At 35.8% G+C, this 144179-nt stretch overlaps 3 protein-coding genes across 6 annotated transcripts; 1 reads left to right on the forward strand and 2 right to left on the reverse strand.

Annotated features, from left to right (window-relative positions):
- Nucleotides 1-7080: 7080 nt before the first annotated feature.
- Nucleotides 7081-38344, reverse strand: LOC149784568 (uncharacterized). Its single transcript, XM_089932640.1, has 8 exons — nt 38235-38344; nt 34189-34457; nt 32057-32196; nt 28921-29025; nt 26363-26470; nt 23518-23650; nt 18634-18709; nt 7081-15429 (listed from the first exon to the last, which is right to left on the reverse strand). The coding sequence occupies exons 2-8, from the start codon at nt 34446-34448 to the stop codon at nt 14623-14625; spliced, it is 1629 nt and encodes a 542-aa protein (XP_089788766.1). The 5' UTR covers nt 34449-34457; nt 38235-38344; the 3' UTR covers nt 7081-14622.
- A 4953-nt stretch (nt 38345-43297) lies between these two features.
- On the forward strand, nt 43298-120327 carry LOC149784569 (uncharacterized). Of its 4 annotated transcripts, none has more exons than XM_089932643.1 (15): nt 43298-43665; nt 50133-50232; nt 52894-52946; nt 55843-55909; nt 58517-58554; nt 59745-59772; nt 68358-68618; nt 69587-69754; nt 74595-74671; nt 78353-78427; nt 79035-79170; nt 81312-81356; nt 84837-85653; nt 107266-107342; nt 113308-120327. In XM_089932643.1, the coding sequence occupies exons 2-15, from the start codon at nt 50157-50159 to the stop codon at nt 114546-114548; spliced, it is 3159 nt and encodes a 1052-aa protein (XP_089788769.1). In that variant the 5' UTR covers nt 43298-43665; nt 50133-50156; the 3' UTR covers nt 114549-120327. The 4 variants fall into 4 exon arrangements, with proteins under 4 accessions (XP_089788769.1, XP_089788767.1, XP_089788771.1 ...); XM_089932641.1 differs by having other exon boundaries at nt 50136-50232; XM_089932645.1 differs by having other exon boundaries at nt 50136-50232; nt 69590-69754.
- A 5583-nt stretch (nt 120328-125910) lies between these two features.
- On the reverse strand, nt 125911-143551 carry LOC149784570 (acireductone dioxygenase-like). Its single transcript, XM_089932646.1, has 4 exons — nt 143236-143551; nt 138693-138812; nt 132547-132726; nt 125911-130581 (listed from the first exon to the last, which is right to left on the reverse strand). The coding sequence occupies exons 1-4, from the start codon at nt 143353-143355 to the stop codon at nt 130456-130458; spliced, it is 546 nt and encodes a 181-aa protein (XP_089788772.1). The 5' UTR covers nt 143356-143551; the 3' UTR covers nt 125911-130455.
- Nucleotides 143552-144179: the final 628 nt, after the last annotated feature.

The following is a 144179-nucleotide window of genomic DNA, read 5'->3' on the forward strand; positions in this document are numbered from 1 at the left end:
GAACACTTTAGACAACCTTTTTCCTACAAATAATTGGCTATGTCACTGTTAACTAATATAGTACAGATGAATATCACATTCACTCATATAATTTGTAACTCCATAGACCCATCTTAGCATTCAAGCAGCATTGGAAAGAAATTTAGATAATGTCGGAATACTGCAAAGACAAGCATCTAACAATGCAGACAATTTTAAAGCTTTTAACAAATACAGGAAAATATAATTCACAATTTACAAAATTCAATACTTTTCGCCGCAAAGTAATCACTTCTCTAAAAGAAAAAGTAATCAATTTATTAGTTTTTCATACAATAATGTTTATTTTGCACCATTTTACTAGATTATGTCTAAATATGTTATATGTACACAAGCTTTTACTATCTCGACGGTTCAAGAGAATCAGCAAGTGATAATGCTTTATTATTCTTTCTGGGCCAGCATATCTTTGGTACATGGCCTCATTCTGCATGCCATAATTAATCACATGCATATGCAAGCACCGCAAGAAACAAAGCGAAAAGCAACGTCTTTGTACTAGATGGAACTAAAAGCAAAGTAGCTACCCGCTACATCTATTAGACATACGCCTGGCCCTTTTTATGCATACAATATTGTATTGTGTTTGAAAATCTAGTCTACCATTCTATCTCCGCAAAAATTCATTGATTGTCAAGAGTGTTCTACAAATTAAATCTGTCGACTTTGAAACCAGTGTTAAGATCGTTGGCACTACATGGCTCAGTCTCTGAATATAGGACACGCTAATCGAACAAGGCATTATTCCAGCTAATATAATTAATTAAGTCTACATAATGGCCACTATTGGTATGGTCGTCAACGCCTAAATATTCGTCTACTTCATTTTACTGAATGAAACAAAAAGCTCGGAACACGATCGACATGACAAGAAGAAAGGAGACTTTAATGCTGCCCAGGCCGAGTATTCCGGGAAACGACCAAGAGTTTCAGTTACTTCAATGCGGCTGCGCACCAAGCAGCATGGTGAACAGATTTAGAATAATATCGATGCCGAGATGAGCTACTACTAAGTGGTAATCAGCGGAGGAAAAAAAAAACAGACGACGGATCAGTTATTGACAATGAACCAAAACTTTCAGATTTTACACGTTGGCCCAAGCAGCAAATAAACGAAATCATATTGACTTGTTATCAGCAGCTACCTGGCTACAACTATTTCTAAACTCCTAGCAACGAACACCCAAATTAATTATTGGCTTATTTTTCTGTTAGGTTTAGCAATGGGCTTTGGAGCTAAAGAGCTTTGGGTGCACATTCATGAGGAGGGGGATTACAAAACTTCAAACACCACCTCCAAACTTCAGCTTGAGCGGCCCAAATAGCGGAACTGAAAGAGTGTTGCAGTGCTCTAAGCATACACTGCCGCTCACTCAGCAATATTGTGTGAATACGTTGCATTAGATTGCAAACTTAGATTTCCGGTGACGATGTGCATCAGGCCAACCTCTTATTCCCGACGAACGACAAAGCTGGGAGACGGTACAAGTCATTACAAAGTGGCCGAACCCTTAGCCACAATGATTTCCAAAGTCGCCGAGTCTCTGGCGTGCATCAGCAAGCGTGGACAACTAAACTGGCCTAAACTGTTGCAGGTTGACACCAGGCTGGAGTTTATGGTATCGGGTCGCAACTCATGGCCAAGCAACTCATGTGATCCCGATAACTATTGCGCATAGAGCATCACTTAAACTATACTCTGGCCAAGCGGCTCTTTGGGAATCATTTTACTTATGAGATGCTGATCCCCACCGACAATATGCGGGCTTAGCAGTGAATGGGACCCCGACTTCCAACAGTTGGCGACCCTGAACGGCGAGGTTACGTGGCTTAAGCGACTTAGTTATGCTATTTGTGAAACGACAGTGAATGACATGCCTGCTAGTTGGTCTGGAAGATAAAAAATCTGCCTTGAAATACCTAGGTACAATACCTATTAGCACGAGAAAAACTGGAAGACGGATAACGCAGCGACACCTGCCCATGATGATCCGCAAATACATACAGTCTATGGCCTGTGGTTGGTACGATAGGCTTGCCATGGCTTTATTATCTGTTTAGCACGGATGGTGCGAATCTTAAGCAAACGTTTGTGAGTGGATAGCTGGTTGTTATACCCCTAATACACAGCTACCACCGGGCCGGCTCCTTAGTCTACATACATGCACGTCGCTGATGTCAAAGTCCGCCGACTGTCGGTCTAACCGGCCTGTGGTTTTTGCTGGCTCGGCATTAATAAATGTGCCGACATACTATCCAACTGGTCATGCTGTTCAAACGTACAAACCAGCGCATCCCTCTTCTGCGGTTGCACTCCAAATAGGTCAACATCACATTGCCCTTCAAGTGTCTCTGAGTGCATTGTTCAGGCGATCTACACTGAACTGTTGAGTGTCATTTGGCCATAGGCCTAAATAATTTAGATAATGCAACCTGCATAATGGTTATCTTGCTGTTGCTTAAGGATGAGTACTTCGCCGACCTTAAGTTTGCTAGCACAATGGGAGTTAGTGCCAGCGTGGCTATGTTATTGTGTTATTGGTGTTCATCTGTCGTTTTCGGACCTTATATAGCCAAAACTCTAGTGCATGTGCCATAAAATTGAGGCAATTGTTCCTCAAAGGGGCCAGTTTGTCAGGGTCGGAATCTCTAAAGTAGTAGAGGCCGTTGATTACTGCTGTCACTGGATAACTATTATCATAGCATGTTGTATCAATACCAGACATGGTTAGATCCATTGACTTCAAACTCTTCAACGGAGTAACAAAGACAACGATACCAATCCAGATTTATGTTTCCGAAATAGGTGCAGGGTGTGACACTATCTTGTTAAGATCAAATTAGACTTCAGAATCCTCGATTTCAATTGCGCCCAAATTGACCTTTTCTGCTGAAGGGCCTAATGTGTGTTCTGCATTCTGAAGACAGGCAAACTTTGCAATGGGCCACCTGTTACCTGTAGATTTTCTTCCCAAGCTGCTCAATTGCTGTGTGACTCCTGGGATAAGGATGTCGAACATTGTCTGTGCTTCAAACTCGTCACTCAATACACATAATTGTTGTACATGTTACTTTTGAGCAGGTATGTCTTAGTGGAGTAATTAAAAATTTTAATAATAATGACAGAGCTAGTAGCTGAATTTATCAAAGTAAGCGAGCGGTTTTATTTTTTTCCTGAGGCAAGCACGTAATCTCCCATCCATAAGCCCAGCAAAATGAATGGTGTGCCTTAACACGAATACTACACCTTATGCATGGATACATTTCACCATCTCTGCGAAGTCAATGTGTATGTAGTTTTACAGTACTTGGTTATAAATTCTTACCACACCTCGCAGTACTATCCAATGTGATCATTGCGGTAGTGCGTATTCCTTAATGCATGTTAATAGGTATACATGGTTGTGTATCTCTAAATGGAAAATATGAACATGTTTCAATGCTCTGCATATGATAAGAACTTTTAAAGCATATCAAAGATGCATATTTTAAACTAAATTATATGTCTCCGATTATCGTCTCTCTTTTGTGGTTGTAAATGATTGTTCCGAATAGCCGGTTTGGGTCTGGCGCAAGATCGAAGGGCAGTTCCTTGGATGCCTACCTCCGAACAACTTCAATCTTACCTCTAAAACAGTAAAGGTGACCCAAAACAGGTGGTCCTTAATTCCTGAATGTGGCTTGACCTAAAGGATGTGTAAAGTAGGCATGCGTCATGTCTGACCAAATCCAAATTGGTGGAAGCTGGAAAAGCATTTGCTACTGAGCGATGTGCTCTTCTATTGATTACTCAAGCAATTATGGCTGTTGCCTCCCATATGTGATTGTTGCCTGGTATGTGGCTTTCTGCACAAAAAAAGCCTTGGCATTACCCGGATCATTATACTGACCTGACAAATACTTCATTAATCTCTTTATTTTTGTTACATTGGGGAAGTGTCCAGAAAGACGACATTTTCATCGTCGTCAATGTCCACCGATGTCTTAACTGTATTAAAAAAAATTGTATCAATTGGGCTGGGGACCAGTACTAATCTATAAAATCTCTTCAAGGGCTGGCTGGAAACTAAATTTCGTTCTTTCCTTAGTAGGACTGGAGTACTGTTGGTTTTGCGTCATTTCGCCTTAATCAATTGATCGTGAGTCTTGGTCTAGGTCAACCCGCACTTCTGCGTATACCATTCTAGGAAGCAAAAGTGAAAATATCCCGTCATCTTTATCGTAGTTCTTTGGTTCTGCCCAGATGAAATGTCACACGTTATGACGGTCTGTCGCACGTGTATTGCATGGATAGAAATATGGATTGCCGGGTGAAAATTCGGGCTGGATGCCTTCTGTAAAAATTCAGTTACGGTATTAACCGATATAAGCATCGTCATAGGCTGGTCTGGTCGGTTGGATTTGCCAGTAAAATACCCGTCGTAAAACGAATACGTCGCCAAATATGCAGCGGAACAGACAGATCGGTCACTAAGATCCCCATACATTATATAAGGCCGGACCGTTCTATCAATCCAGTCCTCAGTTTTGAGATGACCGGACGGTTGGTACGGCTGGACATAGAAGACATGTGGGGTCTCTGGACTTAGTCTCTAAGGCCATGCTCATTAAGTAGGGGATTTACGCCCACTGGGTTGCCTAAAATTGGGGGAACATTCCCCATAACCCACAGAAATTCCTCTTAGAGGCAAGGAAGGGAATAGAGGCAAAATGTACTGTAAACTTATATCAACTGCATCGACGTCTCCTCTAATAGACGAAGAATCTGTTCAACGGTAGATTGATGTAACCCTTCTGATAAATTGTCCTCCATCTCTGTTGATGCCCCCTTAACGTCTTGAGGACATATTGGTGAGGGAGATCCCGGTAGCGTCCCCCACAAAGCTCAGAAGAGATGTTGATTAAGGATGGAGTCTCAAAACTTGCCCCTCCTGGTTCTTCTATTTTTCCATTCAGTTGGTTATTGTATCCCTGTTGACCAAATGCCCTTAGACCAGGATTTACACATGCTGTATGTTAGAGAAGAAGTGCATCTTGTGCAATCAAGGCACATGTCATGATTGTCTTCACTGGCCTTTATTTGCTTCTACATTATTAGCATTTTGTCGCCATTGTCAGGCCTGAAATGACACAAAGTTAGAGAAATATTAGGAAACAATAGTAGGAGGAGCGATTCAGTGTGTAAATAATATACATCTACACAACATTTGCTTACATGTTATATAATATTATTAATAATTGATTCACGAGGAAACAATACAAATTAAAGCACTCCTCTTTTTGTTTCCTAGACGTTAATCCAACCAGTCACTTTTTGATTCATTCCGTTTGCGTTGACGTGTTTGTTCATACCACAGCGATCGATACGTTCTTTTCTTAAAGTACTAAATCTACGCCAGTTCCCAGTACAAGTGCTGCAGATAAAGACTAGCATGACCTTCCAATTTAAAAGGATTCATCGTCAAGCTTTTTCGCCTTCAATGGCACATATTTCATGTACAAGGGCTGAGCAATCAAAAACAACTGCAAAGATATTAAGAAACAAGAAGCTTTTATTTCAACGGGCAATTACATATTTAAATTCCATGCGTCAGCGTCGACGCTGAATCAGACTTCGAAACCTTCACCGATATTCTCTGAGTTGAGACATAAATGCTTAAATGTCAAGATATTTCTTCGTTATAGTGCTTACGTTTTTGTATACCGTTGGTGCTTTAATTTACTCTTGTTTAAAACAAATTAATAACCACGTGTTTGTTTGCTAGTGGACTGGCTTGGTTTGGATTTTGGCCGTTTTTATTTATAGTTAACTGCAAGGCATGTAATCTCGCCATGCTAAAGGTGAAAGCTTTCATTCAAACCAAGCCACTAAAACTAAACACTTTTTGTATTGCATGGAAACATTTTAACTATTTACTATTTACTTTATAAGTGAACTCTGAACCAAAGATTTTAATTGTGTGTGGATTAAGTGACAGAGAGGCGATAATGGAATGCAACTTGCAGTTTACTTTGTTCCAAACATCATCGTAAATTTTATCCTATCTGCAATTCGGTAAATAACAAAATTCGCGATGCTGTGTGGAACGAACTATAGTGGCGTGGTGTCGACTTGACACTGTCCATTACAAATGCAGCTCCAGCAAAGAACAAAAACTAGTTCATTTAATTTTCTTACTCTGAAGTATTGTTTATAGTACAATTTTCTCCATTCTATGCAAGTGATAAACCATGCGTTGCTGAGATCGGCTGGTTAGCATTTGTACCGGTAAAATTTGGTATTGTACAGACTATTTCCGTCCTTGCTGGTTCGTGTTGCCGTTAGTCGCGCAACCCTAGTGAAAAACGCTGTTTCGTGCGTTTATAACAAGGCAGCGAAGCTTAAAAATTAGCTACACCTAATGTCTAAATAGACAGCATGACCAAATAGTGGCAAGGCGAGGTAATCGGCAAGAGTGACATACCCTTGTCTATATAAAATAGACGGATAAAGCCTACATGTGTATTTTTGTCTTTTTAGTAGGGCTGGTACGGAAAGTAGTAGGCTTGCATCCTATGTTAATGTCATTGGGGAACGTATTTGAAAGAGAATTGTCTTGTCTTTCCTTTTGGAACCATGGCAAAAGAATAAAAGTAGAGACACGCTAAAAACCGGGCTGGTACTCGTGTCTCCAGCCAAGATCTGAATATGCCTGTTTTTAGTACTGTCTAGAGGGGAGGGATAGAGCCATTTGATAAATGAAGTTATGCGGATTTCTGGGTATCTTGGAAATGGGAAATTGTCAAAGAAGGCTCAGTATGGTCAAATTGTTTGGTCTGTTCCCCTACCCTGCTGTTAGTACATATTTTGTCATATTCTGTTGATATTGTTTTCTGATGCAGTTTCAAGTTTTTTTTTCTTCTATTTTTAATAACAACGACCATACTTGATGGAAGATCAGCATCATTTTGTACCAATCTGAACGATCTTCATGCCAGGATACATTTTTGTACACCACTAGTATTCACAGAAAATGTTGTGACAAAAGAGCAAAATAAATGTTAGTTGCAAGAAGAGAACAAGTTTTATTTTCTACAACATTTTCAAACAGTCTTACCATGTAAATGTATAAAATACTTTTGTGAAATATGTACATCATACTTAAATACTATAAGCAGTACCGTAACATTAAATCCATAATTTAACAGTAAACAAATTATTCTGAACCATAGAAAGCATCAAGTGTTTTGCAAGATGACTGGGGATTGATGAATTCAAGTGGTATGATGAGGTGAATATCCTGACCAGGAATCGATGAAATAGAGTGGTATGGTCAAATGGATGTCCAGAAAAAAATTGGTGAATCCCTGTGTACCCAGTGGATGACCAGACCTGGAATTGATGAATCTCAGTGGTATAGTAATGCTGATGTCCTGATGCCTGAGCTTATGTCTGTTTTTGCAGTGTTGTCAGTATTGTTTTCCTTATGGTGATGATTATAGCCCCAGAAAGTTAAAGAGTTAACTTCCATATGCTCTGAGGCTTAGCTAAATTACTGATTCCAATAAATGTTATGTTTCATAATTTTGACACATTTCTTTTATTGATAATGTTACCTTAAGTTGCATTCATAATGACAAGTCAAAAGGCATTTGTTTTTCTAAAGAAATGAAGTTTGAATGTTGTTCTTTTCTTTCATCTTTTTAATCAATTACATTTAACATAAAAGAAAAAGCATTACTATTTTGCTATGAAAAAAAAAATCAAACTAAAAGAAAATATTTTTCAACTTAAGTATCAAAACATTCTATGTGGATCACAGACTGCTCACCTAGCTGATATATGCCAAATAGCCAGATGCATGAGCAGTTGGTCAAGAAATATTGGCCAACAGGCTGCTATTTTTAAAACTTTATTTCATGACTAATGACCAAATATGCGAAGAAAAAATTTGTTTCAAGGTGTATTTTTGTTTTGCTGCTTTTACATCTCCATTATAAATCCAATGTAAAATCAACAATTTTTTTCTGATATTTGATGACATTTATGTTAAATCATCATCATTTTTCTAATACTTGATAACCTTGATGTCAAATCAGCATCATTTTTTTAATACTTAATAACCTTGTGTCAAATCAGCATCATTATTCTAGTACTTGATAACCTTGATGTCAAATCAGCATCATTTTTCTAATACTTGATAACCTTGATGTCAAATCAGCATCATTATTCTAGTACTTGATAACCTTGATGTCAAATCAGCATCATTATTCTAGTACTTGATAACCTTGATGTCAAATCAGCATCATTATTCTAGTACTTGATAACCTTGATGTCAAATCAGCATCATTATTCTAGTACTTGATAACCTTGATGTCAAATCAGCATCATTATTCTAATACTTGATAACCTTGATGTCAAATCAGCATCATTTTTCTAGTACTTAATAACCTTGGGTCAAATCAGCATCATTATTCTAGTACTTGATAACCTTGATGTCAAATCAGCATCATTATTCTAGTACTTGATAACCTTGATGTCAAATCAGCATCATTATTCTAATACTTGATAACCTTGATGTCAAATCAGCATCATTTTTCTAATACTTGACAACCTTGATGTCAAATAGCATCATATTTCTAGTACTTAATATCAAATCAGCATCATTTTCCTCGTACTTGATAACCCTGATTTCAAATCAGCATCATTATTCTAATACTTGATGAGCTTCATGCTAATATGCTTTCTGTTATAATTGGTCAAATTATGTTGAGCAGCTGTTTTAGAGATAATTCAAGACATCCCTTTTCAGTAATGATGACCATATTGTGGACTGGCATCAACTGCACAACAATCTTGAAATCTTTCATGCCATTGTTCTATGTAAACTTCAGTAACATTACATTTGTATTTATTAGCAATGGTTACCACATTTGATGGCAGATTGGCATCATTTGTAACAAAATAACTGCCTTTACATCAAGATGCATTCCATCAAATATGGTCAATTCTGATCAGCAGCCTTTGAGAAAAACATTTAAATGTTTCTACATTTTCAGTAAAGGTGGCTATATATAACATCACATTGACCTCATCTGTATAAATTTTAAACCAATTTAGGCACGGGATGCCTTTTTGTCAAAGTTTTACAAATTCTAATCAGTCATTTTTAGAAGTTATTATACAATGTTTTTCTATTTTTAGTAGCAGTGGTCACATTTTCTGGCAAATCTATATCCTTTGTATAAACTTAAAAGGAATTTTCTTAGATATTTGGTCATTTTCTGTTCAGCAATTTTTAATTGTTTAAAGTTTCCAATTTCAGCAACAATAGCCATGTCTGCTGGTGACTACACCTCATTTGATAAATCTGAACACCACTTATACCAGGGTATTTTTTGTTCCAGTTCATCAGATTAAGTTAATTTGCTTTATAGAGATAAAGTTGCTTAATAAACATTTTTCTGTTTTTAGTAATGATGATTGATTGACAGTAGCTTCACAAATCTGAGAGCCCTTCATGCCATGATGCTTTCTGTCAAAGTTGATCAAATTCTGTTGATTGGATCTTTTATGACAAAGTTTCTTTAACCTTCCTCTATTCTTAATAATGATGGACATATTGGATTGTGGATTATCATCACCTGCATAATTCTGAAAAGCCATTCATGTCATAGCACTTTCTGTCAAATTTCATAAAATTCTGTCAAGAATTGTTTTAAAAACATAAATTATTGGGGTTGAGGGTTTTTCAAGTTTTAGTAACAAAGGGCATATTTGATACAGAGTCGGGGTAAACTTCATGTCCACATCCTTTCTGTAAAATTTATTTAGTTTCTGTTAGTGGCTTTGCACACAGTTTCTAATTTTAGTAAAAAAGTGGCCATATTGAATGATCAACTGGCATTAAATGAACAGACTAAAGGCTTTCGTGTCAAAATGCTCTTTATAAATTTTTTATGTACAAATTGTTGTCATGGTTTCTTGAGAACCTGTAAATAAGAAATGTGAATGGACAATGTACAACTGATGAAATGATCTTTCCAAAGTTCATTTGGTTTTATCAGGTAAGCTAATTAAACTAAGTTTTAAGATGGATCCAGGGCTAATAAAAGGACTAAGCAGAATGTCCTTATTCACCAGAAATATGACTCAGACTTGTACATTAAAAAATTGTATATTATCCTAATAACTACAAAAATGCAAAATGATTTGGCAGGGGTTATCTTTCCCTGGACACAATTAGTCTTGCAGCATGTCAAATGAAGATTCACTTCCTTCCTTTTCGCTAAATTTATAATTCCTGAATAGACGACAGCTATATTTTAGTGGCACTTTCAGCACTTTATTTTGGCTTTAATGTGCAAAACAAATAGGAGCCAAGTATCTTGTCCAAGCAAACAGCTGACCCAGCATGGCCACCAACTTAGCTACAGCAGCTCCCTCTAGAACAGATCATGACCTTAGACTGATATGGCTGCTGTTTCCACTGGAGAAGTGATACCTATGCCTCATCTTTACCTAATAAAGGGGAGACAACTATAATCTGTTATATGGCATGGGTCCAAATTTGTTGGCAGAAATGATTCTCTGTTGAGTTCACACTTTTAAAGAAGATAGGAATTTCCTCTCCCAAACTGAACCATGTCATGGAGTTTTCTCTTCTTTTCTTACAGTAGTGTAGAAAAAACACATACAGTTTATCAACAGTGTATATATAACTTTAGAAATACAGAGTATTTCTAAAAGTTATTATATAATTTGAATTAGCAGAGAAAGCTTGAAACAAATAAATATAAATAATGAATACTATTTAATGGCTAGGAAAATGTGTCTTTTTAATATTAAAACTGCATGAAATAGATGTTTATGGCATCATACAAATAATGGTATCATTTACAGTGTCAACAATTGACATCATCTGGGACAGGTGTCTTCCATCTGCCTTTCCCAATGGGTGTGTGTATGTGATTTGGATTTTTAATGTAGTTTTAACAATTTTTCAGTCATATTGCTATGGTGTCTACAGTGTGGCAGTTTACAGTGATGTCTAGCACCAAGGCATCATGCCGCAGATATGTAGCATGATGTCCCACCCAGTCATATTATCCTGACACCAGGCCAACCAGTCCCAACACTAACCTCTTAATGTTGAATGCCAAGCGAGGCAGCTGTTAGTATCATTTTATAAGTCTTTGGTATGATTCGGCCGGGGATTGAAACCACGACCTCCTGCATCCAAGGTGGACGCTCTAACCACTATGCCACCGGAGCAGTCCCATATGGGCTAACTGTATAAAAATATATGGGAATGAGATATAATAACAACTATTTGATCTGGTAGTAAAAAAAATGCTAACAAAATTATATCTATACAAAGAATGGAAAAGTTTCTTAAACACTGCCTGGTTTTTGCAATGTTAGCGAGACAAGCTAAAATCACTACATTTTCATGGAAAGCACATGCTACCTGGAGGTATTAATTCAGTGACAAAAATTATATTATGGAGTGTATTGATAAAATACACATTTGTTAGTGTAACTGTTACTATGCCACACTTCTCTAGACAATTATATTAACAATTTTATACAGTCAATTGTCAGCCATGCAGTCTGATGAATTCATCAACATTTGACCAGGTTCCACAATTTTGTTAGATTGGGAAAACAGTGAATCAATTTGATGGTCAGAGTATAAAGTTGTGACACCTTACATAAGTGTACCACAGGAGTCTTACAAATCTATTTCTGAACTATGGCCGGAAATCTTTGTAATAACACAATGTCAACTGCAGAACATCACCTTATATTGATAAATCCACTGACTGTAACATTTCAACATTTTGGTTTTAACAGTAAAAGTTTGTCAATATGACTGAAAAAGTTGATGTCACAATATCACAAATATTTGCTCAATTAATACAAATAATGATAGTCATGTAAGCGCCACCAAAATATTTCAAGTAAAATCATATTCTGGGTGCAAAAATGAGTTTATCTGATACATACTTTACAATTTGAGGCAAACATTAAATAAATACATTTCATGTAATTATGATTTGTTAATTTGCAATTAATGACCCCTTTTTTACACAAATTTGTTCAGTGTAGTGTGCCTTTAGTCTCACTATCAATTGTGCACAGAATAATACCATAGAGAAGGCATACACAATATATGGCCCACAACCCGGTTTTATCAGGTTAGTTATATCATAGGGTGTGGCTTTAAAAATCATGTACCTGGCCTGTGCCTGGAGGAATGCTTGCTCTACACAGTACATGTGTAACTTGGTCAATACACAGTACATGTGTAACTTGGTCAATACACAGTACAGGTGTAACATGGCCAATACACAGTACATGTGTAGCATGGTCAATAATACACAGTACTGTTGTAACATGGCCAATACACAATACAGTGTGTAACATAGTCAACAGATCATACTTGTGTAGCATGGTCAATACTACACAGTATGTATGTAACATGGTCAACACACAGTACATATCTAACAATGTCAACAAAGTACAGGTGTAACATGGTCAATACACAGTAAAATGTGTAAACAAAGTTAACATGCATATCAGATGTTAACATAGTGAATACAGTGGATGGACATTCTGTAAAACTGAAAATCTGAAGGCAATAATAGCTTCTATATTAGAAGACATCCACAGCTACTTTGAAAAAATCTCACTAGAGTAAATACCAATTTCTAAACTATACATCTAATATCTACAATTTACACAAACTGTCTCATTTAGTTGAGTCTGAAAACTTACAACAGAAATAGGTCACACTGTATGTTGTACTGGACCTGACAAAACATTTGTACAACAGCTCTAGAAATAGGACACACTGTGTACTGGACCTGACAAAACATTTGTACAACAGGATAAAAAATTTACCTTTTCAACAGCATAAAATTTGCAACCTTTGTTCACATATTTATCTGGTCTTATTGTGAACTTCTGATAATTTTGTGCTGCTGTATTCAACTGTGTATTACCAGCATACAACTGTGAAAAAGCTTTGACCCACAACATTAGATCTACAGGAGAGTCTTTTATTAAACAGCTTGTTCATATTAGCAGTAGCTAAAATTCTTTTTTTCAGTAACAGGAGACCCAAGAGAGCCTGATATCACTCACCTGACATATACAAAAGTTAGCACTTTCACCAAGCAGACTTCAGCAGTACTGCAAGAACAGCCCTATGTAAACTGTCTCCAAACCTTATATCATGCTGATTTTTACCTACTTAAGTACCAGCTGAAATAAGTTCTTTTCAAAGACATACAAGACAAAGACATATAATAAACTTTGTTCTAACAGATGTTCAAACCTTTACAAGATCTTGATATATACATCAAGACTGATTGACACAGAAGCTAAAATATAGCCTCTTGATAAGATGTAAGATAAATATTGCCAATGCATGAAAAGATGTTGTGACATCATCGCATTACATCCTGGTATCCCTAAGAGGTACAAATCATTAATCAATAAAGCAGACAGTAAACCTAATCAAGATGTTGTGAAAGTATTGAAGGATGAGTAAATAGTAATAAGCAAAACATAACTACTATGGGACTTTGCTACTATCACCATTAATATCATCCTTATAACCATCATTATCATAACGATGCTCTGATTTGTAAAAAATTTAAATCTGTTATATTTTGTTGTAATTTTTTTTTGTCTTGAGATTATGAATTTTTTTATATCTTCACATGAACATTAAAAGGTTGGGCCATAACTGAATGTACACATATTTCTTTATGCAGGATTACCCCTATTTGATATATTAATGAACTCAATGAGACAAGCTGATATTCTAAGTTTGATCCAAATCTGATGAGAAATACATTCTCTAGAGTTGTAACAAAGGCACAGTCAATCATATGCAAGATTTATCTAATTAATATGCATGAAACTTGCTCATTACTGAACCCATCCACGATTTGGATGAGTATAGCCTATTCCAAAATAGATCAAAATAGGATAAGAAATACAACATAACGTGAACACAAGTAACTGTTACAGATAATCATCTTTTTGCAAAACCATACCATAAGCTTGTGAGCTAAACAAAATCTTATTAGTTTGTAAGTGAAGCCACTACCCCCAAGTCAATATGCCATCATATTCATGATTAGTTGCAATAACAAGACTTTCAAGATGACTGAAATGGAGGTCATAGTGGGTGTCGAGGTCATAGTGGGTGTCGAGGTCACAGTGGGTGTCAGGTCTGGACTGTCTTTATTCAGAACAACACCCATTCATTTCAGACCAACTAAACCATGGGATGAATGTATGTATAGACTTCATGACAACCCTCTAAGTAGTTTTGGAGAAGTAGCAATAACAATCTTGTGCTAGAGGGAGAGAGAAAGTCTGATGAAAGACTAACTTATAAGCCCTCATAGCCATAAATACTTAAAACACAACTATTTAGGATTTTCTTCAGGAAATCAACTAAGGTTTAAAGAATAAATTTATATAAAGCCAATTTAAATTATCTATGGATACAATGTGCTACATGTCTGAATTGAACAATGATGATAATTACATGTTGAAAAGATTGATGTGACTGACACCGAACTTTAGTGAAAGACATCAATCAGATCCAGGAATATTGCAAACGACAAGCGAACAACCTCCACATAAATGTCACTCCTGCCCAGTGATTTCAACAAATCCAAAAAGCGCTGTTTGTTGTCAGCATCCCGTAACATCAGTAAACCATCTTCTCCAAGGTTGTTAAAACATGTCATTCTTAACCACTGCATCGATGGAATTCTAGCACATGCTCGCGTGACTTCAATCTGACTTTGGTCTGTCATAATATTTCCAGCAATATCCAGACCTTTTAAACCGGATAATTTCTTTACAAGTATATCACAGAACTCAGGGATGTAGGCATCTGGAAGATGGTTTTGTGATAAATTGAGTAACGTCAAGTTGGGAAAATATGCTGTAATTTTGAGCAAAAAAGCTGGAGATATCTTGTCAGAATCATATATCGAAAATTGACACAATTTGCTCAAGTTGAGTTCTCGCAAGGAGGTACCATGTTTTGACTTCGCTAATGCCATAAGATCGGCTTCATTCAAGTCACATCCTCGAATACTGAGAAACTCTAAGGGGCGATGCAAGCTATCCAGAAGTTCACCAAGGCACCCTAAGAGGTAGTTAAAGCTGAGATCTAGACGCACTAAATTCTCTAAACTGCTGAGAGTCGACATAAACTTCACTCTACTTGAAGTCCTGTTTCTGGTCTTGCCCATCTGAAGGTAAATATTGCAATCTGACAAGTCAAGACTGCGAATGGAGGTGTATTTCTTTATGTCCTGTGCAATGAGGAAAAAAATACCCTCCTCTAACTGATGTAAAGAAATTCCTTCCAGTCCCTGAAACAAGAAAAAAATAATCAAAGCTGTGCATGTATCACATACGTAACTGAAATTACAATTATAACATGTTCCCTGGAAATAAAATTATGATTTCTCCAATATTTTAGCAACTGAAACCCACATTTATCCAATAATACAATGAACTTGCATATGTCCAAACCAAAGCCTTTCTTTTCCTCTCAAGAAAATTGAACGAATCAAAATGAATCCCAGCATGCAACATGTATAGCTGTGCAAAACAAAAAATGGTATAAGCATCTCACCATAACACATGCTCTTTAAGTTTGCTACTTTGTACCTACAATAATGTACATCAAGCTTTCTTTTTGAATGCCTGGATAATTTACATGTAAATTATTTTAAGACAAATTTATTAACATGCTGCAGTCTGAAATTTTTTTACTACTATTTTTTTCTGGAATGTTAGCACTTGTCAGTGAGTGGATTTATACATATGAATTTTAATCAATGGCAATAATGAAATTATATGTTCAAAGACACTACATGCAATTGAATCCTGACAAAATCAAACACCCTGGGAAACTAGCAAATCAGTGTAAGAGTTCCAAAGTCACCGAATCCCGACATACCAAACATATTGGCAAACTAGCAAATCAGTGTAAGAGTTCCAAAGTCACTGAATCCTAACCTATCAAACACCCCGTGAAACTACTGAATCAGTGTGCGAGTTCCAAAGTCACTGAATCCTGACAGATCAAATACCCCAGGGAACTTATCAAATTATTTTTTTAGTTCCAAAGCCACTAAATCCTAACATATAAAATACCCTGGGAACCTAGCAAATCAGTGTGTGAGCTCCCGAGTCACTGAATCCTGACAGAGCAAACACCCTAAGAACCTAGCAAATCAGTGCAAGCTCCAAAGTCACTGAATGCTGACAGATCAAACACACTAAGAACCAAGCAAATCAGTGTGCGAGCTCCAGAGTCACTGAATCCTGACAGAGCAAACACCCTAAGAACCTAGCAAATTAGTGTGCGAGCTCCAAAGTCACTGAATCCTGACAGATCAAACACCCTAAGAACCTAGCAAATCGGTGTTCGAGTTTCAAAGTCACTGAATCCTGACAGATCAAACACCCTAAGAACCTAGCAAATCGGTGTGCAAGTTTCAAAGTCACTGAATCCTGACAGATCAAACACCCTAAAAACCTAGCAAATCGGTGTGCGAGTTCCAAAGTCACTGAATCCTGACAGATCAAACACCCTAAGAATCTAGCAAATTGGTGTGCGAGTTCCAAAGTCACTGAATCCTGACAGATCAAATACCCTAAGAACCTAGCAAATCAGCATGTGAGTTCCAAAGTCACTGAATCCTGACAGATCAAGCACCCTAAGAACCTAGCAAATCAGCATGTGAGTTCCAAAGTCACCATGTGCAGTAGAATCCTGACATAATATATTTAGCGCCTAGTAAATCAGTTTCAGAATTTGATTCAACAATTTTTAACATAATTATAAATGTTAGTTCAGGTCTTAAACATTGTTCAAGCATAACAAAAACATAAAAAAAGAGTCCCATGAAGAGACTGAGCTCTAACTGGTTAAAATAATTCCCATGAATTCAAGATAAGACGATTTCTTCCTTTTAACTATGTTGAAACCATCTCTGGTATTCTTTAGCAATAACAAGGTTCTGAAATTAGCTGCAGTCTTATACCTACTCAGACCTGCCAACCCAGACGAGTCCATCTCAGTAAGGCAGTTGATTTTTCCCCTAAGACTGACCAGTTTTCAGTATAGGTGTAATAAAATATCACTAACTGCTATTGTAAAGCTGGAAAACTTAATTAAAAGTTTGACACATCAATGATAAACATTATGTTTAACTGAAAAGTTTGTAATGTATGCATACTTTATTTACCACCATTACAGTTGCACAAACTCTAGTTCCAAGCCCTATGCAGCTCAATGACTTGTTGCTATCTCAACTCGACGTAATTCTTGAAAATTCTTTTCCATTTCACATGACTGTAATCATATCCGTTGCCATGAATCATACTTAAATTGGCATGTGATGTCCAATAAATTAACTGTGTCCTTTCCAGCCTATATTCACAAGAATCTGAATACTCCTTTTTATTCTTCTGTGCTGATTATTAACACTTTTCAAGAAGCTTATTTTCCTTTTTGTCTTAAACATGGAGGTATAATACTAAGCAAATTCCAATACAAGCACTGGATAAAGCACTGCTTTCTGGATGCCATTTTAAAAAATTCTATAATCAACTATCTGATCATGCAGATGCTTCACATGAACAAACAGGTGCAGTTTAAAGCATCTGGGGTGCTTCTGTTAAGTTAGTCTGGTTCCCTAACTAATTTTACTAATTCTAAGATTAAACACAGATCCAAATAAAACACGGATGAACCAATTATCCAGATTTTTCAGCAACAATAATTTTTCCATAGTTTTTGCTAGTATGATGTAAGTCTGTATTTTAGGGGTAATTTTTATAAGACTTACATCAAAATCGCAAGAGTTGCAGGTCTGCATATGAGATGTCAGCTCGGCACCATTTTAATTTAGGACAATGTAAACAATCATCTAAAAGTCTTTTGGCGAAAACCCCATATTATAATGATTAATCCATTCACCAGGAGTAGTGACATCATCATTTTTAAGACAATCAACAATGTAATCATATTGAATGTATGAGAAGTAGGATAGTTGACAAAGCCATTCATTTTATTTTCAAGATATGACTTTACATAACCTTAAGCACGTTTCTAGAAACCCTAGAATAAATACTAATTTTATTCTGATAGAAGCCCCAAGAGTGGTACAATTTCCAAAGAAGGAGGGCTTTCTTAAAATACAATTTACCTCTGAAGTCCAGGAAGTAAAAATGACCGAGCAGAACTAGCAGTTTTTTCTAGAGGTGCACATATGAAGTAAGGCCAAGCAGTATACTCTATAACCCATATTACACACATCAATCATATACCAAAATAAAGGAAATTAAAGGTTCTTTGATTTATACCTAAGATATTCAAGGTCTATTTTAAATAGCCAGTATAACCAGTCAGGACACCCAGGGAAATTCTTTTTCTTATAAATTCTAACCCTATGCAAAATACGAAACTGTAGAGTGCCACCTAAAATAATAAATAAATAATGATTAGTGTAGCTTTTGCATTTTATTCCATACAGTTAGTGTGGAACTTTACCACTACTTACCTCTATTTTCTGTCCCTTCAAAACAATGAATGGAGCCAAAGAGTCAAGAATTTCATCTCCAACCAGTAACTCTGACCTATGTAAAGAGAAAGTGGACTTGTTGAACAAAAAATATTTTAAAACAAAATAACAGAACTGCATTTTGGAATGACATGCTAGTCTCATGATCTTTTCCCTGTCTGACCTTGGTCTTTGAGCTTCTGAATTAACTACAGTATGAGAAGATATGGACTTTGAGATACTGACTCAACTACAGCATGAGAAGATGTGGACTTGGAGCTACTGACTTAACTAAAGTATAAGAAGATGAGGACTTTGAGATACTAACTCAACTACAGCATGAGAAGATGTGGACTTTGAGATCCTGACTCAACTACAGCATGAGAAGATGTGGACTTTGAGCTACTGACTTAACTACAGCATGAGAAGATGTGGACTTTGAAATACTGACTTAACTACAGTATGAGAAGATGTGGACTTTGAGATCCTGACTCAACTACAGCATGAGAAGATGTGGACATTGAGCTACTGACTCAACTACAGCATGAGAAGATGTGGACTTTGAGATACTGACTTAACTACAGTATGAGAAGATGTGGACTTTGAGCTACTGACTCAACTACAGTATGAGAAGATGTGGACTTTGAGCTACTGACTCAACTACAGTATGAGAAGATGTGGACTTTGGGCTACTGACTCAACTACAGTATGAGAAGATGTAGACTTTGAGATATTGACTCAACTACAGTATGAGAAGATGTGGACTTTGAGATACTGACTTAACTACAGTATGAGAAGATGTGGACTTTGAGCTACTGACTCAACTACAGTATGAGAAGATGTGGACTTTGAGCTACTGACTCAACTACAGTATGAGAAGATGTAGACTTTGAGATACTGACTCAACTACAGTATGAGAAGATGTGGACTTTGAGATACTGACTTAACTACAGTATGAGAAGATGTGGACTTTGACCTACTGATTCAACTACAGTATGAGAAGATGTGGACTTTGAGCTACTGACTCAACTACAGTATGAGAAGATGTGGACTTTGAGCTACTGACTCAACTACAGTATGAGAAGATGTGGACTATGGTTAAGTTTCGTCAAGTTATTTGATAAAATAAAAATGATGACAACACCGGCTATAAATATACATCAACCCTTGGTGTGACCTTGACCATGAGACAAGAGGTATGGCTAAATACAAAAAACATTATCATTGCATCAAAAGTTATATCTTCAATTTATATTCTTGACCACATGGCAAAGTCACTGATGGTATTTAGGGCTGTTCCAGCGACCCAGGGAAGGCAATTCAAAGTGGGGTAATTGACCATTGATGCAATTTAGAATTTTCTTTATCATTTTAATATGAACTCTGTAAATTAAAGTACCATGGCACATATTGTTAAAAAACTACCTTCCCTGGGTATTATTTATGTTTAAATGGAACAGCCCTTAGTAATAATAAATAATTGGCTAAAGTTTAATTAAAATATCCTCAATGATTTAAAGGTTATACTACAGTCCAGAATCCAGATCAGATATTTAAGTTTTCCACTGCCATAACTTTACCACTGTGCCATGGCTATGATACATGACACAAAGGTTCAAGTCATAAAATTACATTTCCATTGATATATCATGATCTTGAGGGGGGTGATGATATAAAACACACCATCTGGCCATGATATATACTTGGACAAAGCTTCCTGAAAATACTTATAATGCATACACTTAAATGTCAATGGCCAGACATGACCATAACATGTCCTATCAAAAAAACAGCTCACCTTTGGTAATGTCTGTACCAATCAAGTCAAACCTCATTGAAAGGTCACATTAAATTAAGTGTGCTAAGTTAGATAGTTTTATTAATAACAGATCATATATTAACCAAATGTGCAAGGTCTGAATACATGGGGCAAAAATTAAAGTACAGACATATATATGTACATCGAAAGGACAAAGTGACATGTATATGATAAAAACAAATGCTTTATAATCTTGGTATATTTTCTGAGCATTGGAAGAAACAAATTACATTAACAAAGATACTGACATAGAAATGGTTAACAGGATTGATAATGGAAACTCATAAAAACCTGGAAGCATGCATTAAATTCAAGAAAGGACCGAATTAATTATGGTAGGAGGTATTGAAATTTGCATATTATTTGCAGGAAATATATATTCATCCTTATGAGAAAATGAAAAGGGAAAATTCAATAACAATTACCTTAATTACATGTGCATATTACACATACAACTGCATGTGTAATACCCAACTGTCAGCTGATAGGGATCTGCACCATTTGTTATACTTCAAAATGAAATGAAAACTGCTTACTAATGATCGTGTCAAAAGCCCAATGAAATTGCAGCCCCATTTTGCCACTTTCCTTTTATAACCTGGTCTATCAGCATTTAACTAATGTCTGTCCATTATTTTTACCCCCTTTCTGTAGTTAATCAAGTCTATCAGCATTTTACCAATGTCTGTCCTAATTTGAAACTAATTATCCATGTCTATCCTTAATTTTAACCATCTAACCTTGACCCCAGAATATAAATATTTCTTTATTACATTAAGTTCAAGCCATTCACAATGTTTAGTCAAGGAACTTATTCAAAAACAAAACTTACTTTGCAGAAATAAGTGTTCTTGAAGCCTTAGTGACCTGACCTTTTGAACCATAAGACATGCCTCTTCCATACTTTAAGTGCAATCCTTCCATAAACTCATGATCTACAACTAAGTTATTATGCAAACCCAATTTGACTTCTTCCAGTGATCATGACCTTAACTTTGGGTGAAGGTACATCACTGATAACTAAAATCTTAATGCAGAATTCATTTTTTCTTCTTTTAATTAATGAACTTGACCTATGACATTTTTCATACATGAAGATTGTGCAAACCATGTGCAAAGTTTGCTCCAGGCCTTTGATACATGTTACTGCAGAAAAACCATTTTGCTTCTTTTCATGACAGAGATGATTACCAAAGTTGACTGACTTCTTTAACCCACATACAGACCATCCATTAGTGAATTACCAGGGACCATGAATAAAACATGCAGTATGCGAGTCAGCTCTGCTGGCAGATAAAACTAAAGATATCCCATTGCTTTGTACAAATTAAAACATCTTTCAAAAATGACATATTCTCAACATCTAAACCACACAAATATTTTCAATCAAATTTATATAGGTTAGACCATATTTATGTGTTGAGTGTGTGTTAGTGTGTGATTCAGATTTGTAATATAGCTTTAACAATTTTTCAGTCATAACGCTATTGTCATGCCAAATCCAATGATACAAAGTGATTATGATATATGCTAACATAACTATTGCAGACTCTGATCTAGTTGAGTATTATGAAACTACAATACTATTTATATGGTCAATTGTACATTATACATGGATTAATAAGGGTTTTAAAGAATACAAACAGAAGTCATAAAACTTTAAATAACTAGTAAGTAAAAAGGTTCAACACACTGAATGATGATAACGATGATGTGACAATTATATAAACCAGACATGATTTTGGTATTCCCCCCCATAAAGCTGAAAATTTTAAAGGGGGTTTTGGGGATCCACCACAAAAGGGGGCTCAAGGGACAGCACCCTTGATCTGGGGGTCCAGGGGGCTCAAGGCCTCTCATAAAAAAAATGCAGTTTACAATCATAATAAAACTGCTTCTGACGCAACTTATGATCATAATATATAACAAAATAATCATTTCAAAAACTAACAAACTTACCAAAAATGTTCAACTTGACTTGAATAATTTCACAATTATTGCTGTCACATCAATTTGTTCTCCAATACTATTGGTGCTTAAGTTATTTCATGTGCATGTCAGTGTTCACATCGTAATTAAGTCAAAATAATTTCTCAATTTTTGCAGCAAATATATTATACATCTCTCTTTTCATAACAAATCTGTAAAATAAACACCCAAGTACATCAACTTTATACAAATAATCCCATACATTTACTTGTCTTTTTCTCCAATGGACACAATCTGTTGATATTCCAGCCAAGCTCTTTTTGCCGCTTTGTTCTTTTTGACCGACTGTTTGGGCTCAATGTGCAACCATTTCTTTCCTAGTCAATGAGAGCCCTTTTTCCTTTCATGCTAGTGCTTGTATTGGTGACATGCAGTGCACATATTCTGACAGAGAGCTACATCTGTTCTCTCATGCAAGAAATATATCTTCATACAGTAATTAACTACACTTTTTCCAGATGCCTTTTAGCTTCAATTATTCCGTATGCAGCTTCTTTTGAAGGTGCCATTCCAAAATCTTCCAACTGTGATTGACATAGAGTAGAGGTCACAAAATGCCAGTCCTCTAGTGTTCAGTTTTCTTATAAACTGACCAACTAAATTTCCGCTGACATTTCGCTCTAGCTATTCCCATTTCAATACGGTTTTTAAACCTTTATCTACACTTCTCATGTCATGGTTTCTTTCAACAACTCAGGATGCCATTTTTTTTTACTGCAAGCACGCTTTTTCTTTACATAGCCATCAGTTTCCATTACACAAAGTTTCATTGGATAAATTTAAACTTTCAACCAATCAGAATAGTCTTTACAAGAGTCGTGGGCTAAATAATATATCAAACAAATATTTACAAGGGTCATTGCAGAATGGGACCGAACAGACCATTTTTAAAAAAAAAAACAGATTGGAGATGATTTAAAAAAAAAAGAAAGAATGTATCAAGAAATATCGGATTTAAGTCAGGAGAAAAGCAGAATTCCGCTTTAAAATGAAGAAAAATCATGTCTGATTAACATGAAAAGATATACCAATGTCTCTCTATCTGCTTTAAGAGAGCTGAGACAATAAATACTTACCTAATGTAGATATTCGTTACTGTTACATAGATCGGGGTCAAATCTCGCAGACCATTACAAATAAGGAAGTCTACAAAAAACGTATTGTTGGTTGTGAAGTGGATACTGTCTATCTTCACTTCCATTCTGTGACCTGAAAAAAAGAATTTTTTTTGTAAAATACATATGCTTCTGTTTAAGAAATGTCACTTCATTCATGGAGATTTTGTCTCAAGACTTTATTCCAAGGTACAAAAGACCAGACATATCAACCCCAACAAGACATATCATGCACAGGCTACATTCCAGTAATCTGCAATGAAAAAAAATGCACTGCTATTGCTGATATGAATATGCATTTGAAACGTTCAACAGTCTGCATATGGCAGTCAAAACATTGACAACCAAACTGACTAAAGTAGGCATAACTACTACGCTGTGGCAGCATAAATTTTAAAAAAGGAACCTTTAGGAGATTGTAGCAACCTAGGAATAGCAAAAGGAACCTTTAGGAGATTGTAGCAACCTAGGAATAGCAAAAGGAACCTTTAGGAGATTGTAGCAACCTAGGAATAGCAAAAGGAACCTTTAGGAGATTGTAGCAACCTAGGAATAGCAAAAGGAACCTTTAGGAGATTGTAGCAACCTAGGAATAGCAAACAGAGGTTGTTATAATAGTATCTTAGTATCCGACAGGCATTAATTATAGAAACAACCTGACATAGACAAGGTGATTTTCTTTCTAGAACAGTGGGTTTCAGAAGGTAGCTGACTTTACAACCTTAATGCAATCAAGTAATTTATTCAAAGGAAAATTGACACTACAATCAGAGCATAAGAAACATCAACAAATCAGTTTCTGTAAATAATATATCATCTGGAAAGTCAATTGTTTTTCATGTGGGAAAAAACAATATTTAAATTTTAAGCACCAGACCTGCCAACCCTGACGAGTCTGTCTCAGTAAGGCAGTTTTTTTTCCCCCATAAGTTTGACCCGTTTTCAGTAAGGTGTAACAAAATACCATAAACTGCTATTGTAAAGCTGGAAAACATAATTAAAATTTGGTTTTCAAAACACGCAGCGATGATAAACATTATGTTCAACTGAAAAGTTTGTAAAGTATGCGTAGACTTTATTTACCACTAGTACAGTTGCACAACTTTAGTTCCAAACCCTATGCAACTCAATGGCTTGTTGCTTTCTCTCAACTTGTCCTAATTCTTTTCCCATTTCATAAGATGATGGCAATCATATCTCCTGCCAAGAGACATACTCAAATTGGCACAGGATGTCCAATAAACATAATTGTGTCCCTTCCAGCTTTAATTCACAAGAATCTGAATATTCCTTTTCTATTCTCCTGTGTTGATTATTAACAATTTTCAAGTCTTTTTTTCCTTTCGTCTTAAACATGGATAAACAAATTATCTGACTTTTCAGCGATGATTATTTTTCCGTAGTTTTGCTTTTATGTTGTAAGTCCATATTTTATGGGTAATTTTCTTAAGACTTAGAGCAAAATCGTAAGGGTTGGGAGGTCTGAAGCACCATAACTGTGTATAAACTTGGCAGTGTCCTAAATTTTTCAAGGACTACTCTGTGTACTCATTGTGACAATGACTATCCATGTGAGGACCAGTACGTACATCTAATCTAGTTTCAAATCATCCAACAATTTGTTACTATGAAACTTTATTGAATAATAGATCGATGGGAGGTTTCAAAACCTGCACAAACAATGTTATGGCTTGGTCCTCACCAACCCTCTATTAAATTAATCGATTTTCATAAATGCTTTTATAACTTGTGAAACAACAGTGTATCAGTACCAGTTTTAGCTATAACGTCTGTAAATTCAGTGTTGTTTAATAAAATATATGTTTTCAGATTCAAGCACTTTTCAAAGGTTACTGAGCAGTTTCAAGTACTTTACAAAGTCAACGGAGCATTTTCAAGTACTATTCCAGTACTTTTTGGAGCCATCTCAAGGATTTTTCAAGGTAAACATCAAAATTCAAGACTCTGTCAAGTATGAACCCTGCACATACATGCCTCATGAAAACTTTTGCCAAAACATTAAAACACGAATTCACACAAAGGACTTATTTGTTCAATTAAAAATAAATTCTACACTGAAAGATGCAAGGTTCTGTGACCAATGAAATAGAATATAAACAATATGACTTCCATATTTACTGTGTGGCAGAAGAAAACAATGACATCATGCTTAAGATTAGTAATATTCGATGTTTATGTAGACGATTTATTTTCAGAGTATCATCCACAATATACCTGAATATAATCAGATGAACATTGTCAATATATTCATGACTTAAGGATTTGCAAAGACTGGGCTTGTTAAAACTACACCATGCTTTGATAAATTGTATCCATGTTGGACTTATATGGGCGTTCCAATTTCACTGCATGCGCTATGATGGGTTATTCTTGGCCTCACCACCTACTGTGACAAACCCTTCAACTCACTGAACTGGACACCAGTTTGGTGCTAGCATCTATGGCAAGTCATTGTGTAACCTAATCATTTTGCAGAATGGATTTCTAAGTCTGAATATGAAGGCTTCTAGCTCACATTATATTGGAAAATGCTGAAAATCAATGTTTTTGATCTGTTTCCAAGATGGATTATTGTTTTTACTACTGTTCCCACAACCAGACTGAGAAATGGCATGTGCTGTTACTTGTCCATCCATAACTGACAGCTTCCAAGAGATTTCAGGTCCCCCCAACCAAGACAGTATCGTGCTATCAATGTATAGCTGAGAGTACCCAGTACTTTATATGTTGATATATCTTGTTGTGTAATCAATGCATAAAACAAAATGCAAAACTGAATTATAACCTCTCTGGAAAAAAATTTTTGCATGCCGACTTCTAAGCATCTCATGGTCCAACCGTTCCTCTAATATCTTGGGAAGAATTTCATCAGTCAGTCGTGTGGCCTCAATTCCTGAAAGATGTAAATACTATACCAATTATGATGTCAATTAACCCATCTCTTACTGATTTCAAGGTCATTTTCCAGCAACCTCTGTTGACAAGTCGTTATCCAACTGATTCCACTTTAATAAATCCATGCTTTTTCACTATTATAAAGTGCGCGAGTTTCATCCATTACAAACAGAAAAAATTAATGGACGTTCAAATGGAAAAAAATATATGATAAAACATGGAACATAAATTTTTTGTGGCAAGACTAACAGGTACACAAACTGAAAGTGTTGCATGCAGAATTGATTCTAATAAGCAGCCACTAGTTTTATCTCTATGCTCAAAAGGTCTATAGCAGTACTGCATTATACCCAGACTCACATTATAACAAGGCATATTACAATGATGGAAAGATGTATCTGCATTCACAAACTGACAGATCAACTCTGTGATCAGTTAGGGGTATCTAATTAAGTCATAAGTATTATTTTTAAAAATGTATAGGTCTGGTATGACGTTAACAGCTTAAAAATACAACATCAGCAAATGTATAATAAATGTAGCATATTAAATAGTTATATTAAAAATACAGAAGCTATAATTGTATTTGTTCATGTTCTAATTTTCAGAATTTCTTTCACAATCATTTTTACTGTGATAAACTAAGGAATGTGGTAATTTATTATCTTAATTGTTTTTAGTAAACAAGTCAGCAAAACTTGATGTTCAGAAAGCAAGCGGAAGCACATGTTTCTTCTCCAGCACTTAAAGCTTCTGTCCTTAGAGTAAAGATAAAGTAAAAGGTGGAGACAGTTCTAATTATTGTGATACGAACCTGTCATGGATAAACTGATGTAGGACTTTTCTGTTTCTGTGATACGGCAAGTTTAAGAGGAAAGACCATTCAAAAACTTGAGAAAATATTCAGTTATTTAAACAGTTGAACAGTCTTTGTAAACTGACTGCACACACTTCGAGGCTTCTTTAAATCTAATTCAAGATCTACAATAAAAAGCACACCAGGGCCTCATCAGAACTGATTCTAAATATACAACACAATGCATCTGGGCCTCTTCTAAACCAATTTTCCAGTTCTGGATATACAACACAAACAAACCAGGGTCTCTTCAAAACCACTTTTCCAATTCTGGATATGCAACACAAACAAATCAGGGCCTCTTCAAAACCACTTTTCCAATTCTGGATATGCAACACAAATCAGGGCCTCTTCAAAACCACTTTTCCAATTCTGGATATGCAACACAAGCAAATCAGGGCCTCTTCAAAACCACTTTTCCAATTCTGGATATACAACACAAACAAATCAGGGCCTCTTCAAAACCAATTCTTGATATACATGAAAAACACATCAGGGCCTTTTTAAGACCAATTATGTATATACAATACCAACAAATCAGGGCCTCTTCAAAACCAATTCTGTTGCTGGACGCCATTTTAAATAAATATTCAACGCTCAAGTGTTTGATTATGCAGAGGCTTCGCATTAACAAATAGGTGCAGTTTAAAGCATCTGATGTGCTGCAAAGTTAGTCTGGTTCCCTGACAAATTTCACTACTTCTAATATGAAACCCATATCCAAATCAAACACAGTTGAACAAATTTTCTGGATTTTTCAATGATCATTTTTCCATAGTCTTTGCTTTTATGCCTAAGTCCATATTTTTATGTGTAATTTTCGTAAGACTTATGCAAAATCGTAGGAGTTGGCAAGTCTGTGAATATACAAACCAAACACATCAGGGCCTTTTTAAAATATATTATAGATATACAAACCAATCACTGGGATCTTTTCAAAACCAATTATGGATATACAAACCAAACACATCAGGGCCTTTCCAAAACCTATTCTGGATATACAATACAAACACATCAAGGCTTCTTCAAAACAGATTCTATAGGTACAAAATAAACATCTCGGGCCTCTTCAAACTAGTTTTATATACAACCTGAGTGTTATTTTGGAGTTTAGGGCTGCAACGAAATCTTTACAATAGAGTTCAATGTGTCTTGCATTTTCCTTGCCAAAAACGTGATACAATAAGCACAGTGAAATCAACATAAATTTCATGCATTGATTCCTTTCTCAGGGTTCCTGGCAAATTTAAAAAAATATTCCAGACCTTTTCCAGAACAAAAAATAAATCTTTCCAGTTCTCCCAAAAGAGCTCTGAATCTGTATACTAAGACTTCTCTGAATGCAAAAAAGGGGCAGGGGTCACATTACCAGTTTCCAACTCAGATGATTATAATAACTATAATTTAAGACATTTGCAACACATTGTACATACAATTTCTGATTTTTCCAAATATTTTTGGGACCTGGAAAGCAATTTTCAAATTTTAAACCTTTTCCTGAATTCCAGACACATGTAGGACTCCTGCTTGCTTAAACAAACAAATTCAATGAAAATGTCACTGAGCCCCAAGTTGTATTAAATGTATTATACCTGTAGACTTGGCAACAATTTTGGCCAACTTCTTGGGATGTAGCTGGTATCTCTTCAGAGATAACAAGGGCCAGATCTGGACAATCAGCTTATAGAATGTAGAATCTGAGATGACAGAATAACAGTGGTTTATTACTTTAGGAGAGTCATAAAAATATATTGTGATACAGACAAGGTGGATAAGTATAATTACACAGAAAAATAAAATTTAACAGTATACCAGATGTATGACCATACCTGTGTTATATCATGGAATATGTTATATCATGGAATATGTTATATCATGGAATATGTTACATCATGAACCGTGTTGCATCTGAATCTGTGTTATACATAGACACTTAATAGTGAGGAATCAGCATACATATGCAATGTTACAATCTATGCCAAAGATGCATAGTGTATACAAATAAAGGTTCATGCAGTGACTAGTTCAGGGATGTAGAATAAATGTCATGCCTCTCCCATACATGGTAACAAGTGACTAACAGAGGCAGGATCTGTGGTCAGTGTGCCTGACATGTGACCAAAAGGCTGCAGGTTTGAATCCTACCACACTACCTAATCGATTCGGCTACTATGGTTTAGTCATGTTGCTGTGCCTTAAAACACCAAACCAATTAAAATGAAACAGATATAAATGTCAGCAAGTACATGTCCAAGAAGTGCAATGAACCAAAATAAGAACAAGAGGTTCAAGTGGAACTGAGAAGACACACCTGGTTGACATCTAATAACCAAATGTAAGAGTAATTAGCACAGCAAACTTGACCTCTAAGAAGCATTCTGCATAAATTTCTGCCAATGCAATGATCAAAGGTTCTTCCGCTTTTTATACTTTCATTCACATAAGACTGCACTGATGTTCCTTCGAGTCATGGATTGATTTTTGTTGTTGTTGAAGGGTTTAAAGCCATTTTTCAGCACACAATAGGCTATACATGGCGGCCAGTATTAATGGTGGAGGAAGAAACCAGGAAATCCCCGGAAAGAACCACCCACCCTCGAGAAGCTACTGGCAAGCTTTCTTACATACCCACAATGGCTGAATCCAAGACTTGAACCCACACAGACGGAGGTGAGATGGCAGTGATCCTGACATATCAAGTAGGTCACCTGAATATCAAGTAGGTCACTCTACATGCAACAGTGTCTAGGAAAATGATCTAAACATAAAGAAAAACCTTGAGAAACCATGCTCACTGCAAAGGCAAATACAGATCATTGCACCAACTACATTTAGGTCTCTACGACTTAGTTACTATGACAGTTCTTGGGCTACTCATGACACAATTACATATCAAGTCATGTGACTCCTTAAACAATACTGCCTGATAAAAAGGAGCTAAATGCGAAGTTATTAAATAAACTGTAAAATATAGGTCACAGAATCCAAATTTTCGACAAAGGAAGCAATATTTACAATGATGCAATTACACAAAATGTTATTATACTATATAGGCAAATGCACCAAAATTCTGAGATAAACACAAAGCAAATTAAAACCAAACAGCAAAACAAAGGTCACAGTGATCTAATTTTTATACAAAAGTGTAGTACTCCAAACTAGACATCTAAACACTAACTTACCTGATTATATTGGTGAAAAATGATCAAAAATAACTTTAATTCAGAGTTGTTGCTGTTATTGTTGTTGTAGGATTTAATGCCATTTTTCAGCATAAGTAGTAAGTATAAATGGTAGAGGAAGAACCTGGGAAAACCTCAGAAAGAACCATCAACCCACGATAAGATACTGGCAAGCTTTCTCAAATATCCACATTGGCTGAGCCCAAGACTTGAACCCATACAGACAGAGGTGAAATGGCAGTGATCCGTAATGGTGAGCGCTTTAGACCATTCGGCCACTCGAGGGCGAAACACAAAGCTTAAATCAACGAACCCTTTAATATATGATACAGTGACATCATTTTCAACATTCACTGTAGCAATCTTTATGACACAATTACATACCATTTTATGCTATTCCAGAGATAAATGCAATGCAAAAAATAAGTTAAATTGAGATGTTAACAAAAATCACTGGACAATTAAATTTAGGTCACAATGACCCATATTAACTGAAAGGTGTAGTGCTCCATGTGAAACATCTGCATCCTATGTCAATAATTTCATGCACAAGTTTCTCATTCATTACTCTACTCTCTTAGCTTAGAAATATTTTGATGCTTTGACACAAAACCTGAGTCTGTAGCAAGGGAAAAAAATCACTGTAATGAAAAAATCCATCTATGGCAACATTTTCATAAATAAAGTAAAATCACAGCCTGACTAAAACATTTTAAAGCTTTCAACTAAGACATCAACCCTTGAATCAAATATATCTGATGTCATTAAAAATAATACGTTAAATATCTCAAGGTCCGTTCACCTTTTCTGTCAAATACTGCTGTCTTTGGAGGTGGAATCAGAGCATCTGAAAAGTTTATTAATTCCAGGGAATTAAGTTTTTATAACAAGTTTTTAAAACAACTTTATTCCATAATAGTGCGATAACGTGAATACCAAAACATACAAGAGAATCCATTTTTGTTAAGCTCAATGATTTATTTACCCAGAAAGTAAAATGCTTTAGCATTGAGCATGAAAATTGTTGTCAACAAACTGACCACAATCTAAGGTATGGACGCATATGCCTATGAAATCTATACAGTAAGATTTTGCATACAAGCCCGACAATAAGTGCCTACCAAAATTAATAAGGTTGTTGTAGTTGTCATTGTAGGGATTACTGCCATTTTTCGCACACAATAGGCTATACATGGCGGCCAGTATTAATGGTGGAGGAAGAACCCTGGAAAACCCTGGAATGAACCACCGACGCACGAGAAGCTACTGGCAAGCTTTCTCACATACCCACATTAGCTGAAAAATTAATAAGGTTTCTGAGTAAAGATCACTCAATCTATTGAACCTAAAAAATCCTCACAGAAAGCTCTAATACAGAATCAAAATGCTGATTATGCCTTAGTTGTCATAACAAGCAATACCCATGTCTTCTGATGCAGCTGTGACAATAACATTACAAGTAGCACACGAGACAATAAATTGAACTCTGTATGAAGAACTGTTATATTTTAAATAGAACACCATGATAAGAATTTTGCTAACTTACTTAGCTTCAGGCCTCGGAAGTCAAGACATTTGAGTCTGCAGGCTCGTGTGCGTTGGATGACACCTTGAAAGATGCTGAAGTCACAACCCATTTCCTCCTCAAATACATCCCAATCCTCCTTTGGCAAAATCTCTCTGAAACTAGAAATTAGGACTATTATCTACAGATCTTACTAATGATATATCAACCCACAATGCATCAAAATAATTAGTGAAAAGAAATAAAGTTTATTTAATACATGCAGCTGGTTGTAAGGACATATGCTGGCTTACAAGCTGGTCCAAATCCCATTGCCTGTACAAATATTTTTTAAATAGATCATACCACATTGTTCTCCATCTGTTTACTGTGGTCTTCAGAGTACTGACAAAAATGACCAAATTTATTGAAATTTGCTGCTTTATACAATACCTTAGAAAATCCTTTGTATGGCTCTGAAGGAACAGGGGCATGACCCTGGAACAGGAATAACATGGAAAGCAAGGAAGATTATAAGATCCTATTTATTCCAAATAGAGTGAAAATTTGATTCAACACCCACCCACTCCAACTATTTCCTATTTATTCCAAACAGAGTGAAAATTTGATGCAACACCCACCTACTCCAACTATATCCTAAACATAATCTGCCCACAGCTTTTACAGAGTTCACTGCTAAAAATTTTATAAATGGCATTGTACACATAAATATTTATTGACATATTAAGTGACGTGATTCTTTAACAACGATGCTTATCTAGGGTGTGGATGGATTAATGTATGGAAGGATATCCACATAGAGGTCTTGCTGGGATTTTAAAACTAGGAGTAAAAATAGGAATACCACCAGCACAAGTTGCAGTCCCAACCAAAAAGCATATTGCGCATGCCAGAAGTGGCTGAACATCCAGATGAGAAGAACCATCATGCGATACAAAGGTAAAAATGGGATCATAATATTATTTCAGTTATGTAATTTACAGAGTAATGAATTATTAAAATATCAGAAGAAGAAAACAAAATTAACAAAAAGTGTCCAACCTCATGGGAGGTAACCCTTGGGACAACAAAGTACAAGAATAAAGCAAATATTGGGATGATACAATATTCCAAATGGTGCAGTGAAGTCATTAAGATCAGTGTGTGCTGATGTAATACTCCAAACATAAAAATGTCCTCCATAAGAATCATATGGACCCACACAGAGACCTGACCTAGGAGTAGGATTTGTCAAATCCGTAAGGTCAGTGTGGGCTGATTCCAAACATAAATTGATTTGGTTATGGAAATAAAAGTGAAAAAAGAAATTTATATGCCTAATAATTATTAACTGTCTACAATCAAACACTAAATACTCCCATTTTGGGGGCAAACAAATTTTCAATTTTATGCAAATTAAGGCATATTTCATCTATAGGCAAGTATACATACACTACTAAACCCCGTTTAAATATGAGTATAATAAAGCCAGTCAATAGAGGCCACCATTCGGGCTTGTGAAGAAGATCACTTTTACATACAGGTTGGCCTGATTTACTCTATGGAACCGAGTGTAATGCATTTAACTACACTATACATATAATTCTACCACCACCAATGAAATGGGGTTCATTGTCATACCCACCTTTTAAAAGAAATGGTGCTATAATGAAGGGCACTATAATGAGTAATGTATGAATATGTAAATGGCCTATTTGTAGTGTTGGCAGTAAGAAGTTCAAAAGAGTACTATATGAATCTGGCGGTATAAATAAGATCTGTCCTATCTGTAGCATTGGGTATAAGATGACTGCAGTTTGACAGAGTATTGTATGAATCTGGCTGTATAAATAGATCTGGCCTATCTTTACTGTTGGGTGTAAAATGACAACAGTCTTACAGATTACTGTATGAACATGTATCTGGCATATATTTAGTGTTGGGTTTTTAATGACAGAAGTTTGACAGAGAACTGTATGATTATGTATCTGGCCTATCTGTAGCATTGTGTGTAAAATGACCGCAGTCTGACTGAGTACTGTATGATTAGGTATCTGGCATATATTTAGTGTTGTGTGTAAAATGACAGCAGTTTGACAGAGAAATGTATGAAAAGGTATGTGGCCTATCTGTAGTGTTGGGTTTAAGATGACTTCAGTTTGACAGGTGCCTACCAGAGAGTCTGTAATGGCCAATTAGCAATTATCTCATTGACTGCCTGTCGCTGAGTGCACACAATTGCATTCTGAAGTAACGTCTGTGATAGATGGACCGGAAGAACATGCATGGCCTCACTGACTAGCTCTGGGTAATTGTTGATCACCTGACAGCTAAAATTGACCAGGGATTTTGGCTTCAACTGTGGGTTCCTCACCTCATGTTTCTCATTAAGGACCATGTGGTCATAATTGACCTTGTCCAACGCTTTGAACATTGCTGTCACCTGATAAAAGAAAGAAAAAAAATTGGTACTGATCCATATTTCCAATTTTATATTCAACTAAAAAAAGATACCAGAAGCAATATGGAAAACTCAGTGGGAGTTCAGGGTGAGGGTGGTTATCTAGCTCCTTTATAACAGGGTTATTTTACCAATACAGTAAAACCTGTCCTACAGACCTCTGCTATGAGAGACCACCTGTTTTCATAGCTGCCAACCCCCGACTACAAAAATACTCACTGCTTAATACTGATTTTCAGGAAGAAATACTGATTTTTAAATTTTTCTGCATACATAACTATTTACAATATCTACAACCGTCACTAAAGTAGGTCAGTAAGTTACTTAATTATTTAATGTCAAAGATGTACTTGTTGCACTCTTGCACCTTCTGAGTAATTCATCAGACACAGGATGTTTATATGAATCTTTTCCACACCTTGTCTTTTCAATCATTATTGATTTCACTGTACCATCTTTCATCGATGATCTGATCTGTGTGTGATTTTTTTTCTCCTGAACTAAAAATCCTCTCACAATCAGCATTAGAGTGTGGTAAAGAATGAAGACCTAACATAAAATAACTCAGACAATCGTAACGACAGTCTTGACATGAATTCTTCACCTTTGACATCAGTATCCACAGTCCATCAACACTATTGCAGGAGAGTATTGTTTCAGTGAGCGAGCAGATCTGGTATCACAATTCACAGTTAAAATAAAAACTCAGAAGCTCTAAAACTACGCACCTTTCAGTCTTTTCACAATGTAGTTATGGTCGTCTGTTGCCAGCTCATTAATGATAGCCAGTGTTTTCATTCTAGCACACAAGTAATCCTTGGCGATGTTGCTGTCTGGGAAAAATGTGCAAAATAAATCACCAGTCTCACTAACAACTGAAAGAGGAAGGTTCCTTTCTAAAAGATATTTAGTTAACAGGAACTTCTGATCGAATTACCTCAAGGTTCTCTCTGGTAAATATAAACTTCAGTTCAGGCTGTGTTGTTGACGATGAAACAGCAAGCTGATGTTTATTAGCTTTTGCATGATATTTTATGTCATGTTCTGCTCCATGCCCAATAGCGAAATCACAATTGCACAATTTGCAAAAAGCGATATTTTCTCCTTTACGAGATGGTTTCACATATTTAAAGATGACGGAATACTTGTCCTTCCAGTTCTGCTTTCTTTTCATTGCTGGAGTACATTATGACTCTTCGGCTTTTCTTTTTGAAATCATCAAGATGAGATACAGTGATAGCAGCAGATTCTCTGCGAAATCCAATAGGGTGGCTGGCAGTTAAAATTTGGCATGGCATCCTCGATTTTGAGTGGACCAATTGTATTTCATACATGCAACACATTTACTATAATAATGGAACCAGGTCCCATTCAAAACAGAAAATTGCAAGAAATTTTTTTAAAATATTTGTTCATTTTGAAAAAACTGATTTTTTAACAACAAAAAACATACACCCGTATTTATTTACGGGACAAATATAGAAAAATACGGGACAGTTGGCAGCTGTGTGTTTTGAGAGACCATGATCTCCATGCACATATTTATTGATTATATAGTGTTGGGACCTGTTATGAGAGACCACCTGTCTTGAAAGACCATTAGTTTATGGCAGGCAGGGTTGTCTTTCAAGGCAGGTTCTACACAACTAACCATTTCAGTGGAAACAAAAAGAATAATCCATGTAGGCTGAAGTCTCGAAATTGGTCAGTGTGGGTAAATGAGAATGCTTGATAGCAGCTTATTGTTGGATGTTGGTTTTCTTGGATTCTTCCTCCTCCAGTTATACTTGCCTCAATGTTTATCCTACTTTGCACTGAAAAATGGCATTCAACCCAGAATAACTACATCATATTAATCTAAACAATTGTCCATTTAAAAGGCTGATAATGTACAAAAAGAATTTCCAGGAACTGTATCTACTGCAAACATTTTATGTTCTTTTTTTTAAATGAAAAAAATACACCCACCTCCAAAAAATGATGTAACTAAAAGCTAAGTTAATTCAGGATGCAAATTATATTTTTCTTCTTCATTTCAATCAATCTGGACTAACAAATAAAAAAAAGTTTGTACCAAACTACCAACCCTGATTTCAATGCAACCAGAACCACATATATTTGTAATTTGGCCTAAATACATGTATTGGTTAATTGAAAGTAGAAGATACGGTATATGCCACATGCTGAACTCAACACAATGTGTAAATAACAAAAGGCTTCTCGCATCTACTTTCATAGAGTCTATGGTTGAATATCAACAGATTTTTTGAACTGTGATATATTGCAATACTAAGCAATGTAGGTGTATCTCGATGAAAAGTCATTCAAGTTTGCTAGGTCAGCTAGTAAGTGGCTACCCTATGCGGACACCAAATGGTGTTGGCAAATTCCAACTTTTCAATAGGCAATGGTCTCTGACCCTACACTCCAACATAAATGTCCAAATATAAAAAATAGGGTGGCAAGGGTCAGAGGAAACTCGGACTAAGTCAAAGAGATGACTCCGCAGACTGATCCAAAATACATTGTGTGAAGTTTTGAAGTCAACTGATCATACCATAGTTTTCATTTGATACAATGTCTCTTACATTTGGTAGCCCATGATTAAGGTTACTACCCTATATTGTTAAAGTCTGGATTAGGGGCTTCTGCTTACTCCAGGTTTTCATACATACTGTTTAGTCCTACCTGTAAGACTCAATGCTGATATTTATGTTGTTGGCGTCAGGGTCTTACAGCCTAACTAAAGGCGCTGTGTAGTGTGTTTTGATGTCGACTAACATCGTTACGAAAGTAAAATTTTCAGGAATATTTCACACAACTGACAATTAAAGTAATGACGCTTTTCTACAAAGTAAAGTTATAATGTTTTAGTCAGACTTTACTTACTATGATGCCTTTTCTCTAATAAATTCAAATTCTCACAAAAGAAATGGACCCATTTTCAAGTTTCTTTGGCCTACTTTTCATTTGGCTGGAAAGCGATGAAAGCCGAGAATGCCGAAATTGGATAAAGTTGAAACATTATTTTCTAACGAAATGAATAAAAATATATTATGCCTATTGGAACTGTAAGCAAAGGTTCGTTCTGTTCAAGAAACATATCCCAAACATCAACCTACTTGAACTTACTTCGGCATACTTCGACTACCGTTGCATTGCAACAAATTCAAATGTATGTCAACAGAACGTGAAAATGCATCAATTTGCTAGTGTCATATTTTCATTCCACCAGGATAAAGACAGCACAGTAAGTATAATAATTACACATAAATTAGTGGAAAAATGTCGATATAGGCTGCCAAATGTGTGAGATGTTCCTGAAACTTTGATTACTCATTCCGATGTCAATGACATCGGAACACACTATACAAGGCCGTTATTTGGATAGTAAGACATAGCACCTCAACAAAATCAAAATGTGCTATGTCTTACATGTAGGACTAATGGACTGTTATGAGCACGTACTTCAACTGTCCAACTATCTCGAACGGGATAAATATAGTCAGAGACATCTCAGACAGACTCCGAGACTATCAACTGACGGGTGTTGAAGGGATAATGATAATATAAATTAGGATAAATTTATAACATTTTCACCTGATAATAACCGAAATATTTCATGGAAAATAAAGATAAACAATCCATAGACAAAAACGCAACTACACTGTAGGTAAATGAAAAGTGATTGTGAACAGGCAATCGTCAAAGGCAAAGGAACACATGCAAGTTTTTAGAAAGAAACAATATATGCATTACTTTTGATAGAGCAGCTAAAATCCAAGCTACACATCTAAATAAATGGTAAAATTTCAAGATTTAGGATACTTTAGTCCCGCCATCTCGTCAGGCACTTTTCTGAAACTGACTGGTCTATTGTTGTAGTTCAATTACTTAAAACAACGCCCAAGTCGAGACGGATTTTGCGTTCCTTATAACGATTAATGAGGATATATTTATAGAACAATATGATAAATAAATGAAGAAATATTGTAAATAGATAAATGAAATAGATAAATAAATAAAATATAAACGATGAACAACTAGTCCTCGATATTATAAACTCTGATTTACATCTAACCACACAGGACACGTTGACTATGTCAGTAGTTGTGTGAGGCACTTGGGGGGTCAGATTATAATTTTATAGGCGCATGTACGTTAACTTGCGAAGACGGCAAAGCCTGGCAAATATCACAACGTACCATTCATTAGTCCTAGCACGGTAATATTTATATGCACAAAATTTAGGTGAAAACAATTAAAGTAACTATTCATGATATGTATCATAATTCCCATAACATAAATATATGAAGTAACTAAAACGCAGAAACTCAGGCTACACATATAAAAATAGGGTGGAATTTAAAAAAATAAGTTTAACAGTACATATGGAAAGATAGCGTCATTAGCAGGAAATTCACAAACACACTTACCAAAATAGATAAATGATACAACATTCTTCCTTGGGATGTTCATTTCATTTTAGTGCATTGCAGTCAGTTATAGACCTGATATGGGATAGTCAGTATTTGCCCCAAATTACTACTTAGATAAATTTAAACAACTGTTTAGGAAATGTCCAATGAGTACAGATTATATAAAGATTGAACCTGAATTGAAAACGTTAGTAAATATTTATAAGCCAGTATTTGAGGAGGTGGATGCATAGACTACTTCAAATTAATGCATTATACTAGTTAGTAATGCAAAGAGAGACAATAAAACAGTCACGTACACATATTAATAATACAATTAACGAAGACAATTATTATTATTTTGGGGTGAAAAAATATCCAGGGCTGGTATCATCATAAATAGACGATACATATGTATTTGCAATAAGTGTCAGAACTTGTGATGTTCTAAATTGGCAGAATACAAAAAATATGCCGTAAAACAGCCAACCCCATAGACAGCATGGTAGAAAATGTTTCTTTCGATAATGTTGAAAACTATTAAATAAATTAACCATTTATTTTGTTATATATTGTGTCTGACAGTATCATTAAATTTATATATAATTGCAATCAGGGCCCAAACACGTTATGGACAATTACAAAGAGCAAAACACACAATCAGGATTTTGTTTTTACCTAAACTTTGTTATCCAAATTTACAATAAAAATGAAGATATAGTTTACAGAAGAACTATTTTACAATCGATTTCTGAAACCTATTTGAGGATCAATGACCAATACATATTAACCAAATGACAAAAATAATGGAATCATAATTCCATCGACAAATGTCATATCTGAAAAGGAGACTACAAAGGAAACGTACGATAAAAACAAATACTATCCTAATCTGATGTTGTATATTCATCTTTGGAATACAGTTATAAAAGATACACAAAGTCAAAGCTAATGTAATGCTAAATCTAAATACATCTTTGAAAACAAAAGTAAGTAACGAGTCCTTTGTTTAAAGTATATGAATAATCGTGTCTTTGGAAAAAGGATGGACAATTGAAGAAATGGGAACCAATGCAAAAATACGTACTGACGAAGATAAATACTTCAAATTTATAAAAAAAAAATATTTCATTTACAAGACCAATTATAGATCTTAACAAATACATTAGTTAGAAGGAAGATGTACTGTTCTAATAATGGAGTATGCGCATTTGGTCATAGCGCGCTGTTTTAAGGAATTCTTAGATTTGTCTGATTACTTGTGTGGTTATTGGAATTCGGCGCAATGGAAATATCCCTACCCCGAAATCATTAGCCAATTATTATGAGCAAACGTCACGGAGTGAAGTGTTAGTGAGTTTCCATGATGCCATAGTTCATTAGTAGTGAATTCAGGCCAAAACCGAATGAATGTCAATGGCCTAGAGTAAGATAGTCCATATTAAAATATAGTTGTGTACATTGGTGGTGTGACTGCAGTGACAGTATTTACGGTAGGAAACCGGTAAAGAGAATAAATAAGAAGGGACTTGGCAGATACCGTTTATGTCGCCATGGGGGCAAAAATGTGATGCAGTTATATTGGACAAATGTGCCTGGAAAGCATTACATTGACTGGCCTAAGGTGGCGGACTTGAAATAGTTCCAAGTGTTAAGGAATACTCGTATATTTTCTAAGGCGTGAAACGGTTGGCGGTACGGAAACATGATGAAGATAAACCATGCAGATGTGCGGTTGGTAGATACTTGGCAGGTTGTTTTATCTGTGGTCTTACATTAATTAAAGTAAAATGTAGGTATAGAATGGACACGTTGGGCTTTCTAATTTACAACTGAAGTTGTATGGAAGTCTTTGGAAAGCTGGGGTAAACTCATGACTTCTAGAGAGTATCGCGGCATGGTTTGACAACCGCTTGGTCAAGTAATGACCCTTGGCTTGTAACAATACTATTCGAGGTGAAGTGCGACCATCGCTAACTATGAAGCAATATGACACGCTAGAGACGCTGCTAGCATGGTATGCCGATGTGTTAATGGAACTTCTATGGAATATATCACTTGCTGAATTTAGCTTAAAACTGATGGACGACAAGCGAGTCAAACGCTCACCTTAGCCTTTACCCCACGCGAAGTCAGAAGCTGTGAGAAAGGAAGCTGAAGAACTGGTTTAGTTGGAAGTAATAGAGCCTGCAGTCTTCACATACAGTTCTCCAGTGCTTCTGGTGCAGAAGAAAGATGTCACTTGTCATTTGTGAGTGGACTATGGTACGGTAACCCGGGAACGAAGTTCCAGGCTGAAATGTTACCGGATTCTGAGCACACTTTCGCCACCGTGTCTAAAGTGAAATAGTTCTCCAAGATGGATTTGACTAAGGGTTATTGGCAGATCCATGTGAGGAAAGAGGATAAGCCAAAACTGGCAGATGGATCCTACCAATGGTTGGTCATTCTCTTTGGAGTCCAAAACGAACCGAGCATCTTCACCTGAATGATGACAAACTTAATGGAACCCTTGCGTGATATGAACGATCTTCTAATGGCTGTTAGCATCGGATTTCGCACGTTGGACTACTTGTGACATACTCTTAGACAAGGCACACTGTCACCAGATAAGTCTAAGGTGGAGCAACTTCGAAACGCAATATATCCCACTACTAAGACCGAAGTACGGTCGTTCTTAGTATTAGCTGGTTATTACCGGAAGTATGTAAAATATTTCAGCTCGATTGCTGGACCGCTGGCCAAGAAGAGGACCCCGAATAAGGTTATCTGGACCGATGCGTGTGTGAAATCAGTTGTCGTTGTCCGTTTCCACTTGACCAAGGAATTCGTTCTGCTCATTCACGCGTGCGATACTAATCTCAGCGCAGTGTTGCTGAAAGAACATGATGCGACTATTTTTTTTCCTCCGTTGCGTATGGCAGTCGGAAACTGACCGCAGCTGACAAGAACTACTCCCTGTCGGAGAAGGAATGTCTCGGAATCGTGTATGGCGTATCAAGGTTCGAGCTGTATTTGTACGGGAGAAAGTTCATTGTGGAGACAGACTACCAACCGCTTGCCTACTTGGCACAGGCGAAACTCTCGAATGGACGCCTTACGAGATGGTCACTGTTCCTGCAACAATATCGGATGAAGATATAGTACATCCAGGGTACCGAGAATGTAGGAGCAGAATTTCATGAATCGGTCCAAAGACTGCGTCAATGGGATCCACTTGAATTAACGTGTGTGTGTGTGTGTGTGTGTGTGTGTGTGTGTGTGTGATTCGGATTTTCATCGTAGCTTTAAAATAAATCAGTCGTGTTTCTACGATGTCTGCAGAGTGGCAGTTTATAGTGATGTCTAGCACTAGGCATTATGCTGCAGACACATAGCATGATGTCCCACCCAGTCACATTATACTAACACCAGGACGACCACTCCTAACACTAATCTCTTAATGCTGAGCGCCAAGCGAGGCAGCTGTTAGTACCATTTTTTAAAAAAGTATTTGGTATGACTCGGCCGGGGTTCGAACCCACGACCTCATTATCTAACCACTAGGCCACCTGAACTGTATATAATTATCGAGAGGAAAGAACTTTTTATTCAGATAAGTAGTTAGTGGTATAGTCTTGTTAGTTAAATTTTTTATATTTTCGGAGTAAAATTAAATGCATAATTTTATTCTAAAGCGCGGAGTTGTTTCGAACTCTGTTCGTGGCAGAATTTTAATTCAAACGTATCCGAGAAAACTTGTGTTCTGCTTAGGCGGTACATAATCCGGATCTACCAAGATTGCGTTAGAGGAACATAGTCCTTTGATCTGCTTGGGCACTTATATCCACTGTGTGAAAGCCGACGCCGAGTTAAATTCAAACGGACCAATCAAACATGGTCAAACTAGAAGGCTCATTTTCTAATGTCGTTACTTTTTCACGAGTCATTTTCACTGGGTATCGTTTTTTAGGTTTACAGTTGAAAATGTACCTTTCTTACTTGACTAAACTTAGTATTCAGTTGTATAAACATTTAATACCTAATTATTTTCAATCGCCGTATAGAGTGATAACGGCTCCTAACTTTTACCCAAATTGGTGGAGTGAAAGTGATCAGGCTGGTTTCGATTCTTACATAGAACCGTCCGCACTCAACTTTAAGTGTTAAGTAAGGAAAGAGAACCAGTTTGTAGTAACTTACCACGTACGAAGACCATTCTATCATTCTAAAATCATTTAAATTTCTGTTATGAAACGAAATTCGAAAACATCCTAATTTGATAGAATAAAATATTCACTGGTAATTATATTATTTCTGGATTTGTTAATTTTCGATTGCTTATTTGTTATGCTGTGTAAAATTTGAATATCAATATGTATAATTTAATGTTGCTTAGCTTCACTTCATATTCAGTAAAACAACTCAGGCGATGAGTTCGCTTTGTTTTTATGGAGGATAAATTTAAAAATGAAAGTGGACGAATTTTCGAACTCAGAAGAAAACCGTCAGGTTTTTCACATGTATGATTTTTAGATAGATTAAATACACTATACTGTATGTAAAGTCTGCTAAGAAATTGATTTGGCCTAGTGTGGAACAAAACTTTGATAATTAAAGTGAAAGTGCACAATAACTCCATACGGGGTCTTCCAGGAAGGGTAGTGAGCGAAGTCTGACAGCTGGTCTAACTGATATGGTCATTTACAAGTTTGAGAATTTAGTCTTAGAGGAATCAGCATTGTGCTTCAACATCTTTAAGATTACACGGCGTATTTAAAATGAACATTAAGGTAAAGTATTTTTTTCTTCTAGCATCTGTGCTGTTGGTGGGATTCTGCAATTTTCAAGTTCACATAAATTTAAGTTGATTCGAGGGCCCAGTATTTTCATTTCGTCCTGAAAGTAAGATAAATTATTTATGTACAGGAAATGTTCATCCCATTAATTGAAACCACATTCAGGCTCAATTTCTAGAATCTAATATATTCGTATGGCCGCCGTGTATCAACTTTTGGAAAGACTTACACAGTAGAAAAGACTACCTACGCAGCGAACAATGAGAACATAGGGGACAAGTCCAAGATATTCTGAATCATGTCAACTCAGCTAAATATAACATAAACACATCAGTACCATTACAGCTTTGGTGGCTAGTATTATTTACAACTAGAACAAACTAACTAAAATAGGGACATTTTTCCATTGTGTTTTTTTCATATGGTACCCATGCACAAAATTTTACAAAGACTATTCACATGGCTGCTGTGTATCCACTGTTGATAAAAAAATTTTTTTATGGTGAATGGTGGTTCTCAGTTTGTATTACAATACTTATGGTATACAAACAATTATAGCAGTGTATCCCCTAGGGGTGCAAGACTGAGTCAAAACTCTTCTTTGTGTCAAAACTGGGGGTCAGACTAAGTAAAAACCAAACTTTGGTATCAGAACTGGGGATCAGATTAAAAATGTGGGGGTCACTGAAGCACAAATGAGGGTAAAGGGAAACACTGATTATAGGCTAGTCTTTGTGTTTGCAGTTTTTCCCAAGGTAAATAATTTAATAATTCAGTTTTACAGTCTTGAGTTTTTGGAGTGGACAGCCATAACATAATGAAAGAAGGATCATCTTGCCATTAATTTTGTCAAGCGGAAATGTGTTTGTGTCATGCAAATGATCCACGAATGAATCTCATTCTGCTTCTTTTTTTTAAGTGTAGGCTTTGTTCAAAGATGCCAGTAGGTATCTGGGTTCTAGGATGCCACATGTTGATAAGAACCCAGGTAATAAAATGAACCATTGGGTATACAAGTTTACTGTATGCATATATTCTAACCATTGGGTATACAAGTTTACTGTATACATATATTCTGCCAGAGCTTCTTAAGACTGCACTCACTTTGTTGACAAACCATTTCAGTGAGCTGTGAATACATGTACTTTTTCAGTGCCAAACATAGGTCCGACTCTTGCAGTAAATAATTAACCGTAATCCCATATCTTCTTTTTCCACCTGACAACCTTTTGATTTCACTGCTAGTGTGTTACAGTGGCAAGTAACAGAGGTTGATATCTTTAATACCTTTACTTACAGAGTTTAAGCTCAGTCTCTAAATAAGCATCCACACATGACAGTGAGGCCAATGAAAGGGAGTCAGATGATATTTACTATGACTAGACCATGATGATTTATTAGATGATGATGGAGGATTTGAGATCTTTATTTGGCAATGAGGATGAATTCTCTGACTTTTGTAGTAAATGAACTTATGTAGTGATATTTAATGGATACTGACATACTGACTTAACTTCAGGTTTGTAAACATTTAATACAATTTCCCTCTGCTCTGGTCCTTGGGTAAATGATCATTATGATTGGTGTGTGCCCAGTAGAAGTTTTCAAAAATTTGGTGTGTTTGTGTGATTTGGATTTTTAACGTAGCTTTAACATATCGCTACGATGTCTGCAGTGTGGCAGTTTATAGTGATGTCTAGCACTGGGGCATCATGCCGCAGACATGTAGCATAATGTTCCACCCAGTCACATTATACTAACCTCTTAATGCTGAGTGCCCAGCGAGGTATCTGTTAGTACATTGTTATAAGTCTTTGGTATGACTTTGCCATGGATCGAACCCACGACCTCCTGCATCTGAGGTGGATGCTCTAACTTCTAGAACACCGGAGCGGTCTCTAAAATTTGGAAAGCTTTATGTTTGTTAGGGGTGAAACAATGCACCTATGCTGTGTAAATGTTTGATTCACAATACACATATATATATATTTCAGCATGATGGTCTTTTTAGCTTTCAAACGTATGTCAGTGGTGTTGTTTTATATGTGCTGATATCATGGTTGTATTTCCATTATGCAGATTATAGACTTATATAGAACATATATTTACCGTCTGTTCATTTATGCCATTCTCATCCTTGTTAGGTCGGTGGTTCTTCCCGGGGTATTCCAGGGTTCTTCCTCACCTGTTATACTGGCCGCCATGTATAACCCATCTTATGCTGAAAAATGGCGTTAAACACTACAACAACATCAATTGTTAGAATATATATTAAAAAAATGGTTTCCAAGCTGACTACTTCAGGCTTCTTGGAAATGCTTAATCATTCATATTTGGATGCAATTTTTTTATCTTGGACACAGAAAATTATGTACGCATGAGTCCTTAGTATGCACGCATTAGCCGGGTGGCAAATTTAGAGGCTTGCCAGTCCTGGTTCATCCATCTGCTCAGTGTGAAAATGTGTGATCGATTGATCATCTTAGCTGTGCTGATATTTACAATGACTTAATTCAGTGGCTGAAAGACACCCAGTCGAAAATGATGTCATTATAAGGAGTACATCAACAGAACGTGACGCAATATCCGGACACCAGGTTCAGAGGCTTCGACTACCTGCTCATTGCTGTTATTTACAATGACTGAATTTAGATGCAGAAAGACAGAGTTGTACATGTGATCATTATAAGAGTACATCAAATGAACAAATTTAGCTGTCATTTTTGTGTTCATTTCCTAGTGTAGTAGAATAAGTAGCGCATGTGACCTTGAAATCATGACACATCGAGACTTGGACAAAATACCATTTGCAAAACTTGGATAAATATTTTGGGGTTAAATGTCAAATTGACGAAGATTGTAATGAGATTGAGAAGAGTGCTGAAGTTGGTAGAACTGATAGTTTGGACGGAATTGTAGCCAAGTGTGATACCGGGCTTAGTGTTTTGAATAAGGCTTTTTGTCTCACCTCTGCCTGCGTGGGTTCAAGTCTCAGATTCAGCCAATGTGGGTATGTGAGAAAGCCTGCCAGTAGCTTCTCATGGGTCGATGGTTCTTTCCGGGGTTTTCCCGTGTTCTTCCTCCACCATTAATACTGGCCGCCATGTATAGCCTATCGTGTGTTGAAAAATGGCATTAAACCCTACAACAACAACAACAGCAATATAATGTAATAATCGGGAGTTCTCAGCAGAAATCATAAGATATGAAATTGGGAAGTAGCTGTGGAGTGACCCAAAAAGATCAGGAGTTGTTTTTTCTTCTTCTGGCATGAAAGTTGACAGGTACGGTATAAGGTCGCTTACCAAAACAAACTACAACTCAGCTTTTGCAGTATTAGCATAATTTTCAAAGCATTATTTTTGAAACTTCATTGTATTTTGGAAATATCATTTAAGTTTAGTGCTATGGTGCTCATGATTCGACTCCAAGGGATGTACTTAATTCAGCGAGTAATGAAACCTACAAAATACATGCGGTGGCGCCATTATATAAATATGTTCAGTAGGTTAATTGCGAGCGTTGAATCGAACCATATTGTTCTTCATTGTGTTGTCATACTGGGATTACATTCTAGCGAGTATTTACAATTTCAAAGCAAAGTAAATATATAATTTCCAGTCAACTGATATAAAATGTTCAATGCATAAACAAAAAATAATCGAGTCAAAAGGGAAGCTAGTGTTACATCAACTCGCGATTGCTAAATTCTTGTCATCGTTCCATCTGATTATACACATGTTATGTAGGCAGAAACAGTAAGAAAACAGAAAATTAAATAAATTACTTAAGATAAACATAAATGTAATTTTTAAAAAATATAAGTTTGCCTAAACAAACGCATTTAGAACTTGCCTCGTGCATCATGTTATGTTTCAAAGTTGTGGGTCGGCTTATATGCAGGTCATGCTCTTTTTGTTGTTTATACCCACTGAACTTAGACACAAAGACACAATGATTACATTCCAGAGTGATCTCAAAACTCACTTGTTTCAACTGCAAGAACAAACTTAAAGACCTAATAATGTTTCCTACCTTAAATATTCTCAGCATGTTTTTTAATGTTTTCTAATTTTATGGTGTTTATTTTTGTAATTATATCATTATATGTTTTTTATCTTATAGGTTTTGTCTAATGTTGTAAAGCGCTTATAGCTTCTAAAGATTAGGCTCTATACAAAGTCCTCATTATTATTATTATTATTATACCTGATCAGTTTTGGGGGTGGGTGGGCTTATATGCAGATGGGCTTATACATGAGTATATACGGTAGTTTTAAAATCCTAGTGAGATATCTGTACAGTAATTGTTAATTTATTCTTTCATACCATTTCAGACTACACTAGTTAATCAGATGCAGGGCTCATCTTGGTCACTACATCCTTTCTTTTGCAATGTATCAACATATCTTTTTGTCAATTTCAAGTGATCAATTAAATTTGGAAGGCATTGATGTGTTATTCTTCAAAACAGCAGCAATTATGCAGTTTCCATATGCAAAAAATATCTTTCTGAGAACATGTCCAAGTGTGGTAGATAAAATGACTATCAACCAAATCCATCACATTGTACTTGCTCTAGATGCAAAACAACGCTACAGCAACAGGTACTTGCTTATGCCGATGTGAAAATCCAAAATTATTAACACTACCAACTCCACTTCTTGATGTAAAAAGACTATTTCTAAGGATGCTATGTATATAATTTATTTTAATGTGCATTTATATGTACTGCAATTGGTGGAGATAAAAATAAATTAGTGACCCTGACCCCACAGATACTGGACACAAAGATGACTATGAAATGACTCAGACAATACATGTATGCAGTGAAATTCAGTAATTAGATTAACTTTGGGTTGTTTTTTTATGAAGAAAATGGTAGTTGGTATTTCAATACCAGGTTTCTAACCATAGCCATTTTAATTAGAAATTTTCATGTGTGTGAGAGAGTGGTCTAAAGCGCTCACCTTTACTGATCACTGTCATCTCACCTATGTCTGTGTTGCTTCAAGTCTTGGGCTCCGCTTATGTGGGTATGTGACAGTATCTTCCCTTGGGTCTGTCGTTTTTACCTGGGTTTTCCTGGGTTATTTCTTCATCAGTTATACTGGCCACCATGTGTAGCCCCTCTTTCACTTAGAAATGTTGTTAAAGCCCAAAGCAACAAGTTTTCAGAATAGCTTATTGACTGTATTACAGGGTTATCAGAAGATATATACCCTTGAGTTTTGATGCTTGGTATTTAAATTTGAATCATTTCTGATGTATAGATGGTATAGAAATTTCAACCTGTATGTTTTTATGCATCACAATGATTTGGGGTCAAGCATTATTCCTAATTATCCTTGATTGGGGCGGAGCATTAGTCCTAAATATATTTGATTGGGGTGGAGCATTAGTCCTAATTATCCTTGATTGGGGTAGATCATTAGTCCAAGTTATCTTTGATTTGCCTCTGGCTATCTAATACACATAATTAGTCCTAATTATACTTGATTGGGGTGGAGCATTAGTCCTAATTATACTTGATTGGGGTGGAGCATTAGTCCTAATTATACTTCATTGGCCAGGGGTGGAGCATTAGTCCTAATTATCCTTGATTGGGATGGAGCATTAGCCCAAGTTATCTTTGATTTGCCTCTGGCTATCTAATACACATAATGATTATAGTTGAAATCTAATTTATGTGTTCTGTCCCCATAGTATAGAAATCAGTCTACTTGGGATGGGAAATCTTAAACTGGTGTAATTATAAGCTGTTAATTGATTACCATACTTTTTTAATCCTTAGTGTTTTAGGGATGTTTTATGAGATTGTTATAAGTAATTAAGGGATCAAAGGTGGTGATGGCTTTCACATCTTTTAATAATAATTGGCAGAAGTGACATAAAAAGGAGTGATCCAGGAAAAGAAGTTTGTATTTTTAATTGTTTGCCAAATTATATACAATTATATAGAGAAGATGTTCTCCATTTGCAAAATAAAGGTATTAATGGGGGAAATCTGTGTGGTCACCAGTCAGTGATCTAATGAAGGAAACTGTAAATGTGTGTGGCTTTTGTACAAAAAAAAAAGAATCTTTGCTGTGAACTATGTAAAAAAATCTTTGTAATGAACTATGAAAAAACCTCTTCCTTTTTCATTGAATTGTTATACACTGGCTCATATTATTTTCTCACAAAAGCTTAAAGAAGTCAATTTTATTTTCTGTAGCAGGCTTAGTGGTAATCAATCTGATCCTCAGATTCCAAGAAACAGAAAGTTAATGACAATTCTAAAGCTGTAAGAAATCTTTAGCCTGACGAATACGAGCTCATGATTAAAAACAAAGGAATATTGAGATTTTTGTGTCAGGGGTCAAATGAAAACTTTGAAAACTTTTGTATGTCATCATAGATGTCTATGTGATCAAAATAGTCAGATCAGTTATTTTTTGCAGCATTTTGTTTGTATTCAGCAGGTCATAAATTGAATTGACAACATGGCGAAGCGGAGTCCACTGCACGAACGATCGCAGTGTTTGAATATCCTGGGTCTCTCAGAAGGTTCATCAGAAGGTATTGACTTTAGAGTTGACATTCGTTATTTTTCTTTACTTTTGTTGTTACGTAGAATTTGGGGCCCCTGATTGCAAGCTGCATTATATACTGAACTATCAAGAATTATAGAACTTGTTTTGAATATATGTAAGAGAGAGGGGGTAAGAATTTTTAAAAAGCGCCAACTACACTGTATCACATTGTAGAGCATGATCAGAAGTTCAGTTATTATGAGTATGTGTGATGGGAGAATAACCAGAACACCAGTCAGTATTGAAAACTGCAGAATAACAATAATTATTCACAATGTGATTGACAAATAAATGTGTGTGGGGAGCAAACAAAATGGTAGTCATACCTATAGTAATGATTTTATTTTATGTGAATTAAATATTTCTTCACTTTATCAAATTTTGTGTGCTTTAATATTGATCAAATAAAATTGTTTTGAATAGGAAATAAAGATATAATAGATTATATTTGCTTTCATGATGTTTTCTTTCAATTCATAATACCATACATTTAATAAAGAAATCCTGGCCAAATGGGCTTTCAGATTTGTATAAATTGTATTATTTTGCTATCAAATATGGTTGCCAATACTAACACAAGTAAAACATTTAAATTACTTCTTCCCAATACTACTCATCAGAATTTGATCAAATATGATAGAAAGAATTCTGGCATGAAGAGTTTCCCAATTATGTCTGGATAAGTTAGATTTATTTAAACCAAGTACAATCTAGACATAATAAGGGGAAATAACTCCTACTATCCACTTTAATTTTGTTGACTGGCTATCCCATCCACAAGTGCTTGTGTTTCAAGTTTTTATATGATTGATGACAATCAATATGAAGTTTGGCCACTCTTACAAGAGACAGAAAAAGCTTTAAACAATTTTTCAAAGATCACTCAAGAAAATGTGAAATTTGAAAGGAATGGGATTTCAGACTCTTACAAACGATGCAAATCAATGCTTATCTACATCAAGTAAGGCCGTTGTTACTGAAAGACCTTAAATTGCATCTTCTCACTTGAAATTGGACATAATTTGATACAAAGAACAACATTTAGTAAATTCTTCCAGACCAGAAACCATGAATAGATTCCTTTTTACTGTTATTGTTATTTGGACTGGATAAATCAAAATTGCTTTTTTTTATAGAAAAGAAATAGAGGTATGTGTTTTAAGTTGCATTTTTCTTACAGGTGTGTTTTATGTTGCATTTTTCTAAGTCAGCACAATTTTAATCCACAACAAAGCGGGGAACCAGTCAATGCCTATGCTAGAAGAAAATACAATGCCATCCATCGTCCAGTGCATTGGGTATTAAATAAATCCTGATCACATTATGAAAATCCTTTGTGTCAGAAAAACGCATGGCAACAAAATATGTCGTCAATTTTCTCCAGCGTGCATCCCTGATGCACAAATTTGCATGAAGGGAAACACTGGAATAATGATTAATAAATATAAAAATACCATTATTTACATGTGAAGTTTAATGTATAGTATATGAAAAGCAAGAATGAATAAGAATGTTTCTTTACAACTGATAATACAAAATACAGCTTAGTTTTTATGAAGAGCGTTACTGACACTTCGTCAATATCTTCCTCATTTTTCTCCAGACCATTTCTTAAATGCCTTCTTGAAATCAAAATTCTCAGTACTTGGCCCATCAAAAGAAATTCTCATAAAACTTTTAAGAATAACTCTACCCATTGAATTGCGTAAGCTTGTTTTGATCAGATTCTGACGACTGAACCCCCTCTCACAGTCTGCAGTAGAAATAGGGGCAAGAAGTAACCTGGTAGCTGCCTCAGATGCAGCTGGATATAAATCTTTGTTTTTCAGAGCTAGATTAGCCATATTCTTTGTGCTCGATACAGACTTGTTGAATAAAGTAAATTTTTAATTTTTCATTGATATAAGTGACTCTGGCCCTTTACAGTGGGTGATTGTAGCAGCATCCTGTATTACTCAGTTAAACGCATACATGTACCACATAAACATGTTATCTAAGTAAATAATCCATAAAACTCTAAGCAGTCCCAACTGTCTCACACTCACAGTTTGTAATAAACCTAAATTAACAACACATGCAAATAACATCAAATCTTTCTGCCAACCTGTTGAACAGTAGAGTATATTTCCCGCTCATTCCTTATTTTCTAATGATCACATTTGACTGCTTCTCAAAACAGACTGACAGGTTGCAGTTAGCTGCAATCATGTTTAAATAACATCTTATCATCTACCAACATGATCCACTGACTGCTGCAGATAGTGAAAACAGGTATTAAGTGGCCCGAGTCGCTTATATCAATGAACACTTAAAAATTAACTTTACAAAAATTTGTCTCAGCAACTTTCGCTAGTCAGTACTAAAAAATCACCACTTTCAAAATTCTTTCACATTTGTCACCAAATGCAAAGCCTATCATGCAAAATGAAGTGTACTGATAATTTTTGGAGTAATAATGGAATGTCCTAATCATTGTAGAAATAGTGTGCTAATCATTGTAGAAATAGTGTGCTAATCATTGTAGAAATAGTGTGCTAATCTTTGCAGAAATAGTGAGCTAATAACCATTATAATGATGGAATGTGCTAATCACAAACAGAAATCAGGTAGTATGTTTTTGAATATAATTGTTTTCACTATTTTTCAGATGAGGTCAGGAAAGCTTACAAGAAACTTGCACTTCAATATCATCCTGACAAGGTTAGTCTTTAATCCAAGTGTTTTATGTTTCTGTCTGTTCTCTTGCAATATTCCATTTGAGCTTTGCCGGGCAAGAATGTTAGTCTTAACTTAAGCCTTCTGGTGCAATTTGAATTATAACACTTCTGAAGCTTGCCATATTTATCTGATAATAAGGCCATATGTGATGATAAGCACATCTGTATCCTCCATTTTACCAAATTTGTACAAATATTTAGTTAAAATATTTGTCTTGTATTTTGTCACACCTTCCCATTTGACAGATTTATTTTATTGGTCCCTGGTCATACCATGAAAGAGAAATAAAGTATTAAAAAAATTGTTTTTTTTAGACACCTCTCCCTCGCTAACTTGTGCACATTGTGGTCCACAAATATAGACTGCACTATAAGTGAGATGCGGGTTACCAAGTGACCTCCAAAAATTGAAGAAAAAAAATCACTTGGACATCAAGAAAACTGTTGGGGGAGGGGGTGGCATTAGGGAACTGGGCTGTTTATTGACTGATTCCTTGTTTTACAATCATGTTGATAATAATTTTTAATAACGCGCCTTTTCTAATTAAGTTGTTCATTATGCTGTTTAAATAACATTTATTTTCAAAATGACCAACATATGAAAGATCATTCCAACTGGCTTCAACATCCATCACATGTACACAAAACAAAATCTGTGTAATACATCACTGCTTTTTGTTTTCTTGATGAGACTGGCTCCCTTACTGGTGTTTGCTATAATCTTGCCAAATCAAGACTTCACAGAGCAGGGAACTAGACTGGCTATTGATACACCACCGAACAAGATTTCTTTTTTTCTCTCGAAAACACGCAACATTTATTTCATAAGACAATTGTCTACATTAAAACTCTTTTGTATTGCTCAGTTAGTACAATATTGATGTCATGAATTCATTGGAATTAATAATGAAACTTCTTATCCTCCTTGAGGATTTCTCTAAATGCCAGTTCAAGAATTCTCTGAAACTTGCTTGCCCACAATGGTCCGTATCTGTGAAATAAAGCTCTTTATTTTATGAAGTATTCATTTTGCTTGGCTTCTTTGTTTTCTTTGATCAGTTATGAAAGAGTCAGTTAATTTAAAGTAGTTTATGTTACATACACAATAACATTTATAACTGTTCGATTAATCAAATGAAGTGAAATCACTCAACATACGACCGGGGTTGCTAGATTTTAAGTTTGTTGGATTTTTATGCCTTTTAACATTTCTTTTTATTCCACCTCCTTTATTTGATTCAAAAGACATAATTAACATGATAATGCAACATAGGCCAGCTTTTAATTCAGTACAGCAATACAACAAATACTTCCGGAAGTCAGTTATCAAAACATGGTTCTCAGATATGTTGGCGGACATAGTTGTTATGGTAGATTGATGTATTTTATGTTTAAGTACAAGAGGATATATTGCTTTTATGGTTATTGCACTTAAAAGGAACTAACAGATGGAGCTAGAACACAAATTTAATTTGATAACAAAATTATTTAATTTATATTTACTTATCAAAGTACTGCCTCCACTCAGCGCGAGTGACATTTTCATTGATCAAAATTTCCTTATATATTGTTAATTGCAGTGTAATTGAAATGTCGTTTGGAAAGAAAATGTAAAAAAAATTCCAGGTCCTATCTACTGTTTGTGACAATAAAATGTGTGATACATCAAAGTTTCCATTACCAATTTTGATCGCCATTTTCTTCAAGTTACACGTGTCACTTCAATTAGGCAGTAGTGATTATCCAAAGTACTTGTGACTGCCCACTGTTCTATTACATGAGTCACACCAATTAATCAGCAGTGATGTCCATTGTACTTGTGTGATGGTCCAATGCACTAATACCTTTATGATGCTTAAACTGTACACTGTCAGGACAAAATTGTTTAGTCATTAGAAATAACCATGATAAAGAGGTTTGATTAAAGTGCTCTGTGTATTCGCTTGTAAGTCAGGCCCAGATGCGAAGTGCAGATAGACCCAGATCTGCCATCATATGCTGTGCTGGCAAATCTGTGTCTGTGCAACTTGTTTGGAGTATTCAGTAAAATAATCAGCATTGACCAAGATTTGCCAGCTTGTTAGGAGTATTCAGTAGAACAATCAACATTGACCATGATTTGCCAGCTTGTTAGGAGTATTCAGTAGAACAATCAACATTGACCATGATTTACCAGCTTGTTTGGAGTATTCAGTAAAACAATCAGCATTGACCATGATTTGCCAGCTTGTTAGGAGTATTCAGTAGAACAATCAACATTGACCATGATTTGCCAGCTTGTTAGGAGTATTTAGTAGAACAATCAGCATTGACCAAGATTTGTCAGCTTGTTTGGAGTATTCAGTAAAACAATCAACATTGACCATGATTTGCCAGCTTGTTAGGAGTATTCAGTAGAACAATCAACATTGACCATGATTTGCCAGGTTGTTAGGAGTATTCAGTAGAACAATCAACATTGACCATGATTTGTCAGCTTGTTTGGAGTATTCATTAAAACAATCAACATTGACCATGATTTGCCAGCTTGTTAGGAGTATTCAGTAGAACAATCAACATTGACCATGATTTGCAAGTGCATTATGCAATGGCAGATTTGGATCTGTGTTCTTTTCAGTTTTACCTGACTTATAAATGAGTTCACCTCCGTCTGCGTTGGTTAGAGTCTAAGGCTCGACTAGCATGGGTACATGAGAAAGCTTGCCAGTAGCTTCTCGTGGGTCAGTGGTTCTAACTCCACCAGTTATATTGGCCACTATTTATAGCCTATCTTGTGCTGAAAAATTGCATTAAACCCATCAACAGTATCTGGTCTGAGAATAATTTATGGTAAGAATTCATTTTAATATCTTGATGAATTATTACTTTCTTTGTTTCAGAACCACACTGAAGGTGCTAAGGAGAAATTTCAGGAAATTGGATATGCCTATAAATACTTGACTGAGGGTGAGCTCAATGTGGCAGACATATTTGGGGGTGGATGTGTTTTTTTATAGACCTATCTGTGTTGTTGATTGAAAATTGGTGACTTGTGCTAATGTTGGCAAATGTTTGGCCTTGTTCTGGATTAGTATGTTATGGAGACTGTATCAGGGGCTAAATTTGTTAAGAAAGAAACGTGCAACAAGGAATTCCATATATACTCACTTTTAAGTCGGATCCAGCTGTAAACTACGTAGACCTTGATCTGCTGGTGTTTGATGCAGTGGCAGCTCAGAGTATATGTTTTTTGGAGTTGGACCGAACAGATAAGTCAGTAAATTAATTGAATGCATTAATTTGATCAGAAGAAATGAATTGAAACAAGGAATAATAGGTAACAGGTCAGTTAATAGGAAATGAGCCGAATATGACCTGGAATGAATTACTTTTAAGGTAAACTAGACAGGTGAACATATCAGTAATTTTCAGGTCAATATTTCACAGCTACTTGGGAACCCTTTGTACTAATAAGCCCTGTGAACATTGTAATACTTTTTCCAGCAGTGGCAGCATAATCAGTGTTTCAGATTTTTTGTGTCTTACCTACAAAGAATAGGCATCATATAAATGATAGCTTTTAAGTGCCATGTCGTTATTAACGTTAGTGTCAGTTATGTTTCTTTTAATATTTAGCTAATTGTATACGACACATTTGCATTTAGAGTCATGAAACTTGGTAAATGGATTTGTCTTGAAGGATAAAGCTCATCACAGACAAAAGGATGCTGGTCACTGTGACCTACTCCTCATATTCATTGACTTGAATGGGTTTTGCAATATACTTCAGCAGAAAAGGCAGGACAGCATTCTGTAGAATTCTTGAAAAGATATTTGCAAGTCATATGCCCTCAACATCAGTTGAAAACTTTGGGACAGTGTATGTCGAACATTTTGGTCTGCTTCTTCGGAATGCTAATTTTTCACAGCTAACCCTGTTATGTTGGGCATACGTTTTGGTGTGAAGTAACACATAGATCCGCCTAATTCGATGAAATGCAACTTGAATGCCCATTTCAGCGAAATTTTACAAGAAATGATCTGATATTTTATGCTGCTACTGGTACCTCTTATTAGCATGGATGGATAAAGTCAGAAATAAAAACAACTTTAAACCACAGACATTGTTACAATAACTTAAGAGTTGTAAAAATGTGTGACTTGTTACTTAATCTCATTGGGGGCCCTGCGTGGCCGAGTGGTCTAAAGCGCTCTCTGTCACGGATCACTGCCATCTCACCCCTGTCTTCGTGGGTTTCGAGTCTCGGGCTCGGCCAATGTGGATATGTGAGAAAGTTTGCCAGTAGCCTCTCATGGGTCGGTGGTTCTTTCCTGGGTTTTCCTGGCTTTTTCCACCACCAATAATACTGGCCGCCATGTATAGCCTATCTTGTGCTGAAAAATGGCGTTAAACCCTACAACAACAACAACAACTTAATCTCATTTAAAAGACTTCCGATCTTTTTGCAACCTGGCATGACTGAATTATTATTTTTATTGTGCATTAGAAATGCCATTTGTTTTTAGAAACAAAACTCCTCATTGTTTGGTGCTTTAAATGCATAATCATTGTTCTGCAATTAAACCTTGATGTCTCAGGATCTGGTTATATCAACATTTTTTTTTATACCCCCCCACGTAATTGAGATAACAGTTTGACTCTGTGTATTAAATACTGTACACTACATCCGTAAAAACTGAATATTGTAATATCGGTGATATGTATATAAATATTTTAGAACAGGGTTCATGCCAGATTGAAATTTTAGGGTGATGTGACTTATCTCCCCTGCATGAATAGGAGATGGGTATGAGAAAATAGGGAAAAGTTAGTGTAGATAGGTAAAAATGTTGAATTTTCAAAACAGTCATTTTCTTTAAACTTGTTTACTTTTACTGTACAGAGTAATAAATTGTAATTGGACTACAAATGCGTGGAACATTACTTTGTGCTTCAATTAGTGTACAAAGAGTAATACATTATGATTCAACTATAAATGCATGGAAGTTCAGTCTATGTTTCATTCAGTTTTCAAAGAGTAAATAATTTGTGACTGGATAACAAATGCATGGAATCTCACTCACTTTAAGCTTCAAATTTAAATTTTCAACAGGATAGATACTTGAAAATAATTTCAGATATAAATAATAATTACATTGACACAAAACTTGGTGAGGAATAGTGAAAATACTAAGTTTAAACTGCTTTACATTACTCATTGAACAGCAAAAAGGACATAGTAGTTCATATTGTACACCGAATGTGAAAGCATTCTATAGCCAAAGAAGAGGCACAAGACAGTCTCGTTTTTTTTTCTTTCTATATATTGGTGAAATGGTAGGGAATGGGTTAACTGTCTTGTACTACTAACATGGGCTCTGCTCTGATATGCTGTAGGTATAAATAGCAAATTCTGTTTTCTACACTGCAGGAAGAAAATATTTTCTTGTTACCAACAACACTATTAAAACCAGTGGGTAGTAATTACATACATTCAGTGAAAGAATTGTGTGATATTTGTTAAATATATATTGTACTGTATAATGAGGTATTTTTTTAAATATTGTTTTCAGGTCCTAGTGCCTTTGAAACAGAAGACCATTTAGTCCCAGTAAGTTTTGAGATTTCTTCTTATCAGTGAATAACACATTTTAGCTGATTTAATAGCCAGAATACAATATGCAATGTTCCATGCATTCACACTTTATCAGTTGGTACGGTTTTAAAAGGCTCCAGTATAATATGCATCATTCCATGTAGTTGTACTGTATACCTGGGTAAAGTTTTTGAAGACCTGAATACAATTTGCAACATTCCTTGTGGTCGTACTGTATACATGGGTAAGTTTTAGAAGGCCCAAATACAATATGCAGTATTCATTGTAGTCGTACTGTATGCCTGGGTAAAGTTTCAGAAGGCCCCAACACAATATGCAGTATTCATTGTAGTCGTACTGTATGCCTGGGTAAAGTTTCAGAAGGCCCCAACACAATATGCAATATTCATTGTAGTCGTACTGTATGCCTGGGTATAGTTTTAGAAGGCCCCAACACAATATGCAACATTTCATGTTATCACTCTGTATACATGGGTAAAGTTCAGGAGTTAACTGTACCTGAATACATTATGCAACATTCCATGTAGTCATGCTGTATACCTGGATAAAATTTTAGCATGATATTACTCTCTGTATATTAGGCCAGGATGACCATCCCTATTTGTAATTTGTTGTTGGACATCTGTGCCACTTGGCAATCATTTCTTGATGGAAATCTTTGTCACATGGCTCTATTTTTTTAAATTGTAGGTAGCATGTTTCGACCAAAATGCAGTTTGAATGAATAAGATTAAATGGTAAAAATAAATTGTTGGATACAGGCATAAAGCATTCCGATTTCTTTATTCAATTCTTTTAAAGCTGACATTCCTGTTTCACGTAACTAGATTTTGGCATATTTACAGATATAAATTATTTGAATTAACCCCATAGTAAGCAGAACTTAGGAAATGGAAGTACTTTTAATTTAATTAATAAACTGATTAATTGACTTTGGTTCATTCATTATCTCATAGTAATTTTTAAAGCAACAGATCTCATATTCAGTTTTGGATTTATATTTATGCACATTTTAAAGTCTATAAAGTAGGAGCTACTCCCCAGCCAATAGAGGTTCAGAGACTTGTGACTCTCATCGCATAGAATTTGCCAGTGAGAAAGAATAAGGAATCTGTCCTTGTTTCATTATTTAGTGATACAGTTCAGACTCTCTCTCTTACTATGGTTCTTTTGTCTTCTTTCAGGAGGACATTCTAATTCGCATTTTTGAAGGTAAGTTCAATAAACACAATCAAATTTTGACTGTCCAAGCTCCATGGAATATTTTCCTTCGGTAAAGAAGAGTTTAAATTCAGAATGATCAGTTGACAGAATATATTCCTTTGGTACAGTTGAGTTACAAATCAGGATGAATGGTTGACAGAAGATACTCCATCTGTCCAGCCTTCTGTCTGTTATCAATTTATTTTGTTAAATCACAATAACTTTTGTTGTTAATCATCTACAGTAAGTTACACACTTTGAGGATGACTATGGACAAATCCCTTTTATTTTTTTGGCCATAAGGTCAGATGTCAAGGTCAAAGTGACTTGAAGATGAAAACTGGCTTCAGTACAACAATTCTAGAATTTTTCCAACCTTTTTATTGTTACCAGACTTTGTTGATTGCTTTTAATTGGGATAAGGAAGAACCCTATCGATTTCGAGCTAAAAAAAAGTCAAAGCTTAAAGGTCACTTTGTTTGAAAGAAGAAAAATGGTTTCTGCTCAACAGCTTCATTTCTCCATCATCTTTGGTCACCAAACTTTGTGGATGGCTTCCATTTGATGTAATGAAGAACCCTTTTTTAATATTTGAGTCAAAGATCAAGGTCACTGTGGCTAGAAGAGAAAAATTAGTTTTGTATATCCATACTGTGTTGATGGCTTACACCTGGGGTAAGGAATAAGGCTCTTGTTTTGTAGGATTAAGGTCAAAGTCACTGAAACAAGTACATTTCACAGACCTGACCAAGACTTTGTGGATGGCTTGCACTTAGATTAAAGAAGAAAGCTATTGATATTTTGACTCAAAAGGTCAAAGGTCAAGGTCAAAGTCTGAAAGAAGAATTATTATGAACATTAGCTGCAGAAGCACATATCATCAGATTGCTGCATTCATTCAGTTTATATAAGAATAATTTCCTGTTTTGACTTGCAGCTGAATGTATGACAGAATCTTGATGAATGCAGCCAATCTTACAGATTTAAGCAGGTTGACAAACTCTGAAGATGCACGCATTGCCAGATCAGCTCCTAAAGTCCTTTAAAAGAATTATTGCCCTTTCTTTACTTAAAGCTTGATATAATGTATGACAGAATCTTGTGAACAGAACTACACAGCTTGTCTCATGGTTTTTGGATTGCCCTGAGACTTGGTGTTTGTTATGGTCATTATTAGAAAAGGCACATACTTTTGCAATTTTGGTTAGGGTTATTGCCCATGATGTCCTGCAGCTGATAATTTCGTGAACCCAACTTGTTTTGCAGTTTTGGCTCTATTGGTCTGAGACCAGTTGAGTTTATGTGATGCTCTATTATCAGTGATCTATCTATCCATAAGTCCGTCTGTTATCAGTAATCGATCTCTCCATAAGTCCATCAGTTATAAGTGATCCATCTATCCATAAGTTCATTAGCAAAAGTTTGCCATTGCTATTAATTGTGAACTACCTGGAAGATTGCCATGAAATTTGTTGCACACATTTATCTCTGTCTAGTTGGACCAGGGTGATAATTGTGCCACTTTGATGTCCAGTATGACTGCCACAGTGGCCATCTTGAAAATCTTACCATTATGCCTTTTGAATGGATGCTTTTTACCAGCAGACTTTTAATGATGTCTAGAAAATGGTGCCAATCTTAAATCAAAGTGGACATCTGGCAAACCTTGCTCAAGAATATCAGAGATGTTTTCAACATTTAGCAGTTACTACAGATATCATGATTATAGTGAACAAGCTGGTAAACCGACAAAAACCCAGATGGAAGTCAGATATGATAACTACATTGAACAAGCAAGTAAACCCACAAATTAAAACCGAGATGGAAGTTCGATATGGTGACCATAGGGAACAAGCTGTTAGACATACAGGAGCCGAGATGGAAGTCAGATATGACTATAGTGAACAAGCTGGTAAACTCACAAATGAGATGAAATTCAGGTATGATGACTACAGTGAACAAGCTGGTAAACATACTAGAGCCGAGATGGAAGTCAGATATGATGACTATAGTGAACAAGCTGGTAAACCGACAAAAGCCGAGATGGAAGTCAGATATGATGACTACATTGAACAAGCAAGTAAACCCACAAATTAAAACCGAGATGGAAGTCCGATATGGTGACTATAGTGAACAAGCTGTTAAACACACAGGAGCCGAGATGGAAGTCAGATATGACTATAGTGAACAAGCTGGTAAACACACAACTGAGATGAAATTCAGGTATGATGACTACATTGAACAAGCTGGTAAACATACCAGAGCCGAGATGGAAGTCAGATATTATGACTATAGTGAACAAGCTGGTAAACTGACAAAAGCTGAGATTGAAGTCAGATATGGTGACTATAGTGACACCTTTAATAAATCACTTGAAAACTGAAAGTTCACGAAGACTGAAAAATAATGTATATAATGTTAATGGGCAAAATATTGTAGACTTTGTCTTCTACCACACTGTTAAAGTGTGATGTAAGGGAGGATAACTGCAGTAAAATGGTTATTTATTTGGTATTTCATGCAAATAACATGTAAAATACACTGCATATGTCATATATCTTTCTACTATGAGTTAGCTTATTATGATCGCATCATTGGGCCCACTTTATAAGATGGTGGACACCCCTTTTTGGCAGATATCATTTATACTTGAATGAATTTTATAAAAGTTATTGCCCTTTTTGTTTTACAGTTGGATGCTGTGTATAACATAATTTTGAGATTGATGCTGTGTTTAGTGCATTGTCATATTTAGCAATCATTTTATTCTTACTATTTTGGAAGTGTTATTATCTTTTGTTTAGTATTGACTCATTTCTGTTATGCAGTAGGGGAGTGATATGAGGAAGATGGGATATATTATGTCATGCAGTAGGGGAGTGATATATGAGGAAGATGGGATCTATTTATGTCATGCAGTAGGGGAGTGATATATGAGGAAGATGGGATATATTTATGTCATGCAATAGGGGAGTATATGAGGAAGATGGGATATGTATATGTCATGCAATAGGGGAGTGATATGAGGAAGATGGGATATATTTATGTCATGCAGTAGGGGAGTGATATGAGGAAGATGGGATATATTTCTGTCATGCAGTAGGGGAGTATATGAGGAAGATGGGATATATTTATGTCATGCAGTAGGGGAGTATATGAGGAAGATGGGATATATTTATGTCATGCAGTAGGGTGTGATATGAGGAAGATGGGATATGTATATGTCATGCAATAGGGGAGTGATATATGAGGAATATGGGATATATTTCTGTCATGCAGTAGGGGAGTATATGAGGAAGATGGGATATGTATATGTCATGCAATAGGGGAGTGATATATCAGGAAGATGGGATATATTTATGTCATGCAGTAGGGGAGTGATATGAGGAAGATGGGATATATTTATGTCATGCAATAGGGGAGTATATGAGGAAGATGGGATATGTATATGTCATGCAGTAGGGAAGTATATGAGGAAGATGGGATATATTTATGTCATGCAGTAGGGGAGTGATATGAGGAAGATGAGATATATTTATGTCATGCAGTAGGGGAGTGATATGAGGAAGATGGGATATATTTATGTCATGCAATAGGGGAGTGATATGAGGAAGATGGGATATATTTATGTCATGCAATAGGGGAGTGATATGAGGAAGATGGGATATATTATGTCATGCAGTAGGGGAGTGATATATGAGGAAGATGGGATCTATTTATGTCATGCAGTAGGGGAGTGATATATGAGGAAGATGGGATATATTTATGTCATGCAATAGGGGAGTATATGAGGAAGATGGGATATGTATATGTCATGCAATAGGGGAGTGATATGAGGAAGATGGGATATATTTATGTCATGCAGTAGGGGAGTGATATGAGGAAGATGGGATATATTTCTGTCATGCAGTAGGGGAGTATATGAGGAAGATGGGATATATTTATGTCATGCAGTAGGGGAGTATATGAGGAAGATGGGATATATTTATGTCATGCAGTAGGGTGTGATATGAGGAAGATGGGATATGTATATGTCATGCAATAGGGGAGTGATATATCAGGAAGATGGGATATATTTATGTCATGCAGTAGGGGAGTGATATGAGGAAGATGGGATATATTTATGTCATGCAATAGGGGAGTATATGAGGAAGATGGGATATGTATATGTCATGCAGTAGGGGAGTATATGAGGAAGATGGGATATATTTATGTCATGCAGTAGGGGAGTGATATGAGGAAGATGGGATATATTTATGTCATGCAGTAGGGGAGTGATAGGAGGAAGATGGGATATATTTATGTCATGCAGTAGGGGAGTGATATGAGGAAGATGGGATATATTTATGTCATGCAATAGGGGAGTATATGAGGAAGATGGGATATGTATATGTCATGCAGTAGGGGAGTGATATGAGGAAGATGGGATATATTTATGTCATGCAGTAGGGGAGTGTATGAGGAAGATGGGATATATTTATGTCATGCAATAGGGGAGTGATATGAGGAAGATGGGATATATTTATGTCATGCAGTAGGGGAGTGATATGAGGAAGATGGGATATATTTATGTCATGCAGTAGGGGAGTATATGAGGAAGATGGGATATGTATATGTCATGCAGTAGGGGAGTGATATGAGGAAGATGGGATATATTTATGTCATGCAGTAGGGGAGTGATATGAGGAAGATGGGATATATTTATGTCATGCAGTAGGGGAGTGATATGAGGAAGATGTGATATATTTATGTCATGCAATAGGGGAGTGATATGAGGAAGATGGGATATATTTATGTCATGCAATAGGGGAGTGATATGAGGAAGATGGGATATATTTATGTCATGCAATAGGGGAGTGATATGAGGAAGATGGGATATATTTATGTCATGCAATAGGGGAGTATATGAGGAAGATGGGATATGTATATGTCATGCAGTAGGGGAGTGATATGAGGAAGATGGGATATATTTATGTCATGCAGTAGGGGAGTGTATGAGGAAGATGGGATATATTTATGTCATGCAATAGGGGAGTGATATGAGGAAGATGGGATATATTTATGTCATGCAGTAGGGGAGTGATATGAGGAAGATGGGATATATTTATGTCATGCAGTAGGGGAGTATATGAGGAAGATGGGATATGTATATGTCATGCAGTAGGGGAGTGATATGAGGAAGATGGGATATATTTATGTCATGCAGTAGGGGAGTGATATGAGGAAGATGGGATATATTTATGTCATGCAGTAGGGGAGTGATATGAGGAAGATGGGATATATTTATGTCATGCAATAGGGGAGTGATATGAGGAAGATGGGATATATTTATGTCATGCAATAGGGGAGTGATATGAGGAAGATGGGATATATTTATGTCATGCAGTAGGGGAGTGATATGAGGAAGATGGGATATATTTATGTCATGCAATAGGGGAGTGATATGAGGAAGATGGGATATATTTATGTCACGCAGTAGGGGAGTATATGAGGAAGATGGGATATATTTATGTCATGCAGTAAGATGGGATATATTTATGTCATGCAGTAGGGGAGTGATATGAGGAAGATGGGATATATTTATGTCATGCAGTAGGGGAGTGATATGAGGAAGATGGGATATATTTATGTCATGCAGTAGGGGAGTGATATGAGGAAGATGGGATATATTTATGTCATGCAGTAGGGGAGTGATATGAGGAAGATGGGATATATTTATGTCATGCAGTAGGGGAGTGATAAGAGGAAGATGGGATATATTTATGTCATGCAGTAGGGGAGTGATATGAGGAAGATGGGATATATTTATGTCGTGCAGTAGGGGAGTGATATGAGGAAGATGGGATATATTTATGTCGTGCAGTAGTGGAGTGATATGAGGAAGATGGGATATATTTATGTCGTGCAATAGGGGAGTGATATGAGGAAGATGGGATATATTTATGTCGTGCAATAGGGGAGTGATATGAGGAAGATGGGATATATTAATGTTATGCAACAGGGGAGTGATATGAGGAAGATGGGATATATTTATGTCAGCAAATTGCTTACTATTCTAGTTTATTTTTGAAGCATTGCCAAGGAAAGAAATGAATTTACTCAACAAGTGTCAGAATGTTATGCAAAATTTAGAAGATTGTAAGATTTACAATACTACACAATATGATTACAATATTCATAAATGTCTAATGAGTAGGAAACATTCTATCATATGACAGTTTGTTAATGCTGTGTTATAGTGAGAAATGTGTTATGATTGGCGTTAAAATACCGTTGAGCTGCACATAGTTCATTTGAAATTAAAGTTAAGATGTACAAGCTGGATTAGACTGGTACCTTGTATGACTTTTTTAAATGTTACTACATGTTGTAATTGAAAACTTGAGGTTATGAATTATGAATGTACTTGCTTATTAACTGAGTCTAACTGCATGTTTCTTATCTGATGTTGCATAATCCAGTTCTGTTCAGTTTATTGGGAATAATTAGAGGAACAAACAACATAGACCAAGATCTGCAGGTGCTTGATGTGGCAGGAGAAAAGGGTCTTTGTTGTTTGAAGTTGGCCTTGTTATAAGCAAGTATAGTGTGATGCTGCTATAATACAGTGGTTGGGGTCCACAGAACCTGACCTTATTAAAGACTGAACTACTTTGTAACCAACCAAGTCAGTTAGCTGAAGAAAATATGCCTGTATAAATAAAGATGGCATGGGTGGAGTGGGAGGTTATAAAAGCATGCGCACAAATACATGCTTTCATTAAATGAAATCAAAAATAGTCTGAAATAGACTTGCATATTGACAACTTATATTTATATAGTACAGTCTGTACCGAATTCAGTATTATAGATTTATACGAAAAATCCATGAATTTGAGTATAGATCACATGTTATAAAGTTCATGTATCAATCACATCCCATTAGAAAACAAAAATAACATATATAAAAACTGGTAGACCTCATTTGATCTATATCCCATTGTCAACAAATGTGTCAGTTAAGAGTTCACTAGGATATTGTCACCAGTAGCTCTTGGCTGTAGTTGTTTACATGCTACATGTACTTAAACTGGCCTAGATTTTGGTCAACTGGAGACAGCTATTATCTTACTGAGGCTACCCAGGGGATGAGGTTATTCATTGGGAAATGAAAACATGTACAAATTATAAAGGTAACATGATGGTCAGATATGTCTGGTTTCAAAAGATTGGAAATTTAATCTGCCTTTTATGCCCCCATTTGTAGCAATTGTAATCATAAACATTTTTCCTCCAAAAAGGAAACTTTAATGGCATGATAAATATCTTAGTCACTTTTGGAAAATGCAACAATCCTTCTGATTCCATTGCATTTAAGTTTAATGCTGACTTCCTTTGAGGAAAGCTGCTTTATTTTTTATTAAAGATTGTAGTCAGCTTGCTTTGATAAGGGTGCATGTGTTTATTGAAATTGTTGCTGAAGAACAACTTTGGAGGATCAAACAAATGACTGTTTATTATTCTGGTGGTAATGTCAAATAATTGTAGCTTTGATCAAGACTTAAATGGTTTTATATTTCTTTCTTAATATTGATACAGAACAATCAGTGCTTCAGAGGTATTCAGTTTTCAGCAAAACTGTTTTCAGGGTATGTAAAAAAACAAACAGTAGTCATCGTTTTGTTGATTGTTGTCATTCCTGTTCCTGCTTTCAAAGGTTCGCTGATTGAAGCTAGTGACAGTCTGGAAGCAAGACTATTTGAGTGGATCACAGCATACATCAGGCCAGATGTCAGCATAAGAGAATTATGTTATAACAGTGCACTGTTAAGATGGTTTTTCAATATGTACAAAGGATTTATTTATGTAACAATAGATTTCAGTGCATTTTATAATTCAAGTTTGTGGCTTTTGTTTATGGTGCATGTGAATATCTCAAAATTGTACATACAAGTTGAAGCAGCCAATAATGTCACGCACAAAACTGCCAGATGGTATATTTTGTCACCAATAATGGAAAAACATTTGCAATTTGTGACATTGGCTGAGCCCACTACGATCCTTGAATACCATTTTTACACATTATGCTTCATACTTTTAAGAAGAAACACTTTTTTGTGTACAAGAAAAATACATGTAAATGAGGGCGCCCCGAGTGGCTGAGTGGTCTAAAGCACTCTCCATTATGGATCACTGCCATCTCACCTCTGTCTGCGCAGGTTCGAGTCTCAGATTCAGCCAATGTGGGTATGTGAGGAAGCTTGCCAGTAGCTTCTCGTGGGTCGGTGGTTCTTTCCGAGGTTTTCCCGGGTTCTTCCTCCACCATTAATACTGGCCGCCATGTATAGCCTATCGTGTGCTGAAAAATGGTGTTAAACCCCACAACAACAACAACAACATGTAAATGAAATTTCAGGATCCACGTCATGATCATGTTAAATCTGAATTCATGTTATAGTGGAGCATGCTATAGTGGGGTCACACAGTTTATACTGTAAATTATACTAGTCCTGAACTTCACTCCAAAAGATTAACTAGTAAATGCCTAAATTTTGCAGTACCTGTAACCTGGTTAATTGGGAAAAAAAATGTAACCAAATTATTTTCACTTACAGAGATGTTCTTCCCACGCTATACGTTTGGTTTTGGAAGCCACTTTCCTTTCATGTTTGCGGACAGTGATGATGATGAATACTTCTACTATAATGGCAGCAGTGATGATGATGATGATGATTACTATGGGCTGTTTAGTGGAAGATACTCATCAAGTGGGAGACAGTACCGAAACGCATATCCTGAGCCCAACAGAACAGGCCAAACCCAAAACCCACCCAGCAACAAGAGGAGAAACAAAAAGAAGAGAAACAGAAATAAAGGTAAAGTTACTCTAGTAAATTGTTGGCCTTGTATTTGGTTGAATTTGTTGTCTTGGAGCTGTAGTTTTGGCAGTAAGTTAGAATCTGTGTCATATATATATATATATATATATATATATATATATATATATATATATATATATATATATTACTTTGACTGGTATAAGCCTGTGATGTTGATGTTGTGATATCCTTCATCTGCCTGTCCCCAAGTTGTCTTCCAAATCACTGGATAGAAGTTAATCAGAATCCTCCATTAGGTAATCACCTCTAAGAAGTTTAAGTTTTTGAGGTCCCTTGGTCAGATGTGCAAAAAATATAATCACAGTTACATTTGTATAAACCTGTCAATGTAAGATAGAGTGTCTTATGTCATATTGTTATTTGTCATCCATCAGCAGACCTGCCAACCCTCATGATTTAAGTCTTACAGAAATGATGTTTAAAATACAGACTTATGGAATAAAAGGACGAATTACGGAAATATGATTGTTTGCAGTAAAATCCACATAATAGCATATCTGTGTTTGATTTGGATCAGAGTTTCATATTAGGTTTAGTGAAATTAGTTACGGAACCAGACTAACTTTACCATGATACTTCAGATACTTCAAACTGCACATTTTTGATGCAAAAGCATCTGCATGATCCAGCTTTTGTTTATGGCATGGTTCCTGAATATATTTACTTTTTGTTTTAACTTGACATTTGTAAGTTAATCAGAATATTCAGTACTCTAAAGTAATATTTGCTCAGAATAAAATTCCATAATTTTAGAGTGACTTCTCTCAAATACAGTTGCCATAACTTTCATATCAGTTGACATTGTCTTATTTTTTAAAGACAGAATAATTATTCTATGCATTGTGTGCAATATTCATATTTTGATCTCTTCTAGATTTCTTGTTCTTATCAGCCATTGATGTATGTTGCAATACACGGACAATATTTTTTTTTGTTTTTTTAAGCAGATTACTCCAGTACAAGTACAAGACAAAATACATTTTCAAGGAACAGTGAACAGACTGGATTTGCACAACAGAACACATCGTCATCATCTGCGAAAAGTTCAGACCCTAAAGTAAATATGGATGCTCAGTACACGGATGATGTTTCCAGTGTTTCTAAAGAGACCGGTAAGCATTAGTATGTTCTGTCCAACACAGTACAGAACAGATATAAAGTGTCAAAGGTGATAACCTATTTTGCCCAATCTTGTATTAGTTATGGAATCTCAACAGAATTTCAGGATGAAGAGTCATGGACTCTTTACTCCTGGAACTCACAAGTCCCTAGACTATTTCTGAGAGACCCTGGCATAAACTATGGAGTCCCTTGCTTTATTTAACAAAGAAAATCAAGGGACATGAAAAATTATGTAGTCAACAAAAACAGCCTTTGCAGACTAATTTTTACGAGGTGACAATACCTATCTGATCCCTCCCTTGAAAACCCCGCCATCAGACTTGTATATGTCTCTTGTACACAGCAAAGCAGTTCAGCAGTTACTTTTCATTATGAATCACCATGGAAACAGATCATCACAAAGTAATTCTTAGATTACAGCTACTATTTACCATTGTCCTGTTCCACAGCTAGCTAGAAGAGATTAGAAAATAGTCTCTTAAATGTGCAAATCAGAGGACAGACCCAACCACCCTGAACTCATTCTTTAAGAGGGATCAGTTAAGTAGAAGGACACTTCTAACACATACCAAATGGCAGAGCACTCTTACAAATCCCACTCTTCACCTAAGACTCGGTTTTTCAGGACATGTGTTAACAAGGAGAGAAGGAACAGCTACTAAATCTGACAGCTTTCGGACCAAAAGATAACACCATGCCCATGCCTCCCAGTGGGTGAAAACCTTCAAGACTTCACAACAGAATGGAACACACTCTAAGTAACATATGACTCTTGCAAGAAATAAACTCTCTCCTCATAAAAGGGACATTTTTCTGGATCAGGTACCCTTGATCAATAAAGAGACCATGAGATTGGTTGCCAGTGCCATTCTAGAGAGAGAGAGAGACCATACATGTACCTGCGGGAGAGAGAGACCGTACATGTACTTAAAAGAAAGATGGGGATCATACAGGTACCCGAGAGAGAGAGATGGTACAGTTGCACGAGTCTTCAGGATAATCATTGATAGAGCTGTATATCACTTAAGGACCGCCTGTTTGTCTGTGACACTGAATTAACACTGATGAAGCCTCCCCAGAAGTACAAAGTGAGCAACCTGTTTTAGCAAACAGATGTTGTGCATGTACATGCTGAATGATGTCACATATTCACCAAAGACATATCAAACATGTGGATTCCAGACAGATATATTCACCAAAGACATATCAAACATGTGGATTCCAGACAGATATATTCACCAAAGAAATTTCAAACATGTTGATTCCAGACATATATTCACCGAAGACATATCAAACATGCGGATTCCAGACATATGTTCACCAAAGACATATCAAAGATGTGGATTCCGGACAGATATATTCATCAAAGACATATCAAAGATGTGGATTCCAGACATATATTCACCAAAGATATATCAAACATGTGGATTCCAGACATATATATTCACCAAAGACATATCAAACATGTGGATTCCAGACATATATATTCACCAAAGACATATCAAACATGGATTCCAGACATATATTCACCAAAGACATATCAAACATGTGGATTCCAGACATATATTCACCAAAGACATATCAAACATGTGGATTCCAGACAGATATATTCAGCCAAGATTTACTGTACATATTGAATTTCTGTCGGATATATTCAGCACAGACATCATACATGCTGAATCCTGTCAGATATATTCAACAAAAACATATTGTACATGCCATGTTGAATCCTGTCAGATATATTCAACAAAAACATATTGTACATGCCACGTTGAATCCTGTCAGATATATTCAACAAAAACATATTGTACATGCCACGTTGAATCCTGTCGATATATTCAAAAAAACATATTGTACATGCCACGTTGAATCCTGTCAGATATATTCAATGAAGACTTTGTGCATGCTGAATCCTGTTTGATATATTCAACAACAAAAATATGTTGTACATAATTCTCTCATAATAAGGGTTAAAGATGTACAGCAAATGAAACAATCATATGTTGAATAATAATAATAATAATAATAATGAGGACTTTGTATAGTGCCTAATCTTTAGAAGCTCTAAGCGCTTTACAACATTAGACAACACCTATAAGATAAAAAAATATATTATTACAAAAACAAACACCATAAAATAAGAAAAAACATTAAAAAATATTTTAGAAAACATGCTGAGAATATTTCAGCTAGGATACATTATTAGATCTTTAAGTTTGTTCTTGCAGTCGAAATAAGTGAGTTTTGAGAGCCCGCTTGAATGTGATCACTGTGTCTTTGTGTCTAAGTTCAGTGGGCAATTAATTCCACGTTGCTGGGCCTTGGTATGCAAAAGAACGCTGTCCATATGACTTTGTTTTCATAGTGGGAATAATGAGTATACGATTGTCAGAAGAGAAGCGTAAGTATCTTGCTGGTGTGTACACATGGATGAGATCGGATAAGTATGTTGGACTAGAGTCTGACAGTGAATTGTAGCACAGAGAACAAAAATTTGTGTTAAATTCTGGATCGAATGGATAGCCAGTATAGGGTACAGAGCAGCGGGGAGGTGTGCTCTGATCATGGTACTCTAAGTATGATCCGAGCAGCTGTGTTTAGAACTATTTGAAGTTTCTGGAGTAGATATTGAGATGAACCAGACAGAATTGAGTTACAGTAGTCCAGTCTTGAAAGTACTAATGAACACACAAGTGTTTTAGTAGCATCAGCTGAAAGATATCTGCGAATTGAGCTGATGCGTCTCAGCTCAAGATATGCAGCCTTGCATATGTTCATGACATGTTGGTGCATTGTGAGAGTACTGTCCAGAGTAACACCTAGGTTTCATACTGATTGTGTGAATTTAATGTTGGCGTTGCTGATATTTATTGTTTGAGGTAAAGGATGTGAATGAGAAAGTCTTTATATTGTGATCAGAGTGGCCTCAATTTTATCATCATTCATCTGCAGCTTGTTACATGTCATCCATGATTTCACATCAGAAATGCACCTCTCTACACCTTGGATGGTAGCATCAACTTCAGTTGGGTGGCTAGATCAGTATATTTGGGTGTCATCAGCGTACAATTGTTGAGACACTGGATGATAATCTATCACACTTGAGAGCGGCTGAGTGTACATAATGAAGAGAACAGATCCAAGAACAGACCCCTGTGGAACACCACAACATAGATCAACTGGGCTGGAGTATATTCCTTTTGCAGATGCAGTTTGTGTCCTGTTAACCAAGTAGAACTTGAACCTCTTGAGTAAATTATGACATGAATCCTGTCTGATGTATTCAACAAAGACTTTGTACTTGCTGAATCCTGTCTGATATTCAACTACAAAAATGTGTTGTATATGCTGAATTCTGTCATAATAAGGGATAAAGATGTACAGCAAATGAAACAATCATATGGTGAGTAAGTTATGTCATGCATGTGAAAATATCACACTCAGTTTTTCAGTTAAGTTTAACAGGTAAAAATGGAAAAGGTTGAATTTCCAATCATTTCAGTCAAATGGCATCATTTCAGTTTTTGTTAACTGTGTACAAGTTTAGAAGTTTTGGTAAGTGTTGCAGTCTTACTTGTGATCAGTTAAAAACCAAACCAAACTTCACTACCCACTTTCCTATAACTATTCCTGATTTACACGGAAGACAGGTCATGTTACCCAAAGTGTTTAGTACAGCATGACAGATGGGGTAAAACAATAGCAATAATTTTTTCTATATTTGTCTTCATTGGTAATTTGCTAAAAATGTAAAGATGCAGAAATATTATGCTCTACAATATTTATTTTATTGCAGTTTATAGCAGTTACTGGTTTAATGAGTATTTTGATTATGGGAATTAATTACATTTACTTGTTTCATATGTATCTTGTTTATGCGAGTTTATTACATTTACTGGTTTAATGAGTATTTTGTTATGGGAGTTTATTACCATTATTGGTTGAACATGTGCCTTGTTTATTACATTTACTGGTTTAATATATATTTTGTTTATAGGAATTTTGTAGTTACTGGTTTATTGTGTAATTTATTTATAGGCATTTATTGCATTAACTGATTTAACAATATTTTTGTGGGAGTTTATTATAGCTACAGTTTTTGGGAGTGTTTTATTTATGGTAGTTATTACATTTAATGGTTTAATGGGTGTTCTGTTATTAGAGTTTATTATATTTTGTTATTTAACATGTTTCATTTTTGACAGTTTATTACATTTACTGGTCCAATGGGTATTTTATTTATGAGCATTTGTTACATTTATTTGATTAAATTGATATATGCTTTGTTTGCAGACTAGAGAATATTTGAGAGAGCCATGTGAGAATGTGAGACCAAAACAAAACAAAATATGTCTGCTTCTCGTCAGCTGACCATCCCTGTTTCTTATTGCCGACCCAAACACTTTTTAAGTATAAAGAATGTTTAAATAAAAGAGAAGAATCAACCTGCATACCAAAATTTTAAAACCAGTGAAAATGGAAACACATTTTGTTTTGTTGGCCTGAGGTGTAATTGCTGAATTCTTTAGAATAAAATAAAAAATAATGTAGTTCTTGCATGGTTTCATATTTTTTGTTGCAGATGATGACTTAAAATATGAAAGTTCAATATAAACATAAGAGGTATTATTATGGCTTAAATGCCATTAATCAAGGCATAATCAGGTGTTTGTGTTCTAAGCAATATGTTTGAAAGTCTTGTAGCTTCCTTATATAATATTTAGAAAAATGTGCTCAAGTGAAGTGGTTTGAAAATAAATTAAAAGCTAAATGAAGTCAGTTTTTGTTAAGAATTAAGGTGTTTTTAATAATATGATGTACTTTCTACAGATGCAAGAAAGTCCACGACAGAAACAGATGCAGACCGGATGCAGAACTCTGCAGAAAATGTAAACAGACCTAGACAGGTAAATATTGCATGCTCCACTTAACCTACATATTAGGTTTGGCAGGAAGCTAATTGCTTGTAATTAGCAAATAAATGTTTCTAAATATTTTTTTCAGGATAACTGATGCAAATTGAATAGAAGCATAGCTAATAAGAGAAATAGTATATTTTGTCTTGCCTGCATGAGAAAAGTGTGAACAGAATTGTCATTTTTCTTATAGCAGCAGCCACAATCTTAAAACTCTTTTAAAGTGTTGTTTTTAAGTTGGTTGCATGTTATTTACAGTGGTTGAACAATGTAGCATGAGGTACAGGTATGATACAGCATTTTTTAGAGTCCTTGTTACAAATGGAAATGAGATCATTCCATTAGATACTGCTGAATTGTGAAATATGATGTGCATTGGAAAGAATGCTTTCAGCATCAAGAATGAATTTGTCGGCCATCGTCATCAGCAGCAGCAATATTTGCATAAGCAGTGCAACTATTATTGCCACTCCCATCATCATCCTCATCATTGTCTTATTCATGATGTTTTTTTGCACAACTAGATAATAAGACTTACAAAATAAGGTAAAGAAATTTTAAATTCCATTATTTTAGGACTGTTTATGCTCGTTTAATAAATTGAGTCAAGCTCCAAATAATATAGATCTTGGTCTGCTGTCACATTATGTGTACTGGCAATTAGAGTCCATGTTGTTTTACCAGTGTATAATATGACATTAGATCTGGGTCTGCTATCTCATTATGTACTGGCAATTAGAGTCCATGTTGTTTGTTTTACCAGTGTATGATATGACATCTGAACTGGGTCTGCTATCTCATTATGTACTGGCAATTAGAGTCCATGTTGTTTGTTTTACCAGTGTATGATATGACATCTGAACTGGGTCTGCTGTCTCATTATGTACTGGCAATTAGAGTCCATGTTGTTTGTTTTACCAGTGTATGATATGACATCAGAACTGGGCCAGTCTGCTATCTCATTATGTACTGGCAGATTAGAGTCCATGTTGTTTGTTTTACCAGTGTATGATATGACATCAGAACTGGGTCAGTCTGCTATCTCATTATGTACTGGCAGATTAGAGTCCATGTTGTTTGTTTTACCAGTGTATGATATGACATCTGAACTGGGTCTGCTATCTCATTATGTACTGGCAATTAGAGTCCATGTTGTTTGTTTTACCAGTGTATGATATGACATCTGAACTGGGTCTGCTGTCTCATTATGTACTGGCAATTAGAGTCCATGTTGTTTGTTTTACCAGTGTATGATATGTTGTTGTTGTTGTTGTAGGGTTTAATGCCATTTTTCAGCACACGATAGGCTATACATGGCGGCCAGTATTAATGGTGGAGGAAGAACCCAGGAAAACACCGGAAAGAACCACCGACCCTCGAGAAGCTACTGGCAAGCTTTCTCACATACCCACATTGGCTGTGTAAGATATGACATCTGAACTAGGTCTGCTATCTCATTATGTACTGGCAATTAGAGTCCATGTTGTTTGTTTTACCAGTGTATGATATGACATCTGAACTGGGTCTGCTATCTCATTATGTACTGGCAATTAGAGTCCATGTTGTTTGTTTTACCAGTGTATAATATGACATTAGATCTGGGTCTGCTGTCTCATTATGTACTGGCAATTAGAGTCCATGTTGTTTGTTTTACCAGTGTATGATATGACATCTGAACTGGGTCTGCTATCTCATTATGTACTGGCAATTAGAGTCCATGTTGTTTGTTTTACCAGTGTATGATATGACATCTGAACTGGGTATGCTATCTCATTATGTACTGGCAATTAGAGTCCATGTTGTTTGTTTTACCAGTGTATGATATGACATCTGAACTGGGTCTGCTACCTCATTATGTACTGGCAATTAGAGTCCATGTTGTTTGTTTTACCAGTGTATGATATGACATCAGAACTGGGCCAGTCTGCTATCTCATTATGTACTGGCAGATTAGAGTCCATGTTGTTTATTTTACCAGTGTATGATATGACATCAGAACTGGGTCAGTCTGCTATCATTATATACTGGCAGATTAGAGCCCATGTTGTTTTACCAGTGTATAATATGACATTAGATCTGGGTCTGCTGTCTCATTATGTACTGGCAATTAGAGTCCATGTTGTTTGTTTTACCAGTGTATGATATGACATCTGAACTGGGTCTGCTATCTCATTATGTACTGGCAATTAGAGTCCATGTTGTTTGTTTTACCAGTGTATGATATGACATCTGAACTGGGTATGCTATCTCATTATGTACTGGCAGATTAGAGTCCATGTTGTTTGTTTTACCAGTGTATGATATGACATCAGAACTGGGCCAGTCTGCTATCTCATTATGTACTGGCAGATTAGAGTCCATGTTGTTTGTTTTACCAGTGTATGATATGACATCAGAACTGGGTCAGTCTGCTATCTCATTATGTACTGGCAGATTAGAGTCCATGTTGTTTGTTTTACCAGTGTATGATATGACATCAGAACTGGGCCAGTCTGCTATCTCATTATGTACTGGCAGATTAGAGTCCATGTTGTTTATTTTACCAGTGTATGATATGACATCAGAACTGGATCAGTCTGCTATCATTATATACTGGCAGATTAGAGTCCATGTTGTTTTACCAGTGTATAATATGACATCAGATCTGGGTCTGCTGTCTCATTATGTACTGGCAATTAGAGTCCATGTTGTTTGTTTTACCAGTTTGTGATATGACATCTGAACTGGGTCTGCTATCTCATTATGTACTGGCAATTAGAGTCCATGTTGTTTGTTTTACCAGTGTATGATATGACATCTGAACTGGGTCTGCTATCTCATTATGTACTGGCAATTAGAGTCCATGTTGTTTGTTTTACCAGTGTATGATATGACATCTGAACTGGGTCTGCTATCTCATTATGTACTGGCAATTAGAGTCCATGTTGTTTGTTTTACTAGTGTATGATATGACATCTGAACTGGGTCTGCTATCTCATTATGTTCTAGCAGATTAGAGTCCATGTTGTTTGTTTTACCAGTGTATGATATGACATCAGAACTGGGCCAGTCTGCTATCTCATTATGTACTGGCAGATTAGAGTCCATATTGTTTATTTTACCAGTGTATGATATGACATCTGAACTGAGTCTGCTATCTCATTATGTACTGGCAATTAGAGTCCATGTTGTTTGTTTTACCAGTGTATGATATGACATCTGAACTGGGTCTGCTATCTCATTATGTACTGGCAATTAGAGTCCATGTTGTTTATTTTATCAGTGTATGATATGACATCAGAACTGGGTCAGTCTGCTATCATTATATACTGGCAGATTAGAGTCCATGTTGTTTTACCAGTGTATAATATGACATCAGATCTGGGTCTGCTGTCTCATTATGTACTGGCAGATTAGGGTCTATTTTGTTTTACCAGTGTATAATATGACATCAGATCCGGGTCTGTACAGTTTGGAGTTGGACTTACAAGCAGGTACATACAGTAGGTCATTTATTAATTTTGCTCATTGTTTACAGTATACATTGATTACAGTATTCATTTTGATTTTAATTTAAAGACAAGATACTTGATTATTTGATTTGTGCCCTGATTGATCAAATCATATTTGTATAACAAAATAGGTTGTCCAAAGTATCACATGCTTTTGAGTTTTGACATGACTTTTTTTCAGAATGACCCCATGCAGCAAAAACCTTCCAAGAAGCAGAAAAAAAAGTTAGAAGCTGAACAATGGAGGAGAGAAAAAGTAAATCTATATAAATTTGGTAGTTTCACACATCCTGGTGTCAGGATAATGTGACTGGGTGGGATATTATGTTCCATTTCTGCAGCATGATGCCCCAGTGCTAGGGATCACAATAAACTGTCACACTGTAGACACTATAAGCAATATGACCGAAATATTGTTAAAATTATGTTAAAAATTAAAATCACACACACACACATACACACACACACACCCACACATAACATTTTCAAATTTTTAAATGGACATGATCATACCTTCATCTTCATAAAATGTTTGTTTATAATGTTGGGGACTTACCATCATAAATTCCTGTTGAGAGCACTGAGCATGTGCTTTTTGTTTTTCTTTCTATCCTTTTAAATGTTAGGGACTCCTTAATTTATGTCAGGGACTCTTAAGATATAGGCTGGAGACTCTTGAGTTTCCTGGATATCGAATCTCATCATGTTAATTGAATGGAAATGTTCTGGTAAAATTTATTTGATTTTATTTATATGCTGCATTTGCCGCTTAAAGCTCTTTTTGCCTTATATAAATGCCATGGGTGAATTAATAATTATTGATTGATTGATTGATTGATTGAGTTTATATTTATTTATTTCAGGAAATGGAAAAAATTGCTGCTGAGCTTTTGAAAAAACAGGAAAAAGAGAGACAAAAGCAGGAGAAAGAGCAGGAGAAACAAGCTGCCAAGAAACAAGAAGAACTTGCTGATGCAGACAAAGAAAAAGATACAATGTGTATGTATAGAAAAAAAGACTTAGCTAGAAATAAGATATTAAATTAGCAAAAGATTACAAGCAGTTAAAAGCTTTGGTGAATTGTCTCTAAATTAAACAAGTTTTAGAGAAAGGTTACCAATCTCCATTGAATGATCCATTATCGTTTTTGGTGTTTGATCCATTAGTATTTTTTTGATCATCATTATAGCACCTTTGGCTGTAATGTTTTAATGCATTGTACTGATGTTTGAGAGTTTTGAGTATGTATTATTGAGAGCAGTTTGCTGCTGTGATTTTATCATGAATTCTATGCTTTTTGGCCTGATCGTTTGACCATTTATATCAAACAATCTGGTCACATTTTGGTCATAATAGCCAACTTTCGAGGTTTTTAATTGATTGCTGTTGGCATGTATCATTCTGAGGATCGTGAAACTTAAATGTCTCCAGTTTACTTTCAGAAGGTATAAGTTGGGAAGGGGAGACATTTCATACATTTGTTTTTCAGTCTTGCATTTTTGATGTACAGAAAATTATCTTTTAAATACATGACTTATTGTAATTGATTAGATATGAAACCTCATAAAGTAATTTAAGGTAACCAATTATTAGATGGCTCTGGTGGCCTAGTGGTTAGAGCATCTGCCTCAGAATTGTGAGGTCGTGGGTTCGAACCCCAGCCGAGTCATACCAAATACTTCCAGAAATGATACTAACAGCTGTCTCGCTTGGCATTCAGGAAAAAGGGGTTAGTGTTAGGACTGGTTGGCCTGGTGTCAGGATAATGTGACTGGGTGGGACATAATGCTACATGTCTGCAGCATGATGCTCCAGTGGTAGAGATCACTATAAACTGCCACACTGCAGACATCATAGCGATTATGACTGGAATTATTTTAAAGCTATGTTAAAAGTCCTAATCTCACACACACACACATAATTTGAATTAGGGTTATTCTGACCTGTATGCCCACTGACTTTATTTTTGTAATTATACCTCCTCCCACCCCACAAGCTTTTTTTTGATTGGATACTAAATGTCAAGTTCTAGGTCTTTGATTCAAGCTTATTAATTTCATTGAATTCTGTGAAATGACAAATGTTTAACTTCAGTATTATCAGTTTATTTAATTGCTACAACTCTGTATATAAGAGAGTTATGGGAAAAAATTGACATTGTCTTATAATTCCCAAACCCTTGTATTGATATAGATGTTTTGAGTACTTATTCAGGTTCAAAAGTTCAGGATTACATTCTGCTGAAGTTTTTTATGCCTTCATATAGGTTTTTGTTTATGAATCATTCTAAAAAATATTGCAGCATTTTTTAAAAAAGAAATCAAGGTCTAAAAATTAATTAAACTAAAGGTCCAATGCCCAGAAGAAGAAAAAAAATGGGCAAAAGGCACAAACAAATCATTCTTAGTTTTTTTTATGAGTGCATTTTATGGCCACATGTCAGGTCTTTGGTATTATCTAATGTTTGATTGTTTTAAATTGTAGACAGGTACTCTAGATAAGATGCCATAAAGTTGGTATTTTTTGTGGATGTAAAATTTTTAAGTTTTATTTAAGAAATAGTGGTTTTAATTAAAGCTATTTATATTGCAGCAATTTTGGATCTTGATTTCTATAGGTTTTTAATTTTCATGGAATTTATTTCAGCATTCTCACTACGAGACCACTAATTTTCTTCCACCACTAAATATTCCCTTTATATGCCATGCATCTGTTTTCATCTGGACCAAGGTGATTTGGGTTTAAAACTGAAAAATTCTGTTAATCTGCCATATATTTTTGTTTTCATTTGATTCAAAGTAATTTTTTTGGGGAGGGGTTCTAAATCCAGACATAACTAACATTTAAACACTGCGCCGGTTCGAGTCTCAGATTCAGCCAATGTAGGTATGTGAGAAAGCATGCCAGTAGCTTCTCGTGGGTCGGTGGTTCTTTCTGGGGTTTTCCCGGGTTCTTCCTCCACCATTAATACTGGCCGCCATATATAGCCTATCGTGTGCTGAAAAATGGCGTTAAACCCCACAACAACAACAACAACAACATTTAAACAAGTTCTTTTCTGCCTGAGGAAATTGTAGAAAAATGTCAGGTAACTTTTATTTTTAATTTAATAGTAAATTAGTTCATTGTTTTTTTTATAGATTGGTTTGAAGACACAAAGAAGTCCAGAAGAGGAAGAAAAAATGGTATTCTTTTAACTTACAGAAATATGTAAAAATGATGTTTAAATACAGGAAAACATCGTAAATTTGAGTGAAAATTGTTGTTTTACTTGGTTGTATATTTAAGGCTAATGCTTATTTGCCATCTTTGAACACTATTTATCTTTTATGAATATATATTTATATGCCAGGTAGTTAGTAATTTCTGCAGACATACATTTTGGAAGTTTTATTCAAGAAGGAAGCCACTGATATCAAAGCACATGTATTAAAAATTATTGTTATGCAGTAATATTGTGATTACTTTCCTTCTGGCATTCCAGGTGTTGTCATCAGTGATTACTTTCCTTCTGGCATTCCAGGTGTTGTCACCAGTGATTACTTTCCTTCTGGCATTCCAGGTGTTGTCATCAGTGATTACTTTCCTTCTGGCATCCCAGGTGTTGTCATCAGTGATTACTTTCCTTCTGGCATTCCAGATGTTGTCATCAGTGATTACTTTCCTTCTGGCATTCCAGGTGTTGTCATCAGTGGTGTTAATGTTAAGGTCATTAGTTACAGTTTTTGAGAGTTGCACATCTTCATCAGCTGCTGTATTGAATTGAAACTTTGTGAAAATTCTGTTTATATTTATTTTGCATTGTCTGTTAGTTTATTTTTATTTATATGCTGTGGGTGATTCAGAATTGTATGTTGTAGCTGACCTTGTTCAAGATCAAGTCTGTTGTGTAGCTGACCAAAATCATAAAGTTTTTAAAAATATTCTGTAAACAACTGATACATAGCCAATATTTTCTCTTTGAGTGTGGGTTTAATATTAGGATCATTATCAGTAGAAGAAAACATTTATCTTTGTCTGAGTTAAGATCATTGTGTTTACCATGTTCTTTATTATAAATTTAGTAACAGATTTTATCTTGTAAACATTTGAAATCTACTGCACTTAAATTTTCCATTATTTGATAGGTTTTGTTCTTTTACAAAATGCTAATTTTCACCTAGGTCTGGTAGAAGAGTATATAACTCTTGTTTATTTGAAATTTATACAATTTGGCAGTATTCATTCATATTGTATTCAGGTTTTGTCTTCTTGAAATTATCCAGAGTACTCTGTAGTATTCTTTGAAAGAGACATTATAGTGAATTCAAACAAGGAAACCTTGGATTATAATACTGTGATTCAATGAAAGACTTAGCAAATCAATACAATTCAGGTCATTGGTACATTAGTACATTAGTAACTATTGTCCACTACAGGCACACCAACCCTTCATTGTTGGAAATTATTTGGAATACCACTAAAAATTATTCATAACCTTATTCATTAGTATTTGTGTTAGAAATTCTAGAATTATTTGGGATTTAATTTGCAATATGGTAAATTTACATTTTCACTTTGAACGAAACAAATTATGTTTGAATTTGACAAAGCATGTTTTTACTCACTTTTCTATTACTTATTTTAAGACCATGGAGTTATAATAGTACAGTGTATTTCTGTATTGTATACAGTGTATGTATGTGTTGTGTACACTATGCTGTGTATTTAGGTTGTGTTTAGCATATTTAAGAGGTGTGTACAATGCAGTCGACTCCACTTAACTGCACATCGGTTAACTGCACACTCCGGATAACTGCACGTAGTCACGCCGGTCCCGTTTTTCCCCAATGCTTTTCAATGGGAACAAACTTCGGATAACTGCACTTCGCTTAAATGTACACTCCAGATAATAGCACAATAGATGTTCTGCCCGTGGCACATTATTCATTACAATTTTACTCCGGTTAATTGCACAAGGTGTAGTCAGGATCAGTTATTGCCAGTCCACTGCTGTAGCGCTTCAAATAAGCCGACAATTAAGCCAGTAAATGCGACTTTGTAAATGATTGACATGTAAAGGATGTCATAGGTGGTAGATACATGTATATTCCCACCCACCAGGGAGCAATATCGTGGGAACAGTCATATGTTGCAATAGATGACGGTCTTCAGACAGAAGGTGAAATCGATGACTCAGTAGAAAATGACAAAAGAAGTGATGACGACGACGCAGTAGATGACCAGGTTTCATCTAAAGTTGCTATTCAGTCACTCCAGAATTTACGCAGATTCATGGAACAGAGAGAATGTGAGCTGTTTGAACCATTTTACAAAATAGAGTCGGCAATTCACCAACTTATTAATAAAACTTGTGTGCAGACATCAACTGCCGATTTCTTTTAGAAATCGTAAATTTCATTGTGTTTGATTTAACAATATTACGTTAGTGTTGTTCATTGTAGGCTCTTGTTTCATTTAAGTAAACGTTGAAAGAGTGGATTCTAATCATCTTTATACGTTATTCTTCACCTATATTCGTGCCGTGCTAAGTTAAAGCTGTATTATACCGTACTTCGGTTAACTGCACACTCCGTTTAACTGCACAGTGTCGTGACGGGCCCGATGCTGTGCACTTAACCGGAGTCGACTGTATATGTATCACATAGTAGGTATATGTGCAGTTTCTTATTTTTTATATTACCACACATTAAATATCACTTTATGTGACTCTGATTGGTTCAAATAAGCCCATGAAATTATTGTGCTGTATTCTCTTTATTGATTGGCTGTGATCGAGGCAAAACTTCTTTAACCCTGCCTTCTGGGATTTTGTTTCAAATGAACATTTTTGGCTGTCATTTTTTAAATTGACTCATGAAAAGGGATTGGTAAAAAAATGGTCTCATCTGCTTTAATATGGCTAATTTATCCGTTCATTGGTTTCTGATGTCATTTATAATATATTTTAACCTGAAAAATGGCTAAAACCACAAGACAGAAGCAGTAACAACAAGTAAAACTATGGGTATTGCTTGTGTGGGGTGGGGATCGGGGAAGAGTTATATCTGAAGCATGGAATCCACCCTATACACAAGCATGATTTAAATGTTAAATTTCCAGAAGTAAATAAACTCACCTCTGCTAACAGAAGAATGTGGACATATACCAGTCTCTAAACCAACAGAAGTTTGTCCAACCACTGCATATTTACACAGTTAATATGTGATGCAATTCCAAGTTAAAATGAAATTTGTTTGCATATTCTGTCATCTACTGTTCCAAATTAAACACTGCAAATATCCAGTCACAAATACGTTACAGTAAATAGGGGAATTTCTGCATCCAGTAAACTTTCTTTCACATGAATATTGTTTCTGTGTTAATTAGATTATTTTTCTCATCATAAATGGCCAATCCACTGACAAATCTCAAACAAAATTTGCTGCAAAAAAAACTGCAAAATCATTAACTTCATCCACTTGTAAGCATATTAATATTATGCAGAAGTGCACAGTTACACCATTTTGTTTTCATATTTTATCATGTACATCACAATACAGGGGAGGTGAAGTGATTTATTATAAAAGTGTGCATATTCTTGATATATGTTCCTGTCTGGTTACAGCACTATTACCAATGTCATTAGTGTTATACAAATTAATAATGTATACTAATATTTCCAGAGAGGAGACAGACTGACTCAGAAACATTAATCCACACTGAGGAGGCAGATTCCAGTGCTACTTCAGGGAGGACTACTCCATCAGATATTGGCCAAAAATTCACACCTTTGGTGCCAACTGATGATCCTTGTGATGCCATGCCAAAGAAGAACCAGTTTGAACCATACAACAAAGGACTATACTCAGATGGAAATCGTCAGCATACCCAAGGTGCCACATCAGTTAATAACAAGGGTTTTTATTCAAGTGGAAATCATCATAATACCCAAGGTGCCACTTCAGTGAATAACAAGGGTTTTTATTCAAGTGGAGATCTTCAGCATACCCAAGGTGCCATACCAGTTAATAACAAGGGTCTTTATTCAAGTGTAAATCACCAGCATACCCAAGGCGCCACACCAGTTTATAACAAGGGTCTTTATTCAAGTGGAAATCATCAGCACACCGAAGGTGCCACACCAATTTATAACAAGGGTTTCTATTCAAGTGGAAATCATCAGCATACCCAAGGTTCCACTTCAGCTAATAATAACAATGGTGTGTACTTTGGTGGAACTCATCAGCATATCCAAGATGCCACATCAGTTAAAAACAAGGGTCTTTTCTCAAGTGGAAATCAGAATACCCAAGGTCCTACATCAGTTAATAACAACAAGGGTGTATACTCTAGTGGGAATCATCAACATACCCAAGGTGCCACATCAGTTGATAACAAGGGTCTGTACTTGAGTGGAAATCAGCATACCCAAGGTACCCCATCAGTTAATAACAAGACACAGATGCCAGGTGATTTTGATCGGCGTCCTCTAGACTCAAGGTATCTTATTTGTCATAGAGATGGTATTATATAGGAATCTTTTTGTATGTTTGTCCTTTTGTCTGCCTTACATTCTCGCAATAGCCATGCCACATTTTTGTCAGATTGCAATGACACTTGTTTGTTGTTGTTGTAGGGTTTAACGCCATTTGTTAGCACAAGATAGGCTATACATGGCGGCCAGTATTAATGGTGGAGGAAGAACCCTGAAAAAACCCAGAAAGAACCACCGACCCACGAGAAGCTACTGGCAAGCTTTCTCACATAATCACATTAGCCGAATCCGAGACTCGTACTAACGCAGACAGAGGTGAGATGGCAGTGATGCATAACAGTGAGCACTTTAGACCACTCGGCCACTAGGGGCCCTGCCATGACACTTGGTAAATAGCATTATCATCATCTCACATGTAAACAAATTACTGTACACTTCAATTTTTTTTTGGCATTATAGTCCTTTAGTGTCCTTCGTCAGAATGCAGTCTAAGAAAAAACACATGTCTTGCATTTTTTTAAGGACTGCTGTGAAACTTAATACATATCATGGACATTATCTTTTTGCTACATAATTTTTCTAAGAGTTTTTACCCTGTGTGTGCTTTTGTTAATTTTTGTGATAACTTTTTAAATATTTTAGCATCTTCAGATGATATGTATGTTAACTAATTATAGTACTTGCACTATTTTCATGGGGGCCGAAGGGTCTAAAGCGTGCTCTGTTACGGATCACTCCCATCTCACCTCTGTCTTCGTGGGTTCGAGTCTAGGATTCAGCCAATGTGGGTATGTGAGAAAATTTGCCAGTAGCTGCTTGTGGGTTGGTGGTTTTTCCTGTGGTTTTCCCAGGTTCTTCCTCCACCATTAATACTGGCTCCCATGCATAGCCTATCGTGTGCTGAAAAATGGCTTTAAACCCCACAACAACAACAACTACACTATTTTCATAAGGGTTATGCCCCTTTTTTGACTATAGACATATGTCCATCAGTCCCAGGCTAAGCTAATATGGTTATGTGAGAAAGATTACCAGTAGCCTCATGTCAGTCAATGGTTCTTCCTGGGCTCTTCCTCCACCAGATACACTGGCAACCATGAATAGCCTATCATGTGCTGACAAATTGCATTTAACTCAAACTTATCAACATCATTTGGTAGAGTTGAGGTGAGTGAGAGGCAGGGAAACTTGTCTGAGCAAATTGTTCTAGCTTGTTTGCAATAGTTATGCCTTTAACTGTTGCCTTGTTTGTGATAAAATTGGTTGGACCAAAAGACACGTGATAGTGGTGATACAATTGTTTGGATTAAAAGACACATGATACTGGTGATAAAATTGGTTGGATCAATAGTAATATGACACCTTTGATAAAATTGGTTGGCCCAAAAGGCACATGATACTGGTGATAAAATTGGTTGGATCAAAACACATGATACTGGTGTTAAAATTGGTTGGATCAAAACACTCGTGATACTGTTGATAAAATTGATTGGACCAAAAGACACAATACTGTTGATAAAATTGGTTGGATCAAAAGACACATGATACTGGTGATAAAATTGGTTGGATCAAAACACTCATGATACTGGTGATAAAATTGTTTGGACAAAAGCCACTTGATACCGGTGATAAAACTGGTTGGATCAAAACACATGATACTGGTGATAAAATTGGTTGGATGAAAAGACATATGATGCTGGTGATAACATTGGTTGGATCAAAGACAGGTCATACTGGTGATCAAAATTGTGGATCAAAACTCATGCTGCTGGTGATAAAATTGGTTGGATCATAAAGATTGTTAACAAAGCTTATTGATTAGTATAGGGATTGCTAACAAAGCTTGTTTATTTTAACTCCACGATATAATGGCCATTCACCATAAGGTTAGGGAATTTCTCTCTGCTACCTCCGAATGCAATGGGCCATGAAAGTTTAGAAGACATCTTTATCATATGTGTATGCAAAAGGGAAGTAACTCTTACATTTCATTATTGTCTGTGTGATTCTGATTGGTACCACTCCAATTTTTCCAGGTGTAATTGAACTGCATGAATACATTTTGGTTTCTAATGCAATTTTTATGTCTTCTTGGTAATATAAGTTGGCCTTTTTTAACAGTCTGTACATATTAGTTGTAGGATAGTGCTAGGTACCATGAATAATTTTGGTATACTGTGGTATTACAGAACATACCATGATACATACCATGGTATACTGTGGTATTACTGAACATACCATGATATGTACCATGATATAATTTGGTATTACTGAACATACCATGATATGTATCATTGTATACTGTGGTATTACTGAACAAACAGTGACAAGTACCATGGTATGCAGTGGTATTACTAAACATACCATGATACATATCATGGTATACAGTGTTATTACTGAACATATGATAAGTACCATGGTTTACTGTGGTATTACTGAACATATGTGATATATACCATGGTATATTGGGGTATTACTGAACATACCATGATATGTACCATGGTTTACTGTGGTATTACTGAACATACCATGATACTTATCATGGTATACTGTAGTATTACTAAACATAAGGTGATATGTACCATGGTATACTGTGGTATTACTGAACATACCGTGATACCTACCAGCATATACTGTGGTATTACTGAACATATTATGTTATGTACCATGATATACTGTGGTATTAGTGAACATACCATGATATGTACCATGGTATACTGTGGTATTTCTGAACATACCATGATACATGCCATATTATACTGGAATTATATTAGGGACTCACAATTTAATGTGATGGGGCACGGACGTGACATTATTTTAAATTTCCTTCTGTCACTAGCTGGAAAAATTAATTATCATGAGATGAAAGAAAATAAACTATCTTCTTGAAAGAAAATCACAAGAAAATAACTGCCCTCCTCTCTGAATATTAAATGGCCAGTACCGTATAGTATGAATTTGCTATATGTATTTTTTTATTGTATAAGCTGTAATCTTAAAGTTCACTAAGGTGGGATGAAAATTTTTACAGCTGATACCCTGAAAAAGACCTGCTGATATTATCTTATAATGTAAAATGAAAACATGCTCTTAATATCATTCAATTCATAACAAGTTTACTTGGCAATTTTTATACATTCTATGCTAATGGAAACTATTGAAGTATCAGTAGAGTGATAAATTACCTTGGTACTTACCATTGGACAAATATCACAGTAAATTGATAATATAGCAGACCTCTGTTATAGGCACTTGTTTGTTTCTTTTCAAGCTCATTATAGATATGTCAATTAAATGCAAATAATTTACTATAGATGCTTTAAAGGCATGGAGGACAAGCATGAAATGACAACCATCAAATATGCCTTTCCTGTACATTGAGATTTAATTGAGATTTTGCCCACACCCCTGATGCTGATAACAAAACAGTGGGAGGCATAGTGGTTAAAACATCTGCCTTGGATGTGGAAGGTCGCAGGTTCAAACCTTGGCTGAGTCATACCAAAGACATATAAAAACAGTACTAACAGCTGCCTTGCTAGGTGCTCAGCATTAAGACTGAGGACTGGTTGGTCTGGTGTTAGGATAATGTGACTGGGTGGGACATGATGCTACATGTCTGCGGCATAATGCCCCAGTGCTACATATGACTATCAACTGTCATGCTGCAGATATCATAGCCATATGACTGAAAAATTGTTAAAGCTTTGTTAAAAATCCAAATCACAGACACACACATCACATGACCTTAGTTAGCCAACCAAAATTAGTCCTTCTTAGTGGTAGCCATGGCAGTAACTAGGTAAACTGTTAAAACTGAATGAGAAAATGGCTCTGAACATAAATTGTAGACAGAAGGAAGTTGTCTTCATGTCCATTGTGTGCATTTCTATTTTTATTTGTACATTTGGACCTAATTAATGGCATTGAAATGGCATCGTCACTTCTAAATGGAATATTTTTCCTGGACAGAGACTGTTCAGGAGGAAAACACCTTGAGGAGGGTGACACAGACTTGGCCGTTCCAGTTTGATGCTGTAAAGGGTGGAATTCTGTTTTAAGGTAGTAGTTGAAGAAATGTACAGAATTTTGCCTCCTTAAGAATGGCTGCCTCCAATGACAATTAGTACTATATCCAATGACAGCAGCAGGGAAGTCGTACAGACCAGGTGGCTCAGATAAATTTAACCCTCCCACCAAACATTTCTCCGTAGAAGCCTCAGATTTCAAAAATAAACCCTCCTACGAAAATTAATCCGCAAAATTTCAACCCAAAGTGCATTTTCAGACATAAAAAAAAACAGCAATTTTTTGGGGGGGTATTGTAAAATTTGTTTGTGCCATAATGAATTATGGTGGGCTGCGGATACTAATTTTATTTCACAATAAAACAATATAGTTGAAAATAAGATGAGTCGAAAAGTTAGCACAGTTGGAGAACCTCATTCTGCCAGATTAGCGCGAGAGCAATTAGCGGCATTAAAGAAGTTCATTCCAACAAAACGATTATTTAAGAAAAATGTTCGTGGTTACGAAGATATGCAACATGGAATTTCAGAAACTTCGGCAAAATGGTTGAAGCCAGTGACCGGAACAATTGAGCAGGTTGTATATGGCGACGAAAAAGATTCAGATGCTAGAAAACGTGGAATCTTTCCTATGTTGAAAGGTATTGAGGATCAATCACGAACATTACCCGAGCGATTAGCAATAGCAGCAGCGGCGCAACAACTTGCAATTACTGATGGAGGAAAACCTGGAGATGGAAAACCGGGAGGAAGAAAAATCGCAATGATAAAAGGGAAGTTTAATATCGATAATTTAAGAGAAAATTTCACCGATGAGGGATGGGAAATAATATCGCAGCCCCTCTCGACATTGTATAATATAGATGAGATTGGCCAATTTGCGGAGGAATATTTTAGTAGTCGAACTGAATTTTTGACTGCAGTGGGGAAAAAAAGATATGCAACTCGCGATAGTTGGTATGATATGGTATATAAAATTTACACACAAACAACATCAATAAGGAAGACAACGGATCCGCGTTACAGAAGATTTTTAGAAACAGCAAGAGATACACAAAGATATAATAAGCAAGTAGCGGACGAAAGAAAACAAGAGGAGAAAGAAAGAAAACAACAGGAAAAAGAAGAAAGAAAACAACTGGAAAAAGAAAGAAAACAACAGGAGAAGAAGGAAAAAACTAAAAAACGAGGGAGAAAAGAAACATCACAGGAAGATATTCAACCACAGGAGCCAATATTTCAACCAGAGGAATTAGGAGCTAGACCAAAGGAAGATATTCCACCACAGAAAAAGGAAAGAAAACCAAAAAAGAAAAAAGATCAAAGTGATGAACCGATAATTGTACCCGAATATAAATCATCACCGGCTATTAGTTCGTTTACAATTGATCCTAGTGTAACAGCGGATAATTATTTGAATACAAACAGGTTGTATTTACTTGGCAACTATGATTCAGTAGTTCAAATGGCTGCGGTTGATTCTACGGAAAATAAAAGATTCTTTTTGCGAAAAGAATTTGATGCTGGTAAAGTTAAAACTGTTGATTGGTATGCGATAATGTATTTTGGTAGTTTAGGAAAACCAGTAAGATATTCCGATGAAGATTTTGGGAAATTTGTATCGGATGTTGGTAATTACAGAATAGAGTTATCAGAGGGAAAAGCAATAGCAAGAGCAAGAGCAAAAGAATTTTTAGCAACATCTAAAAAGGATATTCCTGCATCAGCATACTCCTACCTCGATCCATTACCTACAGATGTTTCTACTTTATTACAACCTCTTCCTCCTCGTCCCACTCCTCTTTCATTACCTACAGGTAAGGAAAGTTCGCCACCTGAGAGAAGTGGTACTCCTGAAAAGGCTCAACTGGGTAATCTTCTTACTATAAGGGAAAAATATCCTAAACAAGATAGTCCTACAAGGGATTTGCCACCGAAGTCATCGTCGTCAGGGACATCTTCATCGCCGTCAGACGAAATATTTTACTCAACGCCATTACAATCTCCAGAAACAAAAAAAACAGGAAGTGGATATTCAGTTTGTCCCGATAGTGTTGTCAATGATGTATCTCGCCTCGAAGTATTAATCGGAGGAAAGCGAGCAGGAAATAATTCTCGTGAGATAGTCAACGAAGCATCAGATATTTGTCAGCGATTATTCCGTGGTGGTATCATCGATTCTCACATTTACAAGGAGTTTGTCGATGAACTCATCGATTAAATCAACACAATTGAAATAATATGATTATTCATAAACATCAACGCAGACCTAATCAGGTTCGCATAGTAAACTCTCGATTGCCAGTATACAAATATATTCACGGTAATGGATTCGGCGATATCGTTGGAAGTCTTGTCACGCGAGTAATACCTAAAATTGGACCCGTGATTAAGCAATTTGGGTTGAAAGCGATAGGAAAGATCGGCGAGACTGCCATTTCTGGTATCGGTAATTTGGCCAGTAAAGGCTTCAACGCTATCAAAAATAAAATATTAAGTTTAGTACGTAAAAAGCAACCTGTTAAATTACCTATTACCAGAGAAATGCCACCTGAAGTCAGTAAGGCCATAAATGATGCGGCAAATAAAAAAATAAATGATCTAGCACAGGAAGCTGCTATAACAAATCTAGTGCAGGAAGTTGCTAATATAAATCCAGCACAGAATGTTGCTAATACAAATTTAGCAAATACAAGTTTTGTTTCAGGTAGTGGTCTTCGTTTTAAACGATATTATTAGTAATAAATGTTCGCACAAGTGTCAAATGAAGTATTTGATATGGACGAGCCAGTAGGTAGGGATACATCAGTGCGAGATTTTCAGTATTTCTCGTACGATGTAGTTGAGCCAGATTCAAGAAATCGAAAGGAAATTCAAGTCCACGATACAACAAGATATTTTCTTCCATCTGAGGCGTATATCGAATTTGTTGGAAAAATTGTAAAGGCAGCTGATGGTACCAACTACGATGCGGATTTTGGTGTTGGTTTTGTCAATAATGGTATCATGGCATTATTCAAGAATGCCACTTACATGATTGATGGAAGAGAGATTGAATCAATTACGAACAACGTTGATATAGCAACGACTATCATAGGTCTAGCGAGATACTCGGATGATTTTACCAGATCAGCCGGTCCTAGTATGATGTTTGCCAAGGATAATTCCAACTACCCTGAACATTTACCATTTGATATTGGTAGACCGGTAACCGTTGCTGGCGCCGCCGCTGATATTCGTTCAGCGATGATCTCCCCCAATGGCAATTACAATCTTGGATTTGCCATAAGAAAAAATATGTTGAAGGGAGATGAACGAAAATTCTCCTGTGCAATTCCATTATCTCATATTTTTGGATTTTGCAGACATTTCAGAAAAGTTATTTACGGAGCGAAGCATACGATATCTTTCGTTCGAGATGCCAATGATGACAGAGCCATTTGGAGAGATCCTGGTGATCCTGGTAAAGTTGTCCTTGAAAAAATTACCTTGTGGATGCCAGCAATAGTTCCATCGATGATCATAGAAGAAAAATTATTATCATTTATGAATCAAGGAGGAAAATCCATCATGTCTTGGTTGACAACAATGACTGACTCCAACGAAAATGTTAATATGGACGGAATTTTTACCTGGCGAATTGCTTCACAGCAAGGCTCTTCCGCACCTAGACATATCTTTGTTGCTCTGCAAAGCATGATCAGAGACGATCAATTACATAGTAACATGATATTCGATAGATTAGAGGCAACAAACGTATCGTTGAGAATAAATGGCCAACAGGAGCCATCTGAGGAAATAGCCATCGATTTTGAAAATTATTCTACGGCCCGTGCATATCATCGATTACTAAGTTTCATGGGTCGTGATCAAAATATTGATACCGGATTGCAAATATCACAACTAGATTTTAATACACTCTATCCCATCTATTACTTTTCCCTGGAACATCTCGATTTAGTAAAGCAGTCGGTCGTTGATATTCATTTCAAAGCCAGAATTAACACAGGAGGACCAGCAAGAGCAATCGCTGTTATTCTCAGTGATAGAACAATGATCCTGGAGGGTATCAGTGGTAGAATGAGAGTCATCGATGCACCCGTAGAGAACATGTGATAAATTCTAAATTTAGATTAAGTGATTATTAATATGCCATACGATCACGTCAGTGTAACTCTGACCCCGGGTCAGGTGAAAAAACTTCATGCAGCAACAACAGCGCGACGAGGTTTAAGTTTAACCTTAAAAAGTAATCAACTTCACGGTGGACCTAACAAACTATCGTTAACTAAAAATCAACACGGACATTTCACCAGAGCCAGATCAGCAAATACTGGTATTCGTTTGAATCTCTCGATAGGCGCAATCAGAGATATGATCAAAGTAGGTGGTATTTTCCCGCTATTCGCCGCTATTCCAGGATTAATAGCTGCAGCGGCCCCCATGATTGCAAAGGCAGTAGGATTGGGCGCTGCTGGAGCAGTAGGTTCCGCATTAGCAAAAAAGGTCGTCGGAGGAAGATATCGCAAAAAAAAGGGAGGATTTCTCTTCCCCTCTCTTCTCGCAAAATTGTTGCAGCCGCAACAAGGATCCGGCCTTTACCTAAGACGACCCCCGTACGGATCCGGTCTAAGTCGAGCCTACCAACCTCAAATTTAGATTTAATCAGTGAAGCAAAAAAAAAGAAAATAAAATTTTTCAGAGGCGTATTTATGCGAGATCAACTACCAGATAAACCAAATCCTACCGAGACAGGAATAATAAACCTCGATAAAAATTCCGGTCCTGGCACTCACTGGGTTGCTTACGCGATTAATCCTCGCGAAGTTATTTACTTCGACTCATATGGATTAGCACCGCCAAATGAATTTATCAAATATGTGTCAAAACTAAAACTTCCGGTTTGGTATTCAACACTTCCAACACAAACATTAGCAGATCCACCAATATGCGGTTTAGAATCAATTAACGTCCTTGATGCAATTTCAAAATCATCCAATCCTTATCGCAAAATTTTATTTGAATATACCGTAGATAAATATCATGGTTGACATTTACGGTAGATCTCTCTTCAGAAAAGAAAAAAAAGACGCAGTCGACATCGATACATCAAAGTTTGCAACTAAGAGCGATATTAACAATCTTTTATCGCTGTCAGAGGTGGATCCTGGCGAAGTTGCTGTTTTTCAAAATACCGAAGGGCGATTACAAACTAGCAACGTTAAAATAACTGACATAATCAAGCGAGACGAATACCGCGATCACATTAGTCAATTTACTCGCCAATCGGAGATGGTATTAAAATCTATTGCTGATATCGCCGATATTATAGCAAAGTTACCCCTGAAGGCCGATAAAGCATTACACGACGATCTTCAGGACAGAATGACAAAAAGATTTAATAGGCTAAATAACGACCTTAAAAAACTTGACGATGTTTTAGATAAATTTAGCAAAAAATTTGACGAGAATATAAAAACATCCAGTGATACTTCCTCCGCCGCAAACGAACTAGCAAATAAGAAAGCCGATCAAGCATCACATGACGATCTCAGCGAGAAAATAAAAAAAATCAACGAGGAAATTACTAATATTCTTGCCGAAATTAACGAAGTAAATATCTCGATTGGTCAGAAACCATCCACCGACGATCTCAACAAAAAAATCAACGAGGAAATTATTAAACTCGGTAATGTTGTTGTTCCTGAATTTACCAAGGGGATTAACGCGATGCAAGTACAAATAAAATCCATCAACGATGAAATTAACGCGGTACGTGAATTGGCGCGTCAAAAGTTAGATACATCAATGTACGACGAAAAAATTCAAGATTTAAACACAAAAATATCGTCAATGAACCTTGGAAGATTATCGCGAATTTCGATACCAGAAAAAGCAGAAACAAGGAATGTTACCTGTAGTGTGCCATTTGTGGTAAATACACATAAAGGTATATGGACACCTGGGGTTGACCCATTTCCCCTTCAAGCGCCAATTATAGGTATTTATCGAATATATATTATCTCCAGGATAAAATTCAATGCAAAAACCAGTAATGCAATTTTCACTGAATATTATCCCGGTTTTATTATTGTACCCTTAACTGAAGGGCAAGTATTTTTTATCAAACTGGAACCACCAGATAGAACCATAACAAAACCAATTCCTTTTTTTGTAGTTTTCGAATATTTATCCGAAACACCCCCAGAATTGTATAGAGAATTATTTATATATGAACGCATCTGATTACCGTTATAATCAGGCGAGATCATGGCAGGATTCGTTACGAAAACAACTTGATGATTATCAAACAAAAATAAATAAATACCAGCGCAAATTAGTTATCATTGATGTTGCAGTGTACACGGTATCAGCTGTGGTCGCTGGTGCAGGAATAATTTTATCCGCGGTAACAATGATAGCGCCAATCGTTGCAACAATAATAATCTCGTCAACAACAGCAATCGCGGGTGTTCTTAATATCATCGCGAAAAAAATAGCTTCGTGCACAAGTGAGAAATTATCATCGTACAAAAGTAAACTTGCTAAAGTTAGTGACGCGTACTCGAAGTTATCATTGTTACTTTCTGAAAGTCTCAACGACGGTATTATATCCGATCTAGAATTTTCTTCAATGATTAGTATTTACTCGGAGATTGAACAAATGAATATTAATAATGTCCGAGTTAGCCCAGATCGTGACAAACACGACACCACCAACAACAACGTTAATATCGCTAAGTTCAACGAAACCCGAATTTAGTATTAATTTCTCAACACCAATTAACGTTAACGAAATTGCATTAACACAATTGCGCGTCTACAATAGCTGGCCTAATGTTAGATCGAAATCATTCGGTAATTTGATGCCAAATAATTCACTTGTTTTTGCAAATAAAAATAAACCCGATGGAACACCCGATTGGATCGTCGTTGGTATACCAACCGGTAGTTACGAAATTGATCAGCTGAATAATGAGTTTACTACCAGAATATCAAATTTAACCGGCGATGCTACTCCGGGAATAAAGATATCTTCACATGATCCAACACTATCGTCAATGATAGAAGTGAAATCACCGTACGTGGTAGATATTTACCAATCATCGATCAGGAATATATTAGGTTGGCCCGAGGTCGCACCTCTGATAAAACCAAAGAAATCGGATGTTATTATTCCAGGTTGGTATGATGAAACCCTTCCAGAACTACCGGAACCAAAAAAGGAAGATTTTACAACCGACGAAGGATGGTATGGAGATATCAAACACAAATCTTTGATCCACAGCGCCATCAATCTCATGAATAACCACAAAATTAACCTAGTAATATTCGCTTTCACTTTTATTAACGAAAGAATTCTCTCATGGCTGCCTCTTCCTAAAATCCCCCCAGATGTGAAAATCTTCGACGCTACCCACATTAACAGGATAATAGCCCCCATAGACGGTATCTTGGTAAGAAGAACACTAGACGAGTTTATTCAAGAACACGAATTACAATTAAATTTATTGCGAGGATCATTTCATGAATGCATCCTAAATAAATCTGGTTCATGTAGCGAAATTATAAAGCACGTGAAAATTTTAAATCAACTCGCGAATGATATTGAATATTATCATGATATGTTTATTCGGGCGATAGTCGACGATATATCAATTGCCGAATATGTTCTTCCTATTAGCAAATTCGAGTTGATCAAGAACTCGGGTGAGAAACAAAAATTCATGAGAGTATTTGAATTAACCGAGGAAACACTGCCAAATTTCAAATTTCCCAATTCTGATTTTGATGCGATGAGAAAATCCGTCACTGATACCATTGATGATTTATTTCCGAAATTACATGCCTCATGGACCAAAAAAGTACATTCAGAATTGATTCTTAAACACAATAACGATCCTGACAAAGGTGGACGGCACATATCGCCGGGTATCGTTAATATAACGGAAGTTATCGCGATTTATCTTCACGCGGATGTTGTCGAGGGTAGTTATAATGTTGATGCGTCAGAGTCAAATCAAGCTCATCAGGGTTTTATATTGTATTCATTTTCACCTAGCGCATCTCCTGGTTATTTGATAATCAAGGAACCAATGAATCCGTTTTACCTGCGATGTCATAATCGATTGTTGACAAGAATAAATTTCAAACTAACGGATCAGAAAGGAAATTTACTTGATATACGAGGAGAAACTGTAAGTATCAATCTTTTGGTGAAATCGTGAGAATCTCTGATTTTTAAATCGCAAGTGAGATTTTCCAAATCTGTCTCCGTGGGAAAAATGGGCGAAAAAAATAAATAAAATCCAGGGAAATTTTCAAAATTAATCTTTTTTTTTGTTTTGCGGAGATATTCAATTATTCTTCGTCACTCTCCGAATCAAATATTATTGGTACATAGGAGAATTTGATCCACGAATCAGCATCATAAGAAAATGTTGCGTTATATTTTCCTTCTGCCACAAATTGTACTGATCGTGGTTCAATAAAGAAATGTTTTGCTGCTGCACTCATCGATGTAAACGCGATTTCCTCACCTGTTGCCTGATTCACTGATTTAACAGTCTTCGAATAATTAGGAAATCCACGGTTATTACCAAATCTTGAATTTTCACTCTGGGTTACCGCGCGCAGATTGGAAAGTTTATTGTTAAGTTTATTACCATCAATGTGGTCGATAACAAGTCCTCTCTCTATTGGTCCTTTGTAGCATTCGAATATAAATCTATGATTCGAATAACATTCTGTTCTTTCATTTCTTTTATGGACTGTAAATTTGAGATATCCCGAATTACAAATACTACCAACACGTTTCTTTGTTTTGATGTTTCTGACATTACCATCCTCAGATGCTTCGTAACCTTCGATGATGGGATGCGATTTATACTCGCATGTGATTTTCATTGTGGGAATCGCTGATTTCATTTCCATATATGATATTCTCTTTGTTTAAATCGTAATTTGCTTTGAAGCGATTAATATAATCTTCTTCACATTTTATTACTGACGAAGATCTTTTTTCATAATATCTTCGTAATTCACGATATTTTTTTCCTCCACAAGAGAAACATAATCGAGTCCTTCCTCGAATACCAACTTGGCAAACTAAACATCGTTGTGGTCCTTTGTTGCCTCGTCGAATTTCGTATATGTGAGCACCACAGTATTCGCCTCTACAGGATTTGTTACATGATTTTGTTGATCCAACTGTTATCCATGAACATTGCTTCATTATATTTAGATATTTGTCTAAAATATAATAATGGATTTATTTGATCTTGATGAGGCAGAATATATCATTCCTGAAGTTGATAATGCGAAGAAGGAATTTTTTGATGATGGAGCGATTCATACCTGGTCAACTTGGAAAACTAATTTCGTTGATGCTACGATGAATTTGGAGTGAGCGAAGAAGATAATCGAACATATAAAATCTGAACACAAAGAGGAGCGATTTATCTTTGGAATAAAATTTATCGCACAAATGCCCGATGACATTTGGATTATTCGTGATAAACGAGATCCAGTACGTGGCGGTAAGAAAAATGTTGTTCTTGATAAGAATTCGAAACCAGGATTGCTGCTGGGGATTGATGGTCCTTATTATGCTAGGGCGTATCCTTCTAGTGCTGTTGTTTATGGAATTTATCGGCTGAATAATAATCCTGATGCGAAAAATCTACCTGCGATGAGGGAATCTCCGATGATAAATTGTGTAGCTGAGCGAGTTATCGAACATATGAGGAATGCCCGTCGTGGATCTGGTCTAACTCAATTGAGATTGGATAAAATTAATTCATGGGCAAAGACAGTTACTGATGGCGCATCAATCGATGATGTTGCTGCGTTAAGTAAGAAACTTAAATTTCCTATTACGGTTAAAACACTATCGGGTGAAATATTATATTCATCGCCGTATAATTCTCGAGGAACACCAATCGAAATTGTTGATCATAATTCACATGCGTGGAGTCAGTCGGTAATGATATTCCCACGAGATCGTGTTGTTAAGTTTTATCCCGTGGAATCCAAAGATAGTTCCGATGCAATGTTTAGGTTTATCAAACTATTAGCCAAGTCCGATCCAATATCGATTTGGTTATTTTCTAGCGAAGAAAGATACGATCAATTTATCTTACCACGCGGAGATATTTACCGAGATGAAATATTACATGAATCGATGAAAAATATCGCGGAGAAGTATTCGTCAAATCCAGATCAGTTACTGACAAATTGCTTTACTGTTCCGTCTGTTGCTGCTCACGCTGCTAGAGAAAGAAATTCGTGGAAACCTACAAGAAATGAATTTCTTAATGATATTCAACTTAGCTGTATCGAATACGGCCATGGAGGATTATGGAATACCAAGTATTATTTCGAAGATATGATTTCTGTTGATATGAGCGCATGCTACCCTGGAAGTTTCCTTGGGTATGGCGATTGTGCAGATTACTTTGCTAAATTCGGTCATCCAACCAACGAGATGACTAGAGTTGCAATTAACGGACCGTTACCCGATTTTGTAATGACAGGATTCGCTCATGTTACTTCATTCGAACTTGCTGAAAATTTGCATAAAATTTGTTATATTTGGTTTGGTCGGCATTTATCTCAACGCAGATGGGTCCCTACGGTATTGTTGAGATATATGCTGGATTCGTCGATGTTGATATCATTGACGGTAAGTGAAGCGATTATATCGTATAGAAAGCAGACCGAGGTGTGGTTGCCGACAGATTGTGAGAACGCGAAAGATATTGGAAGAAAAATCATTGGTAAATTTACTCAAGGAGGATCAGTTGATCATAAACATCGCCACGCTAGGTTATTTATCAATGATGCCGAGATGGATTTTATTATTGCCGATACAGTATCGCGTGGAATATTTTGCAACAGAGAAAATATTATTATTGATGGAACGAAGTTAGGTACAGTGATCACTTATCTTGATGGAGAATCAGCACAGTATACTCATTTAAGATCATCAATGCTCGCTTATGTGAGTATTAATTTGCTGTCAATGATAAATAAATTTTCTGATATCGCGGTAAGGGTTGCAACGGATTCATTTTATATCAATAAGAAATTTCAATGTAGATTGGAAAATTTAATTACCGATGGTTCTTGGGGAACTTGGAGAATAAAAAACGAGGATATTCTAGATTATTGTGAGGACGCGGATGTAGAAGATTGCGATAAGTTTCATAAAGACCAATGTGATGAAGTATCAACAGCAGTATCAGTGTTTGATCCAATTTCACGAAACAAATTCGTTTACCTAAATGGTCCTGGTGGTAGTGGTAAAACAACACGAGCAATAAACTTATTTTCAAACTCTGATATGATCGTGTTGACTCCAACTCACAGACTAGCGAGAGAAATAAAACAACGTGGCGTTAATTCTTGTACGTATCATAGTTATTTCAAATATAGTGGTGGATTGTGGGATCCGGCTCGAATGGGAAACAAATATATCAACAAGATTATAATATTTGATGAAATTTGCACGGTAAATTTAGTTGTGTTAAAATCATTCCTGAGTTGGCTAGAAGAAAAAAATACTGCAGTAATAATGTGCGGCGATCATGGACAACCTGATCCTATTGATGGTGAATCTCCTCACAGATGGCTTAGAAATTTTGTAGATTATTATGAGGAGATTGATGCTGATTATAGATCTAATGATAATTTATTGACTGAGTTTAAAAAAATGATTCGATTGCAACCTAATAAATTTCAATGTGATGTGATGAGAAAAATAATTGACGAAACTTCGATGGATAATTTTCTAACTTTGTGGCGTCCTGATCATTTGATCGTTGCTAGCAGAAAAATTATTCGTGATAATATTCAAGAAATACTATTTAAGCTTCACTGTGAGAAATTTCCAACGTTGCAGGTGCCGTTGTGTTATAGGCCAACTGATACTAGGAAACAAAATATCAATGTTATTTTGCCATGTGGAGAAGAAAAAATATTAGTTTTGAATGATATTATTTTCGTTGATATTAATCTTGTCAATGATGCAATAAACGCAGAAAGATCACCGTGGAAACTTGGATATGCAGCAACGATTCACTCGTCACAAGGATTAACAGTAGATGGTCAAGTTTGGATCGTCGATGATAGAATTTCCTGGTCAAATTTAGTTTATCTAGCAGTTTCTCGAGTAAGAAAATTATCTCAGTTAGGTAGGATTAAATTTCACATTAACGAAGATGGCGGTAATTGAGTATCCTTTGGTATTATTTGTAATTCTTCTTTGGTAAATCCGCGTTGTGGAGCTAGTGAATCTAGAAAATAAATTGCTGGCCTTCCCGATGATCTTGTTACGGCCGATATTTTATGCGTTGTAACACTCCAATTTGGATCGGTTGCTCTTTTTCTGCCACCTTCGGCTTCTCCTTCTTTATATAAATACCTTACAATAACGCTACCCAGCACAGGTGGAATAGTAGAATCTCGCTTTAGTGGTATTTTTGTCTTTGTAATTGCAATTGCGGGCTTCATTGATATTGTTCGTGTTACTTCGTTATTTAGTGCGTTAATCACGTGAGGTAATCTTGTTACCCAATCGCGAGATCGTTTATCTTGGATAAATTCTCTCGCGTACTGATATCCGAATAATCTTTCTGCTAGTGTTTTGTTGAATCTTTCAACGATAGCTTGATTGTGATGAACACCTACAATACCGCGACGGATTTTAACATTATTCTTTTTCATCAGTGAAGTAACCGCGCCAAGAAATTCTCGACCTGGATCAACCTGGAGAAGCTTCGGCCATGTTAATGGAGATCGTGAATAAATTTCGCTAAACACCTTAGCAATATCTGTTGCTGTTTTATTCGATAACGGTTCCGCTTCCTTGTACCTACTTGCAATATCAACAACCGTCAGAACATATTTGTATGTAACTCCGTCAACGGTATCGTAAGGAAGAAACATAAGATCAGCCTGATGGACTTCATTAGGTACGCTGACAGAGAAACTCGCATATGATATTTTCTTAGGCGGAGGAAGATAAATTTGCCAGACTGCTTGCCTCGATAGCCACGATTCAGCGACAGATTGCTTTACTTTTGCTGCCTTAGCAAGTTTGGCAATTGCTGATTTTCCTCGCCAAAATCCTCGCGGAGAATAATATATTTGCTCCATTATAAATTACCAGCACCTAGTACTAATTTACCTTTCATTGCTCCTTTTATCAACCAAGTTGCCAATTTCTCTTTGAAATTTTTATCAGGAATAGCATCTATTGCGTGAATTAATTTAATATCAGCAAGATGTCTTTGTTGTAAATCTCCGCTGCGATATGCAAGATCGTGATAGTAGCATGCGTTATCGATAGCGTTTACTGGATCCTCGCCAGGATTTGGTTGATTATTATCGTTAAGTCTTATATCTAGCCTTGTACCAGGTCCGCAGTAATTATATCCTGGTAGATGCTTCTCTCCGGGATATTTCGCCCAGGGAGCTCCAGGCAGATTTGTTAAGGAGGTTGCGATGTCTCCTCCGGTTCTACTTTTTTTTTTACAAATCTAAACTTAATTGTTCCACAAACCGCGCATTCACCTTTGATTGCATTCCTGTTGTTGCGTGTAACGACTTCGATTGGATTTATCGTAGCAGTTCGAGTGCGACACTTAACACAATATGAATCCATAATATTCTAATAACATGAATGTAATTGATTTTTCAGCCACAAAGAAACGCGAGCAAGTAAAGCACACCGAGGCATTACCAAATTCGATTAGAATGATAATCATTGGCCCGTCGGGATCTGGAAAAACACAACTATTACTAAATTTGATAATGCGATGGCTAAAATGGGATAAATTGTATTTGATTGCACCATCTGTTGATGATCAGCGATGTTATAAAGTACTAAAGGAATTTAGCGATAAAACTGAGGATGGCACAATAGAATTTATAACGGATATCAATGAAACTCCATCAGTGGAAAATTTAGACGGTGATACTAATAATCTTGTTGTTTTCGATGATGTGATGCTGGATAAGCAAACTAACCCAGCTAGGATATTCTCGCGTGGCCGACACAAGAACACCGATGTGATTTACGTGACGCAGCGATATACGCAAATTCCGAAGGTGATTAGAGATAATTGTAATATTTTATCAGTTTTCAATGGAGTTGATACTCACACACTAAGAAATATCCATCAAACTTGGTGCAATGGCGACATGGATATAAATAAGTTTAAAAATTTCTTCAGTCACGCTCAGGCAACACCACACGGTTTTATCACGATTAATCTTCATGATCCGCGTAGTAGATATCGAATTGGTCTTGATCAAATTTACTCATAAAATTGCAGCCCAAATTTGCAATAACAAACAAATTTTACAATACCCCCCCCAAAAAATTGCTGTTTTTTTTTATGCCTGAAAATGCACTTTGGGTTGAAATTTTGCGGATTAATTTGCGTAGGAGGCGTTATTTCTGCTTTCTGAGGCTTCTACGGAGAAATGTTTGGTGGGAGGGTTAAATTTATCTGAGCCACCTGGTCTGTACGACTTCCCTGCTGCTAATGACAGTCAGTACTATATCCAATGACAGTCAGTACTATATCCAGTGACAGTCAGTACTATATCCAGTGTCAAGACCTTGGTGGAGATTAAGAATTTTACCAAAATCTTCAAAGATTTCAGAAATTTCTGGAGGTCTCTCAGATAAAATTTGCAACCCTGGTAGTGCAGGGGATTTTTAGCGAGTCATTTTCATGGAACTTTCTCACCAAACAACCAATCACATAGCCAGTGTTCAACATTCTGATTATCTAGGCTAGACAAGGACTATTAATGTCATCAGAATGTCAGTTTCACTCTTATAAGGAGGACTGACAGGTTTGAGGTGCTTTATGCCATGTTTAAGTTGGTCAGAAACATAATCTTGACTTAACGTTACATATCTTGCAAACTATTGCCTAGATAAGAGGGCAAGAAGTGTCCCTGCCTAGGAATGTGTAGGCCGCATTGATGATGTAGTCAGTATGGCTGTTCACCACATGATGCCAAATGCCCTAATTGCCTCTGGTATCCATTACTTGATAAGAAAAGATGTACTCCTGTGAGATTCTTTTCTTAAACCCCACTTTGTAGCAACCATGTGGTTTCTCTCTGCTGTTTGAGGGTTAAATTGAGGAGGTGATATTGCATTAACACAAGAGTTGTCCCTTTGTCTCCTCATGCAAGCCTTATCTTTGTGCAACCCCATCACAGGGCTTACCAGAGAAGGGATGATCATCAATAGAAAGACTGCAGGGGTGATTCTTATCAGTAATGGCAACCTTTTAGTGGCCAGGTGAGTTATAGGTGTCTATATTTCCTTCACATCGTCATGCAGTCCAAAGGTGGGAAGAGAGAAGTCAAGGTTTTCCAACCCCATAATCTCTTGGCAACCATCAGTGACTTGCCATCCCTCCTTCCTGCTTTAGGCTCTCCTGTTTGCACCAGATTCTCTCTTTTCTCACAGACTTAGATCAACCTCTTTCCAACAAATGTTTAAGCCATCCAAGTCTCCAGTTCCTCTTCATTCAGCTTCCTCTACTTTTATCCTTATCCGTCATGATGAAGTTACCAAGCAATTCCATAAAGTAAGACATTTTACAGAAAGAAACAGAGCTTTTGTTTGGAAAGAAGGCAGTAGAGGTAGTCCAAAAACCTAACTCCCTGGGTTTCTATCCTGTCATTTTCTGGTTACAAAAAACCCAATGAAAAACAAGAGTTCTGTCATAGACTTTAACAGACTAGGGAGCCCCGAGTGGCCGAGTGGTCTAAAGTGCTCACCGTTACAGATCACTGCCATCTCACCTCTGTCTGCGTGAGTTTGAGTCTCAGGCTCAGCTAACATGGGTACGTGAGAAAGCCTGCCAGTAGCTTCTCATGGGTCAGTGGTCTTCCCAGGGTTTTCCAGGGTTCTTCCTCCACCATTAATACTGGCCACCATGTATAACCTATCTTGTGCTGAAAAATGGCGTTAAACCCTACAACAACAACAACTTTAGCAGACTCGATTAGTTATTACTGCTCACAAGTTCATTATAAAGAAAGCAGGGTCCATACATCTGTCTGTGTGATGCAAGGAATACATGATCAGCCTTGAGCCATCTGATGCACTTGAGCCATAATCTCTTGGCAACCATCAGTGACTTGCCATCCCTCCTTCCTGCTTTAGGCTCTCCTGTTTGCACCAGATTCTCTCTTTTCTCACAGACTTAGATCAACCTCTTTCCAACAAATGTTTAAGCCATCCAAGTCTCCAGTTCCTCTTCATTCAGCTTCCTCTACTTTTATCCTTATCCGTCATGATGAAGTTACCAAGCAATTCCATAAAGTAAGACATTTTACAGAAAGAAACAGAGCTTTTGTTTGGAAAGAAGGCAGTAGAGGTAGTCCAAAAACCTAACTCCCTGGGTTTCTATCCTGTCATTTTCTGGTTACAAAAAACCCAATGAAAAACAAGAGTTCTGTCATAGACTTTAGCAGACTAGGGAGCCCCGAGTGGCCGAGTGGTCTAAAGTGCTCACCGTTACAGATCACTGCCATCTCACCTCTGTCTGCGTGAGTTTGAGTCTCAGGCTCAGCTAACATGGGTACGTGAGAAAGCCTGCCAGTAGCTTCTCATGGGTCAGTGGTCTTCCCAGGGTTTTCCAGGGTTCTTCCTCCACCATTAATACTGGCCACCATGTATAACCTATCTTGTGCTGAAAAATGGCGTTAAACCCTACAACAACAACAACAACTTTAGCAGACTCGATTAGTTATTACTGCTCACAAGTTCATTATAAAGAAAGCAGGGTCCATACATCTGTCTGTGTGATGCAAGGAATACATGATCAGCCTTGAGCCATCTGATGCACTTTTCCATGTACCTATTCACATGGTATCATACAGATACCTTTGCTACAGTTTGTGTGTATGTGTGTGAGAGATTTAGATTTTTAACGTAGCTTTTATAATTTTTCAGTCATATCGCTATGATTTCTGCAGTGTGACAGTTTACAGCTGCCTTTAGGTAGTGTAACTATTTCATGCCCTTACATTTCAGACATTGTGCCTTCATCAAGAGGCCATAATATTAGAGGCATACCTGGACAATGTGCTGTTAAATGGCTAGCTAGAACTATTCAAATTTTAGGATATCTGTTGATATAGCGAAGATTTAAATTTATTATATTATTGATGAAAACTAATCAAAGCCGAATACTGCTTCGTTTTCACTGGAGTTTCCACATAATCTTCAAGTTTCAGTTATTAAATAAATAAGTTGGGGAGGGGGGGTAAACCCACCTCTTACTTTTCAGAAAATTTACAGCACTAGGTTTCTGGCTTGTCATGAGAAAAATACTATATGATGTATAATTATAATAAACTTTTACTATGAAAAGTCATTCAATCATGCAAAATCTGTCTATCACTTAAAAATCTGTCCATCACTGAAAAATCTGTCTATCATGGGTTTATGCAGGCTTTACTGTGAGCATGAAATACAGAACTCAACTAAAGTTTGTATCTATGGCACCTTTTTATATAAGATACTTCATTTCATTTTGATTATCATTTCAGGGTCAGTGGTAAATTGGCAGATTTTAACGCAGGTAGCACTCCTGAAACAAGACAGCACGCCAAAAACTGTAATCAAGGTAAGCAAAGATTACCTCTAAATTATATTTATATATCTGTAGTCATGGTACTGGCAGGTGCTTGATAAGTGGCCACCTATACAATTTCACTTGTTTGCTTGTGTTTTCTGTTCTTGGTGCTCAAAAAATCTGATAGCCTGATGCCTAGGGCCCCTCTAATTTTAGATTGGGCCCATCCTGTATTCTAAGTGAGGTGACCTTTGGGCTTGTTGAAGAAAATTCTAATTTGCTTGAGGAAACTTTGAATCTCGCAGATGATCGTTAAAGTGTATTTTCAAAATGTTGACCTACCTGCCATAAAGAGAGCCAAATCTAAATCAGATCACCACTGTCCTACATGAAATGTAGAGCTGATTTTTAATCAAATTGAAGCATGGCGTGCCATGCTAAAAATACAATTTTGTACTCCCAGTCCCCATGACAAGGTTGTGTTTCGAGGAAATGCAATTTTCTGTACTCTTAAAAAATAGAAAGAAAAAAACCTACTTTCAGTATATGCCCGTTACATATAGCATGTATAAATGGTAAACAGTCATGATTGGAGCTGATGTAGCACTGTCCCTTGGGCAGTTTAAATAGTGGCAATTAGAGCAAAGAGGTCAGGTATTAACCACCATTTCACATATTACTTAACTGGATTACAATAGCTAGTGAGATGTCTTTGAAGGCTGCAGTGGGTGAGCCCATTTTGCTAATTTGCATAAGTGGGATCAGGAAGTAGAACATCCCATTATAGGTAAATCAAAGAAATGTTAGATGTGTGTACAAGAACATAGGTTATTTCATATCATTACCACAAATGAGAATGGTTAAGCCATATGTATTATATTTTTGACAAGTTTGTGAACAGCAGCAAAGTTTCTTTGAAGTCGGATTTCACTGCATACATTGAATGCAAAGCATGATCATTTCATTTGTCGGAATAGTATTCAAGTGTAATTCATTTTTTAAGTCAAATTAGGAAGCAGTTAGCTGTCAACAAAGCCCAAATTTTTTTTCTCAGAACTCTTGGTTGATGGAGTTTTACTTTGTGAAGCACTCCAGCAAAGAAAAAGAGATACGGGGTGGGGGAGGGCTGGGTGTGTGTGTGCTAATTCTTTGCAGATACTACAAACAACACATCGACATGTGTCAACCTGGTTCTGACCAGGATTCACTCAGAAAATCCAGCAGAGAAGTTTGAACACCAGGACCATCTAGTCCCTTGAGAGTGTAGTGATTAACACTAATGACACATGCATTACCTTCAAACCGTTTTTAATTCTGTTGAATTTATATACGATTTGTGTGCAGTATTGTGGGACAGTATTTAAAAAAGGAGAAATTTTGGGCATGTGGAATTTCAGTCAGGGCTTGTGAGTTTATTTAAGTCACCAGCCCTGGACCTATGTCTAAAAATTTTTATTTTGAGCACTGGTTCTATACAATTACTGTGATGACATGCCATGACATGCTGGTATATGCCATAAATAGTTCTATACCATTACTGTGATGACATGCCATGACATGCTGGTATATGCCATAAATAGTTCTATACCATTACTGTGATGACATGCCATGATATGCTGGTATATGCCATAAATAGTTCTATACCATTACTGTGATGACATGCCATGACATGCTGGTATATGCCATAAATAGTTCTATACCATTACTGTGATGACATGCCATGACATGCTGGTATATGCCATAAATAGCTACTTTTAATTTCTAATTTCGGGTCCAACTGCAAACAGTTTAGACCTTGATCAGCTAGGAGCTCAATGGAGTTGAGTGGTCTGGAGCATTCACCTTTACAAATCACATACATCTCACCTCTGTTCATGTAGGTTCAGAGTTCAGCTCAGCCAATGTGGGTGTGTAAAAAGGCTTACCAGTAGATTCCCATGAGTCAGTGTTTTTTCCCCAAGGTTAAACATTTTTCTTGTAGTCCATATTTAGCCTGCCATGTGCTGAAATATGGTGGTAAACCCATAAAACTAAATCTGGTCAGCTTATGCATAATGTGCTGGCAGATAAGGGTCCTTGTTATTTTTCTACTGTTTGGTCGTAACAAATTGCATGGACCCTATTCTACTTGCACATTATTTGATGGCAGATAAGGGTCCTTGTTATTTGTTCTGTTGTTTGGTCGTAACAAATTGCATGGACCCTATTCTACTGGCACATTATGTGATGGCAGATAAGGGTCCTTGTTATTTGTTCTGTTGTTTGGTCGTAACAAATTGCATGGACCCTATTCTACTGGCACATTATGTGATGGCAGATAAGGGTCCTTGTTATTTGTTCTGTTGTTTGGTCGTAATAAATTGCATGGACCCTATTCTACTTGCACATTATTTGATGGCAGATAAGGGTCCTTGTTATTTGTTCTATTGTTTGGTCCTAACAAATTGCATGGACCCAATTCTACTGGCACATTATTTGATGGCAGATAAGGGTCCTTGTTATTTGTTCTATTGTTTGGTCCTAACAAATTGCATGGACCCTATTCTACTGGCACATTATATGATGGCAGATAAGGGTCCTTGTTATTTGTTCTGTTGTTTGGTCGTAACAAATTGCATGGACCCTATTCTACTTGCACATTATTTGATGGCAGATAAGGGTCCTTGTTATTTGTTCTATTGTTTGGTCCTAACAAATTGCATGGACCCAATTCTACTGGCACATTATTTGATGGCAGATAAGGGTCCTTGTTATTTGTTCTATTGTTTGGTCCTAACAAATTGCATGGACCCTATTCTACTGGCACATTATTTGATGGCAGATAAGGGTCCTTGTTATTTGTTCTATTGTTTGGTCCTAACAAATTGTATGGACCCTATTCTACTTGCAAATTATTTGATGGCAGATAAGGGTCCTTGTTATTTGTTCTATTGTTTGGTCCTAACAAAATGCATGGACCTTATTCTACTGGCACATTATGTGATGGCAGATAAGGGTTCTTGTTATTTGTTCTATTGTTTGGTCCTAACAAATTGCATGGACCCTATTCTACTGGCACATTATATGATGGCATATAAGGGTCCTTTTTATTTGTTCTATTGTTTGGTCCTAACAAATTGCATGGACCCAATTCTACTGGCACATTATTTGATGGCAGATAAGGGTCCTTGTTATTTGTTCTATTGTTTGGTCCTAACAAATTGCATGGACCCTATTCTACTAGCACATTATTTGATGGCAGATAAGGGTCCTTGTTATTTGTTCTATTGTTTGGTCCTAACAAATTGCATGGACCCTATTCTACTTGCACATTATTTGATGGCAGATAAGGGTCCTTGTTATTTGTTCTATTGTTTGGTCCTAACAAATTGCATGGACCCAATTCTACTGGCACATTATTTGATGGCAGATAAGGGTCCTTGTTATTTGTTCTATTGTTTGGTCCTAACAAATTGCATGGACCCAATTCTACTGGCACATTATATGATGACAGATAAGGGTCCTTGTTATTTGTTCTGTTGTTTGGTCCTAACAAATTGCATGGACCCTATTCAACTTGCACATTATTTGATGGCAGATAAGGGTCTTTGTTATTTGTTCTGTTGTTTGGTCCTAACAAATTGCATGGACCCAATTCTACTGGCACATTATATGATGGCAGATAAGGGTCCTTGTTATTTGTTCTACTGTTTGGTCCTAATAAATTGCATGGACCCTATTCAACTTGCACATTATTTGATGGCAGATAAGGGTCCTTGTTATTTGTTCTATTGTTTGGTCCTAAAAAATTGCATGGACCCAATTCTACTGGCACATTATTTGATGGCAGATAAGGGTCCTTGTTATTTGTTCTACTGTTTGGTCCTAACAAATTGCATGGACCCTATTCTACTAGCACATTATTTGATGGCAGATAAGGGTCCTTGTTATTTGTTCTATTGTTTGGTCCTAACAAATTGTATGGACCCTATTCTACTTGCAAATTATTTGATGGCAGATAAGGGTCCTTGTTATTTGTTCTATTGTTTGGTCCTAACAAATTGCATGGACCCTATTCTACTGGCACATTATGTGATGGCAGATAAGGGTTCTTGTTATTTGTTCTATTGTTTGGTCCTAACAAATTGCATGGACCCTATTCTACTGGCACATTATTTGATGGCAGATAAGGGTCCTTGTTATTTGTTCTATTGTTTGGTCCTAACAAATTGCATGGACCCTATTCTACTGACACATTATGTGATGGCAGATAAGGGTCCTTGTTATTTGTTCTTTTGTTTAGTCTTAACAAATTGCATGTACCCTATTCTGCTGGCACATTATGTGATGGCAGATCTGGGTCTGTGCAGTTTGCTATACGATTTAACTTATAAGGAACAATATACACTAAATACATAGATCACCATCTGAACTATCAAAAATACAGTATATGATGCAAGTCTGACATATACCATTGTTCATATCAGTATATGATGTAAAACAGACTCAGTATCAGAACTACCTAAAGTGTATGACTTAAGACCAGCATCATTTGAACTGTCAAAAGTATATTATGTAAGATATATTTAACATCTGAACTATTAAAAGTACAGGTGGGACTTTATTTAAACCATATATGTATTCCTGAGGTTATGGTATAAATGGAAATTGGTATAAATCGAAAGTAATTTTTCCCGTAGGATACTTCTAAATTAAGGAAGTTTAAATTATGCCTTTGAGTTTTCAAGTAATGGTTATTTATACACAGCACACGGTGTCATCGATGGTGTAATAATGAGCTAAGTGGCACAAATTGAATGTATTTCTTTATTATTTATAATAAAAATGGTGGCATTGAAATGAAAGCATGTAAATTGAATTGGCCTATAGTGAGTGTCACCTGTATATGATATGATTGGGGTAATTATTTTATAATCAGTTTTAAACTCTTTCAAGAAAAGAATTATAGTAAAGAAATAAAAGCAGCTGATGATTATTTTAAAATTGCCTGTCTTCCAGTAGGATTTGATCTGCAGTGTGACTACAATTTTATGTTTGGTTTTTAGGAAAAATTAATTTATCTTTACTTACCCACCAATTGCTAGAAAAAGCAGACAAGGAAGGATTTGTATTAACAGAAATAGGAAATTAATGGTGGGAATGTTTTATATGTTTATTTTAAATATTCCTGTTTAGGTCTGCACATTTCTGATGAACCTGTTTTCAGATATGCATGAATCATTATTTTTGCCAGCAGGGGAGTTGTGCTGATGACATGAATTCTTTCTTGTTAAGTAAAAATGTATTTTCTCAGGACTAAAAGTACATTATTGTACACAATGGAATAAATAGTGTCTTGTTCAACATTTGCATGACTCTTTCTGATGTATGTATCTGTATGTGTAGACATATATACAGACATCTGCTGCAACTTTGTGTTTCATTCAGAGATAAGAAATTAATTCCTCAGTCATATTTAATTCTGTGTGTGTGTGGTGGGAGGGGTCATGGTCACTGGAACTGATTGGTCAATGCTGTTCAGAGTCATCCATGCCTTCACTGCTACATGCAGAACTAACTGAGATATGTCAGAGATGATCATCTATACCACTCTGGCACACAACTGACACATTAAAAGTTAGGTACTAACCTTTTTTGCAAGGACGTGCATTGAGTTTGTTCATTGCATAGTTCTGGCTTTATCTTATTTGCAGTTGGATTTGACTCTTAAATGGAAATATCTGTACAAAGAAAACATTCTGGTACTCTTTGTATTAATGGTTTTATGTTTGCTGTTAGATTAAACTGGTACATGACTTTATGACGTTTGTAGCCAAGAAAACACGTCACTTAAATGAATCTACATATCATGACAAGAATTAATTAGAGAACTAAACTTGACACTTATTTTTAATAGTTTTAATGGTAATGTCTGTAATAAATAATTATTTTCAAAATCTATTATTAAATACCAATACATTCAGTAATACCTGACTAAAGAATGCGTAAGCAGTTATATTAATTATTCTCATTTCAGACAATATTTCGCCAATGCACCCTGGCTTCACAGTGACAGGACTGCCATCAAAAAGGTATGGATTGGGCAGCAGTGAGACAGACCACAATCAGTCTTTCAAAGATGTTAATTTCAACATGAAAACATCAAATTTGCAGCCCTCAAAAACCACATCCAAAGCAGCTGAAATGAGAGGAAACATGAACATTCATTTTTGCAATCAGGACTTGTTTGAAGCAGCATCTGATCAGAATGGCGGGAAAGGGGATAGCTCCAGTCTTAGAGGTGGCCTGACACATAGCAAGGGAGGCAACTCTAATGTACAAAGTAACTCCTGGTATGCAAGTATAGGTGGACCCGCACCATCATTTGCACCTGGACATATGACTGAGCCATATACAAGCGATGTTCAACAGCCAGAATCTAGGAAATCTGAGGCCAGAAGGGGTGGTTATGTGCAACAACAAGGAAATAGGAAATCTGAGACCAAAAGAGGTGGTTATGTGCAACAGCCGGGATCTAGGAAATCTGAGACCAAAGCAGATGGCTATGTAAACCATACTTTTCAGACTGTTGAAGGCTCAACTTTTAATGGCTTTGACCCATATGAAATGCATGAACCATATTTCCAGAGAAGTTCAGATGGATATCCATTCACTGAAACACTATACAGCCAGTCTTACAGGCAGCATCATGATCAGCCTCAAAATCAGAAGAGACACAAATTCAGTGAGTTTAATGACCCTGGATGTCAAAACAACAAATACTCATCTACAGGTGAAAATTTCAACAAGCAGGCAAGATCAAAAGACCATTCCAGCAAGCCTGTAAACACAAAAAAGACAGAAAACCAGTCAGCTGCACCAAAGTCTCAACCTAGGAACCAGTCTAACCATACAGGAAAGAACAAAACAATTGACCAGTCTGTCCACAAGTCATTGGATTCAATAAATGACGTTGACAGTGAATGGAAAAATGGAGGCAAAACTACAACAAAACATAGTCCCAAACCATCAAAACCTGTTCGTAAAGAAGTTGATGACTTGGATTCAATAGATGACATTGACCTGGTCTACATACATTCAGATGACAAGCAAAATGACCCAAAGAAAAACACTCATGCCACTTGTATTTCGAATGACTCGGAAACTAAACTGAAATTATCTGATTTTGGCAACTCTTCCAATGACTTTCTATGTCGAAGCAAATTAGATATTCCAAAGTCAATAATTAGTGAAAGTATAAGGAAATATTATGCATAATAAAGTTTTGTTTTAACTTAGTATCTCATACGTAACTGAAGTTGTGCAGGTTGCAAAAATTGTTATTTTCGTGTCCAAGATTACTAAAAAAGATCTTGATTTTATGAAATTTGGTATTTTGACATTTGATTCATTTTTCACCCCTGCCTTTATGCATGTATATTAATCCTAATATTTATCTGTCTGTCTGTTCACCCATCTGGCACACTGTCTCAATATTGTAACATGTCATGCAGTTTTTGATATATTGCCATTAAACTTATATTTTTGGTCCTCATGTGATGATGTATGACATATCAGTTTGCTTTCACAAGGTTTGTTAGAGTTATTGCCCTTCTTTATCTTGTAGCTTTGTATGATACAGTTTTTGATGTTAGACCTTTACAAGTTATTGTGCTCTCCCTTAAAGATGCACACGTAAAATCGGTGCTTGCACAAATTTTATCCAGTTTATTGTCTTGTTGCTGAATGCATTGAATGATATTATTTTCAGAGGGCAACTGATCTGACAGATTTCATTGGAACGTCATGGAACATTTCATAGTATTATCATTTCAAGAAGTGCACATCAACAGTAACTGTGCTCCTATGATTTGTTTTCTTTTAGTTCTCTTTTTACGTAAAACCAGATATAGAGGAAGACCAGATTTTGTGAACAAGCTAGTCTCACAGTTTTAAATGGATTGCCATGAAACTTTGTACATGTTATGGTCACCACTTGATAATGTACATGTCAACAAATTACCCCGTTCCCTAATTTTGTTAGAGTTAATGCCCCTGATCTGTAACTCATTGAAGTATAGTATAAGAATCTTGTGAATGCAGCTTGTCTTAGTTATGTGTGGATCACTCTGAAAGTTGAAAGTTTTATAGTCATCATCTAAAGATGCACATTCTGTGCTGCTCTAATTTTTGTAAGAGTTATTGCCCCTTTTTACTTTGAGGAGGATGTATTGTATAATAGAATTTAATGAATACAGCTTTCAGGAAGATTTTAGTTGATGGCTGCAAAACTGAATACATAAGACATCATCATCAGATGCAATAACCAGTCATTTGGCTCACTATTTTGAAAAAGGTTGTGTGCTTTTCTTTAGAAACTACAGCTTGATCTCTAACTTGGGTAGGTGTGGGATGCATTGGAGGCAGGGGTGTTATTTGTGTAGGTAAATCACACATTATTCTTCTAGTCTACTTTTACTGTTATGTTCAAGTTTAGTTTGTTTACTTCAAGTGCTGATTTTAAAGAGCTCTGTCACTGCATAGATGTCAGATAATAAAAAATTTCTGTTTTTATTTATTCTTGTAGGAGCTCAATTCACATTTTTTAAAAAATATTTTTTTGGGCTTTTAATGATGCTTTTACTTTCTGTTAATCCTACCATGGCATAATCATCACTTTGGTGTTCATTTTGATCATCATAGGTTCATTTGTTTCGCCATCAATCCAAACCCTAGATTAACCTTCTTATTAAATCATTTTCTTTCCTTTGATTTTATCCCCCTCTATTCATATCTAAAATATTGTATGAGTGGCAGGAAATGCAGGCAGGTGGGCCGTGACCCGCTTATTATAGTTCATCAATGTTCTTGAAGAGGTAGCCTTGTTTTTTTGAATTAAATATAGTGAAATCTGCATTACAAAACACCTTGATGTAGAAGACACCTGTTCATCAGGATCTGTGGTTTAATAAATTTCAAAATCAGCTGGTAGCTTGGCAGGTTGTTAAGAAATAAACCTGGTATCCCAGTTTGAATTCAGTTGGCCAATGACATTTATGCTAAACTCCATGGGTATAATCTTTCTGCCTACAAAGCATCATTGTTAAATTTTCTCATTTACATAATTTTGTTTTGAAACGTTTTATAGCAAGTAATGATATCATGTAATGTCCACTAAGTTATATGAATCAACCACATATAAGCTTAGACATAGTTTTTTGGTAGCTCTTGGGCAATGAGAATTTTGATAACCATATGGTAGCCCCAAACTCAACTTTGTGGTAGCACTTGGGCTATCTGAATTAACCATATGTTAGTCCAAACTCTTTTGCACCAGGGATACATGGATGAACCATATGGCAGCCCAAACTCAGCTTTCTTGTAGTATCACGGGTACATGGATGAACCATATGGTAGTCCAAACTCAGTCTGATAGTGCAATAAAATATACAATAGTCTATGTGTGTATGTATACATGATTGCTCATAAATGTATCCACACATTAGATTAACTTCAGTATTAAAAGGTTTCCAACTCATCTTGCCACAGAGCTAGGTGAGCTTATGGCATAGCCCTACATATGGCATGCTTTATCTGTCATGTGTTGTCATTTAGTATGGTATAGCCCTACATTTGGAATGCTTCTATCAACATTGCTAATTTTTACTTCTTCCACAAAAACTGCTGAACTGATTGTTCCTCAGACATACCCTGCCAAAATTTTGTTCTTCGTAGCTCCCAGAGATCTCCTACTACTGATCTCCTGGTGTGCTTTCACACTAACTTAAATTACTTAAAAGAAAACAATTTTGTAGTTTCAGGATGGGGTCAGTGAACATGACACAAACAAATGATGCTATACAGTTGAGAACAAGTTACCTACTTGTGTAAGCCTGTAGAAAATGATCAGAAATTTAAATTTGAGTTATACAGAAAAAATACATTTTTTCATTGAAGTATTAAATACATTTTAAAAACAAAAAGTAATTGATAGAATTAGCTTTAAGATATATCAACACACACACATACTTTCATATAATCACAACCACACAGCCATTAAAAAAGAATACACAAATTTTGTTTTTAAATCAAATTGGAATGTAAAAAAGGTATTGACCTAATTATGCTGACATTGCAGTTCTCTTTAATTCATAAGAAGTTTTAAAGGTGATGCAATGCCATTACTACTGATCTCCTGGCCTAGTGGTTAGAGCGTCTGCCTCAGTTGAGGGAGGTCATAGGTTCGATCCCTGGTCGAGTCATACCAAAGACTTACAAAAATGGTACTAATAGCTCCCTCGCTTGGCGCTCTGCATTAAGAGGTTAGTGTTAGGACTGGTTGGCCTAGTGTCAGGATAATGTGACTGGGTGGGACATCATGCAACATGTCTGCGACATGATGCCCCAGTGCTAGACATCACTATAAACTGTCACACTGCAGACATCGTAGTGATATGACTGAAAAATTGTTAAAGCTATGTTAAAAATCCAAATCACATACAAAATGCCATTACTGCTGATCTTTGCCCTCATTACTGGACATTACTGTTGCTCCAACTTCTCTTAAGATTGGGGTGGATTTTTCTTGGGCTTGAAAGAGCTGTTTCTATATCTGCCCTGATGCAAGATGTTGTAGCAGTGTCTAGGGGTGTACTCCAAAATGATTAAGTTAATTTATTTGCTCTGTGTGAAAGTATAAAATACTCCTAACTGCTCTGGTGGCCTAAGTAGTTATAGGGTCCGCCTGAGGTGCAGGAGCTTGTGGGTTTAAACCCCAGCCAAGTCACACAAGAGACTTATAAAAAGGTACTAACAGCTGACTTGATAGGCACTCAGCATTAAGAGGTTAGTGCTAGGACTGGTTGGTCTGATGTCAGGATAATGTGACTGGGTGGGACATGATGCTACATGTCTGCAGCATGATGCCTCAGTACTAGACATCATTATAAACTGACAAACTGCAGACATCACAGCAATATGACTGAATTTTTTTAAAAGCTAAGTTAAAAATTGAAATCACATGCATATAAAATACTCCCCCTTGCTGCTGAGTTTAGCTAAGTCGAAATTCCCTGAACCAGAAGTTCTGAAATCTAGTTTTGATGGGCTTAACACATTTCACAGACATGTTTTTGACATTTGCCTTCAAATATGCATCACACCACTAGCTTTATCATTTCATCTATTGAATATTAATATTTTTTACTTGCATAATTATATGTATCCAAATTATACACATAAAAATGCTTGATAAAAACATATTAAAAAATTCTACCTGCTAACTATAATATATGCGAATGTTAACATATTGCAACATTTGGTAATTCGGTACACCATCTCCTGAACTTTCTCCAAGCCTGACCCCTGAGTATAGATCATATTTTTAATATGTACAACCTGTATGAGAGACCACCCATTTTGCCAGTAAAATAATCTCAAAACATGTAGTCTCATTTGATGTCATTTCTCTACATAACAGACTTCTTCATGCATTGAATATTCGGTTTCTTAGAATATGTGGTCTTTTATGGTAGAGGTCTTTCAAAACAGGTTTTATTGTACCGTAGGTGGGGGCTACAACTTTTTATGCATATTTAGATATCCTTAGTAACCATATCTAAAAATGTGAAGTATCTGGCTTAGTTTGCTATCAGAAGAGGTTTGCATAATTATGCATAATCTTGTGCAATCATTTAGCAAGGTTTTGATGGTAAACTGTATTTTGAGAATCCACATTCAGTTATGTTGATTACACTAGTTTATGTGGTTACCACATTCAGTTATGTTGATTACACTAGTTTATGTGGTTACCACATTCAGTTATGTTGATTACACTAGTTTATGTGGTTACCACATTCAGTTATGTTGATTACAGTAGTTTATGTGGTTACCAAGCTTGATAACCTGGTAAACATAAATTTCTCTTTGAAGACAATACGGTCTTCTTCATGTATCCATGAAATTTGGCCCTGATGCAGATGTTAATTGAAAATTGATACCCCAAAAATCAATAATTTTTCAGTATATATTTAAAATTCCATTTATTTGTTTCAAATCAGACCCTGTATAATGCTGCCCAAGATTATCGTCATGCATATTCATTTTTGTTTTTATATACTTATGCCACCCACTGACCCCCACCACTATTTCTATGGATGGGCATGGTCTTGCTGCCCAGGACTTGTGTCAATTCCAATCGTTTTCTAATTTTGTTTCTCACTCTGTAATATTTGAAGGTCTTAATGAATAAAATTAAAACATAATTTTGTATGATGTTTTACATTAAGAAGCCATAGGTCAAATTTGTTTTCACTGTTTTCTAACCCAATTTCTGACCACATTTCACTTGGAATACTAGCCTTCATATTGACATAGGCACAACATTTGTACTTGTTTTATGTTCATGAAAGGCAGCAAGTCAGACCTTGCTTGCATTACAGTTCACAAGTAGTGTATTTCTTGAGTTTGTTTACAAGTAGTATGGTTCACAAGTGAGTTCACAAGTTTTGTAGTCAATGCCAAATTTTAAAATATTTGGTCCCCTTCACAGCCTGTTTACATAGGTTCTATTGTAAACCCATGGAACAATTTTTCTAATTGAGTTCAGTGCAAACATTGCTCAGAACTGTATGTGTTTTATTTAGATTGAGTTTTTAGACATACATTAAGGTGACAGAAATATTTGGATGCCATATCAAAAAAGTTCTTTCCTCATCTCAGCAAAAACATGAGATAGTTTTGTATTTATTTCATATCCTGTCTTTTATACAAATAACATTTTATTTATATCCCTTTAAAATGGAATTAAAAAACAGGGATTCATAAAGGTTGATGCAGTACTTTTTAAAAAAAATTATTTTTCTGTTAGGGTGTTTAAAATGACTTGAATAATTTAATGCTTGATCAACCATGTAAAATTAGATGTCTACCTTATTTAATAAAACTTTGGAATGTCTTGTTTTTAAATCTCACATTTGTATTACGTTGGTAACATGAAAAACATAATTATAAGTGATCTATGCAGCTACTCAAAATAAATATTTTCATTATAAAATTATTGAGTTTATTGTGTGTTATGTCCAACTATTAGCACTAATCAGTCTATCAACTTATGTATAAATCTACCTGTCTGTCTATCCTATTTTACTGATTGTGTATTATATCCAATTATTGGTGCTCATTAGTCTACCTGTCCTGTTTTACTGATTGTGAGTTATATCCAATTCTTGGTGCTAATTAGTATACCTGTCCTGTTTTACTGATTGAGTTATATCCAATTCTTGGTGCTAATTAGTCTGTCTGTCCTGTTTTACTGATTGTGAGTTATATCCAATTCTTGGTGCTAATTAGTCTACCTGTCCTGTTTTACTGATTGTGTGTTATATCAAATTCTTGGTGCTAATAAGTCTATTTGTCCTGTTTTACTGATTGTGTGTTATGTCCAATTCTTGGTGCTAATTAGTCTGTCTTTCCTGTTTAACTGATTGTGTGTTATATCCAATTCTTGGTGTTAATTAGTCTATCTGTCATGTTTTTCCGAGATGGTGTGGCATGTTCAAACCTGCTGCTAAATCCAGCTTTTGTGTAAATCTGATTAAAATCAGATCTCAACTGATTAAAATCAGATCTCAACTGATTAAAATCAGATCTCAACAAAGATCTGACAGCGACCACTGAGGGGTCAAGTTCTGGTAACCTATATTATTAACCATAATCGCTAATTTTATCAGCCAATCAAATAAAGTCTTATATCTTCATGTTTGGAGACTGAGCAGTGTGGATGAAGAGCATAAATGTGTACTGAACAATTTGATTCAGATTTTTTAAAGTTTCATTTCCACTGGGTAATTCAAAGGTTGCCAGAATATGACCCCTAAGTGGTCATCATCAGATCTTTGCATAGGACAGCATAGATCTGGTTTTAATCAGATAGGGTTTTGTGTCTATATCCCTGCCTGTTTTCCCCCATTTATCCAATGAAGTTTGGGAGGGGATATGGCCCGTTTTTGTCCATTCAGTTTATAGTATATTTGTACACCTTCAATAAGTGTCGAGATGTGGATGCATCTCATGGAGAGAAACTCGACCAAAACCAAAACTAGTTCACAGTTACATTCACTATACTATAGACCCTATTTTACCAACCATAAAAAATTAGTGTATGGATGCATGAGAAGGAGAATACAATTAATTGATCATTGCAACCTAATTTCCATGCTGAATGAATTTTTACATTTTTAAATAGTTTATTATCACTCTTAATATCATAGACCCTAGTACACCCATCCACATTCCAAAAATGTGGTTATGTGCATGTCTTTCATCTGTTGCACCATTTTACATTGGACCATATTACCAATAAGCATGAAATGGAGAGCAACAATTACATACCTTTTATACCCAAGTGACTTATTTATCTGGTCATTATGCTATCAGTATCTTGAACCCCACATCACACTTTTGAAAACTGGCATGTGGAAAGATATCAAGGAGAAACCTATTGATAGTCAAACTATGTCATTGTGACCTAGATTTCATTTTACTTTAAGTTATCAGTTCATTACAATTTTAGTGTCCAAGATAAAAGTTAATCAACATTAAATTTGGTATGTGGATCCATCTCAAGGTCACCAATACCAAAACTAGGTTACCATGTTTTAACTTTCATGCCATAGTGACTTTATTTGGAGCCATTTGTTATCTTTAACCCCACTGTATCTAATCAAATATAGTTTACACCCTCTACTAATGAAACTTTGTATATTTATGAATCTTACAGGGTTTCCCTATTTACGATCCTGTTCATAGTAGCCATAAAATTGACCCCTGTTATTAGTGATAGAACCTTATTGTGAGGAATGTTCAAAATATCTATAAAAGATATAACCTTATCCTGAGGGATGTTCCAATTATAGATGACAGAACCTTGTACTGAGGGATATTTGAACTATTTATAAATGATAGAGCCTTATAGTGAGGAATGTTCCAACTAATAAGTAAGAGAACCTTAATATGAGTGATATTCCAGCTAACATTTTATAAGTGATGGAGCTTTACGTTGAGGGATGTTTGACACCATTGGTGTCTGAGAAAATGTTGATCACAGTCACCTACTTCTGACTAAACAGTGTAGTACTCCATATCTAAATATATCAATTTATCTGTCTGTATGAGCAATAATGTATCAAAATGACCTCAATGCAAACCCCAAACTTTGTGAAACCAGCTCAACACAAAGGTATGCACAAATCAAAGAACTGAACTACTGGGGACAGTAACCTAGTTCTTTTTTACTCATAAAATATAGTACTCATTATGACAATTATATACCAAGCTTTGTTAAGTTCATAGACAATAGTGTCTGAAAAGAAGAGCTAACTTTTAAAGTCAACTAAAATCAAGGTCACAGTGACCTTCGTTTTGCTAGAAGATGTAGCACTCAACTTAACACATCTGAACACCAGTTTATATGACAACTGTACATGTAATAACATTTGGGCCTAAACTCAAACCCTTAATCGAGTGTTGATGCCAAATTAATTGAGAGACTGTCAACCCAATAGCTGTTACAGTGTTTTGTCATCAAGCCTAAAATTCAGTTTGAACATGTTGAAGTCTGCCTCGCATAATACTAATGGACTAATGTTTGTCGTTTTATAGCTGCCATGGTAACTGCAGATGTTTTACATGATAAACTTGGAATGTATTAGAAAGTAATAAATTAGATAGAGACACAAGTAAAATTATCTCAAAGGCCTTTTTGTCCTATATCAAGTAATGCATATAAGAAAAAATTTGCAGTCACCATTGATAGCTTAAAACACAATGTACTTATTGAACTTCAACATTAAGCTACTCATGATCTGTTGGTAATCTTTGACAAGTACCAGTAGCTTTACCAGCTCTATTGCATTTCCTTAGGGGTAGTGCTTGATAAGTAGTTTTCATTCACCAGTTCTATTGAAATTTCCTTAGGGGTAGTCATTGATACGTAGGTTTCATTTACCAGCTCTACTGAAATTTCCTTAGGGGTAGTCATTGATACGTAGGTTTCATTCACCAGCTCTACTGAAATTTCCTTAGGGGTAGTCATTGATACGTAGGTTTCATTTACCAGCTCTACTGAAATTTCCTTAGGGGTAGTCATTGATACGTAGGTTTCATTCACCAGCTCTATTGAAATTTCCTTAGGGGTAGTCATTGATACGTAGGTTTCATTCACCAGCTCTATTGAAATTTCCTAAGGGGTAGTCATTGATACGTAGGTTTCATTTACCAGCTCTATTGAAATTTCCTTAGGGGTAGTCATTGATACGTAGGTTTCATTCACCAGCTCTACTGAAATTTCCTTAGGGGTAGTCATTGATACGTAGGTTTCATTCACCAGCTCTATTGAAATTTTCTTAGGGGTAGTCATTGATACGTAGGTTTCATTTACCAGCTCTACTGAAATTTCCTTCGGGGTAGTGTTTAAAAGTAGTTTTCATTCACCAGTTCTATTGAAATTTCCTTAGGGGTAGTCTTTGAAAGTAGTTTTCATTCACCAGTTCTATTGAAATTTCCGTATGGGTAGTCTTTGATAAGTAGTTTTCATTTACCAGCTCTATTGAAATTTCCTTAGGGGTAGTCTTTGAAAGTAGTTTTCATTCACCAGTTCTATTGAAATTTCCTTAGGGGTAGTCTTTGATAAGTAGTTTTCATTCACCAGTTCTATTGAAATTTCCTTAGGGGTAGTCTTTGATAAGTAGTTTTCATTCACCAGTTCTATTGAAATTTTCTTAGGGGTAGTCTTTGAAAGTAGTTTTCATTCACCAGTTCTATTGAAATTTCCTTAGGGGTAGTCTTTGAAAGTAGTTTTCATTCACCAGTTCTATTGAAATTTCCTTAGGGGTAGTTTTTGATAAGTAGTTTTCATTCACCAGTTCTACTGAAATTTCCTTAGGGGTAGTCTTTGATAAGTAGTTTTCATTCACCAGTTCTATTGAAATTACCTTAGGGGTAGTCTTTGATAAGTAGTTTTCATTCACCAGTTCTATTGAAATTTCCTTAGGGGTAGTCTTTGAAAGTAGTTTTCATTCACCAGTTCTATTGAAATTTCCTTAGGGGTAGTCTTTGAAAGTAGTTTTCATTCACCAGTTCTATTAAAATTTCCTTAGGGGTAGTCTTTGATAAGTAGTTTTCATTCACCAGTTCTATTGAAATTTCCTTAGGGGTAGTCTTTGATAAGTAGTTTTCATTCACCAGTTCTATTGAAATTTCCTTAGGGGTAGTCTTTGAAAGTAGTTTTCATTCACCAGTTCTATTGAAATTTCCTTAGGGGTAGTCTTTGAAAGTAGTTTTCATTCACCAGTTCTATTGAAATTTCCATAGGGGTAGTCTTTGATAAGTAGTTTTCATTCACCAGCTCTATTGAAATTTCCTTAGGGGTAGTCTTTGAAAGTAGTTTTCATTGACCAGTTCTATTGAAATTTCCTTAGGGGTAGTCTTTGATAAGTAGTTTTCATTCACCAGTTCTATTGAAATTTCCTTAGGGGTAGTCTTTTAAAGTAGTTTTCATTCACCAGTTCTACTGAAATTTCTGTAGGGGTAGTCTTTGATAAGTAGTTTTCATTCACCAGTTCTATTGAAATTTCCTTAGGGGTAGTCTTTAAAGTAGTTTTCATTCACCAGCTCTATTGAAATTTCCTTAGGGGTAGTCTTTGATAAGTAGTTTTCATTCACCAGCTCTACTGCAATTTGTATAGGGGTAGTCTTTGATAAGTAGGTTTGATTTAGCATTGTAATTTGTATAGGGGAGTGACATAACGTAGTAGCTGGGGTCCATAAATGCAGACTGTGTTACGTCCATGTTATCGATGGCTTCCCATGCGACCATGTTATTGATGGCTTCCCATGCAACCATGTTATTGATGGCTTCCCATTCGACCATGTTATTGATGGCTTCCCATGCAACCATGTTATTGATGGCTTCCCATGCGACCATGTTATTGATGGCTTCCCATGCAACCATGTTATTGATGGCTTTCCATGCGACCATGTTATTGATGGCTTCCCATGCGACCATGTTATTGATGGCTTCCTATTCGACCATGTTATTGATGTGGTAGCAACAAATCTTCAATTAGGACCGAGCTGACCATAGGATGGCTGCATGTGTAAAGTTTCAAGGCAACCCTCTAAGTGGTTTAGTACAATCAGTGATGGACTTGTAATAAGGAATGAAGCATATGTAAAGTTTCAAGGCAACCATCCAAGTAGTTTAGTAGAATTAGTGATAGCAAACTTGTAATAAGGGATGGAGCATGTGCACATTTTCAAGACAACCATCCAAGCAGTTTAGTAGAATTAGTGAAAGCAAACTTGTACTAAGGGATGGAGCATGTGTACATTTTCAAGGCAACCATCCAAGTAGTTTAGTAGAATTAGTGAAAGCAAACTTGTAATAAGGAATGGAAGACTGATTGAAAATTTGTACTAAGGGATGGAAGGATGATTGAAAATTTGTACTAAGGGATGGAGGGATGATGGAAAACTTTAATAAGGGATGGAAGGATGATGGAAACTTATATTGGATGACATACCATTCCAAAAACTCCTCTGGAATATAACTAACAGAGCTTAAATGACAAAAATCACTGACTAAATTGCACTGAATTTAATTAGAATTAGTATTTTGTTTGAAACAACTGTACAAAATGTGACAGCAGATCAAATAAAAATAACAGAAAACAAAGGCCGTATACTTCAGATCATGAAAATGAAAAATAGTTAAAATACTTTTTATTGCAGAATATTTAAAGTGTTCATCACATCTCCCATGCTCATGATATTTTTTCTTTTCCTTGGCATGTAAGATACTAATGTTATTGACGAACAGCTAATCTTTTAAAACTAGTCCAGCACTTATAATTCAAGCATCAGCAATAGTGCATATTAACGATGAAGGATTAATCTGTTGACAATGGTGCTCTGATACAGATAGCACAAAATTAACAGCAACACAGAGTATAATTTCTAACATTAAAAAATAATGTTTTTTCTGTATATTAAACACACTTTTAAAAACACGAAAACAACACTGAATATAACACATGATTCGTCTTAAAATACAACTGTGGGAAGTGGACCCTCGAGGTTTAGTAATTCCTTGACATTACTAATCGTTGAAGGTCCACACAAGCTCTTCACTGGCACAAGATCTAATGTGTCCTTTTGGGAGACAAAACAATGAGTGCTCATAATAACCATGAGAAAAAATATACAGATCTTTAACAACTTTTTAAAACTAAATCGTCAGTCAAGTATTATCATAAACTGCCATAAGTTTCAGAAAATATGTGAGTGAATCCATAGAAAGATACTTATTACTGTATTAGTTTCAAGAATTTATTAAAAGCTGATAAATTTAAAATTGAAACGGAATCAGAAAATGTATTTTAAATATTAAAGGGAAAAGAAGAAAACTAAGATTTGTAAATAAGGTAAAGAAACAAAATATGGTATATTTTGAAGACATTTAAAAAAAAAAATCAAATTACAATTTATTCTTGGTTAAATGTTATGGTCTACACTGAGCCCATGACTTGTCAAATTCTACACTGAGCCCATGACTTGTCAAATTCTACACTGAGCCTACAACTTGTCAAATTCTACACTGAGCCCATGTCTTGTCAAATTCTACACTGAGCTCATGACTTGTCAAATTCTACACTGAGCACATGACTTGTCAAATTCTACACTGAGCCCATGACATGTCAAATTCTACACTGAGCCCATGACTTGTCAAATTCTACACTGAGCACATGACTTGTCAAATTCTACACTGAGCCTATGACTTGTCAAATTCTACACTGAGCCCATGTCTTGTCAAATTCTACACTGAGCACATGACTTGTCAAATTCTACAATGAGCACATGACTTGTCAAATTCTACACTGAGCCCATGTCTTGTCAAATTCTACACTGAGCCCATGTCTTGTCAAATTCTACACTGAGCACATGACTTGTCAAATTCTACACTGAGCCCATAACTTGTCAAATTCTACACTGAACCCATGTCTTGTCAAATTCTACACTGAGCCCATGACTTGTCAAATTCTACACTGAGCCCATGACTTGTCAAATTCTACTAAAACTAAGGAATTTAACAAGCTGTCATATACACTGGTCCAACTGACACAAGGAAATTCTAAATTTTAATATCATCATCAAAACTAGGGTGCAGATGGACAAACAAACATGGAGATGTACACAAAGGCAAAGTGACTGCTATATCAAGGTTCTGTCAAAGCCACCATGACAAACTGTAAATCTATAAAACTGAGTGTGTAACCCATTAAAAATAGCAAATCTGACTTGCAATTGACATAAGTTATCTCAAGTGGGAGGCCAAACCCAACCTTCTGAGCGTAAGTATGCATATATAACAAAAAAAAAAAAGAGTACTTATAATGTAAAACTACTGAGGTAAAGGAAAATAACATAATAATTATTTCATCTACATGCCCAATGATAAAAAGCTGACAAAGAACCAAAAATACAGCAGTCTTTACTGGCATCTTTCAATAAAATTATAATTCATACTATTAAATATATTTTTAATACATTCAATTTTATGCTCACAGAAAATAAAATTTATTTTTCAAAAGATGCAACACAATATGTACCAATAGTATCTAGCGTAGCTGAATACAAACGTTGTGGTATAAAGTTAAGATTACATTATTCACACCACCATATATAAAATACATAAACGGTTATACTGTTTGAATAAAAAAAGAATACAAGGTATTTGCTAATTACTCGCATTTTTCTGTCACTTTCTGCTCAACAAAAATCCAACCAACTTTAATGGCAAGGTCAAAGCTTGGTCAAATTCTCCTGCATAGACTTATTAAAAGAAACCATTTCTTAAAATTACTTAATTTTAGTAAAGTGGTCATTCTGGATTATAGATTATCATCAAACTTAACAAATCTGAAAGGCTCCCTGTAAAACTGTGTGCCAAATGGTTCACAGGTTTTTCAGGCCTTGATGCTTCCTGTAATGTTATCTGTAAAGTAATCGATAGAAGTTGTAAATTGCAACTGTGAATGAACAAACCTTTGCTGACAACGGAGCATACCAAAAGCTGACAACGGAGCATACCAAAAGCTGACAACGGACCATACCAAAAACTCACTTTACCTAACAGACAGGTGAGCTAATAAAAATGCGGATGTCACTGCCTTGTTTCTTTAGGTCAGGATAAAACCTGAATATGAATACATTGAAGAAAAAAAATTAAATAAGCTTTTTCCTCTTAAATTACAATATTAAATGTAACACTAAAGATTTTAAAATGCGCTAATTACAAATTGAAAACATGCTACCCATTCCTTGTTAAGAATGTATTTTATTTAGGTACAAAGCAAAATTAGTAACACTGAGCTAAATCTGAAAAAATTAAATAAACATTTCAAACAACCAATTTTTAATGTGTGTGTGTGTGTGTGATTAGGATTTTTAACATAGCTTTAACAATTTTTCAGTCATATTGCTATGATGTCTGCAGTGTGACAGTTTATAGTGATGTCTAGCACTGGGGTATCATGCTGCAAACATGTAGTATGATGTCCCACCCAATCACATTATCCTGACACCAGGCCGACCATTCCTAACACTAACTTCTTAATGCTGAATGCCAAGCCAAAGCAAAATTAGTAACACTACACTAAATCTGAAACAATTAAACATTTCATGCAACCAATTTTGAATGTGAACAATAACAATGATACAACAAACTTTATGCTCACCGAAAGAAATGTATTTCTCAAGAAACAACACAATATGTTACAACCAGTATCATTCAGAGTTTCATACAAAAGTCATCATGTGAAACTCTGATAAGGTTATTTATTATCCAAAATAGATCAAATACATGAAATGTTTTACCATTGAAAAAAATCGTATAGGGAAATTTGCTAATTATTGGCATTATTATGTTACATACTGTTTTACAAGCAATTCAGAATATAGTCTAAGGTCACACTGGAGCCGATCATGTGCTTTCATGTTTTGTAGAAGCTGCATGTTTACATTTAAACTATATATACTGAAGAATAAAACTATTAAATTCACTTGTACATGAAATGTAACAGTATACACTGAGACCTATATGATCAAATTAGACATATATAAAAACCATTCAAACTGATGTCATATCGCACACTAAGATGTCAATGCTTCCCCCTGAAAAAATTATAAAAGTACCCACATATGCTCTCATCCATCCACTCCCCACATGCCCATCTTTCTCTGCTCCCACCCACTCACCTATCATTAAACTACATCACCTTAACAGTTATTTCTTATAAGTTATCTTTCTTTGTCCATGAATATTAATAGTGACTGAAATGTAAATGTTATACGTAATGCCCAATTACGGAACAAAATGCCATTGTACCCTCAACTCTATATTACTAAAGTTCCATGTAACATGGTATTTAGCTTGTGTACCATACATCATTATTTTATAATATTAATTCACAGTGTTGATGTTTTTACTTTAGGAGTCAGTATTTATTAAAACATGGTTGATAGCAAGAATCTTAGATAATGCTGTCCCAACTGCTCTACCAATATAGTTCCTTAATCTTCGCAGTAACTATAAATCTGGACCAAAAGTAGGTCATTGTTACTCATTTTTGACAGCACTGAATAGTATAGTGATCCCTCACTATAAATCATCTTAGTATAACACTGCCCTTTTATAAGGTGGAAATGATCATGAATTCCTCATGAATTCCATGATGTAACTGTAATACTATGCATAATGTATCCATGTATACGGCAACCTCATGTTATGCTGTCATTATGACTACCCTGAACTGCATTACAGTGAGGTATCACTAGTACTTAAGAAGAATATATCATTAGTGAGGTATCAATAGTCCTTAAGATGAGTATACCCATCACAGTGAGGTCTTACTAGTCCTTAAGATGAATATACCCTTCACATTTCATGATTTAACAGAAAGCAATGTCAAATAAATGGAGGTAAAAGCAAGTATTTTGTAGCTCTGCCTATTCCAAAACATAACAACACTGTAAAGTGATACTGATGTCTCACTTAAGTTGGTCAGGCTGACAAACATTTCCAGATGGAGCACTGCCCATGCCAGTGAAGGTAAGTGTATTTATTCCTTTAAGCTGTTTGGGCCTGCCTCAGTGACTGAAGGTACTCCTGTCGTTTTGGGTGATTATCGGCTGGTCTGTTAATAGGAGTCCAAACTGGCTCACCAACGAATAGTCGCATAGCCTTCATGTGATCCTGCAAGTAACAAGAAAAAATTCATAACTTATTTCTTCATTGATAACATTATAACTACTAAAGTGAAGATGATTAAGAGGTTCCGGATTCAATATCCAGCTGTGCCAGCTCAAATCGGCTGTGTCAATGTGTCCTTGGGGAAAATCACTTTGTTCCAATTCCCTCAGCATGATATAATAAAAAATGTATTAAATGGGTAATTAAACCCAACAATTTTTTTCCTGGCATCAACATTCATTGAATCTCCTAGGTGTGTCAAACTCTGAGCCCTGATGGCAAGGAATTCAACACACCCATCCGGTTTAGCAAACAGTGACACTAGAAAAGATATGAATGATTGAATATTTTAAAAACACAAACAATTATTTATTTTTTAAAATCATATGAATTTTTAAGTTCCAACAGTCAGTATGCTGATGAAGTATAATGATCTACTTTTTTTTCCAAGCTGCCTGCAGAAATGCAGAGTAATTTGTTTTGGGTATCCCACCCTCCCAAATGGTCTAATAACTGTTTTATGGCATGTATGACACATGAAATATAATATGGATAATCAGATAGGACCACAGTGATACACACTGTTCAACAATGCTCTGCATTCAATTTTGTTTAAATATTTCCATCATAAATTAAATAGTCATTTATAAATCGACAATTTGTAACTACGTACTAAAACATACCCAAAACCTGTTAGATAAAATGTAGTTTGGACTAGTGATGCAGTAAAACTCAATTTAATGATACCATACCTGCTTGATTAGTTTAAATTGCTTTCCTTCTCTGTGACACCAAGCTATTACTCCCCATTCCAATTAGTAAACCCAGAAATTAAAAGAAAATGATCCCCGTCTGACACCTTAGTCATAGCGAACATAAAGAACATACCGGTACTGAATACCCTTCCTCATTCGACTTGGACCAAGACTTAGTCATAACTAACACTTTAGTCATAGCGAACATACCGGTACTGAATACCCTTCCTCATTCGACTAGGACCATGACTTAGTCATAACTAACACCTTAGTCATAGTGAACATACCAGTACTGAATACCCTTCCTCATTCGACTTGGACCAAGACTACAGGATATCAGAGCTGGATGTGAAGAAAATCTTTGCAATGTCTTCTGCCAACTTGTTCAGAAGTGAAGTCAGAATGTTTTGCTGTGCTAAATATTGCTATATGGACTGGTGCAAAGTCTGAGGTTTTAGTCATGAAGAAGACAGAGTGTGTACGATTTGCATTATGATGTAGCTTTAAAAATTTTTCAGTTATTTTGCTATGATGTCTGCAGTGTGGGAGTTTAAAGTGATGTCTAGCACTGGGGCATCATGATGCAGACATGTAACATCATATCCCATCCAGTCACATTATCCTGACACCGGGCCAACCTAACACTAACCTCTTAATGCTAATCACCTAGTGAGGCAGCTGTTAGTACCATTTTTTGAAGTCTTTGGTTTGACTAGCCGCAGTTCAAACCCACAACCTCCCACATCTGAGGTGGATGCTCTAACGACTGGGCCACCAGAGCAGTCCATGAAGAAGAAAGAGATATTGCATTTGTTACATGTCTTGCAAACCCTTTTTCAATATCTTGAGTCCCTTTCTCATTGCATCAATACACAGCCATAAATATAAAATTTAAATAACTCGTTTTTGCATCCTAATTGTGCTAAAAGAAAACTTGAATACTACAATAAATCAGCATGTCCTTTTAATTTCTTTTAATTTTAGCGCAGTTTCCCGCTAACCCTATAACTCGAGACCATATTTTACTGAATTTATCAGCCCTTCATACTGTTTGATCCAAATTTTAATGCTGTCATAGATTCTCTGCGCATCATGAATCCCAAGTTTTGGCTCTGAGAAAGGATAACAAGGTCCCAACTACAAATCTGAAAACTGGTGACATTAAAACAATGGAACAATCATAATATTCAATAATGCTTGAGAATTTCCTTACATTTGTGTCCAGAGTAAAACGATGGTAGATTCCAGCCGGAATGATTATCATGTCTCCTTTAACACACTCAATCCTAATCCATTTGTCCTCGGGATTTCGAACGTCAAAATAACCACTCCCCTCCATAATGAACCGAATCTCCTCATCAGAATGCAGGTGTTCAGTGAAGAACATTTTTAGCTAAAATCACACATAAAAAAGTATTAAGTGGCTATTTGCCATGTTTAGAACAAATCTTTAAATAATTTGTAATAACTATATAAAATGTTCATTATAAAACTAAATGGTTACTTTTAAAAATGATTGCAATTTAAACAATAAAAAAAAAATCAACCAATCTGCCCATAAATAATCGTGAAATAACATTTGTCTATCTTGCCCATAAATAATCCATGAAATATTATTTATCTATCTTGTCCATAAATAATCCATGAAATATTATTTGTCTATCTTGTCCACAAATAATCCATGAAATAACATGTCTATCTTGTCCATAAATAATCCATGAAATAACATTTGTCTATCTTGTCTATAAATAATCCATGAAATAACATTTGTCTATCTTGTCCATAAATAATCCATGAAATAACATTTGGCTATCTTGTCCATAAATAATCCATGAAATAACATGTCTATCTTGTCCATAAATAATCATGAAATAACATTTGTCTATCTTGTCAATAAATAATCCATGAAATAACATGTCTATCTTGTCCATAAATAATCCATGAAATAACATGTCTATCTTGTCCATAAATAATCCATGAAATAACATTTGATTATCTTGTATATAAATGCCTGGCATGGTTAGATCCAAAGAGTTTTATTTTTTGTTTTACATTCTAGAGTAACAGTTACTCTCAGTACAGTGTTGTGCCTTGTTACCATCCAATGAAATATATAAATGACAAATACTTTTGTGAACTAATTTAGCACAATATTTCTCTTTCAGCCCAACCAAAGCCAACTTGCAAATTCATATCATACGAGTCTAAATACAGTACTACTATTTCATATCATACAAGTCTATATGCAGTAGTGTTATTTTATATCATACAAGTCTATTTACAGTAAAGGTGTTTCATATCATAACAGTCTGTATACAATACTTGTATTTCATAATGTGCAAATCTAAATACAGTACTGGTATTTCATACCTTACAAGTCTAAATACAATACTGGGATTTCATATCACAGAAGTCTATATACTTCATATCATACAAATTTGTATACAATACTGGTATATAGTACCATACAATTCTAAATGCAGTGCTGGCATTTCATATTGTAGAAGTCTAAATACAGTACTGTTATTTAATATACAAATATACAAGTCTAAATATAGTGATGACATTTCATATCATACAAGTCTAAAGAAAGCAAGAGTGTTTCATATCATACAAGTCTAAATACAGAATTGGTGTTTCATATCATAAAAGTCTATATACAATACTGGTATTTCATATCATACAAGTCTTCAGTACTTAGTCTGGTATTTCTCTGTAATATATTCTGGAAATTTAGGCTATAATTTACTTTTCCTTTTGAGGCCTCGAGTGGCCGAGTTGTCTAAAGTGCTCTCCGTTATGGATCACTGCCATCTCACCTCTGTCTGCGTGGGTTCAAGTCTCGGATTCAGCTAATGTGGGTATGTGAGAAAGCTTGCCGGTAACTTCTCGTGGGTCGGTGGTTCTTTCCCGGGTTTTTCCTCCACCATTACTACTGGCTGCCATGTATAGCCTATCGTGTGTTGAAAACTGGCGTTAAACCCGACAACAACAACAACAACTTTTCCTTTTAGTTAGTAAAGAAATGCCTGTCTGCAGATTCTGTATTAAAGCTTCCCAGAGTTAAAACAATATTCATTACCACACATACACTGTGCTCTCCCCAAGGCTTATACTGTAGCAGTCACAACAGGCTATCATGTCAGTCTGCAACACTTTTACTGTATCAGTCCCAGTAAGCTATAAGGTCAGTTTGCAATAATTGTACTGCAGCAGTCCCAGTAGGCTATAATGTCAGTCTGCAACACTTTTACTGTAGCAGTCCCAATAGGCTATAATGTCAGTCTGCAGTACTTTTACTGTATCAGTCCCAGTAGGCTATAATGTCAGTCTGCAACACTTTTACTGTAGCAGTCCCAATAGGCTATCATGTCGGTCTGCAATACCTCAGAACTTGCCAATACTCAGTGCACCTGTGCTGGTATGCTTTAATGTTTTTCAGTATCATTTAAAAATGAATCTGTCAAGTAAATATTCTTTGAGGGGCCATCCATTTTAGTATGTATGCATGGAGAGGTCAAGCTTTGCCAGATTTTTGCATACGTACAAAATGGATGGCCCCTTGCTTAATCCAGAGTCCTACCAATCAAATGTCACAAATTGTTCTTAATAAATTCAGATTGTGACTGTCAATTCTACGAATCAAATGTCACATGTTCTTAATAAATTCTGATTCTGACTGCCAATTCTACCAATCAAATGTCACATGATTCTGACTGCCAATTTCAATAGCTGAATTTCCCAAAAGAAAGATGACAAGAAATAAAAGACAAGTTTCAGCTGTGAGTGGAAGATTGCATATATGTACTTACGTGAAAACTAGCAGATCAGATGGTACATCCTGCAGTTAAATTTTGGTTTAGCTCTACCAACCTACCAGCCAATGAAATGAAAGAGGGGTGTGTACAATTTCTAGGACACTATTATAATCTATTTTATTTTTATCAGAGTAGTAGTTGTTATTGTTGCAGTTGTGATTAATGTAGTTCTTGCTATTTTCCAGAACAGGGCAGGAGGAAAATGTTATGAATTAAATTTGGATCTTAGCCACAAGTGGTTAATTTAGTTATATGGTATCATTTCAGTAAGAAAGCAAAAAATTTGATCAGAAAGCTGGCCTATTAATTTCTCCTATATCCAAGCAAGAACTGGAGCAATTTTTATCTTCCAGCGTTAACTGTTTTGAAGACATGTAAATAAGAGTTAGATTATTAATTAATTTATATTTTAAATATCTCTCCAACAATAAACAACAAGTTTGCAATTAGACTGTATTACATCACCAATTAGGCCGTCATTTTTTTAATTAGTATATTTGCTGCATAACTATGCATCATTGTATTTGTCCGAAGTGCAGATAAATAGATAAAACATAAAAAGGAAGCTATTTCTACAACCTTCGTAACTGCCACAAATGAACTTCTTGAAGTTGTTTTGGATTTAATGCCATTTCTCTGTGCAAGATAGGCCATGCAAAGCAGCCAGTACAATTGGTGGACAAAGAACATGGGAAAACCCAGTAAGAACCACTGTCAGACAGAAGGGTACTAGCAGAAATTCTCATATACCTCCACATGTAAGCTGAGAGTGATTGATCAAGGCAATCACTTAAAACCACTCGGTCACATCGGGCCCTGCCATAAAAAGAACTTACACTCACATTACGTCTTTCACATCTGGAATGAATATAACTCTATAGGTTCCATCTCTCCATAGTTTATTTAAATTCCAAGACTAACGCATCTTGACAAATCAAGTTATAACTTAGGTAAAGACAAAATACTATGTAAATATATGTGCTTCTTTAGAGATTTTGTGATGTTACTGTGCATTTACTCCAGCATGAAAAAAAATTCAAGGGAGATCACTGACATACATCATCTGAGGATAAATCTTTTATGGTGAAAACTGCAAGATAATCAACTTGTATTTTCTTATATTCAAATGCATGACCTCTCACAGCATAAACATCAATTTTATCTTATTTTTAATTACAAATTGTTCCACGCCTGCATAAAACCATCTTGTGAACAAGTAGATATGCTTCAAGATTAGCCAAACTTTAGTTTTGCCGTCTCCCTGATATGACAGACCTCCCACTAATACATGGAGCTTCAAATAACTTAATTTGCCAATCTGTATTGGACATTTTAAGAAAATCGATCAAGTGAACTTTCTAAAAATTGTGTATAAAAATATGTTCTATACAATTACTTATTAAAACTTGACATTACCTCTTAACACAGTTGTACATCTGCAAACCGAGGTTATATGTACATGTTTATGATCAACTGAAAATATGACTACTTTTAGGATTTTGAATTTATGAATAATCAAAAAGCAAAGGCCAAGAACCTAACTAAAGATTTTCCAACGACACTGACCTAGCCAGAGTGTTACAACATGGACCGGTGTACATGGATATAAAGGACTGGTGTACATGGATATAAGGGAATGGTCTGAATGGATATAAAAGGACTGGTGTGCATGGATAGAAAAAAAGACTGGTGTACATGGATATAAAAGGAATGGTCTGAATGGATATAAAAGGACTGGTGTGAATGGATGTAAAAGGACTGGTGTACATGGATATAAAGGACTGGTGTACATGGATATAAAAGGACTGCTGTAAGTTTATACAAAAGGACTGGTGTACATGGATATAAGGACTGGTTTGAATGGATATAAAGGACTGGTGTGCATGGATAGAAAAAAAGACTGGTGTACAAAGATATAAAAGGAATGGTCTGAATGGATATAAAAGGACTGGTGTGCATGGATAGTTGTTGTTGTTGTTGTTATAGGGTTTAACGCCATTTTTCAGCACAAGATAGGCTATACATGGCGGCCAGTATTAATGGTGGAGGAAGAACCGGGAAAACCCCAGAAAGAACCACCGACCCACGAGAAGCTACTGGCAAGCTTTCTCACATATCCACATTTGCCGAGCCCGAGACTCGAACCCACGCAGAGTGCATGGATAGAAAAAAAGACTAGTGTACATGGATATAAAAGGAATGGTCTGAATGGATATAAAAGGACTGGTGTGCATGGATAGAAAAAAAGACTGGGTGTACATGGATATAAAAGGAATGGTCTGAATGGATATAAAAGGACTGGTGTGCATGGATAGAAAAAAAGACTGGGTGTACATGGATATAAAAGGAATGGTCTGAATGGATATAACAGGACTGGTGTGCATGGATGTAAAAGGACTGGTGTACATATATATAAAGGACTGGCATGAATGGAATCATAAGGACTGGAGTACATGGATATAAATGGACTGGTGTGCATGAATATAAATGGACTGGTGTGCATGGATATAAAAGGACTGGTCTGAATGGATATAAAAGACTGGTGTGCATGGATATAAAGGACTGGTCTGAATGGATATAGAAGGACTGGTGTGCATGGATATAAAGGACTGGTGTGTATGGATATAAAAGGATTCGTGTACATGGATATAAAGGACTGGTGTACAGGGACATAAAAAGACTGGTGTGTATGGATATAAAAGGACTGGTGTACATGGATATAAAGGACTGGTGTACATGGACATAAAAAGACTGATGTGTATGGATATAAAAGGACTGGTGTACATGGATATAAAGGACTGGTGTATATGCATATAAAGGACTGGTCTGAATGGATATAAAGGACTGGTGTACATGGATATAAAGGACTGGTGTACAGGGACATAAAAAGACTGCAGTGTATGGATATAAAAGGACTGGTGTACATGGATATAAAGGACTGGTGTACATGGATACAAAGGACATGTACATGGATATAAAAGATCTGGTGTGCATGGATAAGAAGGCAACCTGCTTTCTGATTCTACATTGCAAGTATGACAGTTATTGCTCACTTTACATGGAAACCAATTTTTCTAATGACCTTGGCAATAATGAAGGATCAGAAGGAGGGACCCTGTGTATGAAGATCAAAGGAAAATTTGCTATTTTACAGTACAATTAAGGTCAAAGCCAAACCTCCCTCAAGTTTGCGACTCGTACCCCAAAATTAAACCCCTGCTGACAATCTCAAATGAGTAATCAGGCCAAAGAAATAACATAAATTTCATTGTACCCAGAAGGAATAGCCATTTTAAAACTTTTCTAGGCCTGCTAAATCTTCACTACTCCTTTCTACAAACACTGACTAGGACAAATAAAATTGTACCAGTCAACTGAGTAATGAAATTATGAATACTTTACGTGTGACAGCAAATTTATTTGCCTCAGGCTCATGGACTACGTTTAATGTCCACCCCTGTTGATTCCTACATCTCACTATAACAAATGATCTATATAATAAATACTGTTTTTAACAACTGCAGGACTGTGGGTTCCATACTTTGTTGTCGTAGTCTGGTAGTTTATCAGGGCAGCAAGTGACACAGTCTGAATATTTATAACCCCTCTCATCTCGGATCTTCTGTAACAACCCCTCTTTTTCATAGTTATCTGCATCCAACTGGGGAAAAAAACACAGCAATATTATCATGTCTTTATGAACCGATATGTCATCAGATTCTTATAGCAAACTGTACAATACTTATTTACAATTACAACATCAACCAAGTGACTCATTGCTTGATAAAATGATACATAATAATTCTACAGGTGTTAATAAATGACCAATAATAAACTGAATGAGTAAAATGAACCAGCAACAACAACTGTACTTTTTTTACGCTACCAACATTATCATGCACTGCATCTGAACATCATACATTTAATATCTACAAACAATATTTTTAATGCATATTATTAAACGCTCAAAAATACATGTTTCCAAATGCAGTACATTGATTACTAGTCTTAATTCCACCAGTCATTATCCAGGTTATTGATTTGCAGTTTTAGAAAATGTAGAAGAGCCAGAAATGTTCCAAATCTTGCTGATTTGTGATATCAAGCTTTGTTCTAGTGTTTATTTAATGGTGATGCTGTAGTTAACTCTGTTCCAAAGTACTTTTGTTCACATGGCACAATCATTCAAAATATCCTGCGAAGAATGGAGTCTTATAACATCATATGTCTTTAAATTAACACTTAATGTTTCAGCAATCAATAAAATATCAACATTTAAATTTTTTTAATAAATATCCCTGCAAATAATTACTATGTACTTAAAAAGTAGAAGAATCATATGGTTTCAACTGTCTGCAAGTATTGCTGGCATTGCTGTTAGTGATGATACATTATCTAATCATTGTCATGTTATGTAGTATGACACAATAACAACCACAGGCACAATAGCAGCCATAGGCACAACAGCAACCATAGGCACAATAACAACCATAGGCACAAGGACAGTTCAAAATGACCATTATTTACATCTCCTTTTATAGCATGTAATGGAAAAGTGATGTGATGTGATGTGATGTGACTTGGATTTTTAACGTAGCTTTAACAATTTTTCAGTCATATCGCTATGATGTCTGCACTGGGGCATCATGCCGCAGACATGTAGCATGATGTCCCACCCAGTCACGTTATCCTGACACCGGGCCGACCAGTCCTAACACCAACCTCTTAATGCCGAACGCCAAGCAAGGCAGCTGTTAGTACCATTTTTGTAAGTCTTTGGTATGACTCGGCCGGGGATCGAACCCATGACCTCCCACATCCGAGGTAGATGCTCTAACCATTAGGCGTAATGGAAAAGACCAAGTACTATAGGCACAATAACAAACATACACACTATAACAACCATAGGCACAGTAACAACCATTGGCACAATAACAACTATAGGCACAAGGGAAGTTCAAAATGACCACTACCTATGTTGTGCACTCCACCATTAAATTTCTTTATTTGTGCAAAATTATCAGAGGCTAATTTGACATAGAATTTTTTAATCTTGACGGCATTATTTTAAATGCATGTAATAAAAGTAACTTGATTTTTATTTTTACCAGTGTGAGCATCTACATGAAAACCATACATTTGAAATGTAAGCTGTTCTGCATACAAAAATTGTATTTCTTGAATTTTGCACTTGCTGTTTCACTAGGACTCAAATTACTTAAAATTTACTTGAAAATCATATATGTACTACATAATACTATCTAGTACATGTATGATTTATAGGTAAATTATACGGAAAAAAACAAAACCCTGCATTGCCATGTTGCACTTTATTTTTCAAAAATTAACATCTGTGCTAAATGTATACACAAATTATGATTTGTAATTGTTTTAGTAATAATAGAATGCAAAATGAACGTTGATTTAAGCAACTTTTATATGAATTAATTACTTTTTACCTATTTCATGTACAATTCAAATAACAACAACATCACTCTGTTGTACATCATATTGTACCTGACTGGACATGTATGATAACACTAAACCATTTCAAACTTTAATCAAAAATTATTATAGGCAGAGTGAGACTATGTGTGACATTTTATGAAGCCAAAATTTGCATAAATTTACAAATTTTACATGTATGCTAATATATATATATATGTATATCTGTATGTGTGCTTTATCCTTTTCACCTACCCCTAGCGCTAATAATATAATTAGTTTACATGCACTATAAGGAAGAGAGAGACTGAACAGATATTTTGAAGACCAAAACAAACATATATAGGTAAACACATTGCTAGACGAGTGACACATAACTGTCTTTATTTTATTCTCAAAGTAAATATTTATTTCTATTCATGCGGCCTGCTCCGCATCTCTCCTGATGCATTGTTGATCTTTTATTTATTTCAATTGACCTGGCTGTATTTCACTGACACCTGTTGGAAACTGACTAATCATATAATTAGTTTACATGCAATATAAAGAATTTAACGGTTTCATTGACCCATGTTGGAAACTGATTAGTTTACATGCAATGTAAAGAAGTGAGAGGTTTATCAAACATTGTTTAAAGACCAAACAAGTCTATGTACATATTATGACAATTACTGTTTGAAAAATCCAAATCTAAACCTTGAAATATTCATCAGAAAACTGAGTGGGCATTTCCAATCTCAACTGAAATACTATTCCAAAGCAAAGTTCCAAAGTACTGAAAACTTTTATTTGGAAATAATTCTTTATTTTTGTTTTGGAATTTTATACTGTTTGGTAGCCATGGATAGCAGGTGGTAAGTATTACGAGGTAGCCTATACTGGAATAGTTACTGTAAATATTCAGGGGCACTATTATTAGATATCCTGTACATTTACTTGGCTTTTCTCAACTGGATTTGCTCTTTAATAGGTAATTTTTTAACTTACCAGCTAAATTTTCCTGCTTTCTGTTTTGATTGATATTGGCCCCAATGATTTGTTTCGAAGACATGCTCACTTTCCTATGTTTTCATCAATTAAGTGCTCCATTTTCAGGAAGCAATGAATAATATAAAGATCTTAACAATACATGAAAGAATATTTCTTAAAAAGGCCATACTGATGCATAAAGTATCCAGAAAATAAATTCCTGTCTATCTAAGCAATATCTTTCACCAAAGAGATGCTGATGGCACTCCAAATTTGAGGTCCATAAGAAGAAAAAATTACATTATACCAAGGCCAAAGAAGGAATTGTTTAAATAAAGTTTTCAATATACTCATCCACTGGCATGGAACAACATTCCCAGTGACATAAGGCAGGCTCCTAGCATTTCATCTTTTCACAATCAATGTCTTAAATGGATGAAATCTTTAGGTAATTGTACAGTTCTAGTACAAAAACTACCGCCTGCTTTTCTGTAATTATACATCATTTTCATGGCTAAATATTTTAATGCAGGAGTATATTTTACGTTTTATATATGTTTATATTTTCACTGATGCCTGTGAATGTGTTCCAGGCTTGAAACTTTGAATTTTAAAATTACTTAATTATTTAGTGTCAAGCCAGACTCTTCACATCATGTTGTATATACTGTATATATTGTACATAACAAATAGAAGGCCTCAAGGTTGATTAGATCTGTAACTAATTGAATTACCTTCTCTAAATAAAGTCTTTATTATTATTATTATTATTATTATGTATTACAGTGACCCATCTAAATAGGGTTGTCATATCATATTCAACTTAAATAAAGCAAACAATGCAGTTAATTAGATTAATATTATATTTGAAATTCCTATCCTGATTTTGTGTTTACAATCTACTTTAATATCATCAAAACCAGTGTATAAATACAAGTTTTGCAACTGTCAATTATTCTGAAAGTTTTTAAACAAAAACTGACAAGTTTTGACATTCAGAGCACATAATAATAAGAATTATTCAATCAAACTAATAACAACTTTATAAAATTGAATGCTATTAATTTCATTGCCTAAAACTATGTCATTAAAAAAAGTTAATATAAATGCATAATATAATGTCGGTGCTATGTAACTAACATACCAGACGAATCAAGCAACCAAGTGACCTAATTACATCTATTGTGCTAGATATAGGTAAATGGTTTTAAAAAATTCTGATAAAAATCAAGTAAATCAAAGTTTATTTTGATGGGCATCACTATTCAAACCAATGCAAATCGTAATGTGTGGCGCGTATATCTATATATACACAGAGAAACAAATACTTGTGTCCTCTTTACAACATAGGACCCTATATCAGAACGGGTCATAGGGGTAATCTAAGGTATTTTTGTCACTCTGTATGATTTTTTCCTTTAGATTAATGTTTTTTTTTTTTTTAAATTTTATTTCTCAACATCAAGCTTGCGTCGAGCACATGTGAACTGACTGCTATCATGTGATGGAACTGGATTTATAGGTCAAGGCTAACTAACTGGTTGCATAATAATTGACGGACGCATAACACATGTATACAATAAGATAAAACATGTCACTTGGACTTGCATCAATAATGTATGTGATCACGTACGAAACTATCAATTTATACTTAGTTATGGATACAGTACCTTCCAATAGAGAACTCCAATTTTTTTCAGTCCATCCAGGTCGATGAACTGAGGTGGATCTGTTATGTGCGGCAGCCTTTGGTTGCTTGAATCGTTATCCATTATCCATGCGCGCACCATTTTGTAATAATTTTTTCCTTCGCAAACACAAATATTAGCCTATTCAATATGCACACAAGGCTTATTTGCAAGTAAATCGTTCAGTTTAGCCTTTAGGACTTATTATTATCTCCCTGGTAATCTGTGCTGTTTAAGTTTAAAGCGCATGCGTTTGACAACACATCAGGAGCATGATAGGAGCATATTCGGCTTTTTCCGTTAGATCGTGAAACAACCTCGTCAGAATCCGGGCCGTCTTAACGACGAAGTCTCAGTAGTTGTAGTAATGGACTCTGATCACAGTTATATTTCCTATATGGTCTCAACGTTTGTTTCTTAATGCTGAACATTAGGCTGTGTCCAAATAATAATAATAATAATAAATCCTATGTTTATGCAAAGTATCTTCAAAGATGAACTTGTGGTAAAGTTGTATTTTGGAGAAGTTTAGTCTGGTCCCCTGTTTCGTATATTCCCTGCGTGGCACTCCTCTAAAATGTACTTGTATTGGTGGCAGGAGACAGTTTCGTACATTGGCCCCTGGCAAATTTTTTAACTTAAGGCAATAGTGTGCCTTTTTTAGTTATTATTGTGTAATAATTAAAGATATTGACATATGTGTGAATTTGGTCTTTCAGGCTTGTGTTGTTATTAAAAATGACATGAGGCACGTGCTTTTAATGCCACATCATAGAGTCACGTGCTCAGTGTGTGTGTTATTCGGATTTTTAAACGCAGCATTACAAAATTTCAGTCATATCGCTACGATGTCTGCAGTGTGGCAGTTTATATTTATAGTGAGGTGGCAGGAGCCAGTTTCGCATATTGGGCCATGGCAAATTTCT

Source organism: Sinohyriopsis cumingii, chromosome 14 (assembly GCF_028554795.1).
Source record: "Sinohyriopsis cumingii isolate HCF-2022 chromosome 14, ASM2855479v2, whole genome shotgun sequence".
In the NCBI taxonomy this organism is placed as follows: Eukaryota; Metazoa; Mollusca; class Bivalvia; order Unionida; family Unionidae; genus Sinohyriopsis; species Sinohyriopsis cumingii.

Coding starts and splice junctions, on each gene's coding strand:
- LOC149784568 (XM_089932640.1), bottom strand. CDS start 34,448: ATGTTCAAAGCGTTGGACAAGGTCAATTATGACCACATGGTCCTTAAT. Junction 23,651..26,362: donor AAAAATTTTTTTCCAGAGAG/GTTATAATTCAG, acceptor TCTTTTTTTCAG/GTCACAGAATGGAAGTGAAG. Junction 15,430..18,633: donor TGAAGGGACAGAAAATAGAG/GTAAGTAGTGGT, acceptor TTCTTGTTTCAG/GGACTGGAAGGAATTTCTTT.
- LOC149784570 (XM_089932646.1), bottom strand. CDS start 143,355: ATGGTGCGCGCATGGATAATGGATAACGATTCAAGCAACCAAAGGCTG. Junction 132,727..138,692: donor TACCAGACTACGACAACAAA/GTATGGAACCCA, acceptor GTGTGATTTTAG/CTAAAAATGTTCTTCACTGA. Junction 130,582..132,546: donor GTTTTACTCTGGACACAAAT/GTAAGGAAATTC, acceptor TGTTACTTGCAG/GATCACATGAAGGCTATGCG.
- LOC149784569 (XM_089932643.1), top strand. CDS start 50,157: ATGGCGAAGCGGAGTCCACTGCACGAACGATCGCAGTGTTTGAATATC. Junction 78,428..79,034: donor AACAATGGAGGAGAGAAAAA/GTAAATCTATAT, acceptor TATTTATTTCAG/GAAATGGAAAAAATTGCTGC. Junction 85,654..107,265: donor CGGCGTCCTCTAGACTCAAG/GTATCTTATTTG, acceptor TTATCATTTCAG/GGTCAGTGGTAAATTGGCAG.